Below are 141,451 nucleotides of genomic sequence, written 5' to 3'. Positions count from 1 at the left end.
AATACTAGAATGCGGCGCTGTGTTTAGTAAGGTGGCCGACTTATGCGCAAGCCCCTCTGAAAGAGAGTGTGTATTGTCTGCAGAAGGTCTCTGGATCCCTTCCTGGCACCTCCACCCTTAAGGCTGGGAAGGACTGCTGTCTGAAAAGCTGCTGCCAGAAAGTGGAGACACTGCTGATTTGGGTGGGCTAAATATGGGCCTTCAGCAGCTGTTAGACAGTGATTTTGTAGCTGCAGCCTCCATCCCAAATGCAGAATCGAGCAAATGCCTAGTCCTTTCCAGCAGCTGTCTAAGGTAGCACCTGTGCAATGGCAACAAAGCAACTCTAGCTGTGATCTCAAGTAAGAAGTGAATAAGAAATATCTTTGAAAACTAACATCCAGGGTTGACTCAGGACCTTGGGGGTGCAGTTGCTGCCAGAAAAGCATTTTAAAATGGGATTGTATGAGTTGATTTCTAGCTTCTAGCTGTGTGTGTGTCATAGCTGTCAACTTTCAGCTTTGAAAATAAGGGATCGGCAGCCACACCTGTCCCGGGGATAGTCTACGGGATATCTAACAATCCAGGATAGCAGTGCGAAGCAGTGGGAAACGGCACTAGAATAAGGGAATTTCCCGCAAAAAAAGGAAAGGTTGACAGCTATGGGGTGTGTGTGTGCGTGCGTGTGTGTGTATGCATGAACCAATGTGCATAGCATTCAGTATGACAACCCACTGCAAAAGTTGCTCTTTGAACCTTTTGTGGAGGTTTTATTAGAGACATGGTGGCACTTTTCCGTGATGCGAGTGAATTTTGTCTGCATGCAATCCAATGTGTTTAAGACTGGAAAGGGGACACTGTCCCCTCAATAGAGGATTAGTTAACAAACTATGTGAATTCATAGAATTGGCTAAAATGACAGCAGCCATTAGACTTCACTTGAATCAAAAACTTAAGAAGGAATGGAATTGCTTAGAAGAATATGACAAAACATCATTCCAAAATGAATTTATTGATAGGCATGGACTAACTTCGTACAGGTGTGAAAAAAATATTGCAAGAGGGTTTTGAGAGCCAAAGTAACCAATATATATAACACAATGACTAGTTCAATATATATCAAAGGATGTCGAGCTGTGGTGGAGGGAAGTGACAATAGAATGAGATAGACACAGAATGGAAAATGGGAATTTTATCAATGTAGTATCTTATACTGTATATTCTGTATACTTTAGAGCATATATTCCATGTTATAATAATTAAATGAAATAAAGATTTAAAACTCGAATGTGTTTAAGACTGCTGCAGTTATTGTGATCACAGAAATAGCCTTGACTCTTCTCTCTCATCAAGAGGAAGAAGCAGTTCAGAACTTGCATGGCACCAACTTTTGCAGGATGAGTAGCTGACGGAACTAAAGGTGCCTTGTGGACACTCTGCTCCAGTGGCCTGAAGTGGCAACTTAACAAGATATCAAGTTGAGGCCTGCCCTCGGCAGCCACGCTACCTGCCAGGACTTGTTCTGGTATGCCTAAACCTCTCAATGATGTCATTCAGCATAGCTGTTTATAAAGAGAGCATGAAGGCTGCTGCTATTTTTAACCTCTTTGCCTCTTCCCAAGCCTGAACACTGGAGGAAAGGCAGCCTTGCAAACACATTGGCCAGTGTAGGTGGTGGTGGTCTGGAAATATACTCTCTAGACAAAACACAGTCCACTGAAGCATCCTGGTAACCCAAACCTTATAAACCCAAATGTGTGTATGCGCCGTAAACCTTAGAGGTGACTTCACGCAAGACGCTTAAATTGATCTACAGTGTGATGTCAAGATGGGTCATTATTTGGCTGCATTCTGTCTCTCACTAATGCCATTCAGCACTAGAGAAAATGTGTGATGATGGTGTGGGAGGGCCTTGTATTGATGGAAACTCTGTCTCCCTTGATGGCCTTGAGGTCAGCTTTGTCTGCAATGTGGATGGATGAAAGGGGGGCAGGGCAAAGGTCAAAATGCTATGATTATGTGGGCCAAAGGCATCAGATTTGATGAAGCCAGGCACCCCAACTCAACTGTACAGATCTACATGTGTGTGTGTGTGTGTGTGTGTGTGTTGAACCCTGAACAGTCCGTGATGCCCAAGTCCATTAGCAGCTGGTGACAACATTTTATTGTAAATTGTAGCTAGTTCTACACTGCATATGCACAGCAGGTGGTGTATGGCCACATTCAGTGCTAAAAGTACATGAACAGTGCAATCTTTCAAGCACGTTAACATGCGAGAAAGTCACACTGCATTCAATGCAGCTTGCTCCCCAGCTTTTCAAGGCTGGAGATCTAAAACAATTCTTGGCAACAAAAAACACCCATTTCACAGAAGAACTGGTAATGCTCAGAAGCCTCTCCCAAACAGGCAAAACATCTACACCCTCCCTCCCAAAATAAAGCACAGAAAAAAGGAGGCAACTTCCCCAACCCCACTCAATTAAAAAAACCAAAACATTTTAGAGTTGGGGTGAGGGCTTGGGTCTGAAGGTGCTGTAGTGCCCAGGTGCCATGTTGAGGACCGTAGCCCTAGGAAGTGTGTTTAGGATTGCAGCTTTTGCAATATACTGTACTGAACTCAAGGTCTTCCTGTGCAGCCATGTGCTTTTTAAGAGGTACTTGGCCATCCTAGGACTGTACCAACACAACTGTGGGTGCATTTTCTATATAAAGATTGGGTTCTGACTCTGTCCTTCTGAATCATCCAGATTTGGGCAAATGTTCAGAGTACTCCTAGGCTCTTTCATTAGGTCTCATATCAGTACAGTGGTACCTTGGTTTCGAACTGAAGCTGTTCTGGAAATCCATTCTTAAACCAAAGCGCTCCTAAACCAAGGTGTGCTTTCCCATAGCAGCGGGGGGACTCAATTTACAAATGGGACACACTCAACATGTTCTGCTTCCAAGGCAAAGTTCACAAACCAAAACACCTACAGCGTTCTTTTATCCAAGTTGTTCATAAACTAAGCTGTTCTTAAGCCAAGGTACCACTGTATTTAAAAGCATAACTAACAACCAACACAATCAAGATTCTGTACAGAAACTATCATTTGGAATGAGTGCGTACAAACTGACAAAACAGACACTTTTATGCAACGCAGTTCACCTGCATCCAATTGTCTGGAGGGGATGAATAAATAGTGGAAAGATCTGATGTGGAAGATTCTGCTTCACGTTGTTGTTGTTTAGTCGTTTAGTCGTGTCCAACTCTTCATGAGCCCATGGACCAGAGCACGCCAGGCACGTCTGTCTTCCACTGCCTCCCGCAGTTTAGTCAAACTCATGCTGGTTAGGCCAACCATAAAACTGCAAGTGCTGTTCATGGAAAACATGGGACCGCCTCCTTGAGTGTGTTCAATGTGCCCAGTGATAACTGCCGTGGCAATGCTTTCCTAATTTAACGAGTTGTCTGATGGATGACTGCATGGAAATAATTATGTGGGAGAAAGGGAGTACTAAAAATGGAACATGGCCAACTAGATCTTGGCTTGCAACCCCTTTTTAATCTCCAAGGAGCTCTACTACATGTAGCTATTGGGTAGCTTTCTTCTTGGTTGAAGGCTGTGGTTCAAAGGGTAGGGATGATGAGGCTTGTGTGTACAGTGCAAAGAGCACCTTTCTTGGTGACGTTGGCAGTTACTCAGAGGAATCCTTAGCAGTTTCAAACGTCATCTGAATGATGTTCTCCTGGCAGAGAATTTCCCTACAGATTCCATCCCTAGTTTTATGTTGCTCAGTTCTCTCCAAGGTAAGGACTGTTAAAACAGTTGGGCCCAACTTGTAGGTTTATATATTCAATTGTTGGTTTATATATTCAATTTATTTGCTACTTCTTAATGTCAACTGAAATCTCCCAACAAAAAGGAATCAAATAGAATACAAATTCCTTATTCAAAAGTAAACAATATTCCTAATCACCACCATCATAATTCTTCATTTGGAGTTTTGTAACCAAATATATATCTAAACAATGTACATAAGTAAAGTGACTAAGAATGCCTAATTAGCAGTTAAAAATTCATAACTGTTAACCAAAACTCGATACAGTCATGGCTTCAGCCCTGGAGGTGTACTTTATTGTCTCTCAAGACAACTCTGATGCCAACAATAGCAGTCATCTATACATTCACTCTACACAGGAACTATTCTAAGCACTCAACCACCACATACACAATCGCACATGCACCACTTCACTCAGTCCGCTTGATTCTCACTTCATTAAAAATTGCCGTGGTCCTTTTATACCGCATTTTTCGCCACATAGGACGCACCGGCCCATAGGACGCACCTAGTTTTTTTGGGGGGAAATAAAGATTTTTTTTTAAATCCCCCCCCAGGTGCGGGGCTGGCGCGGGGGAAGCCCGAGCTTCCCCTGACCCCAGCCCCCAGAACAGGCTACGCGAAGCCCGAAGCTTGGTGCGTGCTGAGCTCAGCGCGCCCCAAGCTTCTGGGTGCAGGCAAGCTCTCCGCTAGCTCTCTCCCATGGCTAACGGATAGCTTCCTGAAGCCTGGAGAGCGAGAGGGGTCAGTGCGCACCGACCCCCCTCGCTCTCCAGGGTTCAGTGACAGCCTGCATTCGCCCCATAGGACGCACACACATTTCCCCTTCATTTTTGGATTTGCATTTTTCACAAATCTCTGCTTGAAGCAGTTTATGGAAAATATAGTAACACAGTAACAGTACATAATAAGACATATACCGTATTTTTTGCTCCATAACACTCACTTTTTTCCTCCTAGAAAGCAAGGGGAAATGTCTGTGCGTGTTATGGAGGGAATGCCTACGGGTGGCGGGGGGGATCTGCTGCAGTCGTGAGCAGAGGATCCATGGTTCCCCTTCCTTCCCTCCTCCGTGGCTCGCTTTGCTCGCTTTGAAACAGCAAAGCGGGAGAAGAGCCACTGAGTGGGGAGAAGAGAGGGACAGAGAGCCTGGTTACAAAGCATGGATCCACATAGATCCTCAGGATTTTTGCACTGGGTCACCCCAAATTCACCATCAGATCACATAGCATGTCCATGGCTACAGCTTGCACCAAAAAAATCACGCACCCACTGTTGCCTGGGGCCGCAGTGGTGCAAAAACGTGGTTACAAAGCATGGATCCACAGGATTTTTGCATTGGGCCACCCCAAATTCACCATCAGATCACAGATCACATAGCATGTCCATGGCTACAGCTTGCACCAAAAAAATCATGCACCCACTGTTGCCTGGGGCCGCAGTGGTGCAAAAATGTGGTTACAAAGCACGGATCCACATGGATCCTCAGGATTTTTGCATTGGGCTACCCCAAACTCACTGTTAGATGACATGTCTGTGGCCACAGCATGAACCACAAAAATCATACATCCACTGTTTCATTTAGAATATTTTTTTTCTTCTTTTCCTCCTCTAAAAACTATGTGCGTGTTATGGTCGGGTGCGTGTTATAGAGCGAAAAATACGGTACTTGCTGAAACATAACACTAAAAATTAATAACAATTAACAGTTAACATATATAGACATTATGCTGTTGAGTTCTTTTGATTAGGCCTTGCTGCTGGTCTTGCCACCATTGGGAGGTGTGGTTGGTCAGTGACTTGGGACAGGGTCTCTTCTGTATTGGAACCAAGCTACAACATTTCCTCCCCTGGAGGCTCGTCTTGCTTCCACCTTGAAGGCCTTTCATTGTGATGTCAATGCTGATATTTTTGCCAAGCTTTTGACCTAGTAAAATTAGCTTTGCCATGGCACTTAATTTTTTTTAAATCAATTTATTTTACTTGCTGAATTGATTTATAAGTTTTATTGTTAATTTATAGCAGTTATAAGTTGCCTGTTGTAACTTTCCTTAAAACTTTTGCTTGTATTTCTCCTAGCTGGAAACATGCCTCTGTCTAAGGGCAACCTCCTTCGGTCTCCCTGCAGCAGGAAGCTTTGCAGAAACCTCTTTGGACCAGTTGATCACGACCAGCTTCAAAAGGACTTCCAGTCCTTGATGAAGGCCCAGTTGGAGGAGGCTCAGCAGAAGTGGAACTTTGACTTTGAATCGGAAACTCCACTTGAAGGGGACTATAAATGGGAAAAGGTCTCGCATCTAAGCAGGATGCCTTCTCAAGATCTGCTGAGCCCCACAAAGGAGAACAGTTGTGCCGGTGAAAAGAGCTTGAGCTCCTCCCCAGTGCTTCTCAAGATGCACACAAAGACAGACAGGCCAACGCAAGTGGGCTTTGAGGCTCGCAAGTCTTCCAAGCGAAAGCAGACAACTATCAAAGGTAAGGAGCTGCCAGCTTTGTTTGTCTTCCGTGTTTACATTTGCAGAGAGGAGGGTAGAATTACCGGTAATGGCCAAAGCTGCCCTGGACGTGGATTTCACTTTTGGGAAATTGCATTTGTTTCAAATTCACCAGTTGAATTCTGAACCTGAGCTCAAAATTGGAATTTGATATTGGGAATTTTGATTGTCTTGTCATCAGTTTAAGAGGAAGTTTTCTTATACGCCCCCCCTTTTTTAAAAAATAAAATACTCTATTTTAAACCAACCCTTCATCCTGAAGGTTCCCAGGATGCGGTCGAACATTTAAAATAAAATTGAACACATGGCTATAGAAGTTTAAACCAAACAGTCACATTTAGTAACTATCTCTTAAAACTTCAGTAGCAAAGAATCCAGCAGAATGCAACCAGTAGTCATATTGATGGTCTTCAGCTGACAAGTGAAAAACCAATAACAGGACATGGAAATATCTGCTAGGAGGGAATTCCACAGCTAAGCTGCCATGATTGAGAGCATTGCACCAACCAAACAAAGCACCGTTGTTGACAAAGCTCACCAGCACGGTCTGTCCTGCAAATCTTAAACCAGGCTTCCTCAACCTCTGCCCTCCAGATGTTTTGAGACTACAATTCCCATCATCCCTGACCACTGGTCCTGCTAGCTAGGGATCATGGGAGTTGCAGGCCAAAAACATCTAGAGGGCCGAGGTTGAGGAAGCCTGTCTTAAACCATGGGCTGGCAAGGCACTCCTTCATGTACATGACTCTCAAGTTGTAAAGTGGGACCTTGAAGTAAGCTCACTTGAATACCATGGAACTTCTGGGTAAACATTCATAGAATTGTGTAGTTATGGTTGTGTTGGAAACTCCAGGATCTTGCAGTCTCTGAGCAGACTGCTCTTGGGTATGAATGAATATCTCCCATGCACTCACACTGACACTCCCTTGGCTGGCATGTTCAATTTGTCCTTCTGCTCTTTTCCAGACTTCTACAGCTCCAAGCGGAGAACTGTCCCCTGCAAGTCAGACCCATGATAACTACACTGCAAGCAAAATGCATCCACGCAGTCTCTGGGCTAAAGGAGCTGACCTGCCTTCACCGCTATTAGCTGGAATGGCCGACTTGGACACAACACTCAGTGCAGGCAGCAGGACTTGACTGTTTGAAGGAGCAGCTAGTTAGAGTAATGACTTCTGCTCTGAGGCTCTTACTTTACATAAAAACTATGTAGCGGACTAGTGTAACACTTCAGAAGGATGTAGAGTTATTTTCCTTATTTATGATGGCACTGGAGCTTTATGTGCAATGGAATATATTGTAAAGCCTTATCCTAAAATAGACTTAAGTTGCTGGGGGGGGGGGGAGATGCTTAAGCATGATGGCAAGAGGGAAGGATCAGTGCAAGTACAGCTTGTGGCTGAGACCTTTCACACACCTGTCTCAGGTATGAGTCACTTTGCAGGTGCAAGGTCTGAAGGATTGTATTTTCCTAGGTCTGTGATCTCTCTCTCTGTGTGTTTTTTGTCCTGCTAGGTTTAAAGGAATATGGTGAGGGGGGAAGAAAAAAGACTTCCAATCCAGAAAGCTAATCCATTAATTTTACAAAGATGAAGATCTTCCTATTGTGGACAGTAGTATCACAAATCAGTACCATTACTGTTGCAGGAAGGATTCCATTATCAGACAATACTGGATAGTGTGTGAGCACTGTAACTTCCTTCCCCTTCCTAAAACTATCGAATAATACTGTTGACTCAAGTCATGCAAATAACACTAGCCTTAGGGGGGAAATATAGCCAGTGGGAACCAGAAGTTTGAGCTCAGAAATATTACTCTACTTCTACCATGCAGCCTGTAGGCACATATTGCCAGCATAGCGACTCATCCATCCTTCGACAGCATACAGCCTTCGGTATGGTACTAATTGGTGAGAATATTGTGGGATTTGGGTTCCCAGTGAGTGCTAGGGAGGCTTGATAAGACATGCCCGTGGAGTTTCCATTGCCTCTGGAAACATGGTTCGCTTGTGACATCTCTCTCTAGCATGAAATAATGATAAAGGATTTACCTCGTGTTTGCTTTCAATGCTTTCTGTAGCTACCTGTGATCTTGCCAGCTTTCCTTTACCCTTTTAAAATTGGAAAGTAAATTGCTTAAAGCATAAGCACATCTACTTGGTGCAAGGCAATTAAACTCACAGCCGTTCCTGTCTGAATTTGGGACCGATATCTTGGTCTTATTGGCATCTTATTGTCAAAAGAACCACCTGTTAATATTGGGTGCAGTGTTTAACACTGGAATCTGAAATGTCGCCTTTTGCCATGTGCAAGTCAAATCAGACTTTCATGTGAATCATCACTATGTTCCAAGGCAAATCTAACTTTGCCTTTATTGTTCTACCCCTTTGCAACGGGTTCTTTACCGCTGTGCTGCTGGAATAGCACCCGCTGCTGAAATCTTGAATCTTTCATCACGGTGTGCTTTTCGGGAGCTATTGCTTTATTCCAGAGGCTGGTGCTGGGTTGGGACACTTGGACCTCCTGAGGATCGCATTTTAGTTAAACGAAGGGTGTGTCCCATTTAACTGCATCTGTTTTGCAAGAGCGGTGGGGAAATCCCTACAGCCGTGGGAAAGGATTAATGCTAGCACATTACTGATGGGCACAATTTTGCCTTTGACAGACAACACAGGAGCATATTCGTGCTTTGTGCTTTGAGGCACCATCATCTTTTTTCCTCCAAGGAAAAGTTGGGTGGGGGGGAGATGTCAAGCACTTGGCCTAGTCGGTTGTTTGTTGTTATAGGCCTGGGATGGGGAGAGGGGGAAAATGTAGCAGCTGAAATTGGGAGTACTATCAGCCATACTGTATTAGACTAGTTACAGACAACAACTGTGGCTTGTGAGCAAGATGTTGGAAGAAGACCTATCTTACCCAGAAGCACAGCTTCAGGCACTTCCTTAAGATAGTATGTTTGCCTGTGGATTTCTGACCTTTTTAGAGTTGCCATGGACGGGCCTGGCCACTTCGGACCACTGCACTTCTACATTCAGGGTAATGCGTAACGCTAGGACTCTCGGCACTAATCCATTTGTTTGTGAATATAATGCTGCTGAACTGACTTAAGTATAGACCTTAAAATAAAAGCTGTTTCATAATGGAGCAACACTTTTGTCTGATTTAATTGCACATGGGATTGATCAAGCTTGAATTTTCTGGGTGGTGAGGGCTCTTTCCTTGGGGGTTGGTTAGTTTTTTTTAATGGAGATAATAGGCAAATGGAACTACACTATTCCTCCTCCTAGTTGTGTAAGGCAAAGTGGGACAAAACCATGGGCAAAGGGCTGCCATACCACCATCAGGAAACACTGCAGAGGATGCCATATGCGGCAGAGGTCAAATTTGATTGCCGAATACAGTGGTGCCCTGCAAAACGAATGCCTCGCTAGACTGAAAACTCGCTAGACGAAAGAGTTTTCCGTTTTGGAGGTGCTTCGCAAAACGCATCTCCTATGGGCTTGCTTCGCAAGACGACAATGTATTGCGAGTTCCTGCGGGTTTTTTCCCTCCCCCCCTTTCTAAGCCGCTAAGCTGCTTATCAGCTGATCCGATAAGCCGCTAATAGCGCTAATCCGCTAATCCGTCAATGGGCTTGCTTCGCAAGACGAAAAAACCGCAAGAGAAGAGAAGAGAATCACAGAACGGATTCTTTTCGTCTTGCGAGGCACCACTGTACATGCCTTGACTGTTAATCCATGCATCGTCTATCAAATATGAGCTGGAGAACTTAGTGGTATTACTATGCCAGCTGTCAGTTTCTTCTTTCCATCCTTAGGTTGCTAATCTCTTGCATGCTGAAGCATCATGGTAATAGTATTTGCTCTCTAATGGTTGGATTGTTGCAGTGCCTTATAGAATATCCACAGGCTTTCTAATTTCAAAGACCGAAAACCATGTTTGCAAAAATATTTTAAGTTCATGAAAGTGAAAGTTTTGGTGGTGAATGCCACAATAGGCCTAAGAACTTAATGTACGGGCAAAAAGATAAGGAAGTTAAAACAGATCATAGGGCTTACAGGAAAGTAAAACACCAAGAGTCAGATACAATGGTAAAAGTGTTTGATGGGCAGGCTCTGAATAGGCAGCAGGTTGAAAAATGGGAGCCTTAAGGAAACCCAGAACAGAAGGTGGGGAGTAAGGAAAGGAGTGAGTTTAGAGAAAAGCCCACACAGTTTTATAGATGCAGAAATTATTTCCCAATACCACACATCTGAAATCACCTGCCTGGCTGGATGTGGGAAATAAGAGTGCTAATAAGTACAGTGGCTCTCCCCTACCAATCTTTCTGAAATTTGGCAGAATGTATCCTCTTAGGAAGGGTCACCATGGCTGCTATTTGCATCCCATTCTGGGCAGTCTTAATTTATTCTGGAAGGCCTCTTTTGCCTGAAAATTTCATTCACTTAGGTGAAAAGGGGAAAAGGTTATACAGTGGTAATAATAATAATAATAATAATAATAATAATAATAATAATAATAATTTTTATTTATACCTCGCCCTCCCCAGCCAAGGCCGGGCTCAGAGCGGCTTACAAGCAATAATAAAAACAAGTTGAATGATTACAGCTTAAAAACAAAATTAAAATAGAATATTTACCTTGGGTTAAGTACTTAATTCGTTCCGAAGGTCCATTCTTATCCTGAAACTGTTCTTAACCTGAAGCACCACTTTAGCTAATGGGGCCTCTCTGTTATCATCCTGAAGCAAAGTTCTTAACCCGAGGTACTATTTGCGTTAGCGGAGTCTGTAACCTGAAGCGTATGTAACCTGAGGTACTACTGTAGTTGTTTTTATATTCAAAAAGAGTGAAACCGCTTTGGATTTAACAGTTCAGAATTGGACCTGAATTACAAATTGGAATGATACAGTACAGATCCAAAAGAGACTGGGTTGCTTCCAAACACTACAAATAAAAGACCAAATTTTGTGGTGGCGGCACACAGCTATTAATTGGTTTTTATTCATATGTCCTTCAAGTGATTAAAAAGCAGCTGTGAGTTGATATTTCCAAATATTCAAAGACCTATCTAAGAAGCACTTTGCACACACAAAAGAGCAATTGTATTGGATAAACAAAACAATGTGTTTTTGGCAGTACACTGGCAGTACACTTACACAGGATGAAATATAAACTACTATGATCTTGTAGATTCTGTACTGTGAAGTGCTTCTCTCCATGATTGTGGTGTTGGGTTCAGAAAAGAGGCAACTGTTCTTAGAAATGTGATCCTGAAAATACATAGCAGATCCTCTTCCTTTATAGGATGTTACTTGGAATACAGACAACTATTTGGGTTTTTTTAAAAAGAGCCAGTTAACAATGGCTAATCAATATACAGATAATCTCAGCAGAATTTGGCAGAAAATAAAGTGGGTAATTAACCAGCTAGATATATTTACATACTTGCTTAATGGAATGGCAGTGGCTTTTTATAGTCGTCTCTGACTAGCCTAGACTTGAAGACCAAAAAAACCTTTGCTGCTGGTTTGTATTCTAGGTAGCTACAATAATCTTGCTAACACAATCACATTTCTATTTGCAAACCATTCCATAAACAATTTTTACTGCAGGCTGACCTTTGAGCTTGTTCCACATTTGTGAAATGGCTCAATGTAGGCCGTACTATTGGTCTCTCATTCAACAGCAAAACATTTGCTGATGCTTTATATTCCTGGAAATATGGACTCTCCCAAGTAAAAGTGAAAACCAATTGTGTTTTGTGCAGCAAATTTTAATCTTGCATTAAATGTCCCGAGGCAACCAATGTTTTTCACAGAGATCTGTACAACAAACCGTTAAAATAACGTGAATTATTTTAGCATGCTATTCTGGCTGAGCCCACAACAGAAAGATGGGTTGAGCAAGAAGGAAAGTGACAACACAAATGTCTCAGTTATGCTGGTGAAATCAACCACCTTCTCCCTCCTCTGTGGTTGTGCCAACTTCCGCCTGCAAAATAAAGGAACCGTCTCATTTAAGAGAAGGTGTCCTGCTCTTTGCAGCAAGTGAGAACCCTGTAGGTGCTGGCGAATGGTAAGTGCTTTTTATGGTCTGGCTCGTGTTTTAGGGAGTGACATCGTGAGTCAACATATTAGTTAAAGAACAAACACATGGAGGCTTTTCTTTATTTTGGAGTTAGATTTTATTTTAATAGTGGAAATACTGAGTGCTAGGAGCTTCCACAAGGAAGCCTCTAAAGGTAAAGGTAAAGGGACCTCTGACCATTAGGTCCAGTCGTGACCGACTCTGGGGTTGCGGTGCTCATCTCTCTTTATTGGCCAAGGGAGCCAGCGTACAGCTTCCGGGTCATGTGGCCAGCATGACTAAGCCGCTTCTGGTGAACCAGAGCAGCGCACGGAAACGCCATTTACCTTCCCGCCAGAGCGGTACCTATTTATCTACTTTCACTTTGACGTGCTTTCGAACTGCTAGGTTGGCAGGAGCAGGGACCGAGCAACGGGAGCTCACCCCGTCATGGGGATTCAAACCGCCGACCTTCTGATCGGCAAGTCCTAGGCTCCACCCACGTCCCTAATTAGCCTCTATCAAGCAGCAATTCAGCAAACACAGTTTTCCTTTGATATTGCATTTCCATGTGCTGAATTTCTGCCTGCTGTGCAGCTGTTAAAAGCACAGATCCCCTGATTAAAAGTCAGTGGGGTGGAATAGTGGTTGGAGTGAGGATGGGAAGCCAGTGGTCCTCCAGATGTTGTTGGACAACACCTCCCAATACCTGTGGCTGTTGGCCATGCTGGCTAGAACTTATGCAGTTTGGGGTCCCTGCACTTGTGTTGGTGTGGCAGAGTAGAATGAGACCCAGGCTCATCTCAGCTAAGCAGCTTTTGCTTGGGTGACCTTGGGCTAGTCGCCATCTCTCAGCCTAACCTACTTTGCAGGATTGTGAGAATAAAATGGTGCACAAAAAGACAAATGCACGCCACCTGGAGCTCCTTGGTGGAAGCGTGGAATATAAGTACAACAAACAAAGAAAGGGGAAGGGAGAGTTGATAGCCCTGGTGACTGATTCGCACCATACATTTAAAGCACATTCAGCACACATTTAGTGCCTATGACTTACCCCAAACATTCCTGGTAGCTGGAGCCATAGAGCTAAAATTCCCTTATTTATTTATTTATTTTTATTTACAGCTGGGTTTCCCAAACTTGGGTCTTCAGCTCTTTTTGGACTACAGTTCCCATCATCCCTGACCACTGGTCCTGCTAGCTAGGGAGGATGGGAGTTGTGGTCCAAAAAACATCTAGAGACCCAAGTTTGAGAAACCCTGCTTGTCAACCGAAAAGGCTTCCATAGTGACTTACATACAAACTAGGATTATTGGGTGAAAGCCATGTGCTTTAAATGTATGGTATAGATCTGCTCATACAGCGAGTTTGAATCAAAATCCAGGTTTCTTTTGAAAATATCTTACGCATTGTTGCCTGGGCCCTTGCAAGCAACACCAAGACTGTACACTGTAGTATGATTCTCCAGCACTTTTTTTTTGGGGGGGGGTATTGTAAACAAACAAAAAACAACCCTGAAGAGTGATGTGAAGAAATTGTTTTTCACTGCATTTTAAAAAATTGCAGACAGCACCTCTTACAGCAGATTACTCAATCACACTTATGCTGCAAACCTGCATCCTCTGTGTGACTACTTCTGAGTAGACATGTGAACGCATATACTCTAGAGCAGACTCAAAGAGCTGCTTTTTGCCAGACATAGTTGAGTGTCCTGACAGCAGCCCAGATCAACTGAAATTTCATCCTTTGCTAGCAGCCATTTTCTCAGTGTTCACCAGCAAAATGTGGGAACTGTATTTATAGGTGTTAAGTATGTGGGAAATCACCACATGCACTGGCTGTGTGAATCCACACTGACGGCTTGCACAACCATTGTCTGTCATGTAAGCTGACTTTTTGTAGTTTGCCAAAGCTTTACTGCAGGCTCTCTGTTGGTCAGTTGCAGATATAGAACCCACCAAGGAGAACCAACCAATTATGAGGTTGCATGGATATGGTGCACTAGCGGGGCTTGAGTTGCCTTGACTTTAAAAAAGGTTTCCTGACTTTGTACCAGTTGCATCATCCATCCATGCCTATTGCTAATGGAACCTTAGTCTTATGTAAGGGTGTTGTGAAGATTAATGTCCTGCTTGAAGAATAGGTTGGGCAGGCTCTTGGGCTATATTATTAAGAACACATGTACAAATTTACCAAGAAAAGTTCTTATTTCATATACTGTACATGACATCTGGCAACCCTAGCTGCAAAAGCCCAATGAAGTCACCAAACATACAGAATCAAAAGCATGAAACTATCCTGCAACTGGAAACTATATAATGACCCTTGTGGAATAAACTTCCAACTCAACATTTAGTTATATCATGTGTCAACTTTGAACCATGAGCTGCTTTTTGGAGGGACCTGGCCTTAGTTTTGGTCATCCAGAAAACCCACAGGAGTACTATTTATTTGTATATTGTATTTCCCCTGATACTTTGTGTCCAAAGTGGTTTATAGGATGGACAATTTAAATACAGTCACCATAATTATAATATATTGCAATTACCAATTCAACAACTGCTGTTCATTTAGAGGAGCATAAAACATACCAACAGGTCAGTGAACAACATCCAATACTAATAATATCAGTATTATGCTTATATTAAGCCATTCATTCAAAAGTTAATACAAGTCCCACCAGAGGCGGAGGAAGGGGGGTGCGGTGGGGGTGGGTCACCCTGGGTGTCACCACTGAGGAGGGTGACAAAATGCTGGGTGGCACCACCCCAGGTGCCTGATCCGCTTGCTCCGCCGCTGACTCTAACCATACAAGTCTAACCTCCCCCACAAAGTAGCAGAAAAAGAGGAAATGGTTTTTGAAAATTGCAAGACACTTCAGACAGCGCACTCTAGATCATAGTTATCATTTGAGAGTTGAACTTCCACATTCAGTTTCACATACTCTGAAAAGGCTCCAGTTGAAGCTAGTTGACCAACTTTTGTTGCTTTGTGTTGCCAAGTCTGCTTGGTCCCCACTGCACTGTTCAACCTGGGAAATTCTATTGACTCACCGCCAGCGATATAGGCAAGCAGTTCTCGATCCTCTTTGAGAGTAAGTACTTCTTCTTTCTGCAAACATGTCTAATTACAAATGCTAGAAAGTTGTGGGCTCCTGTACCATAATTTCTATAATTAGATACAAGTGCAGTTAGCATGATGGTTTCAAAGGAAGGCTGATTAAGACAGGGGTTGGGAAAGTTTTTAGGGCTTGGGCCGGTTCATGCTCCTGTAGATGCTGCAGTGGGCCAGAGTGTGTTCGCATGCATGCATGCATGCATGCATGTGCAAATGCTATTTCCAGCACTTCTACTGGTGTGGAGGAGGCGTGTGCAGCTTCCCATTGGCTGCAGGAGCTTCTTGCAGCCAATGGGAAGCTGGCCAGCATCGCGGAAGGTGGTCTGCACTCTGCTCCGGGCCGGTTTAGCGCGGCGCATGGGAGCCGACCAAGCAGGCGGCAGGGGTCCCCAAGCGGGCGGCGGGGGTCCATGGGCTGATTAAATGACCCCCATGGGCTGCTTGTGGCCCACGGGCCTTAGGTTGCTGACCCCTGGATTAAGAGCTAAAACATGAGTAGGCAAACTAAGGCCCAGGGGCCGGATCCAGCCCAATTGCCTTCTAAATCTGGCCCGCAGATGGTCCAAACGTATTTTTACATGAGTAGGATGTGTGCTTTTATTTAAAATGCATCTCTGGTTATTTGTGGGGCATAGGAATTCGTTCATTTCCCCCCCCCCAAATATAGTCTGGCCCCCCACAAGGTCTGAGGGACAGTGGACCGGCCCCCTGCTGAAAAAGTTTGATGACCCCTGAATTTTAAAATGATTCACATAATAACTTTTAAAAATGGGGACAATCGGTGCTCTTTTTTTCCTAAAGAAATGTTTCGGGGTACTGTCATATTGAAATACTGCCCCTCAATGAGGCCAAACTTAGATTCACAAAATGTTTAGGGGTATGCACCCCCTGCATCCCCCCAGAAAAAAAGCACTGGGGCCAATATAACAAGCTTTTGAGTTTCACAAGACTTTTCTTGACTGCTGAACTTTCTTGATTTTAAGGCTTATTATGCTAATCTACCATTGGCCTATTAAAAAGGTGTTGCTTGAAGCCCAAGGGATCACAAAACCTTGCGAGGTTTCACGGATGATAAGAATAGGGGTATGCTTGAATAATCTCTATTCTCACATCAAGGATCATTTGGTGAACACCACTGTCTCCTCTGTTTTATATTAGTGAAGACTGTTCACCTCCTGTGTGTTCATTTGCCCAGCAATAATATGTCCTTAAGAGCCAGCAGTGTGTTTACTGTTTTGGTTTCAGACAAACATAATTGTTTCAGAAAACAATTGTTTCTGGTTTCAAAAAAACCACAATTGTTTCATAAATGGTATGTTATCCACAAACCTCAGTAGCCGTTGCATGTGAAATGGCAGGTTTTGTGCTCTGCGGTGCCTCAGAATGTGTGCATATAGATGTACCTTTGTGTGCACTGGAGACAATGTGCATCCATTTCTGACTCAGATGTTCTGCTTCTAGAGAGCTGGGGCTGGGAGCTGAGCCCTAAAGCATGATGACATCAGCAACTCAAGCTAACCACATTTTAACTTGAAAACAAGTAGCACCCATCCTTGGCAAACAGGGAGGATTGGAGCGAATGCAAGTCCAAAACAGCCATAAACTAAAGACGTAGCACAACATATGTGGAAGCCGGCACCAGGTACCGTATTTTTCGCTCTATAAGACGCACCAGACCACAAGACGCCCCTAGTTTTTGGAGGATGAAAACAAGAAAAAAAATATTCTGAATCCCAGAAGCTAGAACAGCAAGAGGGATCACTGCGCAGTGAAAGCAGCAATCCCTCTTGCTGTTCTGGCTTCTGGGATAGCTGTGCAGCCTGCATTCGCTCCATAAGACGCACACACATTTCCCCTTACTTTTTAGGAGGGAAAAAGTGAGTCCTATAAAGCAAAAAATATGGTATATCCTGTCACTTCCTTTCCTGATTTAGATAAGGATTCTTGGTGCAGAAGTTAAGATCGCAATGTTGGCGCGTGCACTGGATCAATGCTGATATCCACTGGCAAGCTGGGAGCCAAAGTATGTTTAGCCCAATTTGTGGCTAATGTAGTGTCCTCCTGATATTTTGGACTACAACCCCCATCATCCCTAGCCAACATGGCCAATGGTCAGGGGTGATGGGGGTTGCCATCCACAGCATCTTGAGGAAACCATGTTGGCTACTTTTGGTTTAGAACAACGAAGGAAATGGCAGAAGAGGTCTCTTTGGATACAGTGCAGAGGGAGAGCCAGGATTAGCGGAGGCTTGTAAAAATACTCACTTGCCTGTGGCAAATAATTACTTCCCAACTTCAAACAGCCTGGGAAATATTTATAAATTAGTAAGCTCACTTACATGTGGTCTATTTATGCATTGTATTTTCTGACTGGCAGTAACAGTAGCCGGTCTGCCTCAATGAGAGATCTTTGACCTTTGACCTTCTGCATGCAAAGTTAAGAGCTACAGCCCCTCCATAAAAAAGGTAAAGAGACAGACCCCTGACCATTAGGTCCAGTCATGATCGACTCTGGGGTTGCGGCGCTCATCTCACTTTATTGGCCGAGGGAGCTGGCGTACAGCTTCCGGGTCATGTGGCCAGCATGACTAAGCTATTTCTGGCAAACCAGAGCAGCGCATGGAAACGCCGTTTACCTTCTCGCCGGAGTGGTACCTATTTATCTACTTGCACTTTGACGTGCTTTCGAACTGCTAGGTTGGCAGGAGCAGGGACCGAGAGACGGGAGCTCACTCAGTTGCGGGGATTCGAACCACCGACCTTCTGATTGGCAAGTCCTAGGCTCTGTGGTTCAGCCCATAGTGCCACCCGCATCCCTCACAGCCCCTCCATATCTGAGAGTTATTTTTCTTTTCTTTTAGGCCCTCAATGTGCCATAAACAGCTCACCTAAATATATAATACAGTGGTACCTCAGGTTAAGTATTTAATTCATTTCGGAGGTCTGTTCTTAACCTGAAACTGTTCTTAACCTGAAGCACCACTTTAGCTAATGGGGCCTCCTGCTGCTGCCACGCTGCCGGAGTCCGATTTCTGTTCTTATCCTGAAGCAAAGTTCTTAACCTGAAGCACTATTTCTGGGTTAGCGGAGTCTGTAACCTGAAGCGTATGTAACCTGAGGTACCACTGTAAAGTCAGGGAGAGCTGATGTCCGTCCTAGGTAGGCAGAACCTGGGCAATCTTACCTGACCAGGGAAATGCTCTGCTTTGTAACTCACCTGGGGCAATAGTGCATATACTTCATGCATTCTGCTCCTAACCTCAGCAGCTCCTGATGCTTGCTTGCAAAGTGAGTTTAGTGCAGGCATGCAAATCCATGAGCAGGCAAATGCATCACTGCTTTACAGCTGGCACAACCACCAGCCTTTGTGGGTTCAAGATAACTAGGAGGAGAACCTTTCTGCATCACATGTCATAAAGTGCCGTGTGTCTCTAGCGTGCCAAATTATGAGACAGCGGAGGATATGAAAAAGGATGATGCCCCGCTCCCTTTCCTTCCTCTTTCCAAAGAACTGAATGTAAATCTCTGGGAGGGCCATGGATAAGCAGAGGATGCCTGGCAGAAAGTTTGGGTCGAGCCGCCGGAAGCAAGCAAGAGGGCCCTGGGGAAGCACACGGGTATCTTCGATCTCAGAGGAAGAGCCCTGCCTTTCTGAACTCATGGAAAAGGTCCGGGACCTCTTCCAGGGACATGGAAAAAAGGAAGGTTTCATCACACGAGCTGATATGCAGGTAAATTGGTGGTGCGTGTACGTCATGTGCTTTTGAGGGCCAGATGCTTCAGTCTTCTTGCTGGAAGCTTGAGACATGCTGCCTCTTGACAGTGGAGGTAGAATACCTTAATGATGGATGAGAAAAGGCCTGGCAAAACCCCTGATCTCGACTTTGCCTTATCATGGATCATTCTGTGTGACCAAAAGACAAATAATTATCATCTTAACGTTATTTAGGTGTCTATGACCCTGCATATAGAATGAAACGCTACGACTCTTTTCCACTCGATGTTATGATGTTGGGTCTGCTAATCAGACCTTTTTTATTGTCCCAGGCACTGCTAATGCCAATAAGAGCCTGTTGATAGGAGATCCAATATACTTTTGTTTATTCAATTGAATAAAGCGCACAAACATCTCCAAAGAAAGGGAAGGAAAATGCTGGCCAAAAGGACTCTTGCGCCAGGCTTTTAAAACATTGATTTTTCCCTCTCTCCCCCTTTCTCCCTCCTCCTTTCTTCCATCTGCTTTCTGATTGGTTAAGACTTACAGTTTATAGATTTCCCAGAACGCCCATTTCATGTCTTACTCCTTGGCATGTGAAGGAGGGGAGCACACACATCACATGTGCATTTAGATTAGCCTTAGCCCCGCCCTGGGTTTGTCTTCTAATATTCATGAGATCCTAATAGGCTCCAGAACATGTGCAGAGTCCCCAAAGTAGCACCTGCTATTTCTTTTTGTTATCTTGGATTGTCAATCTTTCACTCTTAGGCACCTCTTGGCTATCTACAGGCCTTGAGCAATAAAATGTCTCCTTAACACATTCCAGGCAAGATCTGATAAGAGGTAATTAACAAGTCCCTAACAAATAGACAAAGGAAGAGATTCAACTTAAAAAGACCAAGTTAATGGACTGCAAACTTTATTTATTTATTTATTTATTTATTTATTTATTTATTTATAACTTTATTTATTCTTTAGCATAACACTTGATAGGTTCTCCAGCAGGGAAACAGACACAGCAAGCACAGTTTTATACAGCTGGTTATTTTATATAAAAACAGGACCACCAATCATTTCTGACCCCGCAATGACACTGAGGGCACCTTTTTGGCAGGCGGAACTGTTTACTAGCTGTCTGAGAACAAAAGGATTGATATCAGGGCCTTAACTTCACATTTGTATTGTTTTCAGAAATTGGAGGCAGACTTTCCTTGGAGCACCAAAGAGCTGGAGCTTGTGTTTGATGGCCTGGATACTGACAGCAAGGGCTACTTAACCACAGAAGAGTTCACTGAGGGGCTTAGTATGCATTGCTTTAGTGTGTTTACATTACACTGATGGGGCTGATAATGTGCAATGTTTGTCTGCAATCCTATGCACACCGTAATGGGCAGGAAGCCCCCATTTTCAGGGAAGTGCAGAAGTTTGGAGCAATGGTTGCTGTGCAAAGTATTGCAGCAGCATCCACATTATTATTATTATTATTATTATTATTGTTTTATTAGTAGTGGTCACTCTCTTCGCAAAAGTGATTCAAAGCAAGTTACAGAAACAAACATGGAAAATAAGAGTAAAAACAACCTAAAATGCTCGCCAATAAAAGAGCGAGTCCAACTCAACCCAACCCACTGAAAAGATAAGCAGAAGATTAACACCCAAAAAGCATGGGTCAGTGAAAATATATGGGGTCCAAAAACAGATAGGGATGGCATCAAGTATGGCTTCCTGGGGAGAGCATCCACAAACAGGAGCCACCACGGAGAAGGCCTGTTCTTGTGTTGCCAACTTCTGCACCTCCCTTGTGGGAGGCATAAAAAATGCCACCCTGTATCTGCTGCCTCCGTCGCCTATTTAATCCAGATTTAGCCTTTCCGGGTAAACCAATCCAACCAGGAAAAGGAAAATGTCCACTGTTGCCTGCCAATGACCTCTCCACAATATTAAGCCCCTGTCTGGAAGCCTCTTGATTCTGACGGTCTGTCTAGATCAACACAAGGATCAGCAGAGTGCTTGTGGCAGTTGCTCTGGTTCAGCATGTCTCGTCGTAGGTATTTATTTGGTCCTAGGGGCCAAATATGGGACGCGGGTGGCGCTGTGGGTTAAACCACAGAGCCTAGGACTTGCTGATCGAAAGGTCGGCGGTTCGAATCCCCGCGGCGGGGTGAGCTCCCGTTGTTCGGTCCCAGCTCCTGCCCACCTAGCAGTTCGAAAGCACCCCTAAGTGCAAGTAGATAAATAGGGACCGCTTTCTAGCAGGAAGGTAAATGGCATTTCTGTGTGCGGCGCTGGTGCTGGCTCACCAGATGCAGCTTCATCACGCTGGCCACGTGACCCGGAAGTGTCTTCGGACAGCGCCAGCTCCTGGCCTCTTGAGCGAGATGAGCGCGCAACCCTAGAGTCGGTCACGACTGGCCCTGACGGGCAGGGGTACCTTTACCTAGGGGCCAAATACTGCTTTGAAACTGTTCTGTATTGCACCATGTCTGTCCAGAGGTGTGATTTTCATTGTCTATGTGGCAGGGTATTTTCTGAGCTCACAGACGGTGGCAAGAGCGCACCGGAAGAGAAAGATGCCTTCCGTAAAGGCTCCTACCCACCTGTCTCTGGAGGAAGCTGACACAGAGGAGCAAATGTGCTTTAAGGCCTTCCTAAACCAACTGGGAGCTGACAACATCTTTGAAGAGTAAGTGCATGCAAACATTATGCTAGTTTTATACTGAATCTCACAACACAGGATCCAGGCAGAGGAGGAATAGGGAATAAGTGCAAGAGTTTTGGTGTTGAATTCTGCACTTAAGCTTGAGTTACTATATGGGTTGTGGAAGTGGAAAGTCTGTAGGAAAATGCTCTGGATCTTGAAGATCATGCTTCAACACCCTGAGTTAAGGAAGTAGCTCTTGGGGCTTGAAAGCTGGGATTAGTCCTACCATTAGGTAAAGGGAGGCAACCACCTCAAGTGCTGTGATAAAAGTGCTGTGGGTACAAGCACAAAATGGCTGCCATGGGAAGCAAAAAAAAGAAAAGGAAAAAAAAGAGGTGATGGTACTTGATACCAATAGGTACACTCACAAAAAGGCAACAGTAATAATTAATATGGCCTAGACACTTTCATATTTTATCTACTAATTAGTTATTTTCAAAGTGACACACATGGCGATAAGAGGTATTTCAGCTTTCGCAATAGCTGCTTTACAGCCTTATTGATCCACATGCTTGTTCTTAGGAAGAAACAAAACTGCTCTCAGATCCTAAGAACAGTTGAGACAGGCTGTCCCAATTGAGAGGTCCCCTGAGCATTCAGGTGGATCAACAGAATATTCGCTGGAAAATGAGACAATCTTCTTTCTTGCAGCCAGTCAGAAATCTGGAAGATTTGGGTGCAGCTCCGACAGGATGAACCACATCTGCTGGGAAACCTGAAAGAATTCTTGGCTAAAATGACGCACTTGATCAAAGAATCGAGGGGCGCAAAAGAGACACTGCAGTTAATACTGAAAACGTAGGTCACTGGATGTATGAGTGAAGTGCGGAAACTGCTTTTGTAAATGCAGCTTTCTGGAAGGGGTAGAAAGACTCCAGGAAAAGGGAATTTGGAACCCAAAGGATAGAAAAGGTTTGAGTGTTTGCATTTGCAGAGAGAAGAGGGGGGCATACATAGCTCAACAGAAGAGGCTGTGGCTTTCCTTCAGAAAAGTGTTCCCTAACCTGGTGCTCTTCAGGAGTTTTGCAGTGTAGCTCCCACCAGCCAGCAAAGTCTTGCTGGACAAGTCTGATGGACGTTATAGTGCAACATATCTGAAGGGTACTAGGTTGGGAAAGGCTGTTGTGGAAAGGCACAGGCAGACCTAGCGGACAGTTAGGTTGGTCCCAGCCAAGGGCACAGGCTGGGGGCAGCACAAAAATTGCGCCTTGGGTGGGGAATCTGGCCTCAGTGGGGAATCTGGCCACTGGCATGGACCTTCACAGCAGCCCTCCCCAGTCAGCCATCAGTGTTGACAGTTAGTTTGTGCAGTGGGGCTCCCCATGAGGGCACCTCTACTTGGCCCTGTGGCTGCTGTTCCCTGCCCTCTGCTCACCTGGCTAGCCCTGAGAGTGGCCTTTCAGCAGATGTGGTGACTGAGAAATGTCAGGCGAGGCTTTTAATTTACCACTGCTGATTCGCTTTTCCCTGGTTTCTTTCCCACCTTGACCAGCTTCCAGCACATGCACCCCTGCATGTTTACCCCAGAGAGCAAGGGTCATTGACTTAAGCGTGGCGCTGTGGGTTTACCACAGAGCCTAGGACTTGCCGATCAGAAGGTCAGTGGTTCGAATCCCCACAATGGGGTGAGCTCCCGTTGCTCAGTCCCTGCTCCTGGTCAGAAGGTCCTGTCTCTGGCTTGCCAGATTTAGGCTGCTATCATGTGTACCCACTTTCCTGGGAGTAGGCCGCATTAAACTTGGTGGGATTTACTTTTGAGTGTACATTTAGAGGATTGTGCTGTTAAACACCCAGTTTAAGAATCATTTGTAATGATTGAATTATGTCAATCTTTTTCTGGAGCTGGGCGGGATACATCTCCTTGCTAAGGGAGCCCAGGTATGGCTCTGGTCACAGGTTCAATTCCTGTCATCTCCTTTTAAAGAATCATAATCTCAGCATAATTTTCCAGTCCTGGCCTGACACGGAGCCATGTTGAGATCAGCAAATGAAGGGGCCTGGGGCCAATTCTGCTCTCTTAAGGCACATGGGTAGGCACTGTGGTTCTTTCCAGATATTGCAGGCTTTGACTCCCATCCTCCAAGAACGTTGGCCAGTCTGGCTGGTGCTGATGTGAGCTGTAGCCCATAACGTTTGGAGGGTAACCATGTTACCCACCTTTAAACAACTCTGCTTTAAAGCCTTCTTGTTTGCTCCCCTGCACTAGACGAGTGGCTGATCACAACAAGGAGGTGCAGCAGTTATATGAGGAGCTGGAACAGCAAATAGACAAGGAGACAAGACGGCTGCAGCTTGAGGTTGGTGCATAACTGGATCATGTGTAATTCCTCAGATTTATGAGAAGGGGTGTGCTGAGTTTTCCTTTTAAGTTCCTGCCCTCTCCCAAAAGCTCAGGGTGGATCACACCATTTAAATCACCATTTAAATCCTTGTTAACAACACATGATGGTGTTGTTCTAATGCTACACAATGACCCCAGGGGCAGATGCCTCATCATAAGACAGTCAGCAGGAGAGAGAGCTGTGAAAAAGGACTCTGATCCAAAACATGGAGAAGGAATAAGGCTGCAATCCTATGCGGAAGTAAGCCCCCTCGAACTGAATGGGGCTTGTTTCTGAGTAGACGTGTAAAGGACTATACTGTAATCGTCCTTCTTTCTAGAAAGCATGTTCTCAGAACCCTTGTGCGGGCAGAGGAGAACAATTCCAATATAGCCAGCACCACCTGCAATTAGGGGTGGAAGGACCTGTCAATTCCAGTTCTCTTGAGTACCCCTTGGAAAAAAGCAGTGCTCTCAGGTCTTTGGCAAACATCTCCCTCCCCAAATATATCTAATATTTGCGTGTAGCTGGCTCTCTTAAGGTTACTATTCTCCATTATGAAAATTTCACTTGAAGGATTTTTTAAAAAAGGATATTATAACACTTATAATGCCAGGGGCCTTCAGAGTTCCTGATTTCTTATAAAATGGCAAAAAAATTAACATTTGACTATACACAGTGTGGTTTGGCTTGATGTCATTGCACAATGGGAAATTCAAAAAACCAACCAGCCATATAACACTTCACACAAGGCACTAAAATGTCACGCTATTTGTTCCATCTGTGAATGCAGAAATTGCATGTATATTGTAGTCTGGGTAGGTTTAATTCCCCCCTGCCCCACATTATTCTATAATATAATATATAGAATCTAGATACTAACAGCAAACTCATTATCCAAATATGGATCTTTATGTAGACAAACCACTAGTATCCACTCTGAAGAGGGAGATATCAGAAGGCTTAGGAGAATCCCAAAGTTTGGATAAGTACAAAAATATGTAGAATAAAATTCAGGGCAGGGGGAACCCCAAAACAGCTCAGTGGTGATTGAACATGCCTAGTGGGCACAGAATGCTGACCAGGGGAATGGTGTGGAAATGGAATGGAGTATCCTGAAAAAGGATACGGTTGTCTGGAAGAATGAACAAGAGCAAACCATGCTGCAACTTTTTGTTGCATGCTCTATTTGTGCTTTGACTCAAATGCAAGCAGGCTTCATGTGTGAATGTTCCCTGGAAAGCTATAGCTTCACCACCTTTGTTTATTGCAGAGTAAAACCCAAAGCCAATTCCTCAGTGTGGAGATGAAAGAACTGTTGGATGCCAGGGAAAGGGAAATACAGCATTTCCTCGATGTTCAAAAAGAGGTAAGGTTATCCATGTGACATGAGGAAACAGCACCACCTACTGGAAGCATCTCCTCTGGCTAAAGCATTTAAAGCCAACAAAACCATCATCCCCATGTAGGGTTGTCATATGTCCTCTTTTCCCAAGACACATCCTCTTTTTCATGATGAGAATCTCCATAGCTTCAAGTTAAAAGTTGAAGTCGGCAAATGTGTCCCCTTTTTTGCTCTTCAAAATATGGCAACCCTACACACACAGCTGCTTGCAGTGTGGCTGAATATTTCTGATATAATCAACATGATTTGCCAACAAATGACCTCCTGGTGTTGTTGGACTACCAAACCTATCAAAGGATGGGAACTGTAGTCCAGCCATATCTGGGTACACTGCAGTGCTTCCAATTACTCAGGGACCATGGCCTTGTTTCAGTGAAAAATCTCTCACACCATTGTCCAGTAGTGATGTATGGAAGTGAGAGCTGGACCATAAAGAAGGCTGATCGCCGAAGAATTGATGCTTTTGAATTATGGTGCTGGAGGAGACTCTTGAGAGTCCCATGGACTGCAAGAAGATCAAACCTCTCCATTCTGAAGGAAATCAGCCCTGAGTGCTCACTGGAAGGACAGATCGTGAAGCTGAGGGTCCAATACTTTGGCCACCTCATGAGAAGAGAAGACTCCCTGGAAAAGACCCTGATGTTGGGAAAGATGGAGGGCACAAGGAGAAGGGGACGACAGAGGATGAGATGGTTGGACAGTGTTCTCGAAGCTACGAACATGAGTTTGACCAAACTGTGGGAGGCAGTGGAAGACCAGTGCCTGGTGTCCATGGGGTCACAAAGAGTCGGACATGACTAAATGACTAAACAACAAAATTGTCCAGGGTGTGATGTTTGATACCCTGAGATAAGGCACTCCAGGAAGAAGAATCCTGGGACCTATAGTTTACGTTTCACAGAACTACAATTCCTAGCACCTTTAACCAACTACACTTCCCAGGATTCTCCTTTCTGGAAGGGAGAGGAAATGTGCTTTCAATGTATGATGTGAATGCAGCACTTGTTAGCCTTTGGCCCTGGTCAAAATGGCTTCAGTCTCCAGTGTGTGAGAGAGAAAGACAGAGAATGTGAATCAAATGCAAGGCAGATATTTTCAGCCGTTTCATTGCTTTTCTACTGACCACCTGAACATAGCTGTCAACATTTCCCTTTTTTTAAAGGAAATTTCCTTTATTCCAAATAGGATTCCTCGCAAGAAAAGGGAAAAGTTGACAGCTATGCACCTGAAAGGAGTTTGAGAACCTCATGTCTAAGAGGCTTGACCATTTTACTTGTAGAAGGGTCTAGCCCATGCAGAAGATAGACAAGTAATAAAGTAAATAAATTGAAATGTCAATCTCACATTTTCTGCAAGGTTCTTCCCCCATTTTTATCCTCACAAGAAGAACTCCATGAATGTAAGTTAGACTGAGAGACTGTGACTCTGTGAGCTTTGAATCCTGTTCTTCTTCTAGGTACTAGTCTAGCACTGTAACCACCACACTGCTAGTTTTCTTTTACTGCATTGAACACTTTCTATATTCCTTTCTCAGCTTGAGACACAGTTTCTCAGCCTTAGAGAAAAGCAGCATGTGGCCAGTACCCAAACCCAGGAGCTCAAACAAACCAACATGGCCCTTGAGGTCCAGCTACAAAAAACCCTCAATCAGCTTCAAAAGACCCAAAGGCAACTGGATTTCATGAGGGGTAGAGTATCTCAGTTACACAAAGAAGAGAGGTAAGTCCTAACGACCACAGTGTCACCTTTTTTGGGGGGGTGGGGAAGATACACTGTAGAGAACCCCTTTTGTAGCCTAACTTGTGGCAGCTATTTCATTTGAAGGCTTTCCAAGGTCCAACAAACTAGCTTTGATCTGGTGGAAAAGAGAGTGGCTTCCCCAGAGACACTTGCACTGGGAACTAAGTGTTGCATCATCAGAACACCTACGGCCCCTGACATTTGTTCATTCTATCCATTAGTCAGATTTGATGATGAGGTAAAAGCAGAATAGCTCAGCAGACCGGACTATTTGCTGCCCCTTGGAAAGGTTGGTGGTGGTTAGGCTATTCTGGCCATTGCTTCTGTCAGGGATACCTCTTCCTGAGGTACACCTCTCAAAAGATGTCACTTTCCCAAAAAAGCTACAGCATAAATTGAGTGGAGCGGTTCCACTGTCCCTCACAGCCCCCTTGAGATAACATGCACTTCCTGCTTGCACTGTCCCACTTCCTGTTGGTACCATTCCATTTCCTGTTGGCATCCTGCCATCCTCAATATATGCCGTTACACGCATTGCGGCACTATTGCTGCTACTAGGCTTGTGCCCCTGTAGAAGCAACTCATTTTAGTATACAGGGACAGTGACCATGTATCCCTTCTTTCCTTGGCAGTGGCAGACCGCCAGAGGAAGTCTCTGTCAAGACTGCTCAGAATCAACAGGTACTTCTTAATTGTTCACCTTGCATCCTTTGTCAATCAGAACTGACCCCCCCCCCAATGGGGTGGCACCATAATTAGCAACCTAAGTGTTGCCCTGGAAAGGCTGCCTAGCTATGAATACTGTATATTAATGCATCCGACATAGTGCTTTCAACCAGCAGGTAGGATTATGGGAGAATCTAAGCTCTCATGGGCCCTGGGGATAGTATCTAGCACCCTACATGTATAGTAGCACCATTAGAGAAATCTGGTTACATTAAATCAGGCTTCCCCAAGCATCTGTTAACCAATGTACATTTTTTTCTTCTGAACCGAAATTGGAGGCACACTTCACTCAAACTATCCAAAATGATTAATGCAACACAATCCTTGTGCATATTTACTTGGGAAGTAAGGCCGCTTAAGTTCAAGGGCGTGTGTAGAGAATTACAACCTTAGATAGCGCTCCTATGCACACTTACCTGGGAATAAGTCCCACTGAGGTCAATGGGGCTTCTATTGGAGTCTTTTATATAGTAATTGATTTTATAAAACTTATATACCACTTGATTGTAGAAAAAACCCTCAAAACGGTGTGTAGACATGCATAGGGATTTACAGAGGTAAAAGAGACCAATTTTCATTAGAGGCTATCTCCCATATCTCTGCATGAGTCAGTGTTCTGGACATGCCTTCTGTGCACTGCAGATAGAGGCAAAACCAGAGCAGTGACTTGTGATGAGATTCAACAGGCAGCCTCTTCTAAGTGTGAGCGATTCCTCCCCCCACATGTGTGATTAGAAATAGGCAAGACCAGTGCAGTAGATCATGCAGAGATTCAACAGGCATCCTCCCCCATAAGTGGATACTGAAATTGGTAGTAAGTGATCCTTATTTCTTTTTCTGCCTTTATCCCATTGTGATTCTTCTAAGGGTCATCTGAGTGCAAATGAGATGAGCTCCTCTGAATTGGTAGGAAAATTTGGATACAATCCACTGGACAGCTCTGCTCAGAAGTAAGTACCAAATACTCCTTTAATACATTTAAGTGAGGAATGCTAGTGGCAGCGGTCTTCGTTGAAGCTGGGTCCATGCTCTGGCACTGAAGCAGTTACGTTATTTCTATCTGCAGCCCTGATATTCTCATGACCTTTCACATACGCCACACCCAGAAAGCCAAATGCATGTTTGAAAAGTATCCTGGGGCCAAATGGATTAGATTAGATCAGATTTAATATTTGTAGGCAGCTTTGCCAATGACAAAGCTGATCTCAAAGTGGTTCAAGAACAATAAACAGAGCTTCCCCCACTGACATTCCATCATTAGACAATTAATAATAATAATAATAATAATAATAATAATAATAATAATGTCCCACCACATTACCATTAAAGGGTTGCCAGCCCCAAGGTGAACCCAGTACATTCATTTGTTTTGTCTGCCTAGCTCTTGAAGAATGCCTCAAAATTAACTTTGGCAGAATTTTTAGCTCTCCCCATAAAATCAAAATACTGCTTATCAGTGGATTGTAAGAAGAGCCGTGGAAACAGACAGAGTTTAGAGCACGGTTGATCTTGAAGATTCTCATATTCTTTAGCGGTTTAATAAATGCCCTGTTACCTCATTTTTGTGGAATGACTCTTAGTTTACCAACACGTTTCTCTTTGGCCTTTTGATATACATTACTGCTTTCATCCCTCACTGTGTTTATAAGAAGAAACATGCATGTTAGAAACAGATATACTCAGTCTTTACTCTGCGAAAGCAGCAAAAATAAGAGCCCAGAAGTCTTGCTGGTGGTTGAGTTAGCATTTCATAGGCCCATGAGATCTTGATGTTCTCCAGCAGGAATTGTGCGCTACTAAGGCCTTGTTTCTTACTTTCCTTATCTTGTACTGAATGAGTGCTGCTCTATCCATCATTTCCCCATAGGGCACCTGGTGGTGTGGCATCAATGGCCAAAGCCGACTCAGAATCTAGAACTACTAGAGTGATCTCCATTGAAGAGGATCCTTGGGTAGACTCCGTTGTAGAACCAGAAAAATATTTCCCACAGGAAGTCGTGGACCAAAGCTCTTTGCTTAGAGAGCTGAATGATGCCATAGCAGCAGTAAACAAGGTGTCTGAATCATCAAACAATCCACAAATAGATAACTTTGGTTTTCAGTTCTTGGGCCAAATTAGAGAGAATGGAAATTCTCAGCAAAGAAAAATGCAGGAAAAAATAACTCCATATGATGCTACCTCCAGAAACCGCGATCTGCAGAAGAGAAGCGCTGAGGCTCTTCCTGGTCGCGCTTCATGGCAAAGAGATGCTCTACTTCAAGAAAGACTAACTTGTGCTCCGGAGGTGAAGAATGCAAACATCTCTGAGCCAAGAAGGGAAGTCAAAACTCTAGAGTCAAAGCAGAGAGGATGTATTCTTGTTCCTGAAGTGCAGTCTTCTGTTTATAAAGAGTTGACAAGTCCAGCCGGTGACTATAAAGAAGACTCGATGCAAGGAAAGACTCTCATTTTAGAACAGGCAATCCAACTTCACAAGCAAGTTTTAAAGTGCAGTGGTATCAGCCGGACTCAATGGCCACCTGCAGATTCTGAGCAGAGAGTGGTAAAGCAATCTCCAGAAATTAAAACATCAGAGAAAAAGATACCTGAGACTCAACACCCATCAGTGGAAGATACGCCGCCTGCTCATTCCTCACCCAGAATAGCCCTACCGAAGTTGGATGAAAGATGTGAGCCAGAGATCTCCGTTTTCCAAAACCACCAGTTAGAGAATATGCTCCAACCAGAGATGCAAACACAAACCACGGAGGGTCTAGAAGTAACATTATCAGAAGACAAAAGAGAAGGATGCATGGATTTGCCAGGGTGTAGGAAGAATCAAGAGGTCAGGGTAGAAATGGATGAGGAAACAAATGTCAAAGCAGAAGCTGCAGACTATCCAGTGGATGTGGATGCAAAAGAAACTTCTAAAGACACTGCAGCTGTTTGCCTTTGTCCAGACCACGTGTATAACGTGCTCTTTGTTGGAGACTCTAATGTTGGCAAAACGTCTTTTTTGCACCGACTGCAAGATGATTCCTTCGATGCAAATATGACTGCGACTGTAGGTATGAATCCATCTTTCACCAGCAGGTAACAAAAGACACTGGGTTGTCTTTCCTATTGGAGCCAATTCCTAGGGGCCAAGGGGGCTTTGCCCCCCAATAAGATATTTGAGGGAGCCAGGACCCCCCAGATTGATGGGGATTGCCATTCAAATGGTGTGTGTGCACTGCATCATGCGATCAATTATGCAGGATGGGGCTTACCTGCCCCCCCATATTTTATTCAAGTTGGCACCCCCACCCCTAGGCTAGACGTGTTTTTATTTCTAAGGCTCCTAGCCTCATGGGGTGTGTTGTCTCTGTTCTAATCTCAGTGAGCATTTGTGTATATTGGATATACAATATAACACTCCAATATTAGAGATTGACCTGCATTTTTCTTATTGTTGGTATTATTTTGCTTGAAGTTTTACTTTTGAAAAGAGTATCACCAGAGATATTCCATTATTTTCCACAATTGAGCATGGTTTTCTTAAAAGAAAACATTCACTTGAAGGGAAGAGCATGGTTTTAGAATGAGAGGAACCAAGTGGGAGTTGAGCGACCGATTCTCTTGTAAGTCTGTCGCAGGCATCTGCATAACCAAAAGCAAATTAGAAGACATAATTTGTTTTCCTGCCCTATTTGGGGCTGGGGAACACCACCCAGGTCACTGTTTGTCTTCACATGCAAGGTAATTGGTCCTAGGGCGCATTCTAAAGGCATGCAATGTCATAACTTTGCTTAAGCTAAGTAGGTATCGGTCCGGTCAGTGTCTAGATGGGTGATTGCAATACACCCACTAACTTGGGTTCTGTGAAGACAGGTGAGATATAAATGTAACAGAATTGAAACAAATAAATAGTTCAAAGGATTTTTTTTTAACTCTCCCTGTGTTAAAACAACTACCCCAAAACCCTTGCTAAGCAGGCAGTGGCGTAGCGTGGGGGGTGCAGGGGGGCCCGGCCGCACCAGGCCAACATCTGGGGGTTAGGGGGCGCAAATCCACAGGTTAGGGGGTGCAAATTACTTGCCTTGCCCCGGGTGCTGACAACCCACGCTACGCCACTGTAAGCAGGCAAATACACGGAGTCATACCAAAAATCAGCTCCAGCTTTTTCAACAGCCCTAGGGCAAGATGTCCTTGGTGGGCTCTCTTCCCTGAGTTAGTCTACCTCCTTTGCTGTCCCATCTCCCTCTGGGCTCACATTTGCACAACCGCCCAGAGAGAGAATGCAAAGCCAACTGAAGGATGCTGCTCTGCCTCCTCACTCTTGTCGCTTCATGCATGCTCAGAGAGGGGAACGACAGGAAGGGCTAGAAGTAGCAGGGCTAGTAGGAGGCTCTGGGGTGACAATGATCCCCCTGCAAGGTCCTTTGCCTTGGCAGATGCCCAGCTACGCCTACTCCTGATGCCTGACCTCCTCTGTCCCACCCCAGCCCCTGTCAGTAAGTTAAATTTAACCAAATGGCCACAAGGGGTCCCAATCCCAATGTAATTTGAGCCATGTAGAAATTCAAAGGACTGCAGCAGGAAGAGTATTTTTTATCTCTAGGGCATTTCCAGCTCATTTCCTCCTAGCGTGGCCTTTTTTTATTTGTATGAAGGTTAGTCAACTCTAAAATAGAAGGAAGTCAAATCCATTACTCCGTGTCAGGTTTTACACCTGCAAAATTCAGATAATAAAACTGAACAAGTTTCTCAGTGTTCTGCTACCTTTGCTTTTATTAATCTCCCCAAAATTCAGGGATGGAAGTGCTAGAGCCCTGCTGCGTTTTATTCTTATCAGTACAGTTACAGCTTGTGCTTTTCAGCTCTTTGAAGTGGTTGGAGATGTGAAGTGAACTTGATTGTAAATGGCTCCAATGTATCCCTTAGGAATGGACTATCGAATCAAAAACCTCTTTGTGGATAACAAGTGCTTTGCTTTACGCCTGTGGGACACAGCCGGCCAAGAAAGGTAGTGTAAGGTGCTGCATCTAGAAAAAGAAATAAAGAAATTATAAAAATGTTGCAGAAAAAGTACACATTTCTCCCCAAAACAGATACTACAGTATCACCAAGCAGTTCTTCCGCAAGGCTGATGGAGTTGTATTGATGTATGACATCACCTCAGTACATAGCTTTGCAGAGGTGAGGTACTGGATGAATTGTATCCAGGTAAGGAGAACAACTCTCTTCCATTATTGGTTGGCTTTTGTTTTCCCTGCTTTAGCTCTTGGTGATTGGGTGATTGCATTGTTGAGTTTGGACAATGCAGTCCTGTGTGTGTTTAATGAGAGGTAAGTCTCACTGCGTGGGTGGCACTGTGGGTTAAACAACAGAGCCTAGGGCTTGCCAATCAGAAGGTCAGTGGTTCAAATCCCTGCGACGGGGTGAGCTCCCGTTGCTTGGTCCCTGCTCCTGCCAACCTAGCAGTTCGTAAGCACAAAGTGCAAGTAGATAAATAGGTACCACTCCGGCGGGAAGGTAAACGGTGTTTCCGTGTGCTGATCTGGTTCACCAGAAGCAGCTTAGTCATGCTGGCCACATGACTCGGAAGCTGTACGCCGGCTCCCTCGGCCAATAAAGCGAGATGAGTGCTGCAACCTCAGAGTCGTCCGCGACTGGACCTAACTGTCAGGGGTACCTTTACCTTTACCTTTTAAGTCTCACTGCATTCAGTTATGTTTTCTTCCAGTAAAGGTGCTGAGGATTGCAGCCTTATCCACCTCTCTGTGGTGTTATTCCCATGCCATGGGCTTAGCCAAGGGGGGCAAGGAGGGGCAGCTGCCCTCCCAAATCAATAAAAATACATAGCTATCCGAGGTTCTGCCCCGCCACCAACAAAAGGCCTGCCTCCCTTAACAAAAGGCCTGCCTCCCAAAAAACACCAAAAATCCTGGTTACGCCCATGTCCCGTGTGGCTACAACTGCAGACCTGATTAACAACAGTACATGCTGAGTCATCATGAGATACATTTGCTGACTCGTTCTTGTCATGGAAGTTGCAAACTAGAAAAATCCGTACTGCTTTTTTTAGTATATATTCTAGAAAGTGCATGATTGGTAATTAAAATAGCAAAGGGTCCATGATTGTTAGAACTAACAGATGCTGGAAAAGTACAGATGCTGGAACATACATGAGTTCTTTTGCTTGGCTAGAATGTCTCACTGAACTGCAATAATGCCTTCTTTTTGCTTGTGTGGATGAAGGATGGAGAGTTGTGTGTGTAGAAACTTCTGGCTTTTGCATGGTTGGAATGTACTCTACTATACAAAGGTAAGAGTCAGATCTGTTGCTATGCCCATTCTTGCCTCTGGCCACACCCACCATGGCCATGCGGTCCCCAGAAGGTTGCTCAGAAAGAAGTGTGGCCTTTGGGTTGAAAAGTGTTTCCCATCCCTGGGACAGAATGTTGAACTTAAATCAAATGCCTTAAATCAAATCCTGGGCAAGAAAATCCCTTCACCCATAAAATGGGGGCCATTCCTGGTCAGTCTGACCTTCACAAGACCGTTATGAAGTTTTATTTATTTGATTTTTTTAGTCACTTTTCTACCACAGAGTGACCCAAAATGACTTAACATTAAAACCAATTGAAAACATCTAATAATTTTTTTTAAAGCACAAATTTTTAAACAGACGTAACAGATCGGGACTTACTGATCTCACTAAAAGAGGCCACAATACCACCCTTAAAATTAAGAGCCAAGAGGTGGGTAAAGAGAAGAGTCTTTGCCTGACACCTAAAGAAAAAGACAGCACTGAATAGAGCATTCCACAAGTAGGGGCCACCACTGAAAAGGCCCAAGCTCATGTTGCTACCCCCCAAACCTCTTGTATAGGGGGCAGATGAAAAAGGGCTCAGATGATGACTGGATTTATGCCAGGATGTGGGGAGAGGCGATCCTTGAGACCCGAGCAGCATTAGGCTTTATAGGTCAAAACCAGCACTTTGTATTGATCCTGGAAACAAATTGGTAGTCTGTGCAGTCCTGCTAGAATTAATGCTATATGTTTAGACTGTCTGCCCCATAATTCTATGCCACAGAATTCTATACCATCTGCAGTTTCCAAACCACTGTTTGATGAAATATGGGGAAGATTTTGATTAGATTAGATAAGATAAATTTATTGTCATTGTCCGTATATACACAGTATACACAACAACGAAAATCAAACACCCACCCAAAGACCGGGTACACATATACATTTGCACGTATCTCCGAACTCTCATCCTATTTAGACATAATCTATAAAACATAACATAATCCAGAATATAGCATGACCTATTAAAGGCATAACATAACCTAAAACCTATCTCATTCCTTCCACTCCCTACTTACTAAACCTTGCAACTGGCCCTGAGATCATTATTTAGTGCAATCAGAGCTCTTGGATAGAAACTATTCAAAACAGAGGTGCTCCTGTGCTTAATACTAGAGTAGAAGAATAGTAAGGTCCCATTCTCACTGTCTGCGGCCTATCAGTCAGGAAATTCCTTACCCACAGACAGATCTTCTGATGTATACCCAAGTTGGTCATTTTAAGAAAAAACCTGTCTGGCAGAATTGTATTGAAGGCAGAACTGTAGTCCACAAACAACAGCCTTGCGTAGGTTCCCTGTCGTTCTAGATGACTCAATACAGTATGGACGGCGATGGAAATAGCATCATCAGTAGATACGTTTCTTCTGTATGCAAACTGGAACGGGTCTAATTGCCTATTCTAAGAGATATGGCGACTCAGGTATCTAAAATATGGATGCAAAAATGAGTTGAGAGAAGAGGACCTCTCATATTTTCAACGTACTTTGATTTTCTTAATTGTCAGGAGCTAGGAAGGATTATTTTGTAGCCTATCCTATTTGTAGCCTCTGTAGAAATGCAATAGACGGTCCTTTATTGCTGTCATTTTGGCTTCAGCTCATATTTGAAGAAGCATGTGCGTTTCTTCACAGGAAGGAGCAGAAGATGGAGTTGTTATCCTTCTGCTTGGTAACAAAACAGACTGTGCTGCAGAAAGAAGAGTCACTTCAGAGGACGGTGCATACTTGGCCAAGGTCTACCCTTAAGTTTTCCACTTATCTTTGTAATTCCTTCTCCCCTGAGTTTGGCAAACCAAAACAAAGTCAGAATAAATTAAAAGTAATATAATGTAGTGCTGCTTTTGAGGTTGATTGATTTAGGCCAGAGGCATAGGAAAAAATCAAATGCACATATATGACTCATGTGTTCACCTATGGCTTGGAAGTGACCACAAAATCATAATGCTCTCTTCCTCTTATTGCTTTTTTTGCTTCTCTTAACTAAATCCAATTGTGCATAACGACATCAGGATGTAGGAAGAGCCCTGTGGGATCAGGCCCCAAGCCCGTTTAGTCCAGCTTCCTCTTTCCAACATTGGTCAACCTACAAGGATATTAGCTTAGTAGAACTGTGCAGCTTGTGATCCTCAGCAACTTAGTTGCAAGGATCACATGGATTCTTGATTACCAGTTGTAGCTGACAAAAACAACATTTTGAGGGCAAAAACCACCACACAGTTAAGAAACAAACTAACATGCATGGATTTTTACTGGGTGGGTGGAGTTGCCATTAAGATGGTGGTCAGGAGTCTTGGGACCTCATCAAGAGATTCTGATGCTCTGGTATAGGTGAACACGTGGGCTCATTCTGTGTTTTTCTCCATAGGCAATGGCATGGGGGGGGGGGACAGCGACAGGCTGCCTTTTATATCTTTTTTAGGGACGCAGGTGGCTCTGTGGTCTAAACCACTGAGCCCCTTGGGCTTGCTGATCAGAAGGTCAGTGGTTCGAATCTGCTCAATGGGGTGAGCTCCCCTTGCTTTGTCCCGGCTTCTGTCAACCTAGCAGTTCGAAAGCATACCAGTGCAAGTAGATAAATGGGTACTGCTGTGGCGGGAAGGTAAATGGCCTTTCCGTGCGCTCTGGCACTCATCAGGGTGTCCCGTTTCACCAGAAGCGATTTAGTCATGACCCAGAAAGCTGTCTGACAAACTCCAGTTCCCTCGGCCTAAAAGCGAGTTGAGTGCCACACCCCATAGTCGCCTTGGACTTAACTGTCCACAGGTCCTTTACCTTTACCTTATATCTTTTAAACCATGCACCTTCGTCTGAGTCTTGACTCTTTTATGAAGAGGTAGGATAACTTTGATGGAGAAGTACACTGGACTAGTATTTTGCACTCCATGGGCATGGATCCTTCCCACTCCCCCTGACAGCTCACTCAACATAAGCCTTTGCCCAAATGTCATGAATAATTTGCTCTGTCTGTGGCAAAATTTGCCAAGATAATTTGGTCAAAGATGAGATGTCAGGGGTAGGATGGATCTCTACAGCAGGAATAGAGTCATGTTTGATCGTGTTCATGGTAAAAATGTGTAGCTACGAGGTCAGGTGGTGGAGCTGAAAGTTGTTGTGTTTCCACAATTAGGCATAATGTTTTTCAACTACCACTGCTTTAAAGGATGTGCATTTGTTTGTTTTGCTCTCATATTTTTTTTTTGCCAGGAGTATGGACTCTCATTTAATGAATGCAGCGCTGCCTTAGGTCAGAATGTGACTGAATCCATGGTCAAATTGGTAAGGTGGGTAACTGGTGGCTCTTCAGCAAATAGCATGGACTTGGTGTGGCATGGTGTGGCAGCAGACGGTGTGGTGGGGCTGTGTCATTCACCAGGTCTCTGTACAGCTGAGTTGATTCAGCATACTGGGACTCGGAAGAGGAGGGGTGCACAGTGAGGATGGCATGGTGCAAACCTGCTGGCAGGAGTGCCAGATTGGCTCCACTAGTGTGTTTGCACCATGCCAAACATGCTGCCATCATGCCTCTTCCTCCTTCCATCCTGGTGCAGTCCAGAGACTCAGCCAAATGGAGGTACACTGCTGGACAGGAGTTGTTTTGTTTGCCATGAGCAGCAGCACAGACAATAACCAATGTAGTCACACAGTCATTATAACAGCAATAGATGAGAACATCTTGAGGGGAAAATGTGTTTTCCCAGGTACCAAATATAGAACACCAAACATTCTACAAAGGGATGATGCAGTAAATTATTATGCAGAAGTTTTTCTTCCGAATAGGAATTTTGTAACACAAGAAATAGCCCATCCACATTTCAGTAAACTGTTTTTAAGGATTGCCTGAATGTGATTGAAATTGTACCTATGTTCACACAGAACACTAAACCTGGGTTTAGAGGTACATGGGTGACTCAGCTTCCACAAGCCCAACATTGGCCTTACAGTAAAGCGTTAGGAATGTAGACTGTTAAATCTTTTGCACAACCCATTTAGTCCACTTGCAAAAGTGCTCTTCTCATTCTACCCCTCTTCCGGTGAACAGACCACACACTGTTAAGTAAATTTTAAATGCTTTATGAACAAAACATTCCAAAGGTCAGATTCATGCGTTTATGCAAGCAGCAGTAGGAGAACAAAGGCAGAATATTCTTGGGTAGAAAATACAAATACGGTGTTCCAAATATGAGCTGTAAGCCTGGAGCTTGCTTAGACACATCTTCCTTAGCCAGTGACGTGGTGCAGAGAGAGAGGGAACAGGAAGAGAAGACTTCACTTCCTCCTTCACTGGAGAAGAGGGGGTGTAACCTAGCTGAGTCTAGGAAACTAAATTTGTGGTCTTTACCCCTTCTTGCACCAACTAGCAGTCATGCAGTTATGTTTGACTGCAATTTCCCACAAAACCATGCTTTAGCATTGTGTGAACACAGTGTGAGAGCTTCTGAAAATCCTCTAGACTTGAGCAAAATACTTAACATGTTTCCCTCTATGTTTATCATGTCAGGTTGCTGAAAACTCATGAAGATAAGTTCAAGCAGGAGATTTTGGAGCTTTCAGCGCCATCTGGAAAGAAAAGAGGATGCTGCTCATAACCAAAAGGCAAAAGATGAGATGTTTAAAGCTAATGGCTTTCAACAGATCCTTATGGCTGTTATGCGGTTAGACATGTTTTGTTCCCCCCTTGAGTCTGGTGCTCAGTCCACCTTATATAGAATGGGAACCTTGCCAATTTACATTGGCCAGATTTTACATTGGTGTCCCAAGGCAGCTTTCAAACCTTATATCCCTCCAGATCTGTTCTTTGCTCTGTAAACTTTCTTGACAACAGGCCAGAGAAGAATCTCTAGTTCATTCCAGTAATTTCCGCCTCCCAATACCAAGCTAGTTGCTATAAGCAATTATCTCCTGAAAGATGTGCCTTATTATGCCAATCAACAAACATATTCTGATTCTGAACAAATTAGTTGTTTTCTCCTTCTCTTTTCATTCTTATATAACTCTGTAAGCTTTGCATATTAATACACTTTCAATTCCTACGCTGTCATGGTTGGTAAATTCTTTCTCAATGTTTTGTGTAGCATGATTTTGCTGTTAATAGAGGGGTGGTACTTGGAGTAAAGCCTTAGAAGCTGATCTGAGGGCACAGGCAGGTTCATATAGGACAAAGCACTCACTAAAGCACATGGTCCTCAACAGTTTTACAAATATGTTAAAATAATAAGAATAATCAGTATAGATTCACTTTTAGAAAAAATGTAAGTATGTGGTATTCAAGTTAAACAAGAACAGTTGCAAAGCTATAATGTTTTCAGCTGGAAAACTGTAATGCAGAGCATTCCAAACTGTATGTAGCAACACGTTAATGTGTCGGCTGCAGTGTGTAGGTGTGTTGCACGAACACTCTTATAAAGGGTTAGTTTAACCTCTGGTTTGCTAGCAAAACTGAATTACTGTGCTGCGAAATGATGCATGTCTAAAAAGTGTGTCACCAACATTAAAAGTTTGGAAAGCTCTACTGTTATGTTATACGTTTCCAAGCACAATTCAAAGTGTTGGTGTTGACATTTAAAGCCCTAAACGGCCTCGGCCCAGTATACCTGAAGGAGTGTCTATACCCCTATTGTTCTGCCCAGACGCTGAAGTCCAGCGCCGAGGGCCTTCTGGCGGCTCCCTCACTGCGAGAAGCAAAGCTACAGGGAACCAGGTAGAGGGCCTTCTTGGTAGTGGCGCCCGCCCTGTGGAACACCCTCCCATCAGATGTCAAAGAGATAAACAACTATCTGACACTTAGAAGACATTTGAAGGCAGCCCTGTTCAGGGAAGTTTTTAATGTGTGATATTTTAATGTATTTTTAATCTTTGTTGGAAGCTGCCCAGAGTGGCTGGGGAAACCCAGCTAGATGGGCGGGGTACAAATAATAAATTGTTGTTGTTCTGGTTGTTGTTGTCAGATCCCCTGCTCCTTTCTACCACCCTTTGTTTTTCCAACATCCATGTATAGCTGGGGTGCTGCACATAGACAAAAAAGGTTTCTTGTAAATGCTATTTCAGTCATGCACAGAAGGCGGCGCTTTTCTTGCTTCTAGCTACCCTTTTCCAAAGGGATATAGCAGAAGGTGACTGTCTTACAATTGCTTGATTTTCTCCGTAAGATGGCAGCAAACACAATTTAAAATTCACCATTGATTGTATTAACAAGGTTGGGTCAATCTGAATTTCTTCCAATTTGAATTTCTTGAAATCTGTAAACAACTTAAAAATCAACAACGGTGAAATTAGTTTTCTAATGAAAACAGCTGTTTATAAGCAAATTCCACAAGTATGAAGAAAATCCACATGCTAATCATAAATCAGCCTGTAAACAAGAACAAAACACTGTGTTCAGTGTCTGTTCAGAGATAATGACAATAATTGGAGCATAAATAGTGCCAAGTATGCTGCATTTTAAATATTGTTTTGCTTATAATAATAACTTGTCTCTCGACTCTGCTACAGCTTTGGACTTGCGTTTGCAGGCTCAAAGATTAAAATATCATACCATCTGACAGGAAACATCAGCTTAAAAAATATTCAGCTTTGTGGCTCTAAAATATTTTTTGATGACAAGGGTGCTATTTTTGTGGTCATCATAGATTCCCAACTGGGAAGTGAAAATTCTGCAGAAATCTGGCCCTCAAATGAATACAAAGGGAAATGAATAATAAAGTAATTAAAAGAAATGTGAGGGGGCAGCCTTGGACCCTCCGTTGGAAAAATCCCTGGGATGGATTTTTTTTTTTAAGTCTCCTGGAATGCACCCTCCAACCCTAAGGCCAGGATAAAGATGTTAGGGCAGGGGTAGCAAACATGGTGCCGTCCAGATGTTGTTAGACTCGAGCTCCCATCAGCCTATTTCACAATCAAGGATAATGTGAGTTAGTACAACAATATCTGGAGGGCACCACATTGGCAATCCTTGTTAGAGGCTTGAACAGGCCACTAATCTCTTCATCCCCTCCCTGCCAACTCAATCTCTTTTTCTTTTTCCAAACTTTTTCCCACTTCAACTAGAGCATAGGAACTTCAGAGGGAGTATGCAGTGTGAAACATGCTATCACTTGTGGACTGAAAGAAAACAGAGGAGCTTTATCATATTGTGTTAACTGGCCTAACAATTCCTGTGTTATCAACTGTTTGATGGTTTAACTGGTTAATTGTGTAATTATTATCACTGTACTCCCCCCCTGCATTTCATTTCCCTTTGACCTCACTGTTTATAATTCCTCCCACCCCACCCCATACCATACCTGCAAGTCAAGATAACAATTTCAGCTTCCAATAAAATGGACTGTAACACATGCAAGTGTATGCTATTGTGTTAGTCTTTAAGATGCCACAAGCCCTATGGAAATCTCAAGATTCTGTACAGCACAGAAACATAAGAACAGTCAGTGGCCCATCTTGTCCAGCATCCTGTTCTCACAGTTACCAACTAGATGCCTGTGGCAAACCAGCAAGCAGAATTTGAGCAGAAGAGCACTCATCTGTCGTGTGGCTTCCAGCAACTGGTATTTGGAAGCATTGCTGCCTTCCGACCATGAAAGCAGAACATAGCCCTCATGGCTAGTAGCCATTGATGGCGCCATGAATTTGTCTAATTGTCTTTTAAAGCCATCCAGGTTAGTGGCCATCACTGTCTCCTGGGGGAGCAAGTTCCATAGTTTGACTATGCACTGGGAGAGCCAGTGTGGTGTAGTGGTTAAGAGCAGTAGTCTCGTAATCTGGGGAACCGGGTTTGAGTCTCTGCTCCTCCACATGCAGCTGCTGGGTGACCTTGGGCCAGTCATACTTCTTTGAAGTCTCTCAGCCCCACTCACCTCACAGAGTGTTTGTTGTGGGGGAGGAAGGGAAAGGAGAATGTTAGCCGCTTTGAGACTCCTTAAAGGGAGTGAAAGGCGGGATATCAAATCCAAACTCTTCTCTTCTTCTTCTTCTTCACTGTGTGAAGATGTACTTGAAACCACAGGTACTTGGGTTTTTATTTTATTTTTACAAACATATATATTTCTGCTTACTTAGGGATTCCTAGGAGTACAGTATATAGAAATCACTACCTTCTTTTTGGGTGCCCCAGTTTTCCTTGCAAATAGACATGCACTCAAGCACCTAATGAAGGGAATGAGGATGGTGGTTCTTAGCTATAGCCTACTTTCCTGAAATGACTGAATGAACGTTGAGGAAATCGCCAGGGAACCTGTTTGAAAATGTCATCTACCAACCCTGCTACACTATGAGTCCAGGGCTGGCAATGAAGACTGCAGTTCCATGGATCTTACTACTTGGAAGTAAGCCCCACTGAATTCAGTGGACTTAACCTCCACATACAGTATTTTGCATCAGGTTTGGTCTCACAGAAGCCATCCTGGACGACATTCTTACAACTGTTCAAGAAGAGTGCAAGCCGATTTGTGTCTGCCCAGAAGTAACCCCAATAGTTCAGTGTAACGTCCTCCCAGATATCTAGCTACCTATCCATCTGGGACGAAGCCCCTTCATTCACACCCTAGACTCGTGCTTCCCAACGTGCGGCACTCGCCCCACAGGGGGGCAATTTGATTTTTAAGGGGGGGGGCAATTCGAGAATGAGTTATTAACAGTTAATGGTCTTTTAGGCTTCCTCCACGTGAATAGGAGTTCACTTTTTGAATAATAAGAATTACGGTATATGTCAGAGGAGGGGGTGGGGATAAGGATTTTAGAGATGCTTAGAAAGGGCACGGCCAAAAAAAGGTTGGGAACCACTGCCCTAGACAGAGGATGCCAGCCAGCATCCCGCTGCCAGTCAGTGTGGAGCAAAACGGGCTCGGCGGGTTCTGACTCAGCTGAGTCCGCTTCCTCGGGGCGCAAGCCCCGCTGACCGCCAGGGTGCGGCCTTCCTCACGAGTAAACGCCCACGTGACGGGGCTGCACCGCACAGCCGAAGGGCCGCTGACCACCAACTGGCGACCATGGGCGGTGGCTTCTTGAACCGCGGCGAGCTAGAGCCCCTGTCCGGGGAGGTGGGGCGGCCGTGCAGGCGCCTCCGAGCGAGGCGAAAGTGCTGCGGGGAATCTGCGGCCTCGCCCCCGTTCCGCAGCCCGGAAGCAGGAAGCGCCAGGCCCAGCCCTCCTCCTCGCCTGCACGGGGAGCGTCGCTCCCATGCTCGCGGCGCTCCGCCTCTCCAGTCTGGTGGGAGCCACCCGGGCGGCGGTTCATGGGGTGAGGAGGCGCGTGGGCGAGGGAGGGCCGCTTTCGAGTGAAGGCGGAAGAAGCCTCCGGGGGGGGTCTCTTGGCCGCTTGGTGGGGGTGGGGATGGGGGTCTCGTCGGGAGCCTGGGCATGACAGGGGAGAAGGGCAGCCCCAAAGGCGGGGCGGACTGTCCCAGGCCGGCAGCCCCCTTCGGAGGAGACCGGGGTGTGGGGGACCAAAGGCCTCCATGCTCCTGTCAGTGGCCGGTGCTTTCCTCGCTCCCCACAGCTTGGAATGTCAGTGGCGGTCAGTGGGAGAGAAAAAAAGGGGTGTTTTAAGGGGTAGCAGTAAGTTCCATAAATTGTGGTCCAGCTCTCTCTTAAGTGGGTTCTAACATGTACGGTGTTTCCTAATTAACTAAGTATTTTAGACCCCCTGTTTTTCGAAAGCCAAGTCACAGAACCCCTCCAGTTGTAATTATTGATAACTCCACGATAGTTTTTGTTATATGAATGGTGCCACGGACCCCCTGGGTGGGTTACGCGGATTCCCTGGGGTCTGCGGACTAGCAACTGGGAAGAACCACTGCCTAGCGGAAATCTGGAAGTTTGTGTTCGACATAAATAGGCCTGTGCTTTTGTCATTTGTGCATGTCGAGGATCATATTTCTTGCAGCTGGTGTTTACAATCTCACCAGTGTTACATAATCCCTGAAGGCGTATAGGGTTAGAATCTCAGGTATGTTGTTGATTTCATACAGGTGAATGAATGAATGCTAGAATGAGTTCCTGTGTCATTTATGCTGAGTCTTGTGAATGTTGGCAGTTTCATGAGACTTTTACAGTAAGTGATGAGGCTTTACCTCTTCATGCATATGCACATAAAGTAAAACAGGGCTGCGTTATAGATTTGCAAAGTCAACCATGCAGTGTAAATGCCCCATTTCAATTCAGACTCTGGAGTTGTGTCTCTAAGGCTTCAATCCTGTGTTGTTGGGAGGAAGCCAAACAGCATGCCTTACTTCTGAGTAAACATGCATAGAAGTGTGCTGTTAAAACAAAACTGTTCTAACCATTATGGGGTATTCTTACTTCTGAGTTATCTCTTTAAGTCTGAATTATCCCTTGGCTACAAAAATGTGAGACCAGAACAAATCTGAAGGTCATATTGCCCATCCCTCTCCATTGATGCAGCTCCTTATTCATTTAACAATGGTAGAGGTTAGAACGTGGTACATTAAAGAAGTTGACAGAAAGCAGTGTGTACATCTAGTGACTGAAATCTAGGTGGCTCAAGGGAGCCACAGATGATCTATAGTTTTTCTTTCTTTGCTACAGAGGGCAAGAAAAATCTTAGGTTCTCAAACCAGTCTCACCTTGAGAAAGTTTGTTGCCCAAATCTAGATTCTAACTAGGCCCGTTGATGCAATCCTGTAAAATAGGAAATTGTACTAGATTTAATATCTAGTTGAAAACATAGTAACTGATGTATATACTACGTTGTGTAAGACAATTATGTGAACATATATTTTAAAAAAATCACTTTGTAAAGCATTATCTGGAGGCAATTGACTTATAGCATGCCTGGATAGCTCAGGTGATTGTAATGCCAAAGTTGCAAGTTCAATCCCTGCTTTGCAGGGGGTTGGACTAGATGATCCTTAGGTTCCCTTCCTACGATTCTATGATTCTATGCCAGTTTCCTCATCTCCAACATTCCTACGATTCTATGATTCTATGCCAGTTTCCTCATCTCCAACAAATTCAGAGGTTGATTTGACCCCACCCTCTTGTTCCCGATGTAGATCTTTATTCTCCCATTGTTTCTGATGTAGATCTTCACTCACTCTTTCTTCCTTGGGGTGGGACACACACACACCATTTTGTGGTTTGCCTTAGGTGCCAAAATGTATTGCGCTGGCCCTGCTTCTACACACACTTCCTATTTTTTGGGGGGGGGGAATTGTGCTGGGTGTTTTGTTCCCAGGGCTGGAACACTGAATCCAACACAGGATCAGGAATTGGGTCTGACTGTGTGTATGAAGATCAGAGCTGCTGTTGCTGCTTGCTTGTTGTGGAGTGTTGGATCTCACAAGGAAGTCAGAATTCTAAAGCACATCTTTTGCTGGGAAAATGCTATAAAAACAATAGTAATACAGCTGTAAACCTGTTGCATCCTCCTGTTGATACATAGCTCATTTTGGACTCTCTCTCTTTACTTAGAAATTAAGCATTTCTCCTGCCAGTACATGATTGCAGGACCAGGACCTTGAGGGGTACTTCAGGAATGGCTTGACCCTCTACATATTTCCTCCTTTCAGTATCCTCTTGTCACATCTTTAGTTGTACGTGGGTGGGTTGGCCTTGATACTAAATTGTTGAGAGTTTCATAAATAACAGAGTACCCTTGCAGTAAAGAAATCGTGAATGAAAGGTTTGATAACTGAATGGTAGTTTGGTGCTAAAACGGATGTTTAACAAATGCTAAACTATAAGAAGGCTCAAAAGTTTACCTGTAAGTCTGCTTGTGTATGTTGTTCTTGCTCTCCCTTGACCAGAAATAGGTTTTGTGAGTCAGATCCTCATTTGTAAAAAGTGGACCTTTTGTGAAATAGCTTTTGTGCTGCTTTGAGAAAATAAAACTTCATTGTGTATACCATATTTACTCAAGTCTAATACGCCATCGAATCTTATCACACACCTCAATTTTTGCAATGTAATTTGGCCAAAAAGGTGAGCATTAGATTCGAGTAAATACGGTGGTTTCTGTCTGTAAATGTATCTAATCCAGCATTCGCTATGGCTTCCCATGTTTTCTTGGAAATTCACAAGCAGGGCATGAAGGCAACCACTTCCTATTAGGTGGTACTCGTAGTTGTAGGACAAAGAGCCTTGGCCTAGCATGTTTGTAATGCCACAAGATTTTGTGGACTACAGTCCACTTCCTTAGATGTCTATGAAAGCTTTTACCATAATATGTTTGTGTACAGTTGCATCTAACTAAGTCATTGCATGAGGAAAACAGTGAAACAGCTTCCACTGGTTTAATAGAAGTTCCTCTCCTTCTCCTACCCCCAGCTCCATCAGCTCTGAAGGGTTGGAGAACCCCCACCGTAGATGGAGGGGGGGAGGAGGAAAGAGAGAAGTTATATTGCATGAGTGACATTATTCCACTCGCACAGTGACTTCATCCCTCTCTGTGCCAATTCGTGCATTTTCAATGTAAACAATGATACTTTTATAGTAGTCATTATGTGTTTTACTTAGATGAACAAACTAGCCCTATTTTAGAATGTTTAAAATCAAGGATCTGGGTGGAGTTTAATGAGCTACGTTAATGAGACCTCACAGCCAGCTTTGTAATTTTAACACAAAGAAACCTTGCTTAGATTAGGAATTTGCTGTCGTTTCCTATGATCTTCTTTGAGGCACTGGAATATCTTGTTTCTTAACATTTTCCCTAATAGGATTTTTCACCAGAGGACATGGAGCTTTCTGCCAGCGAACTCAGCATTTATGATAAACTCTCGGAGACCATTGACTTAGTGAGGGAGACCGGTTATCAGTGTGGTATGTCTGAAAAGGCCATTGAGAAATTCATCAGGCAACTCTTGGAAAAAAATGAGCCCCAAAGGGGACCCCCACGCTACCCTATTTTGATGGTACTCTATAAGGTAAAGCATTTGTGGACGATCTTGTATGTGTGCATGTCCGTATACAAAGTGGACCACAGTTTGAGGTCAACCTAATGGAGTGAAACCTAACGGCCAGAATATATTAAGCAAGATAAAGGCTTGAATCACTGCAATGCCTTTCGTTACCATGCCTGTTGTCTGGCAGGAATGTTAGAAAGAACTGGCACACAGGGTCAAACTTTTGGTGCCTGGATGCCTGACCTAGTTTGGTTTCTGAAAGTCTGGTTGCATATTTGCATTTTGGCCACTATATTATTAATGCGCAGGGAGCACATTATGCTACTGATATATAGGCAAGAGCATGTACTGAGCGATAATGCACTGCAAGTAACATCCCCTCATTGATAATCATATTCACTAGAGTATTTGAGCCTACATTCATGCAACAGCTTTTGTCAGCAGGCAGTGACACTAAAGCAGGGATGGGGAAGGCCAATGGTCAGGGCTGATGAGAGCTGGAGTCCATCCACATCTGGAGGGCCCCAGGTTCCCCATCCTCGCTCTGTAACTTCATGTTGCAAGCTTTGGTGTCAAAGTGATTTAGCTCAGCAGATCATAACCTACATGATTACCTGAAAGGGACAGTTCTCATTCTAAACAAGTGCCGGTGACTAATCTAATGCTTGTCTTCTCTTGCAGGGCCTGGTTATGCTGGGGTTAGTTTTACTAACTGCGTACTTTATGATCCAGCCGCATACGCTTTCGCCACCCGAAACGACGCTCTCCAGAACCCATGCGTGGGGCTCCCTCATTAGTCATATCCGACTGCTGCCTTTACCAATTACCAAGAAGTATATGCTAGAGAGTAAGAAAGTTATTTGCATATTTACTTAACCATAACATATTTGGGATGCATTGGTGGTAGCACACATGATGATATGCTAAGACAATACATGCTAGGGAAAAATATTCCGTAATGATGCCCCTACCTTTCATTGCAAAATAATATTGCTTTTTTACAGGGAGCAAAATGAGAACTACTACCAAGATCTATATGAGGTCTGCCTGCAGTAATCACTAATTAACTCATCGACATTCTCAAAGGCTTTGTTTTTGTGTTTACAACAAAGCTTAGCAAATTGCCTCCAGTGGACATGTTCTGAGATATTACACTCTGCAGCATGGCAACCTGCTAGCATTTTTTTTTAATGTTCTAAAACTGGTTCCAAACCAGTCACAAATGAGGATAGGCAGAGCCTAACGTTGTGAAGGAAAGTTTAGAAAGCACAGGGATGTTTGCTTATTGTTGGGAGAGCGGTTTAGTTTGTTCTGGATTTTTTGAGAGTGAAAACAAACCAGTTACCATTGGCCCCTTATTTAACAAATTCGTACTTCATGAAATTGGCGCAGGATTGCACGTACACACAGATTGTACAAGATAATGTGTTGCAAAAGGGAGGTTCTGGGAAGCCAAATCGGACAAGGTGAGGTTTTTCTCTGCTGCTGTCAAGTCTCCTCCTAGCATGAGCTGCTTGTCCCAGAGTGGAGTTTCCAGCTTTATGTTTTTCCTGGATGGTCTCTGGCTGCACAACTAACAGGTGCAGCTTTTCCTGGCATGCTTTACTTATCACACAGCTTTACATTTTTTGGAGGGCAGCCAGGAACAAAAATACTTCTGTAAATTTGTCCGCAGTTTAAACTGGACTCAGAAGGCTTGTATTCATTTTTTTAGCAGTTGCATCAGACTTTCACCCTTTACTGCCTCTCAGGATGCAGAGATCCTGGCTTTACACCTCCTATATCAAGCACATATCGACAAATGATATCACCAGTTATCATTTTTTGTTATTCTAATGCATTTAAAAACGTTAAAATCTTTAAGAATTGCTGTATGTTTTCCCACTTGGCTAAATATTTAAATCACACATTTAGTTGCTTGTGGAGTATTTCAACAATGTCCAAGTATATAAAAAGAGCCTGATCAGGATGCTGCTAATGGTAAAGTGACCATTAACTCTGGTATTACGCTTGCAACATAATTCTGAGTCTTTCCACTAGTGCCCTAAAACATTCAAACATTCAAACATTTGTACAGGATTACTCTGTGCTTAAGGTGGTGCTTTGAGTTCTGCATGGAACTTTGGTTCAAAGTTCAGTACCAGTAAATCTGATTTCAGCAGGTAGGCTATGAAAGGTAGTGGTGCAAATCTCTTCTGTTTATTTTTTGCGGTAGTGATTGAAATGTACACGTCAGGAAATGTAGCAATCTCGATCTTTGCCAACAGAAATGAGGAAGCCCCTCTAAGGAAACTCGGAATGAGACTAGTGTTTTGTAGCTGAACTTAGTATTCAGCTGTTGCAGCAAGGTTTCAGAGCAGTTAACTCTGAGATAATAAACCACCAAGACTTATCATAAACCACACATGGGTGCGGGCAGAACTGTCTAAATTGCAGCTAGCTGAAAGGTCATCACAACTGTGCTGCCTTCTCAGGCAGATTTGTTTAAAAACCTTATCATGTCTACATGTTTTGCTTTTTTTTGTTTTGTTAGCGCTCAGTTGAAGGAAATTTTATTTCTGAGAATGCTTGGCACACAAGTGGTTGTTTTTCCTTTGTGACAGTTGAGAATAAACAAGGGGTGGGTAAGGCAGAAGATAGATTGGAATGTATTACTACTACTACTACTACTACTACTACTACAAATACTACTATTTATTACCTGCCCTTCACCCTAGGGTCCCAGAGTGGGTTGTAATTAAAATATAATATTAATATTAAAACACAGTATTGCACAATATTAAGAACCAGTTTAAAATGGGTAGTTTTCCAACTGATTGGCAGTGGATTAACAAAGACTATCTCCACAGTTATTTATTTTTAGCAATAGCAATAACAAAACAACCCCTTCCACTTAAATTAGGTTGTTGAAATGGGGAAAGGTAACCAGAAATGAATTTCTGTGTGTGAAAGGATCATGAACAGAGATCAGTACTGGTATTGAAACCAATGTCTCAGCTCAGAATGTATATGTTGGCTAAAACCCATTCCTGCAGAAATAAACAAAACCACATCCAATTTTTGTAATAGTCCCGAAATCTATTGAAGATGATTTCCTGAAATCTCACACTCCATTTAAAAATGGTGTGTGTGTGTTTAACCTTTCCCCCTCCAATCATTTCTCCTTCAAAATCATATGGTCCAACTGCTTCTACCTTTGCATAGATCGGGATGCATATTTGCAAGACTAAATAAGCATCTGGAATCCCTTGAGTGGGGAGTTTTGACTGAAAAAAGGCCTAGCAGGGAAAGGGCTAAGCACTCCCTATGCTGCTCCTGTGTTTGAAATTGTAGCCTCCCAATAGTACTTTTCATCAAACAAACATAGAACATTGGTGTTTGGATACACACAATTTATATGTGATGTGCAGTCTGCCACTCTCAAGTTTTAATCCTGGGCATAATCACTTCTAAGTAAGCTCTGATTTTGTACAATGAGACTTATACCCTAATAGGCATGCATAGGATTACAGACTGAATTGTTAAATGACTATTCTTACATGTACATAAGAGAGAGGATCCTTTTTTTGCTCAGATTTTCATACTGGGCTTCTACATGTTAAAACAATGACTTTTCTAGCTCCCAAGTATAATAGCTTATCTGATACTATTTGCATTCTGTCAAAAGCAAATTGAAGGAATGCCATAAAGCCTTGCCACCTCATTCTATTAAGTATCTCAAGGCCTCAAAGGAAGATGAGGGCTTTAAGTGTAGTACAGTGGTACCTCGGGTTAAGTACTTAATTCGTTCCAGAGGCCCGTTCTTAACCTGAAACTGTTCTTAACCTGAAGCACCACTTTAGCTAATGGGGCCTCCTGCTGCTGCTGTGCCTCCGAAGCACGATTTCTGTTCTCATTCTGAAGCAAAGTTCCTAACCCTCAGGTACTATTTCTGGGTTAGCAGAATCTGTAACCTGAAGCATATGTAACGTGAAGCGTATGTAACCCGAGGTACCACTGTAGTTGGATGGGTCTCCTGACATATTTTTAAAGGAAAGACTGATGGACTGTGTAGTCACAGCTGTTTACTGCTCTCTGATTCTTTCTAGCTTGGGAACTGTCATAGTTTCAGGAATCCTACATTCTGCAAAATCTCCCATCTTCAATTTAGCTCACTGCCGTGCCCTTGCATTAGTTGGTTGATTAGGTCCAGCCTTATAAGTCACTTCCTGCAACTCTTAAGCTGGGAAATGATAAAAGGGAGTAAAGGCTGCTGCCATATCAACGTGTGTTTCATAATGTACAATGCAAAGAGCAAATGTAACTAAGCAGCTTTGCTGGGATGGAGAAGAATCCTGTTTAGAGGCTGACTCAAGCTAGATGTCAAGCATCTTTGAAGAGCTGCTGTTTATATTTTCTGTTGCGATATCACATCAGTACATAATGAAAATGATTAGACATTAAAGGAATTGCTTTGGTAGCTTGAATTAGCTGGCAAATGAAAAGAGGAGGGCGCTCTTTGAAGAGAATCGCTCTTGTTTGTGAAGGCTATTGACAGCGATGGAAAACTTCTTCATCACTGTTGCAGTGCCCTGAAAGAGGAAAATGTAGTGGGCACTTTATATTTCCTTTGCCTGGACTGATATGGTCACTGGAACTCAACGTTCTAGAAACCCTTTCTCCTCCACTTCCAAAAGACTAGATCTATCCTTCAATCACAGATTTAAATAATGAACTATATAATAATGTACTGGGTGAAACCCAAGATACGCAGGGCTATTTGGAGACATGATTACTCTTAGCGCTAGGATGTGGTCCAGTGGGAAGCCCTCCATTTGTTCTTGGCACAGAGAAGTATCTTTAAAATGATGGTAGTATGGAGCTAGGCCAACATTCATTCGTCCCACATTTCTAAATTCCTTTGACATACCAAATCCAAGACTAGAAATGATTATGTTCTTTTCCAGGCATTTCTGCTTCTCTGAAATTGTTTGTAAAAACAGGTCAGACTCTTGGGCTCAGTTTTGGCTGTTTGCAGACGTGCATGATGTAAAGTGGTGGGCGAAATTCCAGCAGGTCACTTTTAAGCTGGCATATGAGCCACAACTGCCTTGTTAGCAATGAACTGCAACTGAGGTCTGGAATAATATGATTGGACGAAGCAGTGAGGAGTCTTTCTACATTTCAGAACCCTTGAGCACTACCTCCAAGCCGTAAATTATGAACAAGGGTGCGGTTAGCAGAAATGGTTCATTTGGGAAGATTTGCAGCAACAATATCTATCTTTTTGGCTCTCTAGCTTAGCGTGAGACATGCTTGACTTCCATCCAACATTCAGGGCCCTCTCAGGCTAAATCATGTCTTGGATAGTTTCAGTTGAGTCTGCTATAGAGCATGCACAAAGATTTCCTTTGCAGATTAGTGTTCTTTCCCACCAGAAAATACTGATGCCTCTAGAATGTTGTCCATTAACGTCAGCCCAGCTGCAGCATCCTTACACCATTAAGAACTGAACTGTAACTGATGCCCCAGGGCTCTGAATCTCATTGTAAACATCTCATTTTATTATAATCTGAGGCCTAATAACAGGCACATGTGTTGGTACACATTTTTAAAGGTCCAGGCTGGCTTTGTACAGATGGGTGGTGCAAGTTCTTTTTAAACAATGACTTTATCTTGGCTATTCAGTAGTTGAACTGTTTGTTTGACATTTCTTATAGCAAACCAGCTCCATGTTATTTTGGGAATCTGGAAAGTGGAAAACTCTTTTGCACTTTTTTGCATTTAGGGTAGCATGTTATTTATATATATATATATATATATATATATATATATATATATATATATATATATATATCTGGCCACAAAAGATGGGTTTGTTGTGGGGGTGAACTATTGGGGTTCACCCAGTGGCAAATAAGGTTTGCCATTCAGAGCTTAGTGTTGAGCACATTCTAAGAGAGTTAGCTATTTTTTAAAAAATTCTCGAGCACTGCATTGTGTAAGTTGTTAAATTATTCTTTCAAATTCACTAGACGTGCAGAATTGGGTATTTTAACGTACTGCTATTTGAAAACCTGTTTCCAACTCTTAGCTGTAGAAACTAGCTATGAAAACGTTTGCTTATATTTCTTGGTAACCCAAAGCAATTGAAAGAGGTATTAACACGATTTCCCAGTCGGTCAAGGAATGGGGCTTCTATTCCATCACCATTCCTACCACTGTCTCTCCCACAGCACAGAACTGTGCAGGATACTCTTGTCTTACCCTCTTTGCATTCTTTTTTCTGAAAACATTGGGATTGAGAGGAGGCCAAAGAAAGTGCAGATTTAGGAGCTGGAGTAAATGAAATAAGTAGTAATTCATTTATTTTGGACAAAATGTTGATATTTGAATGTGAGTGCACATAGTCCTGGTGGTAATTCCATCTTGGTGGTGTTCAGCTTTGCAAAGTTGTGAAGAAGCAGTTTCTTCCTTGCTTCAGGATTGGTATGCTTATTATGTAAAGCATGGTAGAGTGATGTGTCCCCTTCTTTCTCCCTCTCTCCATGCATTTACCGAGCATGTGCATTTCATAAAAATTCAGTTTTGACATCTGGTTTCCACTGAACCATGTCTGTTGTTCCAGCTGGGGTAATCTGAGGATGACAACACTAGAACCCTTGTGGCTTGAAATTTGAGGTTTTTTTAAATTGTGCATTTCTTTTTAATTAAATTCTAATGTTTGAGTTTTTCTGTTCCTGCTGAAGCCCAGTTTCCAAGTTTTTATCTCCAATCTTAAACGCTAAAACTTCCCCCACAAAAAATGGAAGTTATGATTTTGAAGTCACTGTTGAATACACATAGCACAAGACGCTTTGAATCCTTGCCATAAAATTGACTTTGATAATTAATGGCTATAACACTTAATATCCCTGTGAGGTGGTCATAACAGGAGCACCTTTCAGCCCTTTCTGCTGAGTCATGATATGCCATGATATTCTTAGGACCTCTGGTGACAGATAGAAATAAGAGAGGATGACGACAGATGAGGTCTCCCCCTTTCAGTTATACTGTGACTGTGGCTAAGCTAGAAACTGGGAGGTGGGGGACAGACTTGTATCAGTTCAGTGCTTCAAAGCGCAATCCGCTATTAATTGGAGGTTAAGTCCAATTAAGCTTACTCCAAGAGAAGTGTGCATAGGATTGTTTTCTTAATCTCCCCAGTCTTTTACTCTCAAATGTGAAGGACTCGTACTATCCAGGTCTCTGCAAGTTAGTTTTGGTGACTTGCAGATGCAAAATTGCGTCTTGCTATGGTTTTTTTTTTTTAATGTCTAAATGAAGTCAGAGCCTGTGCTGCTACTTTTAAATGAATCAAAATAATGGTTTGCTTTCCCTGACTAAACCTATTTTTAGTTTTATTCTGATATACATATTTCTCCTTGCAGAAAAAAACAAGTCTGTTGCAATGAGTAGCTTTATATTTTACCACCACTGTTTCTCTCTTTACTTGCGGAGTGCTAAGTTGTAAGTCAGAGCAGCAATAGCAATGAGGTTAGCAATTTTGAGTATTGTATGGCCATGTTTTGGGATTGAGGATGTCTGCTAAGCAGGGAAAAATCACTTCTGCTTGGAGTAATGTTGGCTGCTGCAGAGCATGGTTTTTTTTGGCTAGTGCAGGTTATTAATGGTTTATGCTTTAAAGGATCTTAGCATCATTTTGAATGTGTGCACCTGCATAAATTCAAAGGAGGCAGCCCCATTGCCTTTAGTGATCTCATCTGTTAGTGGAGAACTTTACTCGTCCTGAATCAAATAAATAATTTGGCACAGGATAGCCCAGTACAGGCATGACACTTCTACCTAGTCATGCCAAGAAATGGTGCAGCCTGTTACCAAAGCTATGCAGGGCGGATGCATGTTACAGATTTTGCGGGTTGGATAATCAAAGTGTGAGCCAACCCTTGGAGACCATGTGGCGTTGCTGAGCTTACTCAGCTCCTGATGTGCAAAAACGTTCTAAACGTGATGTTACTTGAGTTTATTTGTAGTATGATTTAGCCTATATGGCATGGAAGATAAATATTTTTTTAAAAAATGAATGTATGATATCAGTGTAACCACACACGCTATTCACCTAAGATTTATGGACAAAATGTCCAGTTCTGGTTTGTCTGTCCAGTTTCTATATAATTATGGGGAAAGTTCTTCACACGCTTGAGGATCAAAAGGCCAACTTTAGATACACGCAGTGGGCTGTACATGCCAGAGAATTTTTTGAACATTTTGAAACATAGCCACTTTTGCTATATCTCAAACTGCTTTTGAAACTCTCTTTAAATTTCGAAAGCAATTTGGCATGTACCACAGGGCGCTGTTATTTGCGTATTGTTGGTCTAAAATCCCCTTTGGGGACTAGCTTGTCTGGGCTAGTTGGTTGGTTTTCAGATATTTACATCCCACACATAGGCGGACCCCTGTGGTGGGTAGAAAAGAATATTTAAAACACAACACTAAGGGAGCAGCAACTTAAGATGAGCACAGCTTAAAACCACATCCACAGCCAAAAACAAAACCAGTGACAAGAGCCAACTTGGAAATAGGAAGGGGTGGAAGTGACAACAATTTCAGCTCTGTGTGCCAAAGGCACATTGAAATGAAACAGTCAACTAGGCCTTGAAATGTCAACCAAAGAAGCCTCCCAGGACAGAAAGTTCCCCTGCCTGGGGACAATAACTATAAAGTCTCTGACTTGCATACCCAGCAGCTGCACGTCTGTCAGTGGTGGTGGAGCAGTATCTCCATTGAAGACCTAATCACGTAAGAGATGATGATCTTTTAAATAAATAAAGACAACAACAAACATTTTGGGGCTTGGAAACTGACTGGATGCTCCAAAAAGCCACCACCAACAAATTTATTTATATCCCTCCTTTTCCCCTGACGGTGCTTAAGATTTGTTAAATTTAAACTAGCTACATATATAAAATCTATTAAAACCATACCAATAATTACAAAACAGCACAGCGCCAGCCCTTTAATTAAAAGCAGTCTGTTCTCAGTCAGAACATGTTTGGGCTAGTTGGTTAGCCCTTACTTTTGAGTGTTTTGCAGTTAACCAGCCAACCTAGGAGGTGTTATAGGTCCATCTTCTCCAGGAAAGGGCCCAGCCAGTGGCCAGTTGTGAGTTCTCTGGATCTAGTCTGTTGTGTCTTAACTTCCTGACTCCCTTAGCTCTTTGGGGTCCATCTTTCCTATCAAATTAGCTTCTTAGCATGCCAAAAGTTGTTACCTCATGTGAAGTTATTTGAAGTGACTGAAAGATTAAAATGGTGATTATATGGATTAAAAAAAATTTAAAGTGCTTGGTGGTTTGTATGGATAGCCAAGAGAAACAGTTGGTAATGATACAGTACTCTGACCTCAGGACTGAGTGACAGGCTGACTCCCATATGAAGTTGCTGAGCCTCTAAGGAGAGATGCAGAAACTGCTCCTGTCTACACTTCTGGTCAGTAGGGGGAAAACAGCAACACAATTGTGATGCTCAGTGCAGTAGTGAGAAGAACCAGGGAGGAGCGAATTGTCTGTGAGCTCCTCTCCAGGAGCATGTACATTTATGCTGAGCTAGGGTTTGGCTTAATGTGATGTGTGAACCTGGCCAAAGTGGGACTCTGCTGTCTAATGAGGATCAAAATATCCTCCTTGGTGTTTTGGCACAGAAATATACTGCTTAGTAACAGCACAACGGAATCTTCCTCCTTTAGTGGATTTTAAATGATGTGGGTCTCTGTATTCCCTGCCAGATAAATGCAGAATTGTGTTATTTCAGCTTCGCTATCTCTTTGTCATGGCAACAGCAGCTCATTTATAATAACTTCTGTGTTAGTCGAAACAAAATAAAATTCCTTCCAGTAGCACCTTACAGACCAACTAAGTTTGTTATTGGTATGAGCTTTCGTATGCATTCACACTTCTATGTTAGTCTCAGCTTTGCAAAGCTCTTGTGCGTGCCTGGTCTCTTTAAACTGGCAGGTGAAGGTATACACATCACTGCAAGTTACATGAATTAAGTGTTGGAAATAGCATGACTATTTGTAAGAGTTGAGAAGGAGAGCCTTCCCAGATATGTGGTATCTTAAGCTGCTTGTTTCAAGGATCTATGTTGCAGTCTTGGTGGGGAGGCGATTCTACTGATGAGAGCCTGTATGCATATTTGTCGGCCCACTGCTTGCAGTTGCAAAAGGATTGCTCTCTGCAAGCAGACTTGTGAAAGTAGGGACTGGTGGTGGGGACACATCTAGAACTGGGTGCTGGCCCTGGAATCAAGCACAATTGCTCTTGAAACCTTAACAGATATGTTTTAACTAGTTCCAGCTTGAATATTCTTTTTTGAGAATTTACGAACTGGCTATGCTACAAACGGATCAAGGCCTGCTACACTTAAAGGCCAAATACACCTTGAGTGTGCCCACAGACAGACTGATAATCTGAAAGGAATGCAGAGGAGTATAACTGAAAGTAGTAGAGGAGAAAAGACTACTGTGTCAAGATCCAGTTCAGTCCTCTTCTACACTGCTGTGTTTGCATTGCCTCTGCTCGTTGCTCAGCCTGTTATTCTTCCATGTCACCCTTCAGTCTCTCTCCAAATCTAGGCTAGCCTGCTGCCCTCCCTCCCTTTTCCCACTGCACTTTTTATGCAAGTCACACACTTTCTGGTGTACAAAGGAACACCCTCAACAATAAATCTCAGATTGATTAAACAATTTTTTTTAAGCCCACTTGGAATACTTGAGTGGGTTATTCATGGCAAACAAAAACCTCCTGAATCATGCAATTGAGAATGCAAATACCCAGAATTGGCTGCAAAGATAAATTGGGCTCTGTTTGGTGGATGTGATTAATGCACAGCCGTACAGATTGCTCTGTGCTTCTATATCTTGCGATGCTAAACATCTCAGTCTTTCAAACTGGGTAAACCTCCTGAAATGGCTTCAAAGACTTTAAAGGCATCAGAAGCATTTTAACGGTCCTCCTTTTCCATGAATTTTGTATTGTCTTCTGTTAGGATGTACTGAAGGAAATCAAAGGAAGCATTGTTGATCGCTTGTTACAGAAGGTGATCCTTAAGATCAGGAGTGAGGATCCCCAGGCCTAGGGCCAATGCAGCAGCTCCCCATCCTCTCTGTCTATTGGGAAGCCATCCCTCTGGCTAATAATATTACCGACCCTGATTTGTGCCCTTCCTGAGTGCATTTGCCTGGCTAGAATGTGCCCTTGAACTCTGATAATGCTTTTAGGATAGAGAGCAGTGTGCAAGTGTGTGTAGAACCTAGCCTATTGTACGAAAGTAAAATTCAAATTAATTGCTCTGTCCCTTTTTACCACTGGCTGCACCCATGTGCCCCCCTGAAGGGCTATCATTTGCACCCTCTTTTTCTTGATTCTTTCTGACCCAGTGGCGCTCTCTCTCTCTCTCTCTCTCTCTCTCTGTATAAGAGATTTTCTGTCATTTAGCCTCTGTGCAGTTGGGAGGTGCACATTGAAGCAGTTGTTCTTGCTTACTAAAACATCAAGAATTTGTATGCGTGCTTAAGAAGAATACAATGTCGTTATCAAGTATCTTTTTAAGAAGGCTCTGATGCAAGTTTTCCAGTAACAAACAAGTCATATTGTGATCTTTCTAGAACACATCCCAGAGGTAACACATGAAACACAGCATTCAGTCAGATATTGCAAGCTTTCCTGTGATCCTCGGATGAAGGGTGGTACAGAAATTTGATAAATAATGATGATAATGAACAAGCCATAAAGAATTAACCACTGTGGTTTCTTCTGTCTCTTGAGAGAATCCCTTTCTCAAAAGTGTAATGATGAATAAACTCCTCTCTTTTCTTCTCCTGAGATGTCGTTCTGTATAACATGATTACAGTTACCTATTTGCACAAGGAGGGGAGAGACCCTGGTGGGAAATAAGCCACCGTCTCTTCATTTCCCCCCAGTAAGGGGTCATATGTTAACCATCACTTCCAAGCTACAACAACAAAAAGTCTAACCAATAAAAGACAAAGCCTTACTTATCTTGTTGTATTATACGGTATTGTAAAATGACCATTTAAACTAAGTCTCTCTAATCAAAGGAGATTGAGTCCCCAAAGGGAGTGCTGAAATTTGATTTCCATTGAGGCCAGGCAAATTGCTTATGCTCTGTTTTTCCTATTAAAATTAGAAGCAGAATGCCTGATCCTCAAATATAATTTGCCCATAATTTAAATCACACGCTCCTGTTACATAAGAATGCTATAAGAGCCCTGTTGGATCAGACCAAAGGCCCATCTTGCCAGTGTCCTTTTCCCCCACAGTGGCCAGCCAGATGCTTATGGGAAGCCTGTTAGCAGGACTATATCATGACAGTGCTTTCTCTGCTTGTGATTCCCAGCAACTGGTGGTATTCAGAGGCATATAGCCTTGGATACTGGAGGTAGTACACAGCCATCATAGCTAGTGGTCAATGATAGCCTTATTTGCTGTGAATTTGTCTAGTCACCTTTTAAGCTATCAGTTTGGTAGCCTTTACTGTATCTTCTGGTAGTGAATTCCAGAGTCTGAACTATGTGCTTTGTGAATAAGTTCTTCCTCCTGTCTATCCTGAATCTTCCATCCTTCAGCTTCACTGGATTACTCCAGCTTCTCGTGTGATGAGAGAGAGGGAGAAAGGCTTTTCTCTATCTACTTCCTTCACACCATGCATACTTTTATGTTGTATGATATCACCCCCTTACTTGCATTTTTCTAAACTAAAAAAGTCCAAATGTTGGACTTTGGATGATAATTCTGATTGCCCTTTTCTGAATCTTTTCCCGTCCTGTGATAACGGTATTTTAGATGCCTCTGCACCATAGATTTGTCAATACACACACTCTTAATCATTTTTATTTTCAGTCCTTTAAACATGGAGTTTGCTTTTTTCACAGTTGCCATTTTCACTGAGGTCTCATTTCTGGTCATTCACCACCAGATCGGACCCTATTGGCATATAGGTGAAGATGGGGATTTTTTGCACTAGTGTGCATCAATTACACTTGCTTACATTTGCCATTTTAATGCCCGGCCCGTTCACCCAGTTGCAAAATATCATTTTGGATCTGCTCACAATTCCTTTTTGTTTGTGCTACCCTGAACAATTTGGTGTCACCAGCAAACTTGGCCACCTCACTGCTCACCCCTAACTTTAGGTTGTTTATGAAGAAGTTAAAAAGCACAGGGTTAAGCAGGGCTTTTTTTCTAGAAAAAGAGGTGGTAGAACTTGTTGACCTATTTTAAGGGGGAATACCCACCCGAAGTTGATGAGCTTTATCAACAACTTTATCAAAAGCTTTTTGGCAGTCCAAGTACACAATATCTACTCAATCTCTCCTATCCATATGCTTGCTGACGCTGTTGGATAACACTCAAAGGTTAGTTACATGGAATTTACCTTTGTGGAAGCCATTCTAGTTTTTTATTAGGAAGAACCACGTACTACATTTGAGTAGCAAGTATGTATCCCTCTTAATGATGTACCTAATGTTGTGCATTGCCGTCTGGGGGTGTTCCAGCAAGAAGGCGGGGGCTTATTCTGAGACAGAACTGTGAAATGCACCACTTGTTTGCTCTCAAATGGGGTGACAGGTGTTGCCCATATCAAGTTTAAAGATTCCTTTTCAATGAATTATCTCATGATAGTCCACGGCAATGACAAGTGTAATGTTTGGAATCTGTTTCTGTTTGCTTAAGTGAAATCTTGCGGCTCACAAACCACTTATATCCTTTTGCTTCAAAGAGTGTCAAGACTGGTGGGGCTTGGATTGTAGACAGAATGTGTCTCAGACTGCCAACTGCTCCTGCTCCGTGAATAACCTTGTGGCTGCTGCTGACCTAGGGCAGCTATCAGAAAAACTACTGCAAACTCAGCCTCTCTTCATCAAGGTAACTTCACAGCGTGGGATGCCTGTCAGAATGGGGCCTACTCCTTGGTTGTGTGAGAAAACACAACTCATAAAAATACCATTCCATCTCCTCTCTTTTTCACAAGACAGGACAGTATCGGTCTTATGCTGAAATGAAGCATTTTCAGTCTCTGTACCCTGGATTGACAGATTTCATCATACTGGAGGAATCAGCTGAGAGATGGAGCAGTCATCCAGGGCAAGGAGTTCACATTTTCTGGTGAGTTTGAGCTATTCACTGAAGTTGCACACACACACACTTTCTTGAACTTGACCCAAGTGAACTTTCTGGGATGCGTCTTCCAAAAGGCTGGGTGGGTGGGTGGCGGGTGAAGAACACTAGAAAGGATGATGTGGATTTGCTGTTTTTGTAGCTGTCTTATTCTAATATGTAATGTTATCATCTTGACCCAAATGGAAAATTGGTCTGTTCAATTTTATTTCCTTTATATATTTATTACACTTATAATCCCACCTTTCCTTCAAGGAGCTTAAGGTAGTGTACGTAAGTTCTCCTTGCCATTTTATCACAAGGTTAGGCTGAAAATGAGTGACTGGCCAAGGTCACCCAGTGAGCTTCATGGCTGAGTGGGGATCTGAACCCTGGTCTCCCAGGTCCTAGTCAGACACTCTGACCACTACACCAGACCAGCAATCAAATTTATAATGTGGCATTTTGGCACATGTGCCTTGGGATTCTGAGAGGGCCTTTTGTGGTAGGATTCCTTAAGCATTTAAAAATACCAGCAGATTTCTTTCCAAACATGGTCTGACGGAAAGTTTGGTGTGTGTGTTGCCGAGGTGAAATACACAGAAAAATACAATGGAATTGGGATGTGAAACTCAACAAAACCATTTTGGTTTCCACAGTTTCTAGAAGGTCCCTCATCAGTAAAGACCTCGCTATTTCTTCACAGAGCACTGGTGTACCAGAATGTAAAGGTCAAATTCTGCCTCTTAGATGCCTGTATCTTCCCCCCAAATGCAGGGGCAGCAGAGGTCCAGTTCACATTGTGCAGGTTACAGACTTTGCAGAAGCCTCTACAGTGCATGCAAGTGGTGCCACCAATACATGCCACTACTTACAGGCCTTTAAAAAGGCCAACTACATCATTGAGTAACTAATGGATTCAGAGAAGCCCATATTTGGCTGGAATTTGTCAACCCACAGAATTTCTGCAGAAATCTCTCCCTACCCCTGCAATTTAGAGTATTTTATTCCCCAAAAATGCTGGGTGCTGGTTTTGCCAATTCCTGTTTAAAATGTTGTCTAACAGCCCCATACAGTGGTACCTCGGGTTACATACGCTTCAGGTTACAGACTCCGCTAACCCAGAAATAGTACCTCGGGTTAAGAACTTTGCTTCAGGATGAGAACAGAAATTGTGTGGTGGTGCAGTGGCAGAGGGAGGCCCCATTAGCTAAAGTGGTACCTCAGGTTAAGAACGATTTCAGGTTAAGAACGGACCTCCAGAACAAATTACCGTATTTTTTGCACCACAACACTCACTTTTTTCCTCCTAGAAAGTAAGGGGAAATGTCTGTGCGTGTTATGGAGGGAATGCCTGGTGGTGGGGGGGGGGGATCTGCTGCAGTCGTGAGCAGAGGATCCATGGTTCCCCTTCCTTCCCTCCTCCGTGGTTACAAAGCATGGATCCACATGGATCCTCAGGATTTTTGCATTGGGCTACTCCAAACTCACTGTCAGATCACATGTCTGTGGCCACAGCATGAACCACAAAAATCATATATCCACTATTTCGTTTAGAATATTTTTTTCCTTGTTTTCCTCCTCTAAAAACTACATGCGTGTTATGGTCTGGTGCGTGTTATAGAGCGAAAAATACGGTAAGTTCTTAACCCGAGGTACCACTGTACTGAATTGCTCCAGTGTTAAGTATGTGTGTGAGAGAGAATAAAGGGCTCTTCAGTTGCTTGGAGATAAATTCTCAAAGGCAACAACATCACCTAAGTCACGTTATTTAAGCTGCTCACTTCAGAGGCTGCTGCTCGGAGGTTGCCAAATAAACTAGCATGCAGCAACAACTTAAGGCTACAATCCTAAACCGAAGCGAATGTGTGCATAGATACAGGACCTAAAGATTTTAGGCTTTGAGTCATATTTGGGCACTTCGTAATTGTGGGACACGGTGTTGTCTATCGTTCAGTGCTGTTCTTACTTTATGAACTTGTGCTAGACAGTTTGGGTGCAGAATATCAAGCTGTGAATCATGACGGATCCCCACACTGGGATTTCTAAAATGCGTCCCTGCCCTCCCTTTTCTTGGAATGGTGAATAGGCTAGGATTCCCAAACTCTTTCCCATGTGGTTTTAGTTAATGTTTGACTAGGTGACGCCTTCCTTTATTTTCCTTCATCAGCATTTTATTAAATGAACTTGACATTTAAATATATATATATCGTTGTTGCATCAGCCTCTTTGTTCCCTGAGCATATTGTTTTCTTGGGAGGTGATAGGTGATCTGAACTCATCCCAAGGAGTCCCTGTCTCTAGTTCAAGCTCTGGGAAAATCACATTCTTATGCTTTTCCCCGCTTTTTGGTCACTTTTGCAAAATGGAGGCAATAATAGTGATTCAGGATGACAGAGGTGGATATCTTTTGAAGGGACTTGGCAGCAATGTAAGATGCTAAGCACAGTCTGGTTCTCTAAAATGTCCCATAGGCAAAATCCTCTGAATAAAACTCGGATTCTGCAGGAGATTTTCCCCATCTTCTCTTCACTGCTGCTTCCAAAGACTATTTCTCTGAAAAGCTGTTTTCTCATCCACAACTCAAGACTTCAGGATAAGGTGAGCATTTTAATGCTTCTTGAAATATTTTTGTGCTGCTTCTCCGAAAGTTCAAAGCAGTTTACATCACAATAAAATGCACACCAAGAACCCCAAAACAAAAGAAAAAAAAGGCACCTAAACATCAGCAGAAAAATGTTTTCCCAGACAATGGCAGGGTCCCCTTTCTTTGGGGGGAATGCATGCACAATTTTCTGCAGTTGTCCCAATGTGCCTTATGCTTAGCAGTCTCAGATAAATGGTGGTGGTGATCACTACTTGTCCACATTTCTCCCCAAGAGTATAAGTGCTCATGTAGGTTGCGGCAGTAGCATTGAGCACCTAGTCCATGCTAAAAGGCAAAGTGCTTCAGATGGTAGTTATGGGAAACAGCTCTGTGGTAGTCAGCTCTTCTGCATCTTTGTGTCGCCTGGGTTAATTCGGCAGGGAAATGTTTCTTCATTCTCTTGCTTTCCAATAAAGCTCTGAAAGGGCATGGGATAATTTGAAGCTTCTTCCATCTTCATATTTTTCAGACATACAGACTGCAGAGCACCTTTGTGGTTGGAAGTGGTCAGCTTACCTTGAATGTTATCCCTTCTCCGTTGTGCAGAGAACATTGCAAAACAGTGATAGTGGAGTTGGAAGCCGGGGATATTGGTAAATACAAATACAGATGATGTGACACTGCAGCAAATGTTGCATTCTGGGAGCTGTTCATTGCATCTCATTGTACCTTATACTCTGGAAAAAGGCAAGCAGTGGCTTGGTGCTCATGATTATGCCCTGCTAAATGTTCTAATCTTTATTATGCAGCAGAGGAGAAAATGTATTCCACACCCTGTCTATTGGGGGAAAAATATGAACTCTGAATACACAATGTGGTATTCTGAATTGGCTTTTCCCAACCTGGAAGGATGCCTCACCATTGTGGGAAGCTTGAGATCAGCGTTTTGTAGCTGTTAAAAGCCAAATAACTGTTTAGGGTAAAGGGCATGATATATTGCGTAACGTCACTACGCCACTAAGCAAACCCATCTTGATATAGAACACTAGACTTAACATTTGCTACATTTCAAAGAAGAGAGTGTAGAAGTGGGAAAGGAACAGAGAAGGGCTCAGGTATAAAGAGGCGTGCTAGCATAATAATTATGGTGATCTGCTGTAGTAAAAATGAAGGAGTTTCGTGGCACCTTAAAGATTTAGAAATGTGGGGTGGAATCCCTTGCACTCATCCCTTTAGCACAACCTGTCTTCTGCACATGCACAGAATCCTCTCCAAATGTGCTGCAGAGGGTTGGGGAAACAGACTTAGGAAGCACTAGGGGAGGAAAGGGGGAAATTCTGTTGCACAGGTGTAAATCCTTATGCTAACAGAACGAATTACTTAGCACTACTTTGGATACAATCCATATTGTGTCATGGAAATTCATAGGGCAGGATCCATCTTCACTGGGTGCATCTAGTGAAGTTATTTCTGGCTATGAAAGCATGTACCACAATACAGTCATTAGTTTTTTACGGTACTGTGGAAGTTTCTGTAAAACTTTAGGGTTCTGAAAAAATAGAACTGACCTGTATGACTTGATGTAGTAAATGTTTTAATCTTTAAGATGCTCTTTTATCAATAGTGCGGGGCAGGAGATATATATAGAATGCCTTTCTTCCCTGTTAGGCCTAAGGAACAGTCAGAGAGGATTTTTTTTTAAAGGGAAATTCTGTTTCTAATTTAATTTCTATGGGATGGAGTGAAGCCTTCAAGTCTAAGGGTTGCACCCAACACTGCCATTGCATTTGTGCCATGGAACTTCCCACTCTTCTTCCCTGCCGCCCCTTCCGCATCCTCCAAATCTGCTTCAGAGGAACCCTCTAAAGGTTCCTCTGAAGACTGGGGAACCCTCAGGAGCAGATTTTGGAGGTACATAGGAAGTGGAGAGGAAGGGACATCCTTTTCTGTGAGCAGAACTCCACACACACAGCATTGGATACAATCCTAACAGTATAAGTACGTTTTGAAAGGTAAGCTCAGTTCATAGACAAGACTGTCAATAGCATTGTCTTTACAAAGAATAGTAATGCAGGTCACTTTTCCAATGTTTTCTCATTTTTCTCCCTAAAGGTTTTGCAAATGTGGATTATTGGACAACAGGCTTTAACTCCAGGGGATCAGAACCTACTGTTGTTTGTGATGGATCTGCCAGTTAAAAACTGTCGAGAGGTGCCTTTTGCTGAGTAAGAACACTCGGGATCCAAGGCGAAGGAAATGGAACACAAAATGGAAACTATCTCCAAGGATGTATCTTTACCCCGTTTTGTGCACCTGCAGTGAAGGAAGGAATACAAGAGAAGGGCATCTTCTCTTGACCTTCAAGATAACTTTGGCCTTTCCTTCAAACATCTTGGTAGGAGTTGGAGGTGCCCCCCCTTCCTTGTGTGTAGATTTCTCCTTGAAAGCAGATGTGTTCTGGTGTGGGGTGGGGGTGGAATTGCTCTTTTGACACACTGTACAAGTGTGCAATGCACTCTACAAATTTCTTTTTCCACCTCTTCCCTAGTGTTGAGATACGCATTCTTGCTGCTTTCTTGGCCTGGGTCAGTTTAATGCCAGATCCAAGATTTTTTTCAAAATGACTAATAGTTGCATCAAGCAGCCAAATTTGCTAGAGGGTTTCTTCTTCTTCTTCTTTTTCACATTTCAGAACATGCCAAGCACTCCTCTTCTGAAAACTAGGTCTTTTTGAGCTGTCTAGGTTGGACTACTTTGGTCTCATTTAATCACTGCCTAGGAAATTAAAACTTTTTGTGCATATTTTGCTTGAACACTGTCCAGCTCTTGTTTCAAAGATGCTGATGGGTGGATGCTTTTGCGGGCAGGATTGGAACAAACAGATTCTTAAGGCTTGTGCCATGAATAATCTTGCCCTCTTCTTTCCCCCTATGTTTTGTTAGTGTTTTCTCATGTCTTAATCCATGGTTTTGAATACATGTTGATTATTCTTGAGCTCCTTCCAAGCTTTGTGCATTTCCTCTTGCTGCTCATGGGCTCATCTGTGCCTTTAGAGAGGATCAGTTTCAAGCATGTGCTGTCTACATTTGTAGTAGTGTTTCCCAGGAGTGAATCTTTTAGGTTCCTGCTGCGTTAAGACAATATGCAGATGTGTGAGGTTGAAGTCGGATCCCAGTAATGAGGGCTGGGGCATACAATTTAGCATGTTTTATGTTCTATTGGGGATTATTTTGTTTCAGCCAAGTTAACAATGCAACTTTCCACGTGAAAAGTAAAAAAAAAAGTTCATTTGTAAATATAGGTCAATTTTAAGGAAGAGATTCAAGCAATCTCTCTATCTTTGCTAGAAGATAAGGTGGGATATATTAATTTTATGATCATAGCAATTAAGGGCCCCTAACTGGGTCCCTTCTACTTGATTTTCTGCAAATATGCAGATTGCATCTTCGCCACCTTTTTTCTGTATATATTCTATTTTGGAAACATGCATAAACTGATTTGCAGTCTTAAGTGGGAGATGCATATGGCAGTGAACTTAGCTGTATGTGTGTTTAAAAGATCAGTATATAAATAATAGGCAGCACTATAGAGACTTGGGTTTTTGGAGGGTTGGCATTTAATCTGCCTCATTCTTTAGTGTTTCCCTTAACCAGATGGTGAACCTTTCTCCCACCTTCCTTTTCTGCATAGAGGAAATTCTCACACTTTTTATTAACCTACTTGAAGTCCGTAAAGAAAAACAACAACTCTACATTAGAGCCCCAGTATCATTTTAAGCAGGTTTGTGATAATAGCAAGTTCAGTAGGAAAACCGTACTTTGTTTAATTCTAATGAAAAAGCAGAGGGATTTAACTGAGCAATTGCAGAACAACATGTTCATATAAGTTGAAAAGGACCACATTCCACATAAGTTAATAGAAGTTTTGTGACATCATCGTTTTACTCTCCTGGCACCTCTGCTGCTGGGATTTATACACTGAAGCTAGCAGGTACTGAAATTCTTATGTACCAGCTTTTAACCAAGGGTTATTGTAGATTTACACAGAGTACAGTTTGCCTTGAACTGTGGTGTGTCGGCATCCCCCCCCCCCTGCAAGTAATGCAAATAGCAACAAATCCAAAGTAGAATTTTACATGATGGAAGATACAGAGATTGATCAACCCTTACATGAACAAAGCTTTGATAGTGAAATGCCTGTATTTTAGGGAATTGTGTTAGTGATGCTAACTGCTTAATAGTTGGCAGGGGGTGGGGAAGAATCAGTCTTTTAGTCAACTCGGGGTCTCTAGAGAAGAATAGTTTTAAAGGCCAGTTTATACATGTGCTGCACAAGTGTTCCCATAAAAATGCTTTCTCTTTCCCAACCTCAAATGCCAGTCAGGAAATAGTCTCTTGGCCGAAGATAATGAATTTGTCCTGCATACGGACTGGCTTTCCACGTGCTCTTGGTCTTTGCATAGGTTTCCAGATCTTTGTCTAGGAGGTGCTATGCACATGTCCAAGCCTCATTCCCTCTGGAGTTTACATCATTTGTTTTCAGACTTCCAGTACATTTTCTCCTTCTCTTTCACAAGCTGCAAGGAATTAAAACAAGTAATTGCCCAACAAGAATCAGAGCTCCAAGTTCTCTGATTTTCAACTGATTAAGAGCATTCAATTAGATCAGAATTTCTCTTGTCTGGTTTTTGGAGTGCAAGCTACCATTCTGAAGCGTTTTTAAGCACCTGTTACCATCCTTTTCGGCAATGGCCAAAGAAGTTGTGTCGGCACCTTTTTGCATTTATGGTTGGAGAACATGGAAAAGAATCTGCCTAGATCAGGTTCATTGCGAACTAAAACTTAGCGCCTGTGACTAATTATCTAATGATGCAAATATTAAGCGTAAGAAACCTATTCTGGAGACAAGTCAGCCTCATCAAAGCAAAACTCTCAAAGTCATTGGTGTTTGTGATGCACAATCAGAATGGAATAGTTTCCAAAAGTCTGCAGGAAGCATGTGGAAGTTGGACAAATTCCAAACGCCGTTGCTATTTGTGATGAAATGTTCTGGTGACACACTTTTTTAAAAGAGAAGCTCAGCAAGGAATAAATGCAAATATTGGCTCTCACTATTTTTCACACCCCTTGAATCCTATATATTGCTTCTGTTGCATGCCATTAATTCTTTCCTGAAGAAAATGTTTTTGGTTCCTTCTGTGATCTTAGCAGTGTACCTTGGCCTGCTTTGCTCTTTTCATCTTCTGAAGAAGCAAAGTGTCTCATCTGCTGTGCTGCAATATTTACAGAGATCAATGACTGTCTGAAATTACAGCACATTCCTAAATCCTGTGACTAAAATCCTAAGGAGGGGCTCGTCATGGCGCCGTGGGTTGGCAGGTTTAGTTGTTAACGTTGACAAGCCAAGATATGAAGATCATTTGCCAGTTTCTTAGTAATAAAGATTTTTCCTTATGAGCAAATCAGATCGCCTTGGTGAACTGAAGTGACATGACATAGAATCATAGAATTGTGGAGCTGGAAGGGACACCAAGGGCCATCTAGTCCAACCCTCTGCAATGCAGCTGTCTCAACTAGATAATACATGGCAGATGTATTATCCAGCCTCTGCTTAAAAACCTCCAAGGAAGTCATGTTCACCACCTCTTGTGGGAGCCTCCTTCACTGTTGAGCAGCTCTTACTGTCAGAAAGTTCCTCCTCCTGTTTAGTCAGAATCTCTCTCCTCTTAAGTCCAGCATGCCCATCTCCTCTACATGCCCAACTCTCTCAACCATTCCGTGTAAGCCATGGTTTCCAGACCCTTGATCATCTTGATCCCCCCGCACACATTCCAGAATGTCAGTCTTGTCCTTATGTTGTGCTCAGACCTGGACACAGTACTCCAGGTGCAGTCTGACCAAAGCAGAATAGAGCGGGACTATTACTTCCCTTGATTGGGACACTCTGTTTCTGTTGATGCAACCTAGAATAGCATTAGCTTTTTTGCTGCTGCATCACACTGTTGACTCATGTTAAGCTTGTGGTCTATGAAGATCCCTAGATCCTTTTCACATGGCAATCCAAGTGTCCCTCATCTCATATTTGTGCAGCTGGTTCTTGTCCTGCCTAAGTGTAGAACCTTACACGTGTCCCCATTGAAATTCATTTTGTCAGTTTGGGCCCTGAATCCCAGTTCTGTCTTCAGCGCCATTGGCTACCCATTCCAGGGTGGTGTCATCTGCAAATTTGATGAGCATCCCCTCAATACCTTCATCCAAGTAATGGCAGGAAGAAGTGAATGGGGTGGAGAGAAGCTTATTGGTCATAAGGCATTCAAATAAAGGCTTTCCCAGTTGCCTAGGACCTATTTCCATGGACATCTATTGTTTAAATTGGCATGATTCTCCTCCCCCCCTTGACAACCTTCAGACTTAGTTTCAAAAAGCCCTGTGCAATTTTTCTGAAGCAAAGCAGAGTTTGGAGCATTCTTAGTCTTTTTCAACAATGATAGAGAGATCAGAACTCTTCCTGATGCAGAATGGGAGAAGATTGTGTGTGTGTGGGGGGGGTATCTGGAGAGTTTTAGATTTGAAAGGGAAGGGGCAAGCCCGTTTCATTAAGACTTGTTATGAATTGGGCTTGCAGGATCAGGCCTTCCTTGAACCACTGTTCTGCCAGATGATGAGCTTCCTTAGGATTCATTAGCTACACTGGCGTCTCTGGGCTCCCTAGGCCCACAAAGACCAAATCACAAGTGTCAAGAAATTCAGCTGCTTTGTAACCAGTGAATGGAAGGCATTAGCATCTCAGAGTATTGGGCTTTTTTTCTTTGTTTATCTTATGTAGGGAAATGTATAGTTTGAGGAAGCCTGAAAATGATGGCTTTTAAAAAGGAAACTATGTAATTTGCTCTTTCATTGAATGTGGGAAATGCTGGGCTTTCCTGTTGTATTTGAGACTTGAACAAATGACTCTTTATTTTTTATTAATGTTTTTTGTCTGTTCAGGGAATATGGGTAAAATGGCTCACTGTTATACATTATAATGGCTCAGGGGTAACAGGGAAAGTAACTGTATGTACACATACAGTTTTGGACAAGCATATACACCAAATTATGGAACTGTTTCTAATAAAAGAATGTAAATATGCAATTTTATGAACAATTATAGATTAATATATTGCAACCATTTGTAAATACTTGGGAAATGCCTGTAAATAATGTAAATATGTCAGATTTGTATGTTTGTGGGTGGGGTCAATTTCTACTTTTTGCAATTAAATACAGCTGTTGATGCACTTTCCCCCATATGGCTCTTTTTGTTTATTAAAGACACAGTGTCACTAAAAGCCACTGTTTTCTTTGTCCTCCTTCATAGATTAATGAAATCTGTGTGTGGGAATATGTTTTTTAGGAATCTCAAGTACACCCTTCCGTGCGGTTCTGAAAAGACAGCATTTCTGCCAATAAATAAATACACAATTTATTTTCCAAGGAAACATAAATCTGGAAAACAAGGCCAAGTTGCATTAGCTTGCCTAATTTTGATTGTAGTGTTTGGCTCTGTTGAACTTGGGGATAGTGTTGTTAAAGTTTGGGGTCAAAAAGAAGAAAGGGGGAGAAGTGCAGGTGATCTAGTGAAGACAGACACATTTGAATATTAGAGTGGAACACAAAGGGAAAAGATGGTTTCAAAAGCAGGGGCCCTCTTTGAAGAGACAGCTTGAAATCACAGGGGTAAGTGCCATTCTGATATCATTTAGTTAGATTTTGATTTCCTATTTGTGTGCTACTTTTGTATGACTTGCTTTTGTACCATTTTGAAAACTGAACAGAGCATGAGAAATGATGGGAGGAATTTCTTCAATTTCAGTTTCAGATCTGAGGGAATAGCCATAGAGAGGAGGAAAATAATATATCAATGGTATGTGACCTCAGTGAAGGTAAATGCATTTTAAAAACAACAAACCAAATGCTTTTAAATGTTGGAAATGTTATAATGATTACACCAAATTTATCTCAGGTTGATCCTTGGGTAGAAGGTGGTGTCCTTCAAAGAACAAGTATTTGACTTGCCTTTGATGTGTTTTCTTTTGAGCCTTTGTTAGGATGGCTGACAAATGGTGTCTAAATTGTTGCAAAATGTGTTTATGGCAAAAATTAGAAAGTGGCATCAGTACCCACTGTTAAGGGGAAACAATAAAGTCCTTCGACATCTGAAAGCAGGGGTGGCTAAACCACCAGATGTTGCTGAGACTCTTAATTTCTATCAACCCCAACAGCATTGCCATTGGACAGGGATAATGGGATTTGTAGTTGAACAGCATCTGGAATGCCAGAAGTTAACCACCTGCCTTTAAGACTAACACATTTTTTTTAATGGCATATAAGGTTTCAAGGACTTGAGTTCACTTTACTGGATGCATGAAATGTTATCCTTAGTTGACAAGTACATGTGCACATGATTTGAAGATGGAAGGGGAATGGTCAGCTGTAAACAGAGTAATCAGAGGGAAACGAAATGCAAAATAAAAATAAAAATGCAGAGTTACAATTATGCTACAGTGCAAATGAATATAAAATTATTAGACTGACCATTTCTAGTAGTGATACAGACATCCTGCCATTGTGGAATAAGACCGGCTACCGTCAGGCCATGGGTGTTAGAACTGAACTTGATAAGTCATAATTCAGTGGTTTTATAATGGAGTCTCCCTTTGGCAGTTCTTCAGATCAAGAATGGCCTCCAGTAACCGTCTGGAAATTGTTGCTGTTAAAGAATAGCTGATTTGAAGTTTTAGATACAGTGGTGCCCCGCAAGATGAATGCCTCGCAAGACGGAAAACTTGCTAGATGAAAGAGTTTTCCATTTTGGAAGTGCTTCGCAAAACGAATTTCCTATGGGCTTGCTTCGCAAGACAACAATGTCTTGCGAGTTCCTGCTGGTTTTTTCCCCTTCCCTCCCCCTTTTTCTAAGCCGCTAAGCCGCTTATCAGCTGATCTGATCAGCAGATAAGCCGCTAAAAGCCGCTAATAGCGCTAATCTGCTAATCCTTCAATGGGCTTGCTTCGCAAGACGAAAAAACCGCTAGACGAAGAGAATCACAGAACGGATTCTTTTCGTCTTGCGAGGCACCATTGTATAGCCGAAATGAGTAAGCTATTGGATAAGGTGCAGTAAAGGACTAGTTGTGTTATTTCGGTTGGTTTTCTGGAAAAATGAGACACACTTGTTTATGTCAGGCATGAGGAACCGCTGGCCAAGATAGGCCCACCAGGAGAACTTGTTTGATTCACAAGATCATTTCCCCCTAGCACTCCCAAGAGTTCTTCTTCAAGTGGGGCTTGCATTCAGTGTCTTTAAAATTTGGAACCAGGTGCAAGCTCTGTTGGGATCGACTCCACTTGGGACCTCCCAGGTGGAGCCCATCCCTGTGGCAGGGATTGTCTTTTGCAGACATGGCTTGAATCCAAGCTGCGCCTATAAAGGAATACAAGAAAGACTCAGGGGCGCAATCTAGATTCCTTTCCTTTGAAGTTCCCCCTCCTTCTGCATTTTTTATTTATTTAACAAATTTTAAATGCTGCTTGATTGTAATAAATCCTCTAAGCAATTTATGGGAAATATTCAGGTTTAATAATCTTTAAATGTTTTTAACAGCAAAAAAATAAATTAAAAAATGAAGCATATCAGCATCTATGGGCCTGGATAAGCTTGCTTAAACGAATGTTTTAAGCAGGTGCTAAAAATGATGTCAATAGGCAGGGAGTTCCACAGCGTAGGTCGTGCCACACTAACAGATTGATTTCCTACAACTGTGGAATGAGTATAGCGTGGCAGCGGTAACAGTGCCATTTCCACAAATGGAGCAGTTGAGTGAGCATACAGTGGTGCCTCGCAAGACGAAATTAATTCATTCCGCGAGTTTTTTCGTCTAGCGAATTTTTCGTCTTGCGAAGCACGGTGTCGGAAAAGTTTTGGAAAAGCTTCAAATATCACCAAAAACCTCAAAAAAGGCTACCACACCGCGTTCTATGAGTTGCTCCTTGAAGTCAAGTCGCAACTGTATTAACGGTGTTAAGAAAAAGGAAACAAACTTGCAAGACGTTTTCGTCTTGCGAAGCAAGCCCATAGGGAAATTCGTCTTGCGAAGCAGCTCAAAAACCGCAAAACCCTTTCGTCTAGCGAGTTTTTCGTCTTGCGAGGCATTCGTCTTGCAGGGCACCACTGTATATGGGGTAAGGCAATCCCGCAAGTAAACTGATCCCAACCTGTTGAGGGCTTTGTATACTAAAGGAACACCTTGAACTTGGCCAGTTACAAATCGGCCACCAGTCCAGATCTCTTAAGCCACTTGATGTCATGGTGCCAGTCAGAGAATAGATAGGTAGGCATTTTGACCCACTTGTCACAGTGGCCTGCAGGGGTAGCAGAGCCATCCAGTTCCGCCGGTTGATGTAATGGAACTTTTGGTTGTCATGGCATCCAATAGGAGAGATGCTTGTGTAGGAAATGAAAACTAAGAGAATAGAACCTCAACTATTTAGATATTTTATAGACATAAAACATGACATTGAATTGTGCTGCAAGACAATAAGATGCAAATTCTAGGACGTTCTTGTTGGTCCCCAGAAGTCAAGAGGCATATTGTCTCATGATGCACCATCTCAAGCTCCTAACCTGCCAACAAAGATACTCTTCTGCAGCATTCTAAGCTTGAGCATTATGAAGGTATTAATTAAGGTCATCACTAAGTTGAATCAGATGTACATTATTACAGGCTTCATGTGAACAGCGTTCTGGAACTTTACTGCAGCCTGAATCTGACTGTTTTAGAGATCAAACTTGGAAAACCTAGAACACATTCACTTGTTTGTAAAAGGAGCTTAAACATATTGCACATGCTCCTCCTGGAAGCGCCCTCTCCTGTGGATCCAAGGAGCAGCAGAACCCCCACCGTCCAACATTCTCTCCCTATCCCACGTTTGGTTTCCTCGGGGCTACAATGCTGATCTCCAGCATTAGGTAAAGTTTACCTGTCCCAGGTTTTGACTGCATAAGGCTATGGGTGCTACAAATTTCTACGTACACTGAAAGCTCATATCACTTTTTTACATACTGCTTCCCCACCTCCGAAAAAAGCTCCCATCCAATTGCTAGGGAGTCCTCTTGCTTACTGTAGTAACTGGGGCACTGCGTATTGTCCATGTGTGCCCCACGTGTCATCTCTCCCATATTTGCTTGGAAATGCTTTTAACTACCTTGTTTGGGCCAGGCTTTGAATGACCCATTTTGCATGAAGGAGGGAGGGGGAGAGAGAAATTGACAAATGTCTGACTTTTTATGGTTCTCCACATGATGTGTTATTTAGATGGCAGTCAAAATAATGTTTAGAGCATGGGCATTTAATGCATCTAAAAACAGCATTATTATTATTATTATTATTATTATTATTATTATTATTATTAGCCTTGATGCAATATCAAGCTATTGGATGAAGCTACCATGCATCTGGATTAGCCCACATCTGCCCACTGTGAGTTCTTGGCATTCTTCTGAAACATCTGGCTTTGGTTGTCCTTTGAGGGGATATGATAGCTGCATCCCAGCACTGAGCCAGTAGGACAGTTCATATGTTCCTAACGTTTTATGTGCAGAAATACAGGGCCTCACTGCATGCCTGTCATCTTGGCTCCCAGTCTACAATGTGTCAAAATGCGAAGCACATGCAGCTGTTACGTAGCCACATTTGTTTTTCCCCAGTTACAACCGGGCTTGTTATAGTTGGACCATACATTTCTATGCTAAAGCACTTAATAATAATGAGAGCCACATTTTCATGCGCTTACCTAATATTTGTCTAGCAGGCTCCGTAGAAGACAAGTTCGTCAGTCTGTGGGTGGGAAGTCAATCTGTCTTCTAGAATTTGGTGTAACAAATATCAGTTCCAAAACAAACAGTTCTGGATAGGACCCTGAAATGGGGGTGGGGGGACCCAGCCCAACCTTCCCAAACCAATTTTCGTTATTGTTCAGCACAATAGCATAGGCAGTGTTAATATTATCCAGATGCATAGAAATGTTTCAATTAAACCACAGTCAGATGTAATATTGTGCTGAGCTGATGTACTGTGTTTGTTGTGATCTGCTCTATGACTGTTCTATAGAAGAAGGTGGGATATTAATCCAATTAATGATAATTTGGGAATCTGTAGCCTCAAGAGAAATGGGTGAAGTGCAGGTGCTGCCGGGCAATTGGATTCCAAGGTCGTGGGATGCAATAGAGGAGAGGATGGCAGCCTGGAAGCAAGATGGTTTGAGTACATAACGCCAGTTCTGGCCTGACTGCACTGGCTGCCAGTTAGTTTCTGCGCCCAACTGAAAGTCTATATGACCTATAAAGCCTTAAACAACTTGGGACCGCAATGCCTCAAGGACTGCCTCTCCACATATGAACCGACCCAGACCCTGCGATCATCATCTGAGGCCCTTCTTCGTGTGCGTCCTCAGTGAGGAGTCCAGAGGGTGGCAACATGAGAATGGGTCTTTTCTGCAGTGGCTTCCCCATTTGTGGAATGCTCTCCCCTGGCAGGCATGCCTGGTGCCTTCATTGCATATCTTTAGGTGTCAGGCAAAAGCATTGCTCTTTTCCCAGACCTTTGGCTAATTAAGCAAGCTATGGCCTTTAAACTCTGTTTGTGTGGGTATTGTTTTAGTTTCTTACTATGTTAGGTAGTTTTGTGTTTTTATATTGTAACCTACCCTGTGAGCCTCATGAAGGGCGGTTAATAATAATAATAATAATAATAATAATAATAATAATAATAATAAACAAATTTCAAACTGGGCTTTTCAGAGTGTCACTTCTGCTCTGATTGAAGTTACCTCATTTGTTTTTCTGCATTCCTCTTTTTTCTCTCCATCGCTACTGGAATTCTTGCTCACCTGCTTGTTTATCCCCTTCGGCGCATTCACTCACATTACAGTGTCCTGATGAAGTGCTGCGAGCAAGGATTTAAGCGGCTCTTTTTGGTTCTCCAGTTTCTTTTCTGCTGCTAATGAGTTTTCAAAATGTTTCCTGAGCTGTTTTCACTCTGAACATTCCCTTTTAGGTTATATTGGCCAATAAACTTGGTGCAATTTGTTAGTAGTACTATATTGGCGCTGTAACTCTCCCATCGGTTTGACTTCACCCTTGAACACGCACTCTTCCAATGCCTCCCGAGACAGACAGGTGCCAACTGACTGGTTGTTAAAATACTCTGTTAAAATTCCTGATGTTCTGAGTTTTAATCCCTGTACTCATTATAGTGAAATTGGTCTGGAGCATAATGGAGCCTGTGTGTATACATGTTGGTAAAGTGAGTTGGTACAGTTATGATGATTATTACAATTTATGAATTGCTTTCTAAACTGCTGTTTCAAGGTGATTTGCATGTAAGATAATTAAAAGCAGAAAAAAACACAAAAGCTTTTTTTAAAAAAAGTGTGAAACCTTAACAAGTGGATACTTTTATGCAGCTGGGAGAGACTGTTAAAACACTGCCCCCCCCCTCTTCTATAGATGAGCCAGAAAGATACCATGGTCAATGAAATCAAAAGCTAATGCAAAGATTTGTAGAGGAAGGACTTGGGTGTTTTTCTGGGAAACTCAAGCCTGAACTGCACTCATGTTTGGTCATGGAGCTGATCTTGAAGCACAGAGAAAACTTAAGTCTTCCTTAATGGTCTCTGTGCAGTTCCACATATAGGGCATCAGGCATTTTTTAAAAAAGAATGTCATGGCTGTGGGAGCAAGCTCCCTCTAGGCACAGCTGGTTTGCCTGGGTGAGAAACGTCTTATAGACTCTTGCCCATGTTATAGGCTCTTGCCGCCCACTGTCAGAAATCGACAAAGAATGCATGTCATAACAAACTCTTGAGCAACTCTGTGGGAGCAGGCCATCTCTGCAGTTAATTCTTTGGCCAGGGCCACTATGACACTGAGTTCAGTTTCACCCTGTTTGCCCTTGCTATTGTCTCTTCAATCAGTTTCAGTTGCTGTGACAGCTCTCGCTGGCGACACAGTGAGCCCTCTTGCTTCCACTTGTTTTTGGTACTTACTCAAATGTCTTTCATGTCGATTGCAGTCTGTAGTACTCATGTAGCAAGTGGGTTGTGTGGAAGACTTCCCTCTTGGGTTTGGGACCACTAGGAGCATGTCCAAGAAGCTCACATTGAAGACTTTTGTGTTAGACAAGCGTGAAAGCATGAGATGCAGGATGAGGGCCACCCACTTTCACAGAGTTGATTTGCCAATCTATTATGTTGTGTGTGTTTAGTGGATTTCTTAGTATTGCAAACATGAGTTGATGTTCCTTCCACAGGCAAAATGGTTGTGCCAGTCAAAGGGAAATTTACCTCCAAAGTTATTACCTTTGTTTTTTTTGAAAAACACTCATTAAACTATACATGGGACAGCACAGGTGACCACTCAAAGAATTAGATGCAGGTAAGCAACCTGCCTCTTCCATGAGGTTATGGTTCATTCAGTGGTGAGAAACCACTCGTTTTTTAATTACCTGTAATAGCTGCAGATTATATACCATGGGCATTTAGGCTTCCCATAAGACTTAAATGTAAATTATATGTTGATCTCCGGCAGCAGTTTCTAGATCAACTCTGCATCCCCAAATGGAAACCAGAATTAGAGGTCATACATTTTCTATTATTGGGGAATAATCAGGAGCTCACCAAGTTATTGGCTAAATATCTTTATCTGGTTTTTTCCGTCAAAACACATTGCAGACGTCTGATCTCCCTGAAGACCCAGAGATGTAATGTTGGACTGCTCTGCCTCTTTCATTTGACAAATGTTTTGTGTCACTGGGAAGATGGTAATTCTGTATTGATTTGCTATGGATGTTTGTATGTGATGCCAATAAAAGGTTTGATGATGATAAGACTTACAGTGTGTTAAAAATAAACTAATTAAAACAATCTCACTACATAGACTGCATTGAAACTAAAGTGATTCCATTCCCTTAGTTAATGAACATTCTTATTAAATATTATATAAAACGGAGCTTATCTTGACCAGCGATGCCTGTGCACAGTCTGCTTCCCTTTAACTGTACCCCTGATAAGCTCTCAATCTCCTCTATTAGCTCTTGTATTTCAGCTTCAAACGGCTTTATATTAATGCGAAGAAGGTGCCTTTACTGGACAAGATTTCAAGCTACCCTGCATATTCTATCAATTGTTGTAAAAATACGTGTATTTCTCAGCTATAGACAGGGACTGGGCTTACCTATTTCTCATTCATGTATAGGTGTCAGATGGTTTGCAAACCCATTGGGATTTTATATACAGTGCAGTGACCTACAGAAGGATAGGAATGGCCAGGTCGTCTTCATATAGCATTACAACAGATAGCCTGTAAAAGGCAGTCCATATATTGTTTGGTGGATTATCCCTTTACTGGGATGGAACTGATGTGAATGAATAGTTGGAGGGTTTTGGGTATGATTTGCTGGGGTGGTTATAATCAACACCCTGGGGCTACTTCCAACATTTTTCTTCGCTGTACATCACTTTTTATTGTATATAATTTTTAGGTCACCTTGAAACCTTCATGCAGGCACCCCCAAACTTGGCCCTCCAGATGTTTTGGGACTACAACTCCCAGCATCCCTAGCTAACAGGACCAGTGATCAGGGATGATGAGAATTATAGTCCCAAAACATCTGGAGGGCCGAGTTTGGGGATGCCTGGTATAAAGCCACAAATCAGTCAGTCTAGCTGTCTGTCTATCATCTATCTATCTATCTATCTATCTATCTATCTATCTATCTATCTATCTATCTATCTATCTCTATCTATCTATCTATCTATCTATCATCTATCTATCTATCATCTATCTATATCTATCTATCTATCTATCATCTATCTATCTATCTATCATCTATCTATCTATCTATCTATCTATCTATCTATCTATCTATCTATCATCTATCTATCATCTATCTATCATCCATGATTAGGGCCTTTCCAGATGGTTGTTTAACCATGAAAGACTGATTCAATCAATCAATCAATCAATCAATCAATCACCCAGATCTTAGCACTGTACTGCACACTATACTTGCCCTAAACAATATTAAGTTGCATAAAAAAGGAGAAGCCTTGCTGCAGAGGAATAACCTTGTCCCACATCCCACGTTTGCAAGTTTACAAAAATGATTAGTACAGATGTGCATTCCTTTATGAGAGAGTGGGGAGCAGCACACAGCCTTCAAAGAACTCAAAAGGAAATAGAGAAAAGGAGAGAGATGGAGGAGTCACAACCTGGGTGCAGTTCTGAGGGAAGAGGTTAGCACTACTATCCCGTTTGATGGTGTAGCGAGGAGCATAGCCTAGAAAGCCTTTTTTAAAAGGATGATATTCTTATTAATGGTGGTGGTGGTGTTGCACAACTGTTCCTCATTTCATGTGATATCCCAGGCATATCTAACCAGTGTCCCCGGCATGCAGCCACATTCTACGGAGCATTCAAAATTGCAGTTAAGTTCTCATGGGAAAAAAAAGCTTAATTTTGCTACAGTAAGCAATTACCACTTTTCCCAGAAGTAAAAATGTATTTCACACCAAGTTTTATCTTCTGGAAATACATGTTGCACAGGATCCAGAAGTAACGACTCCACAATTAATATGTATCAATTGGAAAACACCATTTGGAAGCACCATGAAGCTATACGGGCTGCTTCTCTCTCACAAGATATTTTCTAAAAACTGCAGGTTCAGCTCTGTAGATGGCATGTCTTTCCGCCCAAGCCTGATCTTCCATGTTGAGTAACAGCCTCCTGGGTCATGGATCTTCATGTGGAATTCCCCTGAACTCTTGCGGACATGCAGATCTTGCCATATCTGGTTCAACTTCCAGATGATACCACCAGAGTATTAAAACACCATATGCCTTTCACTATCTATTTTGCTGTTACTGTCCTTTATCATTGCTGTAGGTGCAAAACTGCCAAAAGTCTTTCCCTCTGTTGAAAATGAAGGCAGTACTCTGCATTATTTGTAATTTGCGTTGCGCTACAACACACAAGGGGCTCATTGCTGCTCAGACATATAGCTTATCCTTGCCCATTTCCCCCAGCCTGAGCCGTGTAGATAGACAATGGTCTGGTAGGACCACAGGGTTGATCCAAGTCTGATAATGGCTTTGGTCCTGTTGTTGTTGTTGTTGTTGTTGTTATTATTATTATTATACATAATTAACTCAGTGTTACTGGGAGCATCATCACATGCAGTCACTGTGTCTGGCATAATTTTGCTGATGAGTGAGGGTAGTTTTTGAGTTTGGTTGACATGTGAACTATTTGGAAAGTGAGGGGAGGGACGGGTTATGTGCACAAATGGGCTGGATCATGCTTAGGGTTACTGGTATGCTTCAGCATCAGGTTACAGCACCATGACCCCGCAAGCCAGAGTTCCTCTTACTGGAGGAACAGTTGATGCATCATTTTCATGCACACAATTGATTTCATCGAATGGGCATGGCTCATCTGACCGTCCCTTAAGGACCATTATTCTTCTTCCATCAATGATACTCTGTGAGATGGGTGTGTCCCCTCTATGGCTCCGAAAGGCATTCTAATAAAAAGATAAATTTCCTCCTTGCGATCTTGGGCTTTGGGTGTTCCTTACTCTGGGAAGGGATTTAAAGCTGTCTGCCAGACCCGTGGGCTGTTAAAACAAGACTGTGCCACAATGCTGAGCTCAGGCCTGCAAATTCCCCCCCTCTTCCTCCTCCTCCTCCTCCTGTTGCTCACAGCGATGGAGCTCGGCTGCTCTTTTACAGAGGAGGACAAGAAGTTACTCGTGGACCTGCACAATCAGTATCGTGCTAAGGTTTCCCCTCCAGCTGCAGATATGCTGAAAATGGTAAGTGAGCCGTGGGCAGCCCTGGACTTTGCTGTAATGTGGGGATTCAGAGACTTTCTGTCTTCTTGCTCAGAATATTTCTCTGGAAAGAGCGACTTTGTTTGTTTGTTTGTTTGTTTAATAAAATGATTGTTTAGAGTTTCCCTTTCTTTTGTGCGTCTGCATCTAACTAAGTGACTGAGACAAGTGAGTGCAAAGCTTTTCGGTTCTTACTGAAACGAGCACCTAGACTGATTTTCTCTGTAGATCTCCATGGTGTACTTCTACATGCCAAATATTTGTTATAAGCACTGTGATCTATTTGTAAGGTGTTCTCTTAACTTCAGAAGCCTGTTTCCTTAAATGAGTTTGAGCTTTGTAGATACCCTAACACTAAGCATTTCACTGCAGCTTTTCCAATGGAAGGATCACCTGCATTTTATCAGCTTCCTGTGATGAATTAGTATAAGTTAAAGAAGGCAGCTTGGACCCAGCCGCCACAATTCTGTGCCTGGTTATGATATCAAGCAGCTTTGTCGTTTTGGGGCAAGTTCCTTTTCCTTTGTTCCCTCCCACCCTTATTGTTTGTACTGAGAGCGTACAGCTACTTGGATCACAATTCTACCAGAGCATCATTTGGACTTCTATACATACTGAAAGAAAAAAAATATAAAGAAAAAATCAGGCTGCATATTTGTAACTCATTAGTTTCAGGGGACACAAAACAGACCTCTTCCCTTTTGGTTGTGCTCCTGTTGCAGGAAACTCGGCACTCAGACATCACTCTGGCATGGCTGATTACAAATGATTCTCCTTCCTCCAGCCCAGCTGATGGTAGCACCATTACTAGTGAGACCCTGTGTGTTAACATGGTCATCTAGTTTCAACAGGAATCTATTGGATAGTGCCTGTGCCATCATTGTTGACAAGATCCGCAACACCTACTTCTACCCATCTCCACCCCCCACCCCCCGCAAAAAGGTTTCATTTTAAATTTATTTCTTCATTGCTGGGCTTATTGCTTCAGCTTCTCCTCCTGTGATGGTGATTCAGGTTTGTTTAGGCTCAGGAAATGAGTGGGAGAACTCACTGCTTACCTGCTTTGCAGTGAAAGCCGAAGGACCGCCACCTGCACGATGTTTTGATGGAGAATGCAATTTATTGGCGGCAGGCTGGCCTGGCTGGGATGTCGAGGGCCTGCTGATTGGACATTTTAAATCTGAGTCCTGCCTCTTTGAACTGGAGGCAGAGGGAGGAACAAGAAATCAGGCTGTACTGAGGGAAGGCTGGGCAAGCACGAGTGAGGTGAGAGAAAAGGGGGTTTCCCTGTCTTTTGGGGGGCAGGAGAAGTGAGTAAATGAATTGATTGGGGGGGTTGCCAGTGGGAAATGTGGAATTATTTTTTTTGGGGGGGAATGATCCAGATAATTAATGTTTGGGGCTAAAATTGCACCTCTGCCTTGTACTTTTTGTGATCTTCAGTAAGTAACTCATCTGCATGTAACCCAGACCTCTTAATAGTCAAAGTAGATGGAATATGGGAGGTCTGTCAACTGATTTCCCGAATATTGACTCTTTTTGAGATTTATAAAGCAACTGTGGGGAGGAAATCAGAGCCGCAGTGTGATTGGGAGGCAGGTTAAACTTTGCTCCTATGCCTGTAACTAAACCTAAACTGCCGTCCTGCCACTGGTATTAGCCATGGGTGGGGAAGGGTGTATAGGCAAGCCCTTCCCTGGTGCCTGCATTTAAGTGTTGACCCATTGGGATCTCCCATATCACATCTAGGATGGCGCATGCAGTGGCTGGCCAAATGTGTCTGTGATGTTTTCAGAGAGGACGTGGGGGAAAGAGCACATAACTGGATGCTGCGTCTGAACTTAGCTATCCCATTTAGCTAGCATAGCTGGTAGGTCATGCTTCCATGGCTGGAGCAGGTAGGAGAAGCTTTGGAGGAACCTGGGTGATAAGAATGGCTTAGCAAGGTAAGCGGGGGATGACTGAACAGCATCTCTTCTTGGCAGCAACGGCTGCCCCCATTATGATACAGTTTTGTGTACAGATGACAAACCCTTTTTTTAAATATAAAAATTAACCCAAAATTAGACTCACATTCAATGTGAGTGATAAGTGATGGGATGACAAATGATCACCAGCCTTACTTGGGTTTATCACTTTTCTCAGCTTCTCTGTGTTGAGATTAATCATACAACGGAAAGCAGGTCCTTAGATTTGTGTTAGCTAAGCAAGATATGCAATGATCATGTTTATTTTATTTACGGCATTTGTACCCTGCCATTTAGCCAAAAAAAAGTTCTCAGAGCTGCTTACGAAAATCAGTACTAAGACAGAGCCTGCCCTCGGGCTCACAGTCTCTAGAAAGGCATGACACACAAGGAAAAAGGATTGAGGGGGAGGAGGGAGCCACACACACTTAAACATACAGCCAACAAAAATACCTTCAAGAATAAATTGATGCTTAGTTACTTTGTTGTTGCTGCTTATTGGACCATATTTGCTTGGGGCAGATTCACACACAGGCTAAAATTTTACTACACGTTTTTCCCCCACATGGTGACTCAGAGCTGAATATATGAACTGTCTCCTGTCATTGCAAAATACTGGAAACCATGGCAGACGTCACCTGATGCTACAAACATACATGGGTGGGTGCCTTCTTTTAAGCACAAGTGTATAGGTACAATATGAGTTAGAAGTTCAATAAATACTGAACTAGTCAGAAAAACAAATTTTAGCTAAATGCTGTTGAATTGTGAAATATGCTGGCTTTATTCAGCATAAAAAACACTTTTAAAAAGACATTTCAAGTGCATTGTACGTCTTGAGCATTTCTAGGCTGATACAGATGGATTTAATTTTATTTCACTTTTATACCTCAGCTGTGCCTGTATTAATCTTTTCATGGTTCTTGTACATATGCATATCTTTCTGAAATACTGCAATTGTTTTCTTTAAAAATACTGAATTTTCTGAATTGTACAAGCATAGCCATACGCATCCTGATACGTTTGATACTTTAAGGAGGCTGGAGCTTGAGATAAGATCATGTAGTTGCCTGTTGCAGGATGCTAATAATACTTTATTTTAAAAGTAATTAAAATATTCTACATCACTTTTGGGTGGCTTTAGAAGAAAAGAAAATACAATTCAAAGCAATAACAGAATTAAGCCAAACTTTTAAAACCAACACTAAAATAATGTCAAAACCCAGCCAGAATAAAAATGTTTTTACCCTCGTTCCAAAACAAAACTCACCAGGGCTGGGGGCAGGTCTAACCTCCCCAGGTCTAACCTCCCTCCATAATCAGGGTGCTGCCACCAACAAGGCCCTGTCCTATGTTTTCACCAACCTTATGGTGGTGGGCTTAGCTTTTCCCAAAAAAAGCCAGCTGATGAGCTCCACCAGGTGTCTGTGGTGAGTGATTGTAGGGGTGCAACCGAAACACAAAAAGAACAGCTCTGATTGAAGAGGATAACTAGTAAGAGTCTAAAACTTTTTAGAGGTTTTCTAACCTAGTGCTCTTCCAAGTGTTAATGGACTACAACTCCCATCATCCCCAACCACTGGCCATGCTGTCTGGGGCTGATGGGAGTTGGAACCATGCAACATCAGGAGGGTCTGAGGTTACCCATCCCTGCTGTAACAATTCTGCCAAGAACCATTCATAGCCCTTTAATTAGATATATCCTCCTGCAGTTGGTGTGTGGGTATGTGGTTCTCTCAGTAAGTGGAGCACAAACAGTAATGGAGCATGGAATGTGGTGTGCTTTTTCCTTAAGTGATTTCCTGTAGCAGGTCATGGATTTATTTATTTTTAATGATAGCCCACTTTCCCTCTGTTCTTGAGCTCAGATCAGCTAACAACAAGACATTTAAAATAATACCCTGTCAATAAACCAGACCCATAATCAGACAGCAATATATAATCAATCTCGGCGGAACGATAGCTAGAAAAACATCTGTATTCTCTTAAAAAACCACATTTAGCTAGCTGGTGGAATGCATATAAAGATGGGACTGGACAGATCTCAGCAAAGACATTTCAATGCATTGGTGCCATGACTGAAAAGACCCTGCTTCTTGTACCCACCCACCCCATCTCAGTTGTGGCTTCTGATGTCAACCAGAAAATACTGGAGGGAACATGCAGAGAGAGGCAGCTCTGCAGTACCTAGGCCTTGTAAGCCATTTAAACCTTAAGGTAAGAAGTAGTAGCTTTAAAACTGGAAGCAGTTGCAGATCAACAACTACCAGAACAATATGCTCCATCTGGCCTTCAGCAGGACGTTGTGAAAATGTGAAGAACTACTCATCTGGACAGACCCTTTGGCTTTTTAGTGGAACAAAATGAAATGTACTGATGTGCATATATTTCGTTTCACTTCTGGCCTGAAGAGTGGGAAAGACCTGCTGATGTTGTGAGGCTGCTTCCAAGCTGAAGGCTTTTGAGATTATCAGGTGTGTCTCAGGAGTCACGTGTTTGATTATACTTGCAATACAGATGGGAATGGTGCTGATGGCTGCTAGTCCAAAAAACGAATTATCGGGTTCTGCTCAGATGACATGGCAACCGTGGGGCTTAAACAATTTCAGTTATGTCAGCCCCTATGCTATACTTCCTAGATGTATCCTGTGTGGTAGTACTAGTACTAGTACTAGTACTAGTACTAGTATTAGTATTAGTACTAGTACTACTTCTGGAAATGCTCCTTCTCGCTATTCAAAATGTGGATGCTAAAAGTTACCTCCATCTGCTTCAGGCTTCTCTCTATGCTTTCCACCCCCCTTTAACATCAGAACTTGCGGTCAGTTTCTTCTGTTCCCAACCCCTCCCCCCTTCTCTGAAGTCACACTTTTCAATTTTGTTTGGATCAGCAGAACTGGTTGCCTTGGAAATTTTTATATATACATTAAGCTATGTCTGCCAAACTATATTCTAATGGAACAAGAAAACCAGCTGTTGGATCCTTATATATGGAGTCTGGCACTAGTTCACGAAAAAGGGAATAATAAACTCAAGCTGGACCTGCCATTTCAGCCCCTCCCAAAAATTATGCAGAGGGCTGCCCCCGAGGGGGAGGAATTAGTGTCCCAGGAACTGACCTTCTGTTCTTCCAACCTTTCAAAGCTATTTTGATCAAGAAAAATGAGAATGATTGCACCACAGACCTAATAGTTTTAATGGTAACACCTTCTCCCCAGAAAACTATAAGCTAGACCAGTGGTTCCCAATTAGCGAAGTACTGTGGGCCCCTTGCTTTTCAAAAGCCAAGCCATGGACTCCCTACTTTTGAAAATGTTTTTGTTATGTGAATGATGCCACAGACCCCCAACTGGGAGCCACTGAGCTAGGCTATTCTCTCCAAGGCCCCCAAATCTGACACCCTTGTTTGCAAATGGCCAATTGGTGTTGCCTTCAGCATTCTGGGCTGGGCTTATCTTTTAGCAGTAGCAGTAGGACCTTTCATTCCTTTTCAAAATTTTATTTTTTCACCACCACAGAAGGTGGCAGCAGACCTTCCCTCTTGACCCAGATACCATGTTTGTTACCATAGAGTCTGGTAAATTGAAGGAATTGGGCTTGGAGACAACCTTGGTAGTTTGGAAGACCCTTCTCAAAATGTGCAGCCAGCCTCCCAAACATAGCTGTCAACTTTTCTCTTTTTAAAAGGGAAATTCCCTTATTCTGAATAGGATTCCTCACAAGAAAAGGGAAAAGTTGACAGCTATACTCCCAAATCTCCATCTTCCGCTGCCAGCACAGATCAAAATCCAAGTGTGAAGTCCACCTGACTTAACTGCCTCCTGCAAGCGTGCCAAAGCTTTCTCCAGGATCAAAAGGGGAGGGGTGTCATAATATTGTTTAAGTGAAGGACTTTCAGGTCCAGGGCAGTTGTAATGGCCAGTGAAAGAACTGCACGTTCTGTAATACTCTGTGCTACTGTATTATAGCAGGCAGGATGTGAGGACATGGCAGGCATCTGTGGTGGTCTTGGAAAGGCTCATAGGTGCTAGGTGCTGCTATCAGCACTGCATTATGGATAACCTGCATTGTGAATGCAGGAGCCAAAACAGGAACAAAAGGCAGGCATAGGCAAACTCCGGCCCTCCAGATGTTGGGGACTACAATTCCCATCATCCCTAGCTAACAGGACCAGTGGTCAGGGATGATGGAGGGGCGGAGTTTGCCTATGCCTGACATAAGGCAATGGGGGTGGGGACTGTGGGCCTAATTAAGGAAGTTGTTTTCTCCAAACCATGCCCACATATGACTATCATATATAACATCAGGTCTCGTTTGAAGCCAAATCAATCCAGGTTTGCACTTTGAGAAACAACCTGTGAACCGAAATGCAGCTAGCCTTTGAAATTTGCACATATCTGAATTTTGCTATGCAGTTCACGAAACAGTTTTTTTAAAATAAAAATGCATATATTAGGGGAAAGTGTGTAAAAATGAATATATTGATGAAAATAGCACACAAGAATGCACGAGGTTAGGAAAAAATGATTGCAAAAATGTGCACATTAGTAAAAAAAATAAATGCATATAAAATGCGTATATTAGGAGAAATCTGCACCAAAATGCTGATGATTTTTTTTTTAATCTTCAATTGCTGCAAAATGTGGAGAACTGGATTTAAGCAGTGGCGTAGTGTGGGGGGTGCAGGGGGGCCCGGCTGCACTGGGCGCAACATCTGGGGGTTCGGGTTAGGGGGCGCAAATCCACGGGTTAGGGGGCGCAAATTACTTGCCTTGCCCCGGGTGCTGACAACCCACGCTACGCTACTGGATTTAAGACTGGGAAAATGAGGAATGGAGAGAACCACAATTGAGAGAGCCTTCCATCCTTGTAGCAGAATGAGGTGGGAATGAAGTGGCAAGTTCTAAAGCAGTCTTTGATAACCTGGTGCCCTTCAGATATTTTTGACTCTATCTCCCAACAGCTACAGCCAGCATGGTTCTGGTGGCCAAGCTTGATGCAAGCGCTAGTTCAGAACAACTGGAAGGCACCAGGCTGATGAAGATGGTTCTGAGAACCACTTTTTACAACAGATCTTTGAATAACCAACTCCCTGCAAATAAAAAACTAGCACATAAAGGAACTTGAACTTATACCCTGACAGGCTACCTTTTTATTGGCAAGAAGTTTTGTTTTTTTTAAACATCCACATGTTGATGCATTCAAAAATGGTACTTTCCATGAAGTGATGTAGGTTTGGGACAGGAGAGTCCATTCTAGCAGCTCAGATTTACCGTTCTGCTGTATTTATATGCTAAGTCTCCATGTATCCCTATGGGAGTTTGAAAATTCACATCTGCAATGCAGGACCGTGAAGATTCCTATTCTGCTTCTATATGTGCTCCTTGGCATCCTCAAAAGTCATGCAACAAAAACCTCCCCACAGAGGTGTGTCTGGCATCTTCATTACACATGTTTTGGCAAATGCTGAAAACACACCCCTTTATCCTGGCTTTTGACCCTTGAGATGCATATTTTTAGGACCCACCTTGTTTCTGTGCTTGTCAGCTGTTTCAAGCTGTTTTCAATTATTGTAACGTACCCTGGGACATTTGGGTGAAGGCTGGGCAATAAATTATAACAATAAAATAACAACAATAATTATCAATAAAAAGACTAGCTACCCTCAAAGCGCTTCAAGAGAAGTTTTCTGACCTGCTGCTGGATCCCATTTGGGCTGAATAAAGTTCCAGCTGTTTATTTAAAAACCACAGGAGACTTCTTCTCTTAAATGCTTTGATTTACTCAGACCTTCCTCCTTAAAACTCCACCAAATATTACAATAAAATAACTATGGGGAACTTAAATCTCGCTTTGACATCCACCAAATGAAATATCAACATAGAGAACATTAAAACGTTGTTGTTGTTGTTGGCGGCATCCATCTGTCTCAAGAGACAATGGAATGCATTTCCGGGGGTGAAGTCAAACCACTGAAAAATCATAGCAGCACTGGAGTGACCGCCTGAGGGTGTGTGGAGGTCCAAAGGGAAAGCAGAGCAATACGTTTGGCACCAGATTGGCTGCAGGAATTGCTAGAAGGAGGCATACAAGGCACCATCCAATCGCCTTAGAGAACCTGCTCCAGATTTGTGCAGGGTTTACACCAGGGGTCAGCAACCTTTTTCAGCCGTGGGCCGGTCCACCATCCCTCAGACCATGTGGTGGGCCAGATTATATTTTTGGGGGAAAATGAATGAATTCCTATGCCCCACAAATACCCCAGAGATGCATTTTAAATAAAAGGACACATTCTACTCATGTAAAAACACGCTGATTCCCGGACCATCTGCGGGCCAGATTGAGAAGGCAATTGAGCTGGATCCAGCCCCCGGGCCTTAGATTGCCTACCCCTGGTTTACACCTTAGTCTTTTCTTCTCCCGGAGATATCCCGCAAAGCAGCAGAGGTTTAGGATCAGAGTTTTCCTTCTCCAAAATTCACATTGAGGTTACTGTAATGCACTCTATCTGGAGCTTCCCTTATACTTGATCCTGAAGCTGCAAGGTAGTACAGGGCAGGGCGGTTGCTCACAGGAGTGTGACCTTTTCTGCATATATCGCCTCTGCTCAGAGATCTGCACCGCTTGCCCATTTGCCAAATGGTCGGAATATTCTGCACGGTTCTAGCTGTTGCCCCTCCGAAAAGGATATTGTAGGACAGGGAAAGGTATAGATGAGGGCAGCCAAAGTGACCCAGCAGCTGGAACAGCTCTCTCTAGCAAGGAAAGGTTACAATTTTTGGCACAATTTGGTTTAGAGAAAAGTGGGGACAATTTAGAGGTCTATGAATTCATGCAAGGCTATTGTGTGCATGTCCTGTTTGTGGACTTTTTAGAACAATCTGGTTGGTCATTTTGGGTCACAAGATGCTGGTAGGCCCTTGGCCTGACTCAGCAGGGCTTTCCCCCCCACCTTCCTCCACATGGTCATAGTCATACAATTCCATTGTGCATTGTTCTAGCTCTGTGCAGAGAGTCCCACCCTTCAGTCTGCATTGTTTTGTAGAACTCCCCAATCCTGCCTGTCACATTGGAAAGCAGAGAGGAAACTCAGTGTGTTGAGTTCAGCAAAACCTGCGGCCAGAACAGGGTGGGAAATTCACCATAGGGATGCTGGATTCCATGTCAAGAAAAGCTTCACGCTTGAAAGCGAAGTGGAACCAGGGACCATTTCTCCTCTGCCTCCACCAAAGCAAATCTCTCTCTCCTCCTGACCAAATAGATGACACACCATTCCTTGCGGCAAAGGGCTCGATCCAAGATGTCTTAGAGGGGTGAGCCTCAGAATCTGTTAGTCAAGGCTGTCTCTTGCTTTTGCTTGACTGTTTTGGATGGCAGCGCAGCAGCACTGGCAGCTCCTTTGAAGAAGAAGAAAACATTGCCTCGGTTTTGTACTGTAACCTTCCCTAACCGCACTCTCTTGTACGTAAACTCTCTCTGCTCTTCCTGCTTAGCAACTGCTGCTGCTGCTAAAGTAGCCTGTGGAGCTCAGCTGGATAAGAAGGGACTGTCTATCACAGCACTAGAGGGATCTGCTGGCAAGCAGCTGTTGGTCTCTGTTAAGTAACAAGCTTTCCAGATGTTTGCATTGGCTCTGGCCAAGCACAGCTGTTAAACTGGGCATGACTTTATCCTCACAGCAGGGAGGAGTTCTGCATATTTACTGTACCTTCCTCTTAGCAGGGTTGAGAGGGAGAGAGGGGGCTTTGTACCTCAGCTCTGCTACTGGCCTCCGAAGCCATCCTGCACCTGACGCCAAATGAGGTGGTAGGCTGTGAGAGTCCTGGATGGCGGCCCTCTCCCTGACGTGCTAGATTACGACATCTGGGAAGCATTTTTTCACGCTCCTCCACATAAAATCCTCACGGAGGATTTCAGAAACAACTGCCCTGTGAGGAAGAGCAGCAAACAATCTGCTCAGGGAGTGGGAAGCGGTGGAGTCAGCTGCCCACTGCACCAGGTCTACCTCTAGTGACAGGAGTGATAAGAAGCTGGGAGGCTCCATCTGGTCACCCAGAAGGCCAAAGCCTCACCCTATGAAGTCAGCAAATTCTGGCTGACCAGGAAGGTTGAGTCACTAGACTATTTCTCTGGGGTCTACAGGCCTGCCTTTTGAACTCCGAGAAGCCCTTTTTCATCCTAGCTGGCTGTTATAAGATCTTTTGTAACATTAAGAATGTTGTGCCTTGCCTTGCTTTGCTTGTTTTTCCTCTTCCCTCCTCATCCCCTTTTCCTTTTGTGTCATGAAGGCAGAGACGGTGCCATTTTTGTTGACATAAACCACTCTGGGAGCATTTCTGGCTGAAGAACAGGCTATAAATGCAGTTAATAAATAAGTAAATTTTTAAAAAACATTTTTTTTGTAGTTAACTAGCTCATCAGAGTGAGGACAGCACTAATTTTGATTTGCTGGTGTACTAGTTTATTGCAAACCAAGAGTTGGAGCCTTAAAAAAATGTAATCTCCAACTTGCAGTCTAGAGTGTCTGCCCCACAATTTTAGCTCTTCATCCTGCTTAATGTTTAAAGCTCCCTGGCTTAAAAATGTTTTGCCACACCTAAAAGAGCCAACTGAACACCAATGTTTTCCTATTTTAAATTTATTTAAATTTATTTATATAAATGAATATACAGTAATCTGTAAGATTGGGAAGCATCTTGTGCTGTCTGTGGTTCGACCGTTTCGTCAGTAAAGCAGGTTAAGCAATGCTGCAATATTTTCACTATGGATATTGCAGACAGATTTGCCTTGGACTGGTATTTGCAAAGGCACCTGAAGTGGTCCAGTGTTCTCCAAATAGCCAGAAATGATTGTGATTGTGCCTTACAGATGCCTTGAACCACCCAGAGGTCTCTAAACAAGTGTGCTGCTGCTGGAGACACTAGCTAATTAGGAAGGGTACATGTGAAAACCATTTATAACTGAAGCTGGAAAAGCTACCTTGAGGACTGACTCCCATTTTTCCTTCTGATGACAACAGCTCCCTCGCCTTGGGCTGAGCTCCAGGCCTTCCTATTGCTAGGCTGGCCATGCACGCTGACCAAATTCCAGTGGGAAGCACTCCTGCGGTTGGCCTGTATGAGAAGCCGTTCTGCGTGATGGTGATGTCCTGCTTTGTCCTAATTTCAGAGCTGGGATCCAGAGCTGGAAGCCTTTGCCAAGGACTACGCAACAAAATGCATCTGGGAACACAATGCGGAGCGCGGACGGCGAGGCGAGAACCTCTTTGCCATGTCTGGCGACCTGGATGTGAAGATGGCGGTAGATGAGTGGTACAACGAGTATGCCTTTTATAATATGACAACATTAACCTGCCAAGAAGGGCAGATGTGTGGTCACTATACACAGGTATCTGATTATATCAGTGGTTTTCAACCAGTGTGCCATAACACCCCGGAGTGCCTTGAATGATGGTCAGGGGTGCCGTGGGCAACACAGAGGGCCTCTGTCCCTCTTTCCTTCCTTCTCTTCCTCCTCTGATGCCCTCTCAGGTCTCTGCCTCCCAAAAGCTTGCACAGCTGTTTGTTGCAGCAGCCCTGGCTACAAGCTCCGCAGGCAAATGGTGCCTCTGGGGCTGGCCAGGGGGTGCTGGTTGCCAGGAGCTGAGGCAGCCTTGGAGTAAGCAAGCAAGCAGGCAAGGGAGCCCAGTCCTTGCTGTTGGGAATGGACAGACAAGTCCCAGGTCCCTGTGGGGCAGTGTGTTTTTCTTTTTCCTTTCCTTCTTTTTTGTATTTTATTTTATTTTGAATAATGAATTGAATAGATGTAATATTTAATAAAATTAATGAAGATGGGGGTGGGGGTGGGGGGAGACCAGTCCCAGGCCCCTGTGGGGCAGTGTCTTCCTTCCTTCCTTCCTTCCTTCCTTCCTTCCTTCCTTCCTTCCTTCCTTCCTTCCTTCCTTCCTCTTTCTTTCTTTCTTTCTTTCTTTCTTTCTTTCTTTCTTTCTTTCTTTCTTTCTTTCTTTCTTTCTTTCTTTCTTTCATTTTATTTTGAATAATGAATGGAATAGCTGCAATATTTAATAAAACCAATAAAGATATGGGGAGGGGAGACAAGTCCCAGGCCCCTGTGGGGCAGTGTGAGGAGGCACCTGTCTTTGGGGTGGGGGGCAGCTCAGAGACCAGGGGGGGTGGCAGCAGCAGCGTCTGCTCAGAGGGCTCCCAAGGAGAGGAGGCTGAGGGAACCCCTCTGGATTATGTCACCCTGGGAAGAGCTGAGGGTAAAGCCTGGGAAAATTAGCCATGATGGCTGTGTTCTACCTCCTCTGTCGCAGGCGATGTGCCTCTGCCAGTTGCTGGGGATTCACAAGCACTTGTGCTCTGCATACAGGCTTCCCGTAGGCATCTAACTGGCCACTGTGGGAACAGAATGCTGGAGTAAATGGGCTATTGCCCTGGTCCAGCAGGCTCTCCTCATGTACAGTGGTACCTCGGGTTAAGAACTTAATTCATTCTGGAGGTCCATTCTTAACCTGAATCTATTCTTAACCTGAGGTACCACTTTAGCTAATGGGGCCTCCTGCTGCGCCACCAGCACACGATTTCTGTTCTTATCCTGAAGCAAAGTTCTTAACCCGAGGTATTATTTCTGGGTTAGCGGAGTCTGTAACCTGAAGCGTTTGTAACCTGAAGTGTATGTAACCCAAGGTACCACTGTATATCCCCATATCGTTACTAAAACGAGCAGACTCTGTCGTGATGGGGCTCCATTCTTTGGGTCCAAAAGGTGGAGGGTATCTTGGCTTCGGTTTTAATTCGTCACTGAGATAGCAATAAAGATGTCACCCACGTAGTCCCATGGGCTGTGCTGCCATCAGGGGACCAGTGGCTTCCATACAAATGCTTCAAGACTAGGGTGGCAATATCTGTCAATTCTTTTTCTGACTGCAATAGCAAACAGAACTTGCTCTTCCTTACTTCTATAGGTGGTCTGGGCAAGTAGTGAGCGTATGGGCTGTGGGACGGTGTTCTGCGAAACCCTGGAATTCCTGAATGACACCGACATGCATTTGGTAGTCTGCAACTATCAGCCACCGTAAGTTTCATTTTGTTGGGGCCGGGGTGTTTTTTCCTGAGTTTTCTTTTTGCCTGGCTGGAATGTGTGCTTTGAACCATGTTGATTCTTCCTGCTTGTGCAGTTGCTGCAATTTATTTTCAACTGTTTTTTATGTTTTATTTTACATTGCTGCGAGCCGCCCTGAGCTCTTCTGGTGAAGGGTGGGTGGTAATACTAAAAATAATGCATAGTACCAAATTTCCCAAAACTATGGCAGTGGCAAGAGGGTGCCCCCCTTGGTCTTAGCAGATAGGGAGGTCTGTTATGGGAGAAGGCATTTCACCAAGTGTCCAGATCCTAAGCCATGTAGGGTTTTAAATATCACTACAAGCACTATGGGTTTACAAGTGAATCTCCCTAACCCAAACCCAGATGCCTTTTGCAATTTGCAGTTCTCCTAAGTTTGCAATGCACTTTACAGCCAAATAATGCACAAACTGAGGTTAAGTGTACATAAAAATGCATATTTTAGTGAAAATAGCATATTATAGAAGGGAAAGTTGGTTTACAAAAATGTGTACGCTGAGCAAATTTAATAATGTGTACAGTGGGAGAAATGCTCATGAGGACTTGGTTTTTTTTTGGTGGGGGGGGGGGAATCACAAGCTGATATGGAAGTGTGAAGGACTGATGAGGAGGAAAATGAGAAACTGAGAAAAACTGAAACTGACAGATTCATCTGTTTCCCCCTCCACCCAAAGCACAGTAGCATATTGACAGTCAGTACAACTCCTTCAGAACTGTTGCATTATGTTCTTGGCAGCTTGGCTGCAGAGTTTTGCTGTTCTCTCATCATTGGGGGGGGAGGGGTCATAGAATTTATTGTGAACAAGGAACTATAGCAATGATAGTCCAAGTGGAGCCTTCCAGTTATTCCACTCCCATCAAGGCCAGGCAGCATGGTAAGAGATTATGAGGGCTGCTGCCCACCATTATCTGGAGTAGGTTAAGTGGGCACCATAATAGCAATAGTTACAGATCTTTTTTTTTTTATAATCATATTTATTAAAATTTCCAATAATAACAGAATAGGAAAATAAGAAAGATAAAGGAAAGAAAGAAAAAGAGAAACTAACTTAGACCCTTCTTTTCATAACCTTCTTTCTGGGACTTCCTCCTTCCCCTCCCGATTGTATTCCCCTTTATCTAAGTTGGTTCCACAAGTTCTCATCCCCAATTAAACCTAATATATTATACTCATAAACCAATTTAAATTTACACCATCTTAGCATCACTCCTCGTCTTATAATAGAACAAAATTTTCCCCAAGATCCGCTCTCATTTCTTCCACGAGTTCCCCCTTTCTAAAAAAAAAGAAAAAACAGAAACGTAAAATATCAAAGTTATAAAGAATATAAGATAGAAAGTATAGAGAAATTCAAAAAGTTGGTTACAAAGCCTTTGGATTCTAAGGTTCCCCCTCCCTTCCCCGGTTTTGATTCCCCATGTCCATTTGTCTGTATGTTGTCGGCCTGGAGATCTTAAGTCCACAGCCAAATTTATCTCAGTCCATCCTGCTGTTTTCTTCGGATTTGATTGTCTTAATGATGTTTAACGTCGAAAATCCAATCTAATAGAGGCCTTTAATTTTCTTTAATCTTTTGTTGCTCCTCCCATTATTCTTTCCGTGTCGTATTCAGTCATCTACTCTTTTATTTCTTGGTTTCTCAGGTTTCTGTCTTGTTCAGCTGTCAAAACATTCTTGTTCCAAAATTTAACGTCTCTATAGAGGTTTGTTATTCAGGGACACAGACTTACGTCCAGTTCCTTTCTTGCTTCAATAGAAGATTCTATTGTGTTATAGTCACCTCTGTAGACAAAATAATATTTCAGTTCTGCAGCTTTCCCAGGAGATAAGACCTTTACACATCCCAGAGTAGTTTTCCACATGCGACACTTGTAATGTCCCGAATCCCCTCTAGAGGGATTACAATAACTTTGTATCCTCTAATCCAAAAGTCAATTTGTTGTTTCTTTTTCCCGACAGTTTATATCCATATTTATATCAAATTGTAACAAAATTAACCAGCAAAGAACTTGTAGCAAAGTCCTCTTTATAATTTCCAGTTTTGACAGCTCCTTTGACAGCTGTCAAAATCTCCATCTCTCTTCGCCAGGCTGTCCGAATCGCCCCGGTTCCCGGGGGGGGGTTGCTTTTTCCTCACCCTCGACTCCTCTCCTCCAGCACAGTTCTTATAATTCACATCGTGGAGTTGGTAATTTTTATCATCAATAAGCTTCTGAATAGATCTTGGTTTCTCAGTCCTTGTTTTAGCATGTTTACAATCAGGGAGGGGACTGACTTCCTTTTTTGGATCCCCTCCCGCTCGTGCCAAATCCGGAAAAAATTTTCTTTTTTCCTCCTTTTAAACCCGGTTGCCCAATTACTCACGGGTTGTTGATCAATTGTCCGAATTTCCTTTGGAAGAAGCCAGCGCTCTCCGCCGAATGGCATGCGGCTGCGCCCGGCAGGGGAAGCGGAGGACTCAAAGCACCACGCTACTCCCCGGCGCCCGATCCGTAGCCTTTAAAAAGGCTCTTTCACAAGCCGGGAGAGCGATAACGGTGCCAGCCGAGTCACCATGTCCACGGGATCCGTTCCCGTGGTTTCTAAGGGTCCCCGCGTCGCCGGCGCGGTAGGACCCAGCCCCTGCCGAGCAGACTCCCTCCGGAGCTCGGAGGGAGTCCGCCATTCGGCGATGGCGCCAACCCGGAAGTCAGCAATAGTTACAGATCAAGGTAGCGAACAGTTACTTGGATTTCATTGTATGCGTACTTCTGACAGGAGTTAACAGGTACTGTAATATACAAGATAATGTATCCACTTCAGGAGTCAGCCTTTGTTAAATTGCAGTTACTCTTGGCACCAGGTTTTTTTATTAATTCCAGGAATTTACAGAGCTGTGATGCTGCTGTTTCTGAAAATGGGGTCAAATTGGTCGGTATGTTCCCGATGAACTTTGTCTTCTCTCTGCCTTCCTTTACTTCATTTTAAAATGGCAACTTCCAATCATCTTCATAAAGTCTACTGGCTGTAGAATCCAGGACGAAAGAGCCACAAACAGGCACCAAATAACTGATGCCTTTTGGCAGTCCCTCAAAGCATCCTCTTTAGCTGAGCTGGCCACCTTCCATCCTCCGAGTGAAGCTGGGAAGGTAGTTACATGCTGGAGAGATGAACTCTTGGCAAAAGCCATCAATGGTGATCACAGAGTGTTCTTAGGTGCAGCTGTCAATGTGAGGGAGCAACAAAATGTTATGAAATTCTTATTTCTATTGTGTCAATGCTCTCCTTCCTTAGGGGAAAGGCCTAGTCCTTTTTTGAGTAACGCCTGGGACTTTTCACTTCCAGGGGGAACATAAAGGGACGCAAACCGTACAAGGAAGGGGTTCCATGTTCCATGTGCCCAGATGGCTATTCCTGTAAGGACTCTCTTTGTGGTAAGTGAGTGGAACTAGAGGAGCCAGCAGATAAGGTGGAGCGCTCCTTATCTGCACCCCAAATTAATGCCACTCAGGATTACTGTGAAATAAATTTCCACTGGCTGACAGGTGCAGATTATCCAGCCGCCTAGGAGTGTAGTGATTTCCTTGGCTGCCTTCACCCAATGATTATCCTTGTCAAAGCTGTTCTCCAACAGGAGAAGTAAATTCCTTCTTCCCTCTTGTTTTGCTGCTTTGCCAAGGATGGGCAAAAATGCTTGGAGGAACAGTTTCCCTTTCAGCTGCAAACACCTGTCTCCTGCCTTCAGTGCACCACCATTATACACAAGGACCTGCCAGCATTAATCCCCTTCCTCTCCCAAGGTGATGACAGTGTGTTTAAAATATGCTAGCTTCTCTTGTCCTTACCATAGCACCAGGAAGTGGCACTTTGGCTTATGTGAATTCATACAGCACACACACCTTGAGTCTATGCACGCTAGAGGTCTTAGCCCTTATTGGTCCCCAGATGGATGGTTATGTCGCTCCATGCAAACATAGGCCATGTACTACACCTTTAAAGCACATTTGGAACAGATTCTTTCCCTCAAGTTTACGAATTGACCATTGGCTGCCCCCTAATGCTGCTCCATCTGAAACAGACCTCCTCACCCTAATAGTAGGGATGGCACTGCAAGCCATGACATTCCTTTCATGCATTCTGTCTCCACTTGGAGTGTCTTATGTCTCGAGTGCTATGCTATATGGCATTTCACTGAGTTCTGCCCAAGATGTTTTTGCACCTTTGGGAGAAAATTCAAATGACATTCCAGTCCAAGTTGTGAAGAAATGGGTGGCAATGTGCTGCCCTTTAACGGCATCTGGAATCTGCTGCCTGTGACCCTGGCCACACTCGGTTTCAAAGTAGGGCTCACCTTCTGTGCAAAAGTGAAATATCAGCCTTCTGTTCTCACTGGTTTTCTGGGAGGAGGGTGTGGCTTTGTGCATCTGTTTGCTGATTGTTCTGCTGGTCTCTCTTTCCCCCCACCAGAATCCAGTGTTGACATGGGAGACGCCACCACATCTCCTAAGCCGGAGCCAACGGCTGTCTTGACTGCAAGCCCAGCTCTGCAAACCACACCAGATTCAGCACCTGATACGCCAGACAGTCCCCAAACAGGAGCAGAATCTGAATCCCCAACAGCTGAAGGGCCAACCTCTTCAGACTTGTCAAACTCAGATCCAACAGTTTCCTCTTTGGTGACAATGGGAGCTACAACTCTTCGTCCTGCCTCCCCAGAATCAAGAACTGAAAAAGCCACTTCCGCAGAATTTCCTTTGTCTGGTGGCTTAGCCACACCTGAAGCCACCATTAAAAAACCTGAGCCACCTTCAACTCCCCCCACACCAGTGCATTCTACCCCCAAGTCACCCTTGGTCCCTAAACCTGCATCCATCCCTAAACCTCCATCGACAGGTAAACCTCCCTCCATGCCCAAACCCCTTTCAGCCCATAAGCATCCCTTCTTCTCCAAGCTACCCATCCCAAAGAAGCCTCCCGTCTCTAAAACACCTGCACGCCATCGCTTGTCAGCTTACTCCAAAGCAATAAACAAGCACAGCAATGCTGCTCAGGCCTCTGCAGATAAGGTACCTGTTCACAACACTGCAGCCAAGGCAGCTTCAATCTCTGTCTGCCTGCCTTGCCTTGGATGCAAACAGATTAGCCACCCTGAAGAAATAAAGACTGCGCTTAAAGAGCTGACTTCCAGGTACCCCTATACTCCGTGCTTTTCCCCACTTCCCCGGTGGCAGAGGCATAGCAAGTGGGGCAATACACTTAGGAAGGCCAGGCCTTATTGGCTCAACAGTTTATAGCAGTATTTGATCCAACATATTTATAGGCTGACCCTTTCTGCCCTTTTAGTGAGTTTGCCAGTCTGCTGGGAATAGCACTGTAGCATGGCCAGTGGCTGAAAATTCTGTAGATGGTGGTACAAATCTTGCCCAAGCAATAAAGCTCTCGGGAGGTTGCAGTTTATTTCCACAACCCCCTGTTTTCACCCGTTCAGGAATGTGGAGCACATCTGATTTCTTTCCCTACTTTCCTTCTCTTTAAGCTTTGCTAGGGTCAAGCATGGCATACTGTCATGAGGCCTCATTCCACCCAGTGACTCACCTGTGATCATCCTCCCTCTTGTCTGTGCTCTGTGCACCACAAATGGGGGCCCTATTTATTTGTCGGACTGTGCCTGGAAGTCATTCCCAGGCTTCCCATTCTGCTTGTGAATTGGTGACAAGGTGTCTGCATTCTCCACTGGCAACCCATTCTTTACCCCAAAATGCCGATAAAAACCTGGATCTTGAAAACCTGGATAATGTAAAAAACCTGGATCTTGAAAGCTGAACAAATTGTGCAAGGTAAGCAAAGGCCTGCACACCTACTGAATTCATTTAGCTGATCCCAAAACATGAATTTGTGCTCCCTTGGTACAGACTCTGGAGCTTTGTGGCTCAGAATACAAACAGTTGTGTTGATCAAAGAATTGGTTGTGCCCACCTGAAATGTAAAGCAAACTGATATGGCTTGTTTGTAAGGAGGATGGAGAGAAAATGAATGACTGATTAGGGAGAGTGATGTGAGTCTCTATAGAAGCTCAGTGCACAAGAGCTACATTAAGCAATCAATAAATGAAGTGCAAGTGGACCAAATATTTGCATGTGAAAGTGAAGCGAGTGCCTCTGTGAGTGTTTGCATTTGTAGCTCTTCAACTCTGTTCATTACAGTAGATCTTTCTTCCATTGGAACTCTACAAACCACAATATTTTGATCAGGCAGCATTATTAAGGCTCATTCACCTCTTCTGTGCCATATGGGTATCTAAAGCTTTAGCCCCCTCTCTTCACCATTGTCTCCACTCCTTCTACCACCTGACAGGGACATAGGAAACTATAAACCAAATCAGCTTATTGGTCCATCTAGCTCAGTATCGTTTACACTGACTGGCATCGGCTCTGCAGAGCTCCAGATTTTGGGGTGCATTCCCAGCCCTACCTGGAGATGTGCTCGGATTGAAATTGGGACCTCCATGCAAACCAGATGCTCTACCACTGAGCTGTGGCCCTTGCACTTCAGAGGACTTGTTTGACTAGGCCTGCTTGCATATCAGAGATATGTATTAGACCAGACCCCCCACCATAGCTGCATTTTGAGCTTAGCACATGTGTTTTGGTAGCATGCTGCATCCCTTCCTCTTTCTGTTGCACGGAACCAGGGCAGGTTCCTCTTCTCTTCAGCTGACCCCTCTCTTAAGTTTTTTCAAAGCACAACCAGGTGCTAAAGATACCAAAGATCTGCTGACAGACCCACCCAGGAAAGATTCTGAGCAGCCCACAGCTTCAGGCAGCAGCCCTGTTTTCCGTTCCTGAGTACTCCCTTTCTGATAAGCCTTCTCCTTTGACACTTGCCTCATAAGAATATTTGCTCCCCATTTCCATTCTCCTATGCTACTTGTGGTTTGTTTCTTCATCTTGCTGTGTTTGGGGTGCGTGAAAGACAAAGGTGAAACTCTCCCCCTGTTTCTTGCTCCCCCTGGCCTATGTGGCGATTCCGGTTAGATTAGAAACATAGGAAGCTGCCCTTTATCAGGTCAAGTCACCTAGTCCAGAATTGTGACTGGCAAGGGTCCGCAGACAGAAGTATTTCCTATCACCTGCTAACTGATTCTTTAAAAAAGAGAAGATGCCAGGACAGAGCCTGAAATTTTCTGCATGCAAAGCATGTGATGTACTCTAAGGTCCCTCTCAATAGATGAGCTTGGATAGCTCAGTTGGTTAGACCATGGTGCTGATAACACCAAGGTTGCAGGTTTGATCCCTGTATGGACCAGCTGCATGTTCCTGCATTGCAGGGGGTTGGACTAGATGACCCTCAGGGTGCCTTCCAACTCTACAGTTCTATGATTCTATGAATAAAAAGGCCTGGAGAGTCTAACAGAGCTCCTACTTCTTGGCATCCAGCTTCAGGTGTGATGGTATGCTTCTTTGTGGGTGTGTAAATGAAGGAGGAGAGATCATTTGTATGAGTCTGATTCACAAAGCCATTTTTATCAGTTGCTACAACTGGATGAAACATGATGGTGTGAGATGCCTCTTGGAGCTCAGCTAATAACTGACCGAGCTTTCTTATCATGTGACTGTTGTACAATACGCAAAAGTATATTGCTTGATAACTGACTAGCATCTCAGCCAGGTATGTGAATATGCCTTCAACTTATCACCAAGTTCAACCTGAAACTACTTGACAATACTGGAATGCTATTGTATGCATGTTTGGTTGGATGACAATTCCACTCATTTCAACTGAGCTCACTTTCCGAGTAACTGGGCTTAGAACTGCAACTCTGCATCCCACCTAACGGTGTGCATAGCTACAGGGGTACACAGAGCAACTTAGGCTGTCATAGCTACAGGAGCCAGTCTTTGCTTAGTCTGGCCCACAGTATTTGCAGCTCCCTAAAGCAGAGGTGGTGAATCTGTGACTTTTCCGATGTTGCTGGACTCCAACTCCCATCAGCCCCAGGCAGCGTAGTAAAATTTGCAGGATTGTACATCAGAACTTGCGCCCAGTTTACTGCATCTTTGCTACTTCCCTGGGTGGAATCCAGTGTAGTGCTAATGTCCTCATCCTATTAGCACAAGGATTTCCACTTGCATAATGGGATTTTGCCCCCTCTGATTCTGTGCCCCCTGTTCTGGGGCTTCTCCTGACCCTCCGCAGCAGTTTGGGGGAGGGTATGGGACATGCATGGGGAAAAGAGCAGGAAAGCTCCATTGCACAAGTAAAAATCCTAGTGCTGATGGAACGAGGCAGTTGGATACCACCCTGGTATGGGGCCACACCACCTCCAAAGATCTGCGATCATGTGCTGCTCCTTCAGCCATTCAATATCCCATCCTTTACACCAGGTTAGCCAGTGGTGTGGTTCATAGGAGTGAGACCAAGGGACCAAGAATGCATTAGTTCAATTCTTTCCTGTAATTTTGCAGGCAGTGAACTGTACTACTGTCTCCAATCTGAGAGCAATAAGACAAAGTTCTCCAGCATCCATGTGGAGCTGGCCCTTTCCAGTTGTATCTAAGGAAGGTCTAGCAAGGCAGGCTTGGGGAACCTGTGGTCCCACAACTCTCCCCAATCCCAGCCAGTATGGCTGATGTTCAGAGATGTGGGAAGCTGTAGTCCACTGACATCTGGAGGATCATGGGTTAGGTTCCTTCTCTTAGCAAGGGCTGACTCCTAGTTTGAAGGAATGGCTGAAACATTGCACATCCCAGTTCTTTCATACAGGTCTGGCGTAGATCAGCTCTAAAGATCAGCCCATCAGTTTTGCCTTGCCTGTTGGGCACAGTCCATGTCACTCAGCAAAACAAGATGTGTTGGTTTCCAAAACACCTTGTGGGGTGGCTGCAGTATTTTAGATGGATTTCTCAAATTAGGGATATATTTAAAGTGAGATGCCAACCATACACCTTGCCAAACCAGGTGATACCGGCTCTAGCCAATGAAGAACGGAGACCAAATTGCTGGACAATTAGGTTCATTGCACGCCGCATCCAGGCATTCTCCCCCCCCCCTCTGTATTGCTGAATGGTTCTTGCATTATACTAACCTCATCATGACAAGCCACAGCTGGCCTAGCTAAGATCCAGTTGAAGGTGCTACTTGAAACAGAGGTCAGCAAATGTGGTGTTCTTTGCTAACAAGAGTTGTGAAGACGGGATGAATTTTGAAATGGTGCAATGAAGTAACATTGTGAGGTGTGTCTTTTAATGCACCTGGAAAATCCTGCTATTAATAAATGTTCTTCTAAAAACCATTGGTCTGGGAAATGCACTGTTTTTGCTGGATGGTTGCTGGATTCTCTTGTTGGATATATTGCTAGAGCTGTTTTGAAAAGGAGGGCTTGAGCTAGGAAGCAAGTGGAGTTGCCTGCCCTGCTGTGAAGGCACCTGAGAAGAGGAGAGTAGCTTGTCTACTAGTGCAAGTGACTCAACAGGTGTATAGGCCACAGATCAAGGAATGCTATGTAGCATTTCCCATATTAACTAGCATCCTGGCCTCAGAGAAATGGGATAGTCAGGATTTCCTTACTGAAAAATACAGGCTCAGGACTATCTTTCCATCATTTGATCAATTGAGAGGTAAGGAAAGCATGGAAACTTAATCCCGTTCTGCAACCCAGCAGAAAGGAAGAATAATGAAGGCAGAAATCCTGTTCACACTTACTGTATATGGGAATAAGTCTCATTAAACTTGCTTCTTAGTGGGACTTGCTTCTTAGTAAACACGCAGAGGATCATGCTGCCACTATAAAGTGTGTTTTTTAGTTTGGGCTGAACTTTACACGAGAAGTAATTACTGTTGCAGAAGTGCAAAAGCTACAAAGTTAGGGAAATTTCAGTGGTTATTATAATGCTTAAACAATAGTGAAACTGTGGCATCGGCGCACTCTAAATTGCATCGAACAATGGTGTTGAATGTGCACTCTTGTGCACTCTTGTGTCATTATGGTTTGCATGGCATTTCAGCAAAACCATGCCCAAAATGGGCATTTCCTGAGTTTAGAGTCTGGTTAATTTGCATTAAAGTATGCAGAGTGCTTCTTTCATTAATATCTGTACAGTAATGCAGCAGTTGCATAATGACGAGCTAAGGTTTTTTGAGGTCACATCTTCCCACCAGCTGTTCTAACTTCTAGCCAGTAGATGGCACTGATGAAGGCTGACTGTGTTTTTAAACGGCTGACGGTTTTTAAAAAGAAGAGGAAAAGCAACACAGATCCTTGAGCAGCACTGAACAGACAGCAAGCCTGTTTCTGGCACAGATCTACAGAGACTTTAACTTCTTTAATTAATCAGGAAACTCACTTGTATTTAAGCATCAAATCAAAAGTAATGTCTTCTCACACTTGTGCTCCCACAAGCTGAAAGGAGCATAATCTTGATGGTTAATAGGATTTAAGACCTACTGATCCTTCTCTCTTGTAATAACCATTAAACAACACAAACACACACCTAAAAGTGGGTTGTGCTGTGAGTATGGCATGTGCTAAAATGCTCGGTTTGCCACGTGTGCTTTAGTTGAATGCTACGCAGATGCCATTCAACATGCAGATTTGGACATGTGAATGTCCAAATCTTTTTTTTCTTTTGTAGAGCTATTGCACCTGCTGCAGATGGATGCTGGTGATGACTGGTTAATGGTCTGCTAGGCATCACCAATATGGTGACAAAAACAAGGGTGGGGAATTTGTGGCCCACTATATGTTTTGAGAGACGCGGGTGGTGCTGTGGGTTAAACCACAGAGCCTAGGACTTGCCGATCAGAAGGTCAGCGGTTCGAATCCCCGCGACAGGGTGAGCTCCCGTTGCTTGGTCCCTGCTCCTGCCAACCTAGCAGTTCGAAAGCACGTCAAAGTGCAAGTAGATAAATAGGTACCACTTTGGCAGGAAGGTAAACGGTGTTTCTGTGTGCTGCTGTGGTTAGCCAGAAGTGGCTTAGTCATGCTGGCCACATGACCCGGAAGCTGTACGCCGGCTCCCTTGGCCAATAAAGTGAGATGAGCGCCGTAGCCCCAGAGTCGGTCACGACTGGACCTAATGGTCAGGGGTCCCTTTACATTTACCTTTATATGTGTTGGACTTCAACTCCCATCAGCCCCAGGCATGGCCAGTGGCCAGGGATGATGGGAACTGGAATCAGAGCAATACGGTTGCCATACATCCAGATTTTCCCGGACATACCTGGAATGCTGTAGTCGGCAGCAGTGTCCGGGTGCAAATCAGGAAAGTGTCCAGGGAAATCCGTATGGCAGCCCATGTTGGCAGTGCTATTTGTTTTTCCCTTTTCCCATCAAAATAGCTCAAAAACAGTATTTATTTATTTTTTTGATTTTGCCCACAAAGCTCAACAACTTTGGGCAAAGCTTTAAAAAGCTCAAGAAATTTTCTGTCCGGATTTTCACCGTTCGAAATACGGCAACCCTACACAACAACATCCAAAGAGATATCAGGCACAAGCTAATGGCTTTTAAAGGATGTCTCAAATACCTTTTGCTTTTCTCTTCCCAATCAGTATATACACCATATTTGAGTGTAACAATAAATCATCATTATTACCATTTATAAGGGTTCATTGCTTCAGAAATAAGACTAGGTGAGCCTTGGGCTCCCATCTGCCCTGAATCATCCACTAATGTGGCCAAAAGGAGCATTTTGGATGTTTCCACATCTATTTTAACAAGGGTAGGGAACCTGTGGCCCTTTATATATTGTCAACCTCAACTCATTGGCCATGGTGGCTGGTGCTGGGGATGTAGACCAGCAACCTCTTGAGGGCACCAGGTTGGGGAAGGCTGCTGCAACATTTTGAAAGGAAACCACAGGCCCTTATATATATATATTCTACCACCAGAACATTAGCCAATACAGGCTGAGAGGATTGAAGCAGAGAAGCATATTAAAGCTGCTTTAATCACAACATCAACCTGTCTGGTTCAGTACAGCCAGCTCAGCCTGGCAGTGGCTTACTCTCAAAGACCTGCGGGCAAGGTCTTTTTCAGCATCTGAGGTTCTTTTTTCACTGGAAGTGTCGCAGGGGTCAGCAACCCTTTTCAGCAGGGGGCTGGTCCACTGTCCCTCAAACCATGTGTGGGAATGGATTATATTTTTTTGGGGGGGGGAAGTGAACGAATTCCTATGCCCCAGAAATAACCCAGAGATGCATTTTAAATAAAAGGACACATTCTACTCATGTAAAAACACGCTGATTCCTGGACCGTCCGCGGGCCAGATTGAGAAGGCGATTGGGCCGCATCCGGCCCCTGGGCCTTAGGTTGCCTACCCCTGCGTTGAGCCCAGGAAATTTTGCATGCAAAGATTCTACTGATGAATGTTGGCTTTCTCCCTACAACTCCCATCAGCCCCAGACAACATGATGGGAGTTATAGTCCAAAATGTCCAGAAGGCCCCAGGTTATTGAATGCTGCACCACAGTCCAAATGCTGTTGCATGAATCCATTTTTTTAAAAGGTGCTTGTGGTTTTTTTTTTTTTGTCAGATCACTGTTCTTTTCAAGATTTTGAAACACTTGAGATTGACAATGTGAAAAGCAGGTGCCACATTGTTTGTTCCAGATGAGCCATGAGTCTGGTCAGGCTCCCCAATGCAGGAACAGCTGATCCCAGCTTCTTGAGCAAGGAGGAGAAGGAGAAGGAGTTTGGATTTAATATCCGGTTTTATCACTACCCAAAGGAGTCTCAAAGTGGCTAAGATTCTCCTTTCCCTTCCTCCCCTGCAACAAACACTCTGTGAGGTGAGTGAGGCTGAGAAACTTCAGAGAAGTGTGACTAGCCCAAGGTCACCCAGCAGCTGCATGTGGAGGAGTGGAGACGCGAACCCGGTTCACCAGATTACGAGACCACCACTCTTAACCACTACACCACACTGGCTCTATTCTTGCTTAGCTCCCCTTTATCACACACACAGCCCAACAAGACAATGACAAAAATCCACCAACAGCATACAAATCAATATGGCTAACCTGATCCAAAACACCCATCCCACTCACACATGAAAACAAAGACCACCACAGCCAACCACAAATGAACAACCACACCCTAGGCCAACCCCAACCTCTCTCACCACCAAAGGAACACAAGTGAACAACAAAGAACCTGCACAAGCAAACCCTACATATAGTAAGTAAAACATTGTCACCCGACCCAACCCCCACCCATCTTTCCCCCCCCCTCCACCTCTTTCTCCCTTTTCTTCCTAATGTCTCAACAAATGAAACTGATTTGTAAAAATGTTACATGGGGGGGGGGGGAAATACGAAAGAGACATTGCAAACACTTTTGTAAATCAAGAAAACCTTTAATAAAAACAAAAAACAAAAACAAATAAAAGATAAAACAAAACTGTGGAGTCATCCTAGAAGAGCCTTATAGTTAAGTGCATCACAAGATCATCCAACTTCTTGCCTCGAATTTTTGATTATCCTCCATGACCTAGAGCAGGCATGGGAAACCTAAGGTCCTCTAACATTGTTGGTTCAGCCCCAGCAAGCATGACCAGTGATCACAGATGACCCTAAAGCTTCTGGAGGGCTACAGGTTCCTCAGCTTTGGCCTAGAGGAAGTCGGGGAAATTTTGAGGAAAAAATGTGAAATCCGGTGAATGTCAAAATATTCATGTTTCGAACTCCAAATTGCCCATGCCAAATCTTAATTTATAAATGCAGATCTTAGATCCTAATGTCAGATTTTGAAATCCAAATACGTATTTCAACTTTCCCCTCTGCACGTTTCAAATTTTCCTAAAAGTGCCCTCCAACTTCATTGGATTGTTTTAAGTATCTACCGCACTACTTGCTACTGGATGTCAAAACTCAAATGTTTACTCAATAACCTGCCAAAACACAGAGAGAGGAACTTTTGACATTTTTATTTAAATAAAAACATTAAGTTAAGGGGCATAAGCCTTAAATTTACATTTCTACAATGCCTCTGTATGGCACAACAAGCGTTCAAAAGTCTCCTTTGGGCTCATTGTTGATGGTGATAAAAGCTACTTAAAAAAATCTAGCAAGGTTATATAGATCAAGCACAAGAGCTGCAGAAGCTGCAAACCCCTCCTACAACCGTGGATTGCAGGCAAATGAGAGGGAGCTGGCAGTCCCACCCTCGCTTGCCCTGCTGGCCGTGGGCATTGATGACTCCCTTTTTGCCTAAACTTGCCTCTCCCAAGAGTTGCAGGATGGGACAGCTAACACTCTTTATCTGCAGCTATGTTGCTATAGCAGCTGAAGCTGTCAAACACAAGCCCTTTTGTTAGCATTCATGGACCAGCTCCAAGCTACCCCTCCCTTCGCTCTGTCAGAGGCTTCACAAGTCTCTGAATTACACATTCTGCGCATAGAAAGGGTGAAGCTCCAGGGAGGCAGGATTGCGTGCAGCTGGGGTTTCAGCTCCCCTCGCTATGGTGACCCCCCCAATGGTGAGGTGCTTGCGGCCCAGCACCAGCGAATTAACCCATTTGCATGCATTTAGCAGGAGGGGGTGCTACGTTCGTAGGTCATTGCTGCTGAAGCTCAGAGTCACTTTATGTATTTTCATGACTCATGAAACAGCTTCTGCAAGCTCCCTGTCACTGTGATAAGAGCTGAACTGTTGGCATAAGATGCTGGGTATCTACAGCAAGTCTGAGGCGAGTGTTGATCTAGCCACAGACAGCACACAAAGCCAGCCACGCACTCCAACGGCAGCAAAACCAACGAGAGGTTCAAAAAGGCTCCATTCTGAATTCCCGCATCTCTCACTTCCTCCTCCTCCTCTCCCCCAAGCGATGCAAAAATGTAAGGGTTTATATTACACTTGGCATTTGTCCTAGAAATTTATTGTCATGTGGTTGGCTGTATTTAAACCGGATTGGCCTGGCTGGGTCCAACCAAGAGACCATCTTGCCCAGTGTCTTGTCTGTGGCACCAGCAAGATCTGGATGTGTGGGGAGATTTTTATCAGGTGCGGTTAATCAACCTGATTTTACCACACTTAACTGGATTGTTGCAGTGCATTAATTGTGGTGCCGTCTCGGAAGGAAAAATTAAAAAACCTCAGTTGGTACAAAATACGGCAGCACAATTAATAACTGGGATCCATAGATTTGGCTGTTTTTCTCCAATGTTCAAAGACGTTCACTAGCTATGAATGTGTTTCCAGGAAAACTTCAAGCTACTGGTTCTTGCACAAGGGCTGCTTGCTTCCATACAAACCTGCCCATGCATTAAGCCTGTGGTAAACATGTGGTCTTCATGGTATCATTTGACTCCAACTCCCATCAGCCCCAGCAGCCTGCATGTCCAATCATCAGCGATTATGGGAGCTGTAGATCAGAAACATTAGGAGACCCACACAATCCTTCTCTCTAGGTCTCTGTTTTAAGTGCAACTTGAAGGAGGAGGTTTGAAGCAGGAGTCACAGTGATATCTAACAAGAGTTGGCCAGAGTTTCTTGTGCTCTATTTGTGTGCCTCTGTCCTGGTTCTGGGCACTTGTCTGTGCCCTGACCAACTACAGTGCTTCCTGGCCTGCTCAGGCTCTCTAGTCTCCCACCACAGTCACTCCAGAGGCCCATCCAGAAGATACTGGTTTCCTATTAGTTAGCCCTTTGACATCATCTGGGAATCAAAAAATGAAGGCATAGAACAATATACAATCTTTAAGAGTTCCATAATTCACAACTCACCTATTTTAAAACATAACATAAAACGTAAGACAAATACAATATACTTTGGCTTGTGTCCTGCTTCATGTGAGGGAAAGCTCTATGGGGCATGGAACAGTTTTCATCAGCTAAGATTGGGGTGCCGGTCGTGATCCCTCCTGGAGAGTTATAGTTTTGCTACAGTTACCAATGATCTGGTAAACTGCAGTTAGTACAAAGCACAACTGATAGGCTACTAGCTAATGTGGAAACTGAATTTGAGACCAGAAAAAAGAGAAATTGAAACTGCCAGAACTGTCCATCTTCCCTTCAGGTAGGACAGGAATGAGGGAAAGTTAGTTCAGGATCTACCGGTGATTTGAAGTTGATCATCCAGGAATTACTGACCCTCAATTGTCTTAACATCATTCCACTATAGGCTTGTGGCCCTCAGAAGGAAATGTGACCTTTGGGCAGAAGAAAGTTCCCCACTCACTCCTGTGGAAAAGGGAAGGAGGGAAAGTAGCACGTGGAGGACCCTCAAAAGGAAAACTCATGGTGTGCTTTGTAAGAAACAAGCTCCTGAATATAATGGGGGCCCCGTGTCATGAAAGGAGAAACCATTCTGAAGTTGAGTGCATCAAACTGTTCCTAAGGCAGATTTGCTGCTCCTTAAGGAAGGCAATAGACTGTATAGTTATCACCTGAACTGGGATGTAATCCCTCCCACAAACTATACAACCTACTACCTCACCTCCACGGGGCAGGACAGAGGATGTCCCAGAATTTCCAGCAGCTGTGGGAGCGTGGGCCCGATGCCAAAGGGGGCAAAAGCGATATTCTCCATGGCAGATGAGGATGGGTGATCTGAAAGGGTGAGATGACCTGACTGTCTCCTTAGGAAAGACAGTAGATTGTATAGTTAGCTCAGAGGGAGAATATGGCTCCACAACTATTCAATCTACTACCTCAGCCTCAAGGACAGCATCATTTTGTTGATGATCCTGAATGGTGAACTCGATGGCGAAGCAATGGCAGAGCAGAACGGCGATGGTCTGGAGGCTTTAGCAAGAGGGAGCTGGTGAAGTGCAGCCTGCAGAAAGAAGAGACAAAGAAACATAAGCGCAATGTGAGGGCCTCTTGCAACCACTTTGAGGCTGTTACTCCTTCGCTTGCCTTCCCTCAGTTCAGCTGTGCGTTTGTCAAAAACATTGGATATGTAGTTGGAAGCACATGTATAACCCACTACCCAATATGCAGCAAAAGACATAACATGCATGAATCTATGATAATAATAATATTTATAATAATAATAATAATAATAATAATAATAATAATAATAATAATAATAATAATAATATTTATATCCTGCCCATCTGGCTGGGTTCCCCCAGCAGCCACGCTGGACGGCTACTGGGTGTTATATAATGAAAATAACAATAGCAAATTAAAATCACTGAGCAGACTGGACTATAATCCTCATCTTCATTTATTTATGAATTAAAATACTTCTACAGTTGGAACAGACCAGTGCTTTTTTCCTGGGGGTACGCAGGGGTACGCTTACCCCTAAATGTTATGCGAATCTTCGTACTTTTGTCCATTTATTGTATTTATTTTTCCCTGTTTGAACTATAAAATGGTGATTCTTCTTGAGTCAAAATGAGAGTACCCCTAAGCATTTTTTAAAATAAAAAAGCACTGGAACAGATCCATAAGGCAGCTAACGATATCTTTAAAAAGAAAAACATTCAACACTGCTCACAACTAAAACAATATAAATTCCTAGGCAAAAGGAGATACAGACATAATTTAAAACATGACAACAGCTAATAAATCATACAATGAATGAAACCTAAAGAGCTAGGTCTTTGCTACTTGCTGTAAAGCGAGCAATGAAGACCCCACACTAGCTTCCTGAGGGAAGTCATTCCAAAGTTAGGGGCCATGTTAGTATCAGTCTAATATGAATGGGAACCTGTGATTGCCATATGTTGCTGCATTACGACTCCAATCATCCCTGAACATTGGTTATACAGGCTGAGACTGAGGGGAGTCCAAAGACCTTAGCGGGGGCCACAGCCGCCTTGCCTTGGATCATGCAATATATTGGTATCTTGTTAATTTTTTTATTCTATATGCACCAATTTCTTCAATCCCACCAGCCGATCATTGTCTAAAAACAACAAAGTTTCTCTCTTAACTTGTCTCCTGGCCAAAATGTTACCACGGGGATTAGTCTTCGTTGAGCATTAGTATGTGTGAAGCTCTTAGGTTTGTTTTTTGCTTGTTTGTTTTTAAAGAAAGGCAGAAAATATTCTGCAGGGAGAATGGCCTTTGTGCTGGGTCTCGCCAGTTCAAGAAGTAGGGTTCATGTTAACACTGCTGTCAGACAAATTCAAGATAGCCTGTTTTGCAGATGAGAAAAAGTTGTGTGTGATAAAGAGCTTTTCCCCTTCCTTTCTTTCAAAAAAGAAGTATGATTCATTAAACATGACACAAGTGCAGCGCAAATCTACCTTTAGCAATGCCTGAGCAAATCCTCTTTAGTGTTGCCATCTGTTCATTCTCATTTTTAAAGCTTAACCTCAATACTAGGTCAATTTTATATATGTTATATATTTATATGGATTAATATTCTAGAGAATTATCTATCCTAATCCCTTTATTTTGGAGTTGTGAGACTACCACTCCCAGCAAGCAATGTTGTAGATCCAGGAGACTACAATTCCCAGTTGACAACGTTATATAAAGCAAGGAGCAACATGGGAAGCAAAGTATCACAATAACTTGCATTGCCCCTCATAGCAACAGCTAGAAGCTGATCCAGGAAACTTGGTTTTCTATTTTTAGTATTACAATAGGGGACAGAGGCGCCAACTGTAACAAGTACCCCGCCTTAACTTGAAACTGTGCAAGCGCAGTTGAAAAGAGCTGTTATGAGGAAGAAAACACAAAATAACTAAATAAGACCATCAGAAAGACACACAAGTGGGCATTGAACCTGTGATCAGAGCCAGACGTTTTGCGGTGGCGAGTAGGGAACATAAATAAGTCAACATAAAATTGCAGAGGTATAAATATAAGTAATGCAATGTGTCTACAGTATTTAATTAAATAATGCAAATCTTTTTTTAAAGCCCCAGTAAAATTAAATAATTAATAGGCACTTGGCATTTATGATCTCTGTGCCTTTACACTCCTTGGTTAGAACACTGGAAATCAAAACCGCATTTACTTAGTATTGTGCTAGTGAACAGAATATACTGTCCACATTATTGTTATTTAAATGAGATCTCCAAAAGAGCTAGAGACTTACTAAAAAAATGTTTTCAGAGCACGGGAAAAACTTTATTGTTCCACCAAGCCGACCTTTCTGACATGTGGTTTCAGTGTTTTAAAATGACTGCTTTTATTATTATTTTAAAATGTAACTTCTTTTTAATGTTTATTTTTTTTAATCGTCATTTTAAATAAACTTCTTAGAACGTCTTGCAAACCACTTAGAGGATTTGTGCTCCAGTAAACAGTATGCATAGTTAAACAAAAGATACATAAAAATGATGAAAGGTGAATGTTCAGGAACAGCCCGGCAATATTCTTGAGAAAGGCTACCCTTCCACAACCCTGCCTTGCCCTCCTTATAGCAAGGGACCAGCTGTAACCTTGAAATTATGACATAAAAGCTCCATTTCCATTCCTCTGATGGCTGCTACATTGTACAGCACAGGATGGGGAGGAACTATGGTTGCGGGGGGGGGGGGGAGAGAAAGGCAAACCCAGCAGCTAAAAGAAAGTGATTTTGTTTTGCTTTCAGGCCAATTGCCAGAAAAGCAGGCAGCAAGGCTGGTCCCCTGCCCACCCTTCTGAAAATATTGTTTCCTACTTGCTTAGTTGTTTTAGGCACACACAACTTGCTGACGGAGGGAGTCATCCAGGAGAGCAAATGCAAGAATAATCCCAACATTGTGTGCACGTGTGTTGTGATAAAAATAGTGAACATCTGGTAGGAAAGAAATTCATGGTATGGACAAGGGAAATTTTAAACCCCACCCCTAATACCCAAATAATGTATTTATTTGGTAAAGTTTAGCATTCTGTACAGAAATAGAGCTCTTCGGCATGCTGGTATCACCGCCTTCCTCTCTGTGTAGATTTTAGAGGAAATATCTGCTCCAATCTCCAGAAAGAGCATAGACCAAAACAGAATGTTCTTCTCCACACACACCCCTCTCTATGGCCACAGCTAAAAAGTTCAAGCAGTATAACACAGCAGTGGAGGGGGGGGGGGAAGCAATACGGTTTGCAAAGACTATTCATTGTACAGACTGGGATGGTTCTCAAGATGTCATGGTTTTTTAAAAAAAAATCACCCATAGCAAGAAATCAGGTGCTTTGAATGCTGGTTTCATGCACATTTCTGGGGGATGGGGGCCGGGCGGGAGAGATGCCACAGCTGTGCTTTGCCTATGGCTTGGTATCAAAGCAGCATTGGCCATGACCAGCATATCTGATCAAATGTCTTAGAATTTGAGCGTTCGCAATGCCAGAAAGTGAAAGTCTGAAAGTAGTTAAGGCAGCAATTTAGAATGCAAACAAACTTGAGCCATTGTGAAATCCTAAGCTCACTTCAAAACCGAAAAAGGTTTTAGGAGACGTTTCTAAAAGCTTCAGGTGCTGATCTGGTTTATTAAGAGAGTCTGTCAAACTGAAAAAAACAAAGAACAAAATAGCTCTTTTAAAAGAGGACGCTGCTTTCAGCTTTTGTGTAGTCACAGTCCGGAGAGGCGCTGCCAAAACGATCCGGGGACATTTCCCAGAGAGAAAATTTGTGCCAGTCTCTCCTAAAATCTTTTCAGTCCCGCACAGTGATAGCTAAATTGGGAGACAACCAACCTGAAAGAAAAGAACTGCATTAAGTCAGCTGTCTGCATTCCTACAAAATGGCTGACAGTCAGCCATTTTGTCATTTAGATTTGCCTATGGAAGGCTGCAGCGATTTGATATCCAATTTGTGTAACTGATTTCTTTAGAGAGCAGGAAAATGAAAAGGAGTGAATATTTTTTAGAGTCACCCAAACTTTCAAAACATTGCAGTATTACTGTTTGCATCCAGAGTACTTTCGAATCTAGACTTGGAACTATTTTATTTAAAGCACACAGTAGCATCTTAACCGTCATGGGCTTTCTTCTGTGTGTGCCCAGTTGAAGTAACTGGATTATTTTAAATTTTTTTGCTTTCAATTAGTTTGCCAAATGCCAAGCTCAATCCTTTATGGCAAGAGTGAAAGTCCAAATAATAGGGAAGCAACAAAGCATCTGTAAAACATTCAGGAACTTTCTCACAAACAAAACAAAACAAAACAAAACCCCATTTTATATATAAAAAACTTTTGCTTAAAATTTGCATCCACTTTATGCCTTGTTTAAAAGCAGCTGACAGCCCTAATCTGAAAACCGAAATGATCGCAAAATGCATACAGATAAACAGATTCAGCAGTCATTAATCCACAAGCAGAAAGGCAGCAAAGATCAGCACACAACAATGTGTACAGCTGTAAAATAAGGACTAGGTGCCGTAGGATAGCAGATTCTAGTTTGAAAGTGGCAAAGCTATATTTTGTCCCTTATCTGAGCAATGGACAATGGACTGGGGTGAGTATTGGCCTTGCAGTGCGTTATAGGGATGGAGGAGAAATTCAATTCAATTTGCATTTAACAGTGAATCTACCTAATGCACTTTCTGAAGCAATATGCAATCCAAAACAAGCATCCTTTGAAATTCGCTCTTCTCCGAATTTTGCAATGCAATACTCTTGCCAAGTAATGCATGCACAAATTCATATACCGTGGTAAAGTGTACATAAAAAATGCACACATCAGTGAAAACTGCATGCAAAACTCCATTACATTAGAGGGAATATATCCATTTGCCGAATTCTGTATAGCACGCAAAATTGCATACGAAAATTAGGAGACTTTTACACTAAAATGCTGGTGAGTTTTCATGAGGATTTTTTAAAAACCACAGCAACAAACTGATGTGGAAATGTGAAGAACCCAGGTTAAGCTTGAAAAAAATCCAAAACTGAGAGATACCCAGACTAACAGATTTACCCATTTCTATGCTGATGACTTTCTTTAAAAAAAAAAAAAAAGAATTTTCAGCAGGGGAGGAAATAAAAATGAAGACCATCCACAGCTGCCTTGACAGCATTTTTGAAGCAGAAGGGGTGGTCTTCCTAGATGTGTGTCCATCTTCCACTTTTAGAAAGGCTTTATGAGTATTCCTGGGCTAGAAGGAATTAAACTAAACCAAGCCTTTATAGGAAGTGCACAATATGCTAAGGTTCTCATTCATTTCACTCAGCACCAGTGATGCTACAGGCACATTCCATATGGCAATAGCATGAGAAATGAGGGTAGTGTCAGGGGAAGAACAGCAGTTCCCCAGCAACAAAGTTTTGCAATCCGGGAAAAAGCAATGAGTGACATCAGTGGACAAGTTAGTTATAAGACTGACTTAAGCCCATTTAATTCAATAGGCCATCTCTGAATTTGATACCACCCAGTATCACTGCAACAGAAGCACTACCTGGAGGGAAGATTTCTGGTTCACAACAATAAGCAGGTGAAAATTGCACATATAGAGTGGAAGCCTAGGCTGGGCCTGCTCAGAGCAGTCCTACTGAAATTAATGAGCATGGCTAACTTAGGTTCATTAATTTCATTGGGTCTACTCTTAGTAAACTTTAGTTGGCTACAATCCATATTGCACTAATAATGAAACTTGGAAATGCCCTTAGAATGGCCCGTTGCCATTCACACTTCTGGGAGGGAAAATATTTTCCTAATTCCGCAGGCAGCTCAACAGATTATTCAATGGCTTGACACCTCAATTCTTTAGACAAACTATGCAACTCATGCTATGTTTTAAAAATAGGAACAGTGCAAGTGAGAAATTCTCCCTTCTTTTGCTTCAGCTGTAATTCAAGTTGGAGATTAATGTGACGTTTGTAAAAACGACTCATATCAGAAACAATCACTGTATTAAGGAATATAGCAGTTGAGTTTACTGATTTACAGTGAAATCCTGTATGTGTATATTCAGTTTAATGCTGCTTGCTTCAGATAAGTGGTTATCTGAAGTATAGTGTATTTTAAAATGGGGTTTCAGAGTTTTTAGGGTTTTTTAAATGTTTTATGTAGTCTTTCAGTTTCATTGTTCTGCATGGGACAATGACAATAAAGATATCGTATATTGTATATAGGCAGTGCTGGATTTATGTATACAGTAAGCTAAACAAGCTATAGCTTAAGGCCCCACTCTCTTGGGGGCGCCCCCAAAAATTATAGGGGGGAAAAACCACCTGGGTGTACATTTCCAAAATACAAGATAAAAAAACAAATAAAATAGCTTAATAGTTATTTCACTATTAATATACTTCTTCTTAATTGTATTTCATTTCAACAATTACTTTGATAAAATACATATTTTGTTATGTGCAAATGGCTTTAGATACCTATTAGGTCCATAAATTACCATGTAGTATATATTCAACACAAAAAACAGTGACAGTTTGTTGTTGACAAAGGACAGCTGAACATATAAAAGGCCCCATTACCTTCAGTAGCTTAGGGCCTCATCAAACCTAAATCCAGCCCTGGTTATAGGTCTGCAGCTCTAAATATATTGTCACAACTTCCCTAATTACCTTCAACGGTTTTCACTATGATTACAAATTTCCATATCACTTTAACTGTTCCTGCATCGTGCTTATGATTTTTAGTAACTCTTCATCAGTCATGTACAAAATATTTATACAGTGGTACATCGGGTTACAGACGCTTCGGGTTACGCGTTTTCAGGTTGTGTACCGCGGGAAACCCGGAAGTACCAGAAGGGGTTACTTCCTGGTTTTGCCACTTGCACATGCACAGAAGTGTCAAATCGCATCACGCACGTGTGCAGACGTGGTGCTGCAGGTTACGAACGCTGCAGGTTGCGGACGTGCCTCCGTCACGGATTACGTCCGCAACCTGAGGTTCCACTGTAAATGTAAACACAACACACATCATAGCTACAAATTAGAGCCACTCTATATATCCATAATTTACTTTATTAAGTAGATTCCCTTTCAGGAGAGTCCTTAGAATGTAACTTCATGGCACTAATATGGTTTCAGCATGCTAAATACCATATAGTGAGATAAAGTACAGTATTTTATTTTATTTTTACTTTTTAAACTACAACTGGCAATCTTGATTTAAAGAGTAGCTCATAAAGTAGCTTTCTATACATTGTATCACATTTTGGAATATTTCTGGCAAACTGAAAAGTTGAGCAATGGTACTTTTTGTTAAGCATTCACTGTGTACCTGCACCTCATAATTCAAACCATATTGTACTGAGACTGTCATCTACGACTCCAACTTTTCCCAATCTGATGGCCTCCATATATTTCGGACTACAAGTCCCATCAATCCCAGCCAGCACAGCCATGGGGTGATGGGAGTTGTAGTCCAAAACTTCTAGAAGGAACCAGACTGAGGAGGGCTGTTCTAGTCTATTTCCTGCCATGTTTGTAGTTACTCATCTATTGTATAGAAATTCATTGTCCATATATAAAAGGGGAAAGGCATCTTCTCTATTCCCTGTTAAGCATTTCAAAAATGACTGTCTAATAACAGAATTGTAGTTATTGCCATTTTTTACGAATCCATTGTGATTTTTAAAATTTGCTTAAAGAGAGAAAAATTATATAGCTAGACAGATAGATGGAAACATATAGATACAAATACATTGCTGCTGCTAGTCTCAAGTTATCCAGTCCTTTAAAGTTTAAAACCTTTACAGTAGGTATTCATAAAATAGTCATGGACCACTTTCTTCTCTAGTACTTGCTCTTTGCTACTATTGAACAGATATACATTCCTTAACAGACTCAACTAACAGACTCTCTACACGGATTTGTAGAGAGACGCTTCAAAATGAGACCAAGGTCTTTCCAACTGTTCTTCAGATTCTCCTTGCATGACACGTCATGGAATCCCACAATTTATTTCAGCACACACACCTATTTCTACAAGATTTTTTCCTTATGTTGCTAGCTCTACTTTTCCTATAAACAACCAAGAAATCATGGGCCCTGAGAAACCACCACAGTGCTTTAAAAAATAAAAATAAATAAAAGTTAGTTTTCCCTGGACGATAACGTTTTTGAGAAAAAGTAGATATAGATAAATTGATAGATGCAGAACAACAATAGAACGACCATCAGGACCCCCCAAAAAATACTGAATTCCATTTTCAGAAATGAAATACAAGAAATGAAATAAGTTAAACCCTACCCTGTAGAATGAATAAGCACATTGCTCAACCACATATAATTGTTTACAATCCTAGCACATAACAGCAACTGATACAAGAAACATACAAGACTGACCGTTTCCCTTTCATACTGCGAACAAACCTTTCCAGCTGGTTCTAGGCACAGTCACACATTCCGAGTACTGTTACACCGATAACACAATAGCTCATTTTGGCAACCCAGCCTATTTGCAACACTCGGCACACGCCAAAACTACCCACATTTGCCTCCAACTCTGGTTTTATTCCAAACTGGCTTTCTCGGTTTTGTTACAGATGGTGCCATGCAGAGATGAGAGAGCTAGGTCCTAACATGGCCGAAGATAGCCAGAGAGCCACGTCCCAGCCTCTTCGCTTCCCCTTCCTGACGGAAGATATGTTGGCCAGGCGGCAGCCATTTTGCACGCCTCAAAAGAGGGAGACAAAAAACGAAAGGGAGGGGAGAGGAGAGGAGAGGGAGGCCGGGGTATGAGTGTGTGTATTCAGTTTAAAAAATAGGGAACATCAAAGCTCCACAGAGACACACCTTTCTTTCCTGCTATTTGAACAGAAGACCTAAGCCTAAAAAGACCAGCTTCTGAGGTTTCTAACATGCTATTGCTCCTGTAGTTTGAATCTGCTGATCTTAAAGGAGAAACACGCCTTTCCTAGGACTAGCCTACTCCTGGCACAAGTAGAAACATGACTCAGCTTATACGTCTTAGCCAAAAAGGGACATACAGGGGGGGAAAATTCTTCAGGAAAATTCCCAATGGGAAGAAAGCAGGGTAATGGAAACCACCTGGCAGTGTCAAACTTTCCTGACCGGTGGGAAGCTCCACAAATATTTCAATAAAAGCACAGTTAGGGTTCCCTCAGCAGAAGGTCTTTGGCCAGATGGACAGCACTGACTCTAGATGGCTCCTCATGCCACCAGGAAGAGGGCTTGCAAGGGAAAATCCAGTTTCTTTTTAGGACCACATCATCTTTCATCAATACCTGCAGTAGTAGTAATTAATAGTTGAGCATAACTGAATTGTAGCTTGAGTGTAAACACCATATCTTGACTGCTAGCATATTCTGGTGCTACAGTCTTCAACATGTCATTCAAAGTATCTACAATTCTATAATACAATATTGAAAGGAGTTTCTATGTAGAGAGTTATGATCCCTGCTGCTGTTGAAATCCCCAGGCTGATCTCATTATGCCCAAATGGATGGATAAGATCAGTGAGATGGCACAAAACCAGTGATAGCAGTGCCTAACTCCCATGCTTAGTTAGGACCCTATCCATCAAATATTTCATTCCCACTACATTTTACTACTAGCATCACCAGACAAACCAGCTATCTGAAAAAGCTCAAAGCTTTATATAGAATATAATTGCCACTGGACGTGTTAAGTCCTCTAATTGTCCACTCCAAATCTAGATCATGGGGCAGAATGGGAAGCCTTTTTCATCCTGAGGACTGCATTCCCTTGTGGGCAACTTTCAAAGGGCAGTGGGCCTGCAGTGAATGGGTCCAGAGTGGGCAGGGCAATGGATGGGACTCTTAGCTTTGTACAACAGGCTACGTTCCAGCCACACAACAGTCAGAGGTTCTACAGACACTCCCTCCCACTTCCACATTTCTCCATCCTCCATCGAGACTAGCAAGAGGTGTTGTCAAACTTCAAGGACACATTCCAGCCAGGCCAAAGCACTCAAGGAGGATGCAAAGGGTGTGGCCTTTGGAGAGTCTTGAGAACCAGGAAGAGAGGCGTAGAGATCAGTATGAAGGTGGTAATCAATATAAAGCCTATGTTGTTCTGGCTAAGGAATCCTTCAGAAATATTTGTGAAAGAAGCCAATAACCATGTTCTGAAGACATGATTTTCCATCACAACAGAAAAAGAATGAAGAAGAACTGACAAGGAGAAAGATGTTTCATGAACAGCTTATAGTTCCTCTAGAAAAGCTCAAAACCCCTATATATATATTATAAGTAACAATGAATTGAAGGGCAAAATTCAGAACCATCCTTGTTTGTTGCCAGTATTTGCAAAGTAGAAGGCTAAATACAGGAATTAAAAGCAGTGTTGACCTCATAAGGTATCTGAGAGGCTATTTCTCATCCAAGATATATGAAATACTAATGGGAATTGAGCCAAAGAATCCTTATTCCTCTGCAGTTCTTGTCACATTGTTACACAAGACTAGTTGCACCAGAGTATTGAAGGGAGATGTGCTTCCCATTGAAACCCACGAAATGTAGGTTGACAGCATCTGCATCCAGCTGCACATCCAATTTATGCATCTGGTTCACAATCTAAAGAAATATATCCACACATGGAAGATCCTTCTACATGCTGATCTCCTTCTTGGAATTTGAGCGCTTTCAGATAGGAAAAGGCGTACAAGTTGCAATTCTGAATGCTCACTGAATATATACTTGTAAGAAAAGGCCGTGATATAACTGAATGAAAACTCAGATAAAAATGTTTGCTGTATGTTATGTCAAAGGTATTACATGCTATTGAAAATTAAAATAATTTGGTAGAAATTCTAAGTGAAATCACACAGATCTATATTTTATGCATATCCAGTTGAACTTAAATAAGCGACGGATTTTTGGACAAATATTGTTTTAAAAACTAAAGATATTGTTGTCTATAAGTTACCATCAGGGCTGAAGCTATATGCCACGAGGAAGCATACAGTTCTGGTGAGAAATTTATTGGTAATAGCCTGGATTTTGCTGGCAAAATATTGAAAGCTGGTGGAGCTTTTGCCAGCAACAGTGAAACAAAGATAGACTGTATAGCAGATTATGTTAATGAACAAGTGGACATATTTAAAATGTTTATAGGAAGGAACAAACCACATAGCAATCTCTTAAATGGACTGGTGATGACCCTTTTATTGTTTGGCATGCCATTAGAGCTGATAAGAATGCTTTGACAGTAATTTGAGACTAGTGTAGCAACATTTGTAATATTTCACATGACGCTTTTATCAAATGCAAATATGAAGGCATGGTCTGTTAGTTCTCTGGAAGGCAATTCTTTCAAACCACCTTATTTAGCTGTATTATTTATTTAGTTATTTACTTCTGCTGCTAAGGCCAGAGACATCCTTGTATAGTTAATGGCAGATTTATTATAAATGAAGAGGTGCTTGCTCTGGGAGTAATCTTCATTTTTTAAAATCATAGCGGCGTGACAGCAGAGCACAGATTAACTCTTAGTGAGAGTTATTCAGTAGGGCCAGATACCAGACATAAGATATAATGGTCCAGAGTTAGAAATGTTTCAAAGCTTGGTGCTTGGCAGAATGGGGTAGGGTGTCACTCTAGGGCCAAATATCTAGTGAAAATGTTTGGGATCAAATGTTGGTTCAAATGTTACTCTGGAAGCAAGCAACTGGAAACACATTCTACAATGCCCCTCAATGGAATGTGCCAGAAGCAAAAAGAAAGAGGGGGGACGGACGAGAGTTGATAGGGGTGCATAAGTCAGCTGCACACCCTTTCTCAGAGATGATCAAGTGATACTGGTCTCTTTTTGGGAAAAACCAGTTAGACTTAGTTGGTAGCATCAGTTATATGGTTCATCTAGCATACAGCAGTGAGTCAAGTCTTACAAGCAACGCTCAAGAGACGATTAGCTGAACTGCTTTCTCAGCACATCCCAAGGAAATTTGCTGAAATCCAACCTCATAAGCCAAAGTCTGTTCAGTTAATAGCAAGGATCAGGGCAGGTCATTGTGTAAAAGCTACACAAAGCACTGAAGGGAACTTAATTCCCAGCCAGGTACGTTAGGAAGACCATGGAAAAAGAGAGTCAAGGCATATCTGTCTTGTTTAATTCAGTTAGTCTCTAAAGGTTATATACTAGATCAGGACATGCCCCGTGTAGCCTCTTCCTATTTTCAATTTCCCACTGAAAGAATAATCTCTAAGCTGCACACTTAATAGTATTTTTTTCTCTTGCAAGTACATTAACCAGGTGGATGGTGGGCCTAGTTTGAAGACTGGCATACTCATTGTGCATAGGTGGGGCATCAGTGGTAGAATGGCATGCTTGCTGCATGCTTTAGGAATGACTATTAATCTCTGTGCAGAACACATGCATGATACAACCAAATCACAAAGCAGCTGCTCTGATTCCAAGGACTCCACTGCGTCCCATTTCCTTCAAATGAAACTAGAGGTGGCCTGCTCCTCTTTAAGGAAAAGGGCAATTTTCAAAAGATCATAAAGGGAGTTGAAGGTGCTAGACTTCTCCCAGATATAAATGGCCATTGGAGACAGCCCAGTTAAAGGAGCAAGACATGACTGGGCATTATGATGTGTAAGTCACTCCTGTATATATATGTTGGACATAATAATTTATGAATCTTAACTGTGTGAATTGCATAGCATGGGACAGATTGACAGATTGCAAGGCAACACTCTCCATTTCCTTTCCCCACATAAATGGCACATGGGAAATACACATCTATGCATAATTTCAAACTAAACAAGTCCTCTAGGTATATCAGAAATGAAACGAAATGAAATATTATCAAAATCTTAACAGGATAGGGCCCTGCTATAGATCAGCTTGGGTTACAGATCACATGGGCAGCGCACTGGAAGTCCAGCTAGGGCATGAGAGGAGATTATGGCCACTTGAGAAAAGGAGAAACTTTGTCATAGTATTTCTTCTACTCAGTGCATTTTGAAAAACCAAAGCAATCGATTTAAGAGGCTGTTTACATAGACCTGTTAGTATTAGAGACATGGGAATAGGCAGAAATAAATATGTACATAAGGATCCACAAACAAAAGGGAACAGTCAAGCATCAGTGAGATAAACCATATAGAAATGCTCCCACCTGCTTTGATAAGTGAGGTTTTCAATCGAGGACCTGATCCTTACTTATTATGGCAATTTTAAGGTAGGATATGGGGATTTAGATCATTACCAGCACTTTGTACTCCTGTGAAATATTCAGTTTATCACATTAACTTTAAATTGTGCCACAAAGGGTACACAAAAAACCAAATAAAAGACAGGGCACCCTAGTGATAAATAGAGTGAAATAATGATGGTAAAAGAAATATATTTGTGACAAAAGTACAGGCTGAAGGTAATGCATTGCATACAATACGCCACTCGTGATATTGCCTTTAATGCATAGTCTGACTCCCTTGTATTCACAAATAGGGATGGAATGATCTGTCGATTTTGGTTCTCTCACTTTCTTATTTTTCCAATTTTACACATTTCACATTTTGTGGTTGATTATATATATATTTTAATTCTTATGAAAATTCATCAGCACTTTTGTGCAAATTTTCCCAATAAACATTTTTATATGCAGTTTTGACTGCATACAAGCATACCTCATGTTGGGTCCGCTTCAGGTTATGTGTTTTTGTGTTGTGTCCTGTGGCAATCCAGAAGTATCACTTCTGGGTTTTGCCGCTCGTGCATGCGCAGAAGTGTTGTGTGCAGACGCAGCACTTCAGCTTGCGTCAGTTCCATGTTATGAACGGGCCTCCGGAATGGATCCCATCCGTAACATGAGGTTCCACTGTATATACATTTCTTGCATGCAATTTTATCCAATATAATGCATTTGTGTGTGTTATTTTAACCAATATATTCATTTTTACGCAACCTTCCCCTAACATATGAATTTACGTAAGCATTGGTTGCCAAACTGCAAAGCAAAATTTGGGTAAGTGCGAATTTTGCAGGATAGCTGTGTTTTGGATTGCATTGTTTTGGAAAGTGCACATTTGATAGATTTGGCTTCAAATAAGACCTGAACCAAATTTATTCTCCATCCTATTCACAAGTCCATGTCAGCATTACAGCAGATAGCTACCCACTGTCTCCTTCCTCTGCATCCTAAGGACAGTTTGAGCATCCTAGGAGCTCAGTCCTTGACACAATCACCAAATTAATGTTATGGTACTAGATTTTCCTGGTAGATGAGAATGAACCAGATAACTCTGTTTCCCTTACGCAGCATAGCATTGCACTTTAGTTGTGGTGGATGGTTCAAGCCAATATTTGAACTCATGCCCAGCTAAAGTGAATTAATAGGACTAGGCTGGCTAAGCACAGCCGAGGATGCTTCAGCTATACAATTTCCTGTCTCAATGCCAAAGGCTAAAGAGGTGGTGCTTTGCACACCTATGATTAAAAAGAAGGCCCACACTTATTTAGAGTGGAGCAAGAATAACAAAAGTGTGCTGGAAAAATACAATCTCTTTACAGTAGAAAATCAGTGGTGTGCAATAAAACTTTTTTCTTACTTCATTCATATTATTAAACCATGCTTTCATTTGTTGAAACCACAATCTTTTATAATGTATTCATTGCACCCACATTTGGTTCATTGTTCTGCTTGTTTCCCTTATATTGTTTTCCTTTAAAAAAGAAAATAATAATGACAATTTCTAAGGCTTTTCCAGAGGGATGAGTGCACTATTTTATTTACCCAGAATCCTCTGGATGTTTCATTGCTCTGGAACATTATTGGGATAACAGCTGTAGCTCAGTGGTAGAACATCTGACTTGCATGCAGAAGATCCCAAGTTTAACCTCTGCCTGAAACTCTGAGGATCCACTGCCAGACAATACTGAAGTAGATGGATTAATGACGTGGTGTAACACAGCTTCCTATGTTCCTAGAAGATGGCAACTGCTCCAAAAACTTGCTTCTCCTACTGACAGTTGCTATCCCCACAGAATGCTTTGGGATCACACACCAGGGACATTTTGAGTAAATGAAATGGCAGCAGCCCAAAGGGGCTCTGCTGCCACCATGAGAGAGAGGCGTAAGCCCTTTCCCCAAGTGGCACAAATGGGTGCCAATTGAATGAATGGGACTCCCGTGTATACCCATCCCATGTGGCACCCATTTGTGTTGATTTCAGAATGAATGGGAATTGAACCGAAGAAGCCCACATTTTCTTCCATTCTGAAACAAATGCACACACCCACAAATATTCTCCTGTCATACCTGTGTTCTCCTCCTCCCCTGATGTATAGCTTAGCTGGAATAAGACAATAAGAGGAGCAGCAGCAGCATATTGGATATTAACTGATTGGCTATGGAACAAGCTTTTAAAGACAGGAGCTCATCAGATCTGCTAAGGGTGTGCACGTGGAGGATAAGCTATGTAAAAAGGAAGTCCAAGTTAATTAGATGTACAGTGACAACAAGCCACACACATTTTTGGCATCTAAATGCTGAATTGTGCATTCTGGGGTGGAAGGAAATGCATTTGAAGTTCCATTTACACACACACAAAATTAAAGGGGTACGCCACCCGGCTAAATGGATGCTGCTCACTTATAAAGCCTGAATGCTATCATACTAAACGCTTGTACATTAAGATCACACCATGCATTTAAATCAAAGAAGCCCACAAACTGTGGTTCATTAAGGGTGCTGAAATGTCACATGTTGGAAAGTGTGACAAAAGACAAAATAAATGGAAACTTTGAGGTTTTGTGGATAAAACGTCTGTATTTCTTCAGGGAAATTCAGGGAATTTTTAATGTTCGATGTATTGTGTTTTAATTTGCTGGATGTTGCCAAGAATAGCTGGGGTAACCCAGTCAGATGGCTGGCATATTGTAATATTATTATTATTTGGTAGTAATAAATTCATGGACCCACAAAATGGATTTGTGCCTAGAAAAAGAAAGGACCTACTAATGTTGCCAACTAGAAGGTGTTCATCAGCAACAATGTTGCTCAATAGTCACAAGGAGAAAAAGGGCTTATGTTAGCCTAGCATGCCTTTATAAAGAGAGGGCATAGTTCTGCATTAAGCTTTACAGTCTTGTGGGCTATGCTGCATTTATTTATCACAGAGGAACTTCTAGGAGAAGTTCACTGAAGTCAATGGAGATGGTTTATGTGGGCATAAGACTAGATAGGGAAGAAAATGGAGCAAAGATGTTAGCTATGTTGGATTTTGCTTCCCACACAGGAAATCGGGCTCAAAGCAAAGTAGTCAATGAGAATATCATCACCAACCACTGATCTATGGAGCTATGGTGATTTCTTCCTAGAAGGAATAGGGGGGAAAGGGCAAGGGAGAAAAATGTGTTGGGAAAAGATGGAAAAGGAGGTGGAAATGACAACAGCCAAGTGCTACGTACAGCAGCCAACTTCGGAGGAGTATGAACAAGATCCCTGCCCTACCTTGGCAATCCTGGTGCCAGTCACCAGACCCAGTTTTTAAGCTCCATGCAAAACCAGAATTTTTGCACCTCTCATTTAGAGCACCTTCCAGAAAATTACAGGCAACCCAAGTTTTAAACTTAGCAAAGGTGTTACATCTATACAGATGAATATTAAAGATCGTGCTTCAAAGGAGCTCGAAATATGAACTCTTCCTGCTGAAAGCATCTATTTTGAACTGTGTCCAGTTCCTTCTGAGCTACTCCCAAGTAGAAATGGGGTTGATATCTTGCTGCTCTGATCTTCCCAGCAGCCTGCCCCATCATTACCAAGCAATTTGATCAGATGGGCTTTTTTTATACCATTGCTACTGAATGCCCATGGAAAAAAAACTTTGAGCCTTTGGGGGCATTTGACAGGAGTGCTCATAAAGTCCAACCAATTACTAGGGAGAGCTGGAATGGGCTCATCCATCACTATGAAATATATTCAGTGGTGAGTAACTGAGAAAATATGACTCAGTGAGATACAGATGTTTGAATTTACCCTTCCTGGTGATGCTGTGCATTCCCATTATGCACCTTGCTTCCAGCTGTTGTGTGCACATTCATTACTTTTGCCTGTAAAGGTCACCGTGCAGTATTTTTAATGCATCCACACAGACTGTGTTAAGTATGACTTACATTATTTCAGCATGATTCTAAAGCTTTCATAAAAGTACACTCCAGGCCTTCAAGAGAGTTAGAGTTGGGTGGCATTGAGATGGGTGTGTGCATTGTGAGGGAGCTGGGGCTGATGTGAGTTGTAGACCATAACATATGGAGGGGACCAGTTGGAAAAGGATGATTTAAAATATTGCATGCTACCCTTGGCCTACTTGATAGGGCAGGAGATACATTCAAACAGTTAAATAACAGTGAGATCACATTTACATTGGAATAGGTGGGCTTGTGTTAACTCTTAATCATGGCAAGAGTAGTGCATTGTATCCTCTGGCCAATTTAGAGTTGAGGACATCAAAATACAAGTTAGCTCTTGCTTTTGCTGAGAAGCAAAAGGCACTCCAGATCCAAAATGATGGGTTAATAGCAAATGCGCAAGCAAATGCAACAGGAATCCAGGTTTTCAAAAGAGTATTTTGACCTCAATATCCCAATCCAGATTTATTTAACTCCATGCTCAAAAAAGCACTCTGAAGCAATAAACACAGCCAAAAATCCTAACAAATAACACACAGAGAGAATTTTAGGCATCCTAACTTTCAGTCACCTCATTCTGGGTCCTTAAACACAACCCACTGTGTTATAAACGCTATGTGCAGAGGACCAGTGATTTTCTTGTACAGGAGTTACTGGCAAGTCAGAGAGGAGGAGATGGTTCCACAGGTTGTGAAGGGGGATTTCTCTTCAGATTAGGTAGTAAGTCCTTTTTTACAAGGGGACAAGTCTATCCTCAGTGCCGGAAATCTCTCTTTCTCTCTGGCAACGGGGAGCAGGGTATTTAGGGAAACTAAGATTTTGTACAAGGCCCGGTTTTCAGAGAGTTTGAGAAGTCATGTCCGGCATTCAATGAGAGTTCTAGCTGCGGCACTCCTGGGTCACAGAGCATTTGTTCCTTTGCATTCAACACTAGCATTTAGAAGCCCGTGCTGAAATTTCTGTTTATTGTTCCAAGGGTTTGCCCCCCATTTTGGGAGCTTTGTTAATCACAAAACATTTAGAAGGAAGCAGTTGTCTGTAAGAGGAATCTGTTACTCTTGGGGAAACAAAATTCTTTTGTTTTAGACAACAGGGGCCTAAATTAAGCTTGACATAAAGAGGCCAGATTTACAGACACTAAGCACAGCCCTTGAGCTCCATTCCTTTAGTGTATGTCTGGAGGGGCTTCGTTTGCTGTGGTGGAGTCCATCAAAGTTTACACCAGTGGCAATGGAAGGGTGGAGCTACCCCTATGAAAGGACAAACCTTTAAACATGAAGTGAGGTGGGCACTGTGGAAAAGCATCCCATTTTACTCTTTCCAGTTGCCTCCATGCTACATCTAGATTTCTCCCAATAAAGACCAAGTGATGAGGTCATCCTTCAACCCTGAAGGATGCCAGAAATCTACCAAACGTGCACCAAATTGCTCTTCCCGCCCTCCCCAAGTCCAAAATCTATGCCAGCTAAGCCAAAACAAAGAAAAATATATTTTAAAAGGTATCTAAATGATAGACACAGAACAGCTCGTAAATGGTTAACATTTTGCAAAATACCAAGATGAGGAATAACATGGCCGAACTTTTCTTCTTGAAGGCTATAAAAATCCCCCTCCCTGAAAAATAAAATAAAAATCCAAGGGAATATTTATGCCCCAATTCTTGGTCAACCTAGCTCTGCCAAATTCCATGCCTTCAAAAATAGAGACTTATTGCCACAAAAGACATTTCTTTCGACATTGTAAAGCCATACTTTCTCAGCTAAGGCTGCCATGTTGAATTGCAGTTCTGACATGATTCAACAATTTCCTCTTTGCTGCGTAGTGTGGCAAAAATCCAGGGAAAAAAACCCCAATCACCCAGCCCCCCTCCTCCCAGTACCCATAATCGAAGTATTTTTTTTCAGAACCAGAATAAAGAAAAGAGCCCTGATCTATGGCTGGGCAGTACAAATAAATAAAAAAACCCCCACATCAGTTTGTCTGGTTTTTTTGTTTTTGAAAAACCTTGTATGTTTTAGCCCCATGAAAAGCGGGTAGGTTGCGGCAGGGAAAGGAGGATGTAGCAGCAAGCACGCGCCAGAACATTTGGACAAATAAAAAACGGCATTTTCAAACATTTCTAAAAGAGCTACATTTGATTTCGTACCCGAAAGAGACGTGCCATGAAGGAGAAAGGTTTTGTTGTTCGGTAGTCGCTCTCTTTAGTTCCGATTATCTGGACAATCATCAGGAATGGTTTTCTCTCCCCCCCCACTCCGAGCAAGGCCAGTTTGAGTGAGACAGCCCCCACCCTGCGTTCCCTTTTCCTTCTCATAGCAGCTCAGCGCCAAGAAATGGGCGGTGCCTGCATGCCAGGCTTCATCCGAATGAGACGCCAAGGCCGACAAGAGGCTGGCACAAAGGGAGGCTGGCAGGAATTCCAGCACTTGGAACCGTTGGTTAGCGTGCCCCTGGGACGGTCTTCCATTATTAACATGGTCTTTAAACATACTTTTAAAAAGACAACAAACCCACAACAAACCCGGCCAAACACTCCAGTGTGACTTTTCAGGAGCTAGTGCACAGAAAGTTTTGCAGCTTTTTGCGGGAACACCCTCCAAAGGGCCAAAACGAAGAACAAAAAAACCCCCCAACCTCAGCACACCAACACCCTAAACCAACCTCTTGCTTCCCCAACAAGCACCCCCCGGTCTCCCCAATGTACGCACGTAAAATAAATCTTGGCTCCTACTGTCCTGAACTCGGGATGCTGGTGGCGGCACAGTTCTTTAACCCAGCCAAGAGAGATACGAGGGTGGGAAAACAAAAACAAAAACACAAGACCCACCCACCCCCCACATCATCTTAGTTATGCAAGAAGCATTTTCGCTTTTGTGAAATGCCTCATTTGCCGATTGAAAAATGGAGCTAAGAGACAACAAAAACAAAACAAAAACGGAGGCAGGTGAGGATGATTTTTTTAAAAAAAGAGAGAGAAAGAAAGAAAAGACAGAAAGAAAACCAACCCACCGGGACATGCCAGAGGAGAGCAGACAGGCCCCCACATTTTCCATTTTGTCCGTGCCAGTCTTAGAAAGAGACAGAGAAAGAAAGAAGAAGAAGAAGGGGGCAGAGTGAATAGCTGCCTCGTTCGGAAATGGGCCTACAGCCACTTCCCACTTTGGAAGCCTCAGCAGTCATTCTCTCGCTCGCTCTCTTTGCGTTCTCCCTGCCCACTCTGGCTTGGCTGCCAAGTCAGAGTTGGCACAGCTTCCCAGGCAGCGCGGAACAAAGCCCTCTCCCATCCCTGAACAGGCACTGACAGTAAGCAAAGTGACAGGCACATCTTCTGCATGTTAATCCAAACGGAGAGGAGAAACTGGCGTGAGAATTCAATCCCTCAATATCTCTCTCTATAGAGATATATAGTCATGAAAAACAAAAAAAGCCTCTATCCAGCCTGCTTGAAAGGATCCTTAAAAGAGAAAAAATACAGCTAGCTGCAATAAGGATTGGAGAAGGGAGGGAGGGAGGGGGGGAGAGAAGGATTTACCCACCAGCACCTTGGCAAAGAAGGCTGCTTTGCATCTGTTGTACCTGTTCCTGTTGCCTTCCTTGCCTTTTGGATTTGTGACAAGAGAGAAAAGTCGCCTCTGGTGGGTTGCTCAAAGCTGCGGGTCTGCAGCCCTGTGCAGGAAGTTGGCACCGATCCCAGGTAGGACTTTACTCCCACATTTCTACCCTCCACCTCCTTCCTCTCCTTCCCCTCCCCTTCTCCTTCTTTCTCTCCACCCACCCACCATCTCCCTTGGTAAATCCCCCCCTGCTCTCCCTCAAAGCCTGTTCTTAACTTACCTCTTTTTCCACTGCACCACTCTGTGCGTGTCTGTGTGTGTGTGTGCGTGCGTGGGTACATTATGGATCGATCAGATGCACTCAGCACCCTCCAGCATCCAAGCTAAGAAACACAAACACCCTTTAAGGGTGACCTGGGCAGCAAAGACGGCAACAGCTTCCTGCCTGCACTGGCTCCCCTAAATGCCTGTTTCAACACATGGAGTTGGGCAGTGGTTGGGTTAATTCTCTCCCCCCCCCCCCGTGCTGCCAAGGAGACTGGACAGAACGCAAGGGAGGGAGAAAAAAAATACTCCGAACTCTGTACAGGGCAATGAAAGGAAAATGTTGAGCTTCGTGAAACTCCTAAATCCAATCCCCCCTCCCCCCCTCTTTTAATACTGCCTGGGCTTCTGAATTGTTTGAGCCCACAATTGAGAGGGAATGTACAGTATAGACTCCCTGCGACTGGCAAGAGTCTTGCAAGGGGGGGGGGGAGAAAGAGGAGGAGAGTTCTTACAATCAAACAGCGAGAAGAGCAAAGAGAAATTAACATCCAATTAGTGCCGTGTTTAACGAAGGAGACAGAGGCAGCCGTTGTTTTATTGCCCTGTTCTTTTCTTTCGGCTCTGACAGGCAGCGCGAAAGGCACCCCCAGATCGTGGTGACGTCATTTCCCACCCCCCCTTTTCTCCTCGTCCAAGTTTCTCAGAGGTTGGCCATCACGTTTGCTGGAAAAGTTAATTATATTTATGGCTGAGCTTCAAACAAAAAAACAAAACGAAAAAAGCACGCTCTTCTTTCTCTTCGGCAAGGAACCCAAAAAATGTAAAATAAAATGGAAGATATCAGCCCTCTTTCTCTCTTTCTGTATCTCTCTTTCTCTCTGCTTGCCTGTGTGCCTTTGCTTGTTTTCCTGCTCACTCAGCTTGTAAAAGTTTGAGCTGTGTGACACTCTACTCGGCCTCCTTTGGCAGCGTGACAAGAACTGCTTTGGTGTATCAAAGAGAACAGGCAGCTTTTAAGGAAGAAACTCAATTCAGAGAGATTAAAGAATTATAATGTTTTAATCAAGGGAGAGCAAGAGGATGAGTGGGAGGCTTTTCCTTACATCTGGATCAACATAAGTGGCCCTCTAAAGGCTTGCAGCAGCAATTTGGAATTGGGGAGGGCGGTGGGGGGGGGGGAGAGGGAAAGAGATGAACTTAGAAGCAGGAATCCAGCATTTATAGTCTCCCTCTTTTCCTCCCCCCTTTTCTTTCTCCCCACACACCACATGAACTCTGTGGGCCGCTGCCTGAAGGAGACGAAGAGACGCCATGATGGCAAGGCCTTTGTATACTGCCGCGGGATCCTACAGCACGCTCAGAAAAGACTCTTGTGCTTTTGTAGTTGTGGAGAAAGATTATTTCCTACCACACAGAAGACCCCTTGCCCAACATGGCCACCTTTCCACAGCACCCAACTGGGAGGAATCCAGCTGCTTCCTTTTTACCTCGGTATTATAGCGACGTATTCCCTCCTACCAGGAAGGACTCTCCGATCAATAATGGGAGATGGCATTCTCAAGCAAGGTGCTTTTAACCTCACAACAACGCCACGAGCTTTCCTTCCTCTCTCTTCCCCCTCCGCCCCCTTAGTTTTCGCCTCTTGAATCCTATCCAAACTGTTTGGAACTGGATTTTTCCAGCTGCTGGAAGGAAAGCAGCTGAGCTTAAGAGCAACCTCCTTGGGTTCCGACTGAAGTCGTTTTATTCCAGTGATGTGCCTTCTTGTTCTCAAGTAACGGCTGCCATTTCAGGCTGCAAGTCTAGGCTCAAGTGGAGGGCTCCGAAGGTAGGAGTATATATCCGGGGCTAAAAAGAATCTAGTTGAAACATACATTGAAAATGAGATTTATTCTAAACCGTAAAGCCAACTTGAGTATGTTGGCAGGAATGCAGTATATAAATAAACAGGCCGGTCTTTATTAACAAAGGAAATAGTACGCTTTTAGAACACAAGAGTAGCCCTGCTGGATCAAACCAAAGGCTTCTCTAGTCCAGTATTCTGTTTCCACAGAGGCCAATCAGATGCCTACTGATGGGACACAAGCACAGTAGCATTTCTCATGTTCTTTTATAAGATTTGCCCCATCTATTTCACTAGGTCAATGAATGGATGGAGCAGCCTGTTTCTGGCCCATGCCTTTCTGATGTGTTTATTCAGAAGACTGTCCTGTCCCGTTTCGACATCAGTCTATTATATTTCTACCTAGCTATCTATTTATAGTTTTCTATTTAATTTTCTCAAAAAATGCATTTAAGTAGGTATCTAAAAGAATATGCATTTTGAACATATTGTCTCACGAAACGCACCTTTCAGAATGCATTTCCTCTCAAACCACACACTTCAAAACATATTTCACTGAATATGCAGTTTGAAAATGCATCTTGAACCTAGGAATCGCATCAGAAATTTTGGAAAAGTGCAAAATCCAAAGACATATGGGTTCCAGTTCTCACATTAGTGTGGGAGGTACAGATTGGGACTGTTCATCATCTGAATTCGCAGAGAATGAATTTTTCAAGCATTCCAACTACCAGTGCAAAAGTGAGCCCTGCAAGTGTTACCCGAACACTGTTTCAATTCCTTACTGCAGATTTCATTATGCTGAAATTCCAACAACCCTCAGTCTTGCAAGGCACCATATGATATTGGAACTGAACAGTGGGGGAACCAAGGTGGTCATTAATGGTTTGCCTGAAGATTCGTTCATTTACGTAACTTGAGTCTTGGCTTGCAGCAAGTTCATAAGGTACACAGAGATGGAGCATCCATTTAAATGTATCTGTTTAATAAATTTGTATATAGCTTTTCAAGAAAGAAAACATGTCCCTAGAGGCATTGACAAGCCAAACAACAGATGTACAATAAAATACAATTTAAGAGCATGAGTTAGGAACATCTCCTGACAGACAGTATGGCTACTGTTCTCAAAGAGAAGGGGTACTGGGAGAATGAGGTGCTAATGACTGCAAATTAGCACTTCAAACCTTCCACATCAATCTTGGGCAGGAAAGAAAAAGCAGCAGCCAGCAGAGCTGAATGCAGATAATATAGATTCAAAGCTCTTATTGCCCCATGGTACGCACATTCATTTTCTGTGGGCCACCATGATTTCTGATCAAATATTGTCTTAGGTTTTCTTGGCACTTCACACAGTACCTAGGAAAAGCTTCAAATATCCCCAGCAGTATGGCTCATATTTATGATTCTATGATTCTATGATTCTATATTATGGCAATATACCGTATTTTTCGCTCTATAACACGCAGATTTTTTCTCCTAAAAAGGAAGGGGAAATGTCTGTGCGTGTTATGCAGCGAATGTGTGGTCGCTGGAGCCGAAAAATAAGGCAAAAACCAAACCGCGCTTCAGGGAGAAGGGAGCTCCGTGAGACAGGAAGTTGCTGCTTTCCTGCATTCTGCCTCAGGGTCTTACTGCCTCCCTGCTCTGTTTCGTTGCTGTGTTTGCTCAAACGGAACAAAGAGCAGGGGAAGCCCCTCCCCTCCAGGCAAGTAGAGAGGAAAGCAGAGCGTCGCTCTATCCTGTCCCTGCTCCGGAGGGAACAATGTTTGTGAAGGGAAGAGAGATTACAGGTTCGGCTTAAAATTCTGATTTGACTTCCTGCTTTTTGTTTTTGGAGACACACAGCATTCAAATATGCTTTCTTCCATTTAAAAGGATGAAATCCTTAAACAGTGGCTGGCTTGTGTGGGTGGGTGGGGGGAAACTTTTGCCTTCCTTTCCTCACGTTATAGCCCTCTCCTGCATTCTTAGCCTTCTGTGTTTTTCCTTCCCTCCCCACTTAAAATGTGGTTACAAAGCATGGATCCACATGGATCCTCAGGATCTTTGCATTGGGTCACCCCAAATTCACCATCAGAGCACACAGCATGTCCATGGCTACAGCCTGCCCCCCCAAAATCACACACCCATTGTTGCCTGGGGCTGCAATGGTGCAAAAACGTGGTTACAAAGCATGGATCCACAGGGATTCTCAGGATTTTTGCATTGGGTCACCCCAAATTCACCATCAGATCACATGTCTGTGGCCACAGCATGAAGCACAAAAATGATACGTCCACTGTTTCATTCAGAATATTTTTTCCCTTGTTTTCCTCCTCTAAAAACGATGTGCGTGTTATGGTCAGGTGCGTGTTATAGAGCGAAAAATACGGTATTCAAGACAAATATCACACTAATCTAGCAATGCCTGGATAAATTTTGGAAGCATTTTAAAGTATACTGATGATAGATAGATAGATAGATAGATAGATAGATGATAGATAGTTATTATTTGTGTCAACATGTTAAAGGATGGATACATATTTTTACAGAGAGAAAAATGTGAATTTTCCTTTGGGAGAAAAATCAACAGCAGCACAAGTCTGCCTTTGGCCCAGACTTCCATTTACTGATAATATCACATTAGGGATGGGGAGAATTTTGATTCAATTCACATGTAATGACAAGCCTACCTAATCTACACTTCTTGAAGCAATACGCAAACCAAAACACAGCCATCTTTTGAAATTTGCATTTCTCTGAATTTTGCAATGCAGTTCTCCATCCAAGCAATGTGCACAAAAATGCATATACTGAGGCAAAGTGTGCATTTAAGTGTGCATGTTAGTGAAAGTGACATTCAGAAATGCATTTTAAAAGGGAAAACTGCTTTGCAAAAAATGTGTATATTCAGTAAAACTGAATAAGAAACTAGGAGAAATTTGTAGTAAAATCTATTACAATGTTGATGAATTTCATAACTTGTTTTTAAATTTTTTTTAAAACTGAAGCAGGAACATAGACATCTGAATTTAAGGCTGGAAAAAGAAGAAACGGAGAGAAACAAAAAATAGGCAGATTAACCGATCCCTACTTGACATTCACATTGACCCGGAATACGAATTCCTTGCCCTCCAATTCCCTGCTCCAAGGAAAGGAGACCCTCTAGGACTGTAGCTTAGCTAGCTATCTGCCCTGCACACTCTCTTCCCTTCCAAAGCCAGCCATGCCCTTCAAGCTGCTCAGTGGGAATGCGAGGCCTGACCCCACCCCCTCTAGCTGGGCTCTGCTGTCTTCTTGTCTACGTGCTGCCTGCTCTGGCACAGTACAACAGGAGCAGAGAAAAGCAAACATTCCTATCGCTCTGGGCCAAGGGCGTGCTCCACAGCCTCAAGAATGGCTCCTCTGTTTAGCATGGGGCAGTGCGTCATCTCCACACACTAGTTCTGCGTGTAGAGCAGCCTCCATAATCTTGGAGCACAGGTAGGAGGCGGCAGCTGAAGCACACCTTGCTGAAGCCTGAGGCCCTGAAAAGGCCTCGCTTTTCCCTCTGTTTGCTTAGAGCAGCTTTCCTCAACTTGGTGCCCTCCACACGGTTTGGGCTATGGCTCTCCTCAGTCCCAGTCAGCATGGGCTGGCTGGAGCTGGTGCGAGTAACAGTTCCAGCACCTTCTGGAGGCCAGCAGGTTGGCAGTCCCTGCCTACAGGATGGCTTCAGAGCAAAAAACCCCCCCAAACTTCAGCTGAAAGCTGTTTGCTTCCAAAAAAGATTCCCGTCGAATGCCGGCTTTCAGTAACACGCCAGAAATTCTCTGCATATTCAAATGTTCATCGAAACATTTGAAAGCGCGGCTTGACCTCTAATGACATTTGATTTCAGTCGCTTGACAGTGTCAAACAGTAATTAGCAACTGGGACCTGCAACAAGAGGTTGCAGCATGGATGTCTTCCCAGCCAATCAGCCACGTCTTTTAGGCTAGTCCGTAATAGTTTCCCACCTCCATGGTCCCCCCCCCAATATTTCTCCAGTAGTGTTCTGTGGTCATTCAGCTTTGGGCCCCCCGTTACATTTTATTCCTAAAAGTTTTGTAGGATTCCCTTGGCTCCCCAAGTCTACGACTTCTTTCCTCTTGCACATTGACCACAAAAAGGCTGGCATTCAAATGAGTTTCCCAGTAGGTCTGAAGGTATTTGATAACTACTACAGTGATTTCAAGCAGATGAGAGAGTTTAGACATGGGTGGTGCTGTGGGTTAAACCACAGAGCCTAGGGCTTGCCGATCAGAAGGTCAGTAGTTCGAATCCCCGTGACGGGGTGAGATCCCGTTGTTCGGTTCCAGCTCCTGCCCACCTAGCAGTTCGAAAGCACGTCAAAGTGCAAGTAGATAAATAGGTACCGCTCTGGCGGTAAGGTAAACAGCGTTTCTGTGTGCTGCTCTGGTTTGCCAAAAGCGGCTTAGTCATGCTGGCCACATGACCCGGAAGCTGTCTGCGGACAAACACCTCAGCCTATAGAGCGAGATGAGCACCGCAACCCCAGGGTCGTCCGCGACTGGATCTAATGGTCAGGGGTACCTTTACCTTTACAGTGATTTTCAAGTAGATGATAGAGTTTAAGGAAAGATGATCTAGAATATCTTCACAACAGGAGCTACACAACATAAGCTCTTTTAGCGTCACAAAAACCCATAGCTGTGATAGCAATAATCTGAAAGTAAAGGTATCAGCCTGATCCTACAGATTGCACATGTAGTTACTTGCACCAGACGCCTGTGAAGCAAGGCAAGTCCAACTGGTTCTAATCGTGAGCCTGTGACCAGAGGCTATCTTCCATTTTACTCCCTGCATTGCACTTAGAACAGCCTTACCATGGTATCTGGTAACTGACAATATTTGGCAATAGCTGGCAATGGAGACAGCTGGAGAGCTGTATTGTGGTTCATACCTGCCAAAAAACAAAACAAACTGCAGCATATATACTGCCACCTTCTCATTGTAAAGTACTTGATTTTTAGGATAAACATTTCAGATCCAAATTAAAGAGCATCAACATTTGAAATTTGGGCAAACTTCAGACGTTTCAGCTTTTATCTAAGGTTTCATGACAAATTCACCCAGATCTGTCTTTTTGCATGGTTCTCAGAATTAAGAAAGCTGCTCACTTGAAATAGACATCTCAGTGGCTCTGATCTTCAGCAGTCTTTCCACCATGTGGCAACAGAAGCTCATTGGGAGAAAAATTCATTGCTGATAAGCTTATCAACGCGAATGCTCCACTAATGGGTCATCTAAAGAGGGGGCTCTGAGGATATGGATGCCCATGCGACTTGGGATATCTAAGCGAGTCAATCTGCTTGACTTTTTAAAAGCAACTAACATTCCCCTGTAGACTGGTCCTTCCCCCCCCCCCCGACTATATGGTCAGCGTACGGGCTGGAGATGACCCAGGAATCTCCTCTCCTTGGACCCTGATTGTTGTAAACAAAAGAGCTGCAAGCCACCCACACGTGCCACAAATGTTCTTAGCTGCAGCTTCCTGCAAAACAGCAGCTCTGCATCATGCTTGGGGGTGAAAGAGACACACACAGAGAGAGAAAGCCATTGGCTGTTCAGGACAATATGCCATGCACTCAGAGGCACCAGACGGAAGTAGCTGCCAGAACCAGATATAAAAGGGGAAGGAAGCAGATGCAAAAGGGGAGGAGAGGAGGGGGCTGTCCCTGGGGGTAGACTGTGGAAGGACGTGAAAATGGATGGGAACAGAGAAAAGGGAAGACGAGAAATTTGTATAACAGGAACATTCGCCTACACAAGCCCCTGCAAGGCAGACTTTTTAACTGGGAAGGGCTGATCCACACTCCCCTTCCTCTCCAGTGAATGAATTTTAAAAAGGGAACGTACTGAGCAGTTTCATAAGAAGAAATCCCTTTGAACACTCAGAACTGAACCACTTCAAGTTAAAAATAGGAGATGGTTGGCACGCTACGTACTGGCCAGAGGTACCAAATTTTTACAGCCGACTCTGTGTGCTCTCTTTCAGCGGAGCCAATGTATTGTTTTAGTACTTCCAACCCCCTCAAACCAGAATAGCTTGTGCTTGTCTGCCCACCGATGCATGGCTGGATTTCCACTGTGAAGTGATGTAGTGCTGACCCAGAGAGAAAAGGGTTTTTCCCAGGCTATTTCCCCAAATTCTTGATGGTGCACTGCAGTGTGGCAAGAGGAGCATAGAAGCTTATTATGCCTCAGAAGATATGATCCTCAAACAAAGTACCCTAAGCACGATCACCACAGTGCTATTGGAAAGCTCATAAACAAAATCTGCATGTAACTGGGGAAAGCAAAGTTTGCTTCATATACAACTACGTATATAACTTAGCACCTTTACTAAAGGTTGAAAAGTGACCCTGACCCTGTCACTGTTGTTGAGATCTTACTTTTTATTAATAATAATTTAGTAGTCAGTTGTACAGTAAAACCACTGCCAGAAGCCAAATGTCTACCTAATCTAATATACATTCTTTACCAGATCTCTAAACAAACTGAACTATGTTTATGAGTTGCCAAAGCCTGGGATCTAGTGAAAAGAGGATGTTTCGGCAAGGAAGACAGCCTGGAGTCCAAGACAGTCTATTGAGGCTATTGTCTAGGATAGGGGATGGCAAACTGTGGTCTGTGGACTTCATTCAGGTGACCTGTGGTGCATCTGAGGATTTGTAGCTGAAGATGAGAGTTGGCACATCCATCATGCTGAATATTAATTGTATTTTTATTGAGTCTTTTATTTTGTATACTGTATATTACAATTCAAACTCCTACAACAGCAAAAAAGTAATTAAGTGGTTGACCAAGACCCTAAGCAATTCTGAAGTGGTTGATGGAGAACCATAA

At 43.1% G+C, this 141,451-nt stretch overlaps 4 protein-coding genes and 1 long non-coding RNA gene across 16 annotated transcripts in view; all 5 read left to right on the top strand.

The window, feature by feature from the left end:
• The window catches only part of CDKN1A (cyclin dependent kinase inhibitor 1A), an 11,758-nt gene extending 2,322 nt beyond the window's left edge, over positions 1-9,436 (top strand). For all 4 annotated transcript variants that reach the window (XM_082228252.1, XM_082228254.1, XM_082228253.1 and 1 more), the window contains exons 2-3: positions 5,878-6,273; positions 7,260-9,436. In XM_082228252.1, the coding sequence (XP_082084378.1) occupies positions 5,878-6,273; positions 7,260-7,309 (446 nt within the window). In that variant the 3' untranslated portion in view covers positions 7,310-9,436. The remainder of the gene's footprint in view (positions 1-5,877; positions 6,274-7,259) is intronic.
• Positions 9,437-10,030: 594 nt separating this feature from the next.
• Positions 10,031-41,044, top strand: RAB44 (RAB44, member RAS oncogene family). 3 transcript variants are annotated; one of them, XM_082228436.1, is made up of 16 exons: positions 10,031-12,369; positions 18,987-19,208; positions 20,387-20,498; positions 21,716-21,878; positions 22,548-22,694; positions 24,103-24,193; positions 25,491-25,586; positions 27,157-27,341; positions 27,995-28,043; positions 28,956-29,038; positions 29,956-31,136; positions 32,992-33,073; positions 33,159-33,273; positions 36,057-36,158; positions 37,629-37,705; positions 38,923-41,044. In XM_082228436.1, exons 2-16 carry the CDS (start codon positions 19,014-19,016, stop codon positions 39,008-39,010), a joined length of 2,766 nt encoding a protein of 921 aa, XP_082084562.1. In that variant the 5' UTR covers positions 10,031-12,369; positions 18,987-19,013; the 3' UTR covers positions 39,011-41,044. The 3 variants fall into 3 exon arrangements, with proteins under 3 accessions (XP_082084562.1, XP_082084560.1, XP_082084561.1); XM_082228434.1 differs by lacking the exon at positions 10,031-12,369 and adding an exon at positions 15,269-15,454; XM_082228435.1 differs by lacking the exon at positions 10,031-12,369 and having other exon boundaries at positions 18,612-19,208.
• Positions 41,045-43,347: 2,303 nt separating this feature from the next.
• LOC309535309 (bombesin receptor-activated protein C6orf89 homolog) lies at positions 43,348-71,349 on the top strand. Of its 5 annotated transcripts, XR_014221176.1 has the most exons (9): positions 43,348-43,655; positions 47,092-47,298; positions 47,959-48,124; positions 61,059-61,204; positions 61,311-61,444; positions 63,910-64,036; positions 64,552-64,675; positions 66,135-67,174; positions 67,205-71,349. XR_014221176.1 is itself a non-coding variant. In XM_082228246.1 (8 exons), the coding sequence occupies exons 1-8, from the start codon at positions 43,596-43,598 to the stop codon at positions 66,218-66,220; spliced, it is 1,050 nt and encodes a 349-aa protein (XP_082084372.1). In that variant the 5' UTR covers positions 43,348-43,595; the 3' UTR covers positions 66,221-71,349. The 5 variants fall into 5 exon arrangements, 4 of the variants coding, with proteins under 4 accessions (XP_082084372.1, XP_082084373.1, XP_082084375.1 ...); XM_082228246.1 differs by having other exon boundaries at positions 66,135-71,349; XM_082228247.1 differs by lacking the exon at positions 43,348-43,655 and adding an exon at positions 43,990-44,363 and having other exon boundaries at positions 66,135-71,349.
• A 10,158-nt stretch (positions 71,350-81,507) lies between these two features.
• On the top strand, positions 81,508-104,309 carry PI16 (peptidase inhibitor 16). 3 transcript variants are annotated; one of them, XM_082228225.1, is made up of 5 exons: positions 81,508-81,928; positions 93,082-93,300; positions 94,880-94,989; positions 98,363-98,451; positions 99,485-104,309. In XM_082228225.1, exons 1-5 carry the CDS (start codon positions 81,755-81,757, stop codon positions 100,309-100,311), a joined length of 1,419 nt encoding a protein of 472 aa, XP_082084351.1. In that variant the 5' UTR covers positions 81,508-81,754; the 3' UTR covers positions 100,312-104,309. The 3 variants fall into 3 exon arrangements, with proteins under 3 accessions (XP_082084351.1, XP_082084350.1, XP_082084352.1); XM_082228224.1 differs by lacking the exon at positions 81,508-81,928 and adding an exon at positions 82,697-82,888; XM_082228226.1 differs by lacking the exon at positions 81,508-81,928 and adding an exon at positions 91,239-91,374.
• Positions 104,310-131,609: 27,300 nt separating this feature from the next.
• On the top strand, positions 131,610-135,666 carry LOC309535316. Its single transcript, XR_014221177.1, has 2 exons — positions 131,610-132,611; positions 134,034-135,666. It is a non-coding gene; the product is annotated as an uncharacterized lncRNA (long non-coding RNA).
• The last annotated feature ends 5,785 nt before the right edge of the window (positions 135,667-141,451 follow it).

This window comes from Podarcis vaucheri, assembly GCF_965113315.1.
Source record: "Podarcis vaucheri genome assembly, chromosome: 6".
In the NCBI taxonomy this organism is placed as follows: domain Eukaryota; kingdom Metazoa; phylum Chordata; class Lepidosauria; order Squamata; family Lacertidae; genus Podarcis; species Podarcis vaucheri.
This window is presented reverse-complemented; position numbering and strand designations above follow the sequence as displayed.

Coding starts and splice junctions, on each gene's coding strand:
- RAB44 (XM_082228436.1), top strand. CDS start 19,014: ATGGATAAGCAGAGGATGCCTGGCAGAAAGTTTGGGTCGAGCCGCCGG. Junction 22,695..24,102: donor CTGCAGTTAATACTGAAAAC/GTAGGTCACTGG, acceptor CCCCTGCACTAG/ACGAGTGGCTGATCACAACA. Junction 28,044..28,955: donor AGACTGCTCAGAATCAACAG/GTACTTCTTAAT, acceptor GATTCTTCTAAG/GGTCATCTGAGTGCAAATGA.
- LOC309535309 (XM_082228246.1), top strand. CDS start 43,596: ATGCTCGCGGCGCTCCGCCTCTCCAGTCTGGTGGGAGCCACCCGGGCG. Junction 47,299..47,958: donor TTTTGATGGTACTCTATAAG/GTAAAGCATTTG, acceptor CTTCTCTTGCAG/GGCCTGGTTATGCTGGGGTT. Junction 61,445..63,909: donor CAAGGAGTTCACATTTTCTG/GTGAGTTTGAGC, acceptor AATGTCCCATAG/GCAAAATCCTCTGAATAAAA.
- PI16 (XM_082228224.1), top strand. CDS start 82,712: ATGATTCTCCTTCCTCCAGCCCAGCTGATGGTAGCACCATTACTAGTG. Junction 82,889..93,081: donor CCCCCACCCCCCGCAAAAAG/GTTTCATTTTAA, acceptor TCCTAATTTCAG/AGCTGGGATCCAGAGCTGGA. Junction 93,301..94,879: donor TGTGTGGTCACTATACACAG/GTATCTGATTAT, acceptor TTACTTCTATAG/GTGGTCTGGGCAAGTAGTGA.